Source organism: Pinus tabuliformis, chromosome X (assembly GCF_031772625.1).
Source record: "Pinus tabuliformis cultivar Carrire ecotype Pingquan chromosome X, CPIR1, whole genome shotgun sequence".
Lineage (NCBI taxonomy): Eukaryota > Viridiplantae > Streptophyta > Pinopsida > Pinales > Pinaceae > Pinus > Pinus tabuliformis.
Window position 1 is genome coordinate 1,432,117,182 of NC_142308.1, and position 144,179 is coordinate 1,432,261,360.

Consider the following 144,179-nt stretch of genomic DNA (forward strand, 5'->3'; position numbering starts at 1 on the left):
TGAAGTGCATTGTCTCCCATTTAGGGCTGCGGTGATCCTCCTTTTGTCAAAAATCCCACCTTTCATTTGATTTTTTCCCAAATTGCCTTTTGTTTTTGCTTACTGAAAGATTAATAATTGTTGTGTCTCTCAAATCAATTTGTGTTTTCTTTCCTAGCCCTACTTTGGCCTTGATTATTTAGTGTTTCTTAAATGATTTATTTATCATTATTAATTCATTGTCAAAGTTAGATTATAGTCAATTAATCTTTGTTCAAAATAAAGTGTCGTAAAAGTCTTCATTTCTTTCAAAAAGGAATTGTCGTAAAGTATTAGTTCTTGTGAAGAGATTCATTGATTAGATGTGCATTGGTTTTCTTTTGTTCATCTCAACATTAAGGGAATTGAAAAGAGAAACTTGCATTGTGCATTAAAAAACTTTGAGTGTCCTCATAGGAATAGTTTAGGGAAATTGTATTACATGTGCTCTTTGTTCTTTGATTAAAAGAATATGATTGCTCTATCCCTATTAGCTAAGGTTTTCATTTTTCAAATTGAATGAAAATAATGCTTATCATATTACTTGCATTCTAGGAATTTCAAAGACACCACGTGGTGAAACTTGAAAGGAAATTTCTTAATCAAGATCAACTTAAAATTAATCTCGATTAACCTAATGGAGCATTGTCACCTCACACAAAACATTTAGAGGTTCTAGGCTAGAGTCGTGTTTTGGCATCGTAAAACACAGCAGCTATCAGTAACTTGTCTGCAATACATTCCGAGTGTGATACCTCAATCCACATACATGAGTATATCGTAGCTCATCCACGTACCTTCGGATATATAGGGCGGCATTATGGTACGTAAAGTATAAAGGAATGCTCTCACTATGCAGTTTTGCATTGGACAACACTAACACAGATTGGGCCTCCACGTACTTTCAGCTATATATGGGAGGACAACACTAGGTTTCTATCCATCGTTAGGTAACCGAGTTGGTTTCCCTGTACACTATCATACACCAAACATAGAATTCAGGAAGATTTCCTGCCCGTACTTCTCGATTTACCACGATGTATTTTGCAATTCATAGTCTCTTGGTAATCCTTTTGTCTACCTTACCCCTTTTTGTTTATTTCTTTTTGTAATAAAATCAATCAGCAATTATGGAGGAACATTAATCCTTACCCCGTTGTTCATGGAGGACAATGAGTAAACCGCCTTTACCACTAGAAGCTACACCTATCCAGCCAAAGCGGTCTCATTTGACTGAATCTAGTACTTCACAAACTTCTGGTTCTGCATCTGAATTACCAGAAACATCTATACCGGTAAGCATTGTGACTCCATTTACTCCTACAATTACTGGTACATCTGTTATTGAAGTAGAATCTCCACAATTACCTGAGGATACTAGAATTGAATCTAGTGAAATAGTAACCCAGGTTGTCCAACAAGAAGTTGATTCTCAACCAAAAGTTATTTAACAAGAAACTACTTCTGAACGTGAATCTGTTCAACCAGAAGTTGATCCTAAACCTATTACTGTTCAATCAGAAGTTACTTATGAACCAGAAGTTGTTCAAGAAGCCCAACTTGAACATATTTTTCTTTTACCAGAACACATGGATCTTGAAGATGAACAATCAGAAGTTATTACCATACCGGAAGAAGATCGACCATTACATCCTCAGAAATCCATAACTGTCAAGACTTCCTCTTTACCTCAGGGAAAAATACTGAAAATCTATTACGGACTTGACGGTGAAATCCTTCCACCTGGTTTGATTTCAATAGAAGAGGAGCTTGAGGAAGAAACACCCAGAACTCCATTCCATTTCGGAAATGGACTTTATATTTATCCTCATACTCCTCATTTTACTGCTCATTTTGATCTTGGTTACTTTCATACATCCGTTGATTCATTAGGAAATTTATTTGGACATTTGACTATCGCAGAGTCAACATCCTAGATTGTACCATCAGTTACAGCTATGGCAGAATCTTTTGTTGCAACCTCTTTGATGTTGACTACAACACCTGAGTCACATTTGTATGGTGTTCTACCCATCCCATTGGGTTAAAAATCTTTATTTAGAACCCACTCATGTGTTGCTTCTAGCCCTTGGTCTTTACCTATGTCCTCTATAGGAATTTTGTGTGGTTCTTCATTAACGAATATTGAACATCTAGACCGAGCTCTTCAATATCAAACTTGTTCATCTGCTTACCATCCAAAGTATTCACTTTACACTGGACTACCCCCAGAAGGAGAAAAATATGCACAATCTACTTATCCTCCATTTTCTAGAGGGAAACCATATGTTGGTATGTTGTCATCTTTAGTTAAGCCTGGAATCACTGTCTGTCAGTGGCAGCCAACAATGCCCGTTCAACCTAGGCATGTGTATCCATCACAACCTATGCAATCTGTCCCGTCCATACCTACTAGGCCTATTGTTACCTCTTTACCATTGTCAAAAGCTTAGTTAGTTGTATCTCAATCTATGTAAGCCGATCCTTCAACCTTAGACCCCCAAGTTTCAGGATTGCAGATTCATCCTTCTCAAGTAGTTTTACAACAACCACTTCTACTTGGAGTCCAACAACCTCAAGCAAGTATAGCTTTTACTAGAATGACTCAGACTTACATTGGTTTAGTGTATTCACAACCTGGTCAAGCTTAAATTGGTGGGAAACAATCATTAAATCAAATGTTGTTGTATCAACAACAAAAATAGTTTCTTCAACAACCTTGCCAGCCCCAATATCAATAGCAACAATTCTAGCAATACCAACCTCATCCTAGACTTAGTCAATAAGCCTATGCTGGGTTTGGTCAACAAGTGTACCTAGGTCCTGGTTAACAAGCCTATGCTGGGCTTGGACAACAAAAAATGTATCCTGGTGCTCAACAACCACCTTATACCAGATTTTCTCAACAAACTTACCCCTATCAAGGTTACCAGTAGCAAATGCCTTATGATGGTATACAAAGGTTTATTTCTGAGGCAGTCCCATATTACCCTGGTTATGCTCAACCTGACCTCAATAGACAATTTCCTTTTGCTGCAACACTTGAATTACTAGATCTAAATCAACTCACCAATGACCCAATTATGTTTGCACCTTTGTGGCTGGTAACTCATAAATTACCTTCCGATGTTCTGAAATTCAATGGAAAACCTAGAGAAGACCTGTCCAACCATGTCATGAATTTTTATTTATGGTGTTCATCAAATTCCTTGAATGATCAATGAGTTAGACAATGTATTTTCCAGACAACGCTTACTGGTCCAGCTGTGAAGTGGTACATTGAGTTACCACGAGCTTCTTTTGATAACTTTACATCCTTAGCTACCACATTTTTAACCCACTTCCAGTTACCCATACGATATGAAACTGGAACGAAAGTATTGACCAACTTTAAACAGACTACTGCTACTCATATATCTGATCATATTCATTAGCGGTGTCGTCATCATCGAATGGTCAAAACTTATGTTCCCGATCATCTTTTAGCTGAGTGGTTTATAAAATCCTTGTTTCCATCTATCATTGAGGATGTGACAAATGGTGGAGTTGTCACTAAAGAGCAAGTAATTTCTCGTGCCCAATATTTGGACTTTATTTATACACAGTCTAGCACACTTTATTACATTGAGATCCCAAATGCACCGAGACCAAATTTCACTATTCCTCCACCACCATCGAGTAAGGACTCTCATGCTGGTCATGGTGTGATTGGTTCTTCGAGCACACAAATGGCAGGTAGAGCATCTGGTCAAACACTTTCCATTTCCAATCAAACTTCAAATGCAACTAATAACACTCTTGCTTATAAAATTAATGTTGTGTCATTTGACAAATGCAAGAATGAAAAGCAACCAGGAAGCAAGAAGAAGGGGGGAAACAAGGAGAAACAAAATAATACCCCTGAAGAGAAATCATTTGATTCCTCTCCTTCGGTAAGGAAACCTCGTTACCGATGTTTAATCTATAACGATGAGCACTTTACGTGATATTGTCCTCACCGCTCCGAAGTCTCAAAGATTTTGAAGACTTCTAGTACATCCACACTATTGACTGATCCTTTTCTGAACTCGGAGACACATATGGTTGTTACAGACCATTCCACCAGCTATTACACTAGAGTTAACAATAAAACTTCCGAAGGGAGTTGTACATAAATCAACATTTAACCCTTGAGCTCGAGCAGCACAAAACTATAACATAGTAGAAGATTCGGCTCAGTCACCTTCTACTATGTCGATGCTTGAGGTGATTCAAAATTTTCCCTCCCAGAAGTAGGATTTGTTGTCAGCAATTGGTCGAATTGATCCAATAGATTCCAATCTTGTGGCTTTCAATGATGCGGGTTCTACGCCACAGTTACCAGCACAATTAGCATTCCTAATTCAAGTAAATGCCTTGAATAAACTTATTCACCAAACCGTTATTGACGAGAGGGCATCTACTTCTATTATGTCAATGAATTGTTGGAAAACAGTTGGTTCACCACCTTTTTCATGTTCAGCAACAATGTTAAAAGCTTTTGACAGTTGCACATATATGCCTTCTAGAATCTTGAGTAATCTGCAAATTGAACTAGGGGGCAAAACAGTAACTATTGAAGTCGAGGTCACTGACAGACCTCTCATCTACAACATTTTTTTAGGAAGAATGTGGGTATATGCTATGGCTGTTGTATTTTCGACATACTTTCATATGATTACATTCCCTCATAAAGGTGAAATCATAGTTATTTATCAACTCACCTTGTTCACCTCTAGTTCATAGGCTACTGGAAGAATTCCATTACTCCACGGATCCCCACTATCTCTTCAAAACATTGGTATAGGTCTCTTCAAGGATTCTTCCCTAATGAGTAATTTTTCACTACCATCACTGTTAGAGCCTAAATCTACCTCAGGCTGAGAAAGGCAGGATCCAGGGCCAACATCAAACCACGCTTAACTTGGTAACTAGCCCTAATAGGTCGGGAGAGGGCTCTCTCCGGGTCAATCTCAGCAAAATATGATCAATGAGGGCTGGAGATGACTGATGTGAATACTAATATTATGCTAGGTATGTGTGCAAAGGAGTTTGATTGAATAAAATGATGCTTTTGTTGGCTCAAATGGAAAAGCAAATTTTCAGTGCGGGGAATGAGGACTAGTTTTGCAAAGATCTCAATGGGGCAAGGTAGGCAACTGATTTTGGCTCTTCAAATCGAATGAGATGGAGGGATTAGATATGTGAGGAGTTGAAGAGGGAAAGAGAAGCCATGGATCCTCTCCAAACAACTGACAACATAAAAAACTAAAGCAAACGTCAAGTAGAGCGTTGCAATTTCAATGGATTCTACTTTCACTCTTGTTTGATTTAGTTAGGAAGAAATAAGATAGATAATGTCATACATAACACATAAGTAAATTCACAAATACATAAGAAAGCACTGTACCAAAAAAAAATGTCACGGGGATCCCAAAGAGTGCTGCAAACCCTGGTCTCAATTCCTTCACCAAAATGTTGATATGAGTGTACAATGAAGCTCCTTATTTTCTCAAGTGTCCAACCATGCTAATGACTGAAAAACCACATAATATAGACAAACCAAAGCTCATCCTAGCATCTAGGGATCAATCTCACATGTTTAGGAGTTGTTTCAACTAATTCTAAATTGAGAAATAGAAATCAGGCAATAGAACAACATGCCTCTTGATACAAGGGAAATTATTCATTTAGTTTCAAACAACTTCTTAACAGATGAATCTACCTCCATAAGTGAAAATTTGACATATTTACATCATCATCCATCCATGTACATTTAATTATATCATAAATTGGACAATAAGAAGGTGAAAAAGTCAAACTGGCAAAAGATAGGCGAGAAACAAAGCATTCCTGGTCAAACTGGGCCAAATTTCCACTATGCACTGTGCCTGATTCTCTATGCGTAGCACCTGTTTGGAGCCACGTTTGAAGGGCTTCCCAATGTCAAAATTCACTCCAAGTGTGCTTTTCAGAAAGGTTTACTTGTCTACGTTCCAACCCAAGTGGAACATTCCAATTTGGCCTCAATTTTCCCCTTTAAAATTCATTTCTCCCAACACTGCTGCATGTATGTCAAAATAGGGGCAGTGAGGTCATTTTTTGAGTGTTTTTGACCTTTTTGAGGGCTCAAAACCTGTCCAAATTTCTTGGCCAATGGTAAGCAAGCATATTTTTTCATGCCAAATTCAAAAATGCTGATAGTTTTTTGTTTGGAGGCTCCTATCAAAATTGAGTGCCGGGTGGCGCGTGCATAGAGTAGAAAATCCTATTTTTCGTGCCAAAAATTCCAAAAATGCAAAAAGTGTCCCAATTTTTTTGAAATTTGGGCTGAGTCTTCTTCATCAAGTATTTTTTTGGGCCAAGGAAGCCTTAGTCAATATCTGAAGTCCTTCATGCTCCTTTTGCCTCCTTGATGCTCTCTTCAATTTTGCCTTCAAGCTCCTGATTCTAGCTTGGCACACCATATTCCTTGAAAAATAATGATATGCCATGTTTCTCAACATATTCTTCTCACTAATGGCCTTTTCTAACCTCCTCTCCAAGTGGGTATTGGCTCTTTCAAGCCATGACTCCCTATCGGCGTTGACCTCTTACTCAAGTGAAGTGAGCTCCACCCTCCTCCTTTGGGCAGCTTGGCGATTCTCCCGAATGTTTTGCAACTCTATAATGGCTTGTTGATCTTAAAACTACTTATTTCTTTGCTCCAGGTACTGTATTTTCCATTTAGCCCTCTCCAAGTTGAGGGAGAAGGCATTGATATCTGCCTGCTTCTCTTGGATGATCCTTTTGAGATTTGTGCTTTGCAGACCCATATCAGTATCATCACCCACAATGAGAATGAAATTAGTATCCCACTGAGATGATGGTCCTTCATCTTGTAGTGGCCTCTTACCTTTGTCCTGAACTTGTTGTGCTGATTACAGAAGCGAGACTCCTTCCACCTCGAGTGGAGATAATACTCGCTTTGCTGCTTGAAAAACTATCTAGTGCCCTTCTGCTAAGTGATAAACACCGACATACTAGTGGTCTGTGTCTCATGACCCTCATGCTGATATGAAGGTCCACCTGTCTCATGCAAAGTCAATGAAGGTCCCTGAGGAGTTGTGAAAAACTAAAGAGAAATGAATTCCACCTAAGTGATGCCCTGCAAGCCCAGCTGATGGATGACCACAATTTTAATGAGGTTAAAATGATATATTCTGTTGAACTACTGCTGAGAACTCTTGTGCTATACTAGGGTGGTCATCTTCTCAATGTTTCAGTAGATGAAGTAGGGGAGGTTCATTATCCTCACCCTAGTAAAATGCATCAGCAGCCTGATATGATAAGAATATAAATGGGAAAATCGGTCGTCACAGCTAAAATACTTCATTATCAATTTCATCAAAGGAGCATAAGAATCTTTCAGGTACATGCAAGGAAACACTCTGCTGAGTTGTCTCAAATAATCGAGCTTGATGTATTGTTCATAATGTTGCTTGTCAATTTGCAACCTCTTTTTCCATTTCTCTCCAATGTTGGGAATATCGGTTGCTAGTGAAATAGATTTTGGTGTTAATGTGAATGTGACACCAGCTAGAGTGGTTGGACCATCATGTAAATGAAGCACAAACAAATGAGCCAACTCATGATGAAACTAAATTCTAGCAACCATCTCACAAAATTCATAGTAGCAATGGTGTTGGAAACAAGGGATGGCAAGAGGGCAGGCTTGTAACTCAGTAAGAGTGGTTGGTTCTTCTCGAATATGTTTGCCACCTCTATGAGGCCTCCTGGGTGCATGTACCTCAATAGGTGAGTCACTGTGTGTCTCCACTTCATAAGCATACGAGGGATCAAATTCCATCTTTTCTGGGTGGATGAGCTGTCTTGATGAGAAGTAGGTGATTTATGATGTTTTTTTACTTCTACCACCAAGGGAAAAGTGATATGAGGGACTGTAGAGGGAGGGAAAAATGAGGGATTTTAAGGACTACTGGGATAGGGTTTAGTTAGGGAAGTAGGGAATTATGGAGTAATTTAGGATTTTTGGGTATAACACTAGGGTTTAGGAATTAGATTTCGGATGTTGGGAAAAATAGGAGTGGGGATAGGGATATATGATTTTTCTTTCGGAATATGGGAATTAGGTAATAGGGGAGGGAATACACTAGGAAAATAAGTGAGGGAGTGGAAAGATGAGGTAATGACTTGGCAGCCGAAACAAAAGTACAAACCCTAGGCACTATTTCCTTTGAAAGATGTAAGAGGTAGGGTTTGGTTTTTTGTTCACACAACCACCATAAGACAACCACCATAAAAGAACCACCATAAATTCGACGAAAAGCAGTGATAGATGCTCAACCTACTTGCACAAATGGAGATCCAAGTGTTTTGGACGATTTGAAGCGAGTTGTTGCAAAATTCGGGCTTGGCAGCTCTATGCACTGTGCATCAAACCCAATGCACCACGCCCTGTGTGTGCATTGCGCCCATGAAAATTTAAAATGGAAATCGCAGCCCTATCCGCCATGCCTGCTATATGCACCGTGCCACTTCCCCAGTGCACCGCACCTCTATTTTTGGGAAGATTCCCCCAACATTAACTTAGTAATCGGAGAACCCACAGTAAAAACCATTTTTCGTCAACTTCCATCATCAGGACTATTTTGAATTTTGATAGTAGAAGAGCTCAATTGCGAGATTTAAATAGTTATGAGGTGAGATTGTTTTGTTTTAAGGAAAAAATTAAGGTCGGTTGCTTAATAATTAATAATTAATTTTATCCAAATATTTAGGTTTTTATCAATATTTTAGGGTAAATTAATATTAATAATAAATAGTGAAGGTGGAATTTTTATTTATAATAATTAATAATTTTATAAAATATATAATTTAAAATAATCTATAATCAAAGTAATTAATCATTTATAAACATGACTTTGAGGGCTTCAAATCATTATGACAACTACCTACTTATTGATGAAATATGTACAATCATGTGAAGTGGGCCTTCCAGTGTAACCAATCCAACAAATGGCTACTCAATGAAATTCTTCTCTCACTTTCCCCGAGCAGGAAGAACGATGTACATGTAAGCAACTCACAATAACTAAAACCAAGGCTTATGATAACGAACGAAGAAACATTAATCTTCTCTAGTGCTTGCAAAAGAATGTCGAAAGGGTCTTGAAAGTCTTGAAGTACAAGCTTGACTTGATATCCAGAAGCCAAAATAAAAATACTCCCTTCATTTTGATCTAAAAGAACAACTGATTGTCGAGTGATGGGAAAGCATATAGAAGTATAAGCTTCTTCTATCTGAGTGTTAGTTGTAAATTCCTTGAGCATAAAAAATTCTAACATATTATCTCTCTCACGCTCATATTCCTCAATTTCATTGTCAAGGTAATTCTTAAACAAAAAACAATCTTCCAGATTAATGAGAGATTCTTCAGCGTAAATCACATAGAATATCATTTGTCGACGCGTTTCGAACCAACTAGTGTGGTTCATCGTCAGGACAAGTTGAAGAAACAGATCCAGCTTAGCATGTTAAATAGTCTGAGCAGAGTCTCCAATGGCTACTTCGACCAACGACTAATTTTGACCTTGGGACGAGGGTCAAATTAATATTATTATTACTATTATTTATTTGTTTATTTATTATTATTATTATTATTATTATTATTATTATTATTATTATTATTATTATTATTCAATTTTTAATAAATATAATAATTTTAATTAGTGTTAATGGTCAGTTAGAAAACTAATTCATTTATTTATTTAATAATTAATAATTATAAAGATTATAATAATAGGTTGTTAATAAAAGTTAGTTAGAATTAATAAAAATATAGGAATGAGGTAACTTTAAAAAAATAAAAATAATTTCAACGAGGTAAAAAAAAAAAAAAAAATAAATAAATAAATTATTATTTATTTTATTTACTTATTATTTATCATTATTATTATTTATTTTATTTATTTATTTAATGGTTAGTTTTCTAACTAACCATTAATTGGTGTTAATGGTTAGTTAGAAAACGAATTCATTTATCTATTTAATTAAAGATTATAATAATAGGTTGTTAATAAAACTTAGTTAGAATTAATAAAAATATAGGAATGAGGTAACTTAAAAAATAAAAATAATTGGAGCGAGGTAAAATAAATAAATAAATAAATAAATAAAATAAAAATAAATAAATATTAATGTATGTAAATTAAAGAAGCTGGTTATAAAAGGTACTAAAATAAATAAATAAATAAAAATAAAAACAAATAAATAAATAAATCAATAATAATGATAATAATAATAATAATAACACGTAACAAGAAAGGATTATCAAGTTAAATAAGTTAACTAATAAGAAATCATAATCCTTCAGTTAGGAAGAGAGGGATGGGATCCAACAGTTGCTTATCTTCCATCCGTCCTCTCTATTGAGATTGTTCGGTCTTTTCTCAATTTCAAGGGCTTCCCTAAATTTTCGGTGATGGAATTGGGAAACCCTAGCAATAACACTCGCCTCCTCAATGCAGACATGATGATTGGTACTCTCTACATGCTCAGCTAAAGCGGAAGACTTGGTTCTCCTATGCCTAAGGTCAGTTGCATGCTCACTAATCCTTTGACTAATGGAGCAACCAGTCTCACCAATATAGGGTGCCCCATAGGAACAAGGAATAATATAAACCCCTTTCATGTCTTTAGGATTGATAGGATCCTTCACAGATCTGAGGGATTTACGGATGGTGTTGAGGGGTCTAAAGGTCGAGGGGACATTATGCCTCTTAAGAACCCTAGCAATCTTATCCGTGGTCCCCTGTAAATAAGGAAGATGGACACCTGGGACCCGCTCTTTTGGTTCTCATTTAGCCAATGAATTTTTGGCATCTTTCAGGAAAGCTTTCTGAGCCAGGTACTTGCTGTAACCATTCTCAACGAAAACATTAAGGAGGTGGGATTTCTCTTTCTCAAAGCTTTTTTCATCAGAGATCCTAAGGGCTCGAGTAGCTAGGGTATTAAGAACACGATCTGAATAGAAGATCTCTCCTTCATGGGATTCAATCCAAGGTACTCTTGAGAATCACGATCTGAATCATGATCTGAAATAGCTGACTTGAATTTATCATATTCTGAAATTGAAACTTGACTTTCCTGCATACTATCTTCTTCTATGCACAGATCTTCTTCTATGGACAAATCTTAAATAAAACCTTATCCTCCATAATTTTCCACGGTAGTAAGATCTTTGATCCAGCCGCAAATTTTCCTGTGCATCTTGATAATTATTCTCTTTATGCTGCTAAAATGGATTTTCATGCAGGGATTCCATGATCTCATCATCCATGAAGTTATCATCTTCATAAATTCTCTCAAGATTTTCAATAAAACTATATACATGTTTGCAACAGTTCTAAACTAAATTTTATGATGTATAAGATTCTTTATACCTTGCAAAGAACATGGAATGAAAATCCTTTAAATAATGAATACAAGCAGACGACAAACTTTCATACCAATATCGGTCTTCACCTTATAGAGTGGCCATGAATATATTCATCAAGCAATCTTTAGAAAAATGAACATTCAACTTGCGTATATGCATGTGAAATCTAACCAGATGTAAAGTAGCATCATTCTTATCATCACCTTTAAACATACACATATTCCTTTGCCAATTTTCCTTCTGAATTTTATTTGGAAAACTTGGAATGTGATCTCGGCTCATGGGAGCATACCTTCAATCCAGCAAAACCTTTTGATAATAATGAATTCACCAAGAAATTCTTCAGGCTACTGGTTCTTGAAGAGTGGAGTCACCATAAAAAGTCTGAACCTTGGTATATTCAACATTGGAGTCGCCAGGTGAATGATTTCAGCCTTTTGATGTCTGATCATAGTCCACCATCAACAATCAGATCTAACTTGCTTCATGTACTGGGGCAATTTACAAGTCAGATGTTCAACTTATAAGACTAGGCCAGAGATTGACTGAAGTTGCCTTTATCTACATATGCACTTGGAAAGCAATGTGCAGTTCGAAGGCCTCCTGGCATAGCTTCAGGCTCCTTTTGTAGTTTATAAAGCAGGAACACTAACAAACAAATAAGCTTTTCTTCCCTAGTATGGCCGCCACTATGTTAGAGACTAAATCTACCTCAGGCTGAGAAAGGTAGGATCCATGGCCAACATCAAAGCATGCTTAACCTGGTACCTAGCCCTACCAGGTCGGGAGGGGGATCTCTTTGGGTCAATCTCAGCAAAATATGATAAACGAGGGCTTGAGATGACTGATGTGAATACTGATCTTAGGCTAGTTATGTGTCCAAAAGAGTTTGATTGAATAAAATGATGTTTTTGTTGGCTCAAATGGAAAAGCAGAATTTGGGTGCGGGGAATGAGGATCAGTTTTGCAGAGATCTCAATGGGGCAAGGTAAGAAATTGATTTTGGCACTTCAAATCAAATGAGATGGAGGTATTAGACAGGTGAGGAGTTAAATAGGGCAAGATAAGCCATGGATCCTCTCCAAACAACTGAAAACATCAAAAACTGAAGCAAACCTAAAGTAGAGCACTGCAAATTCAATGGATTCTACTTTCACTCTTGTTTGATTTAGTTAGGAAGAAATAAGATAGATAATACCATACATAACACATAAGTAAATTCAAAAATACAGAATAAATCACTATACCAAAACAAAATGTCATAGGGATCCCAAAGAGTGCTACAAACCTTAGTCTCAATTCCTTAGCCAAAATGCTGATATGAGTGTACAATGAAGCTCCTTACCTTCTCAAGAGTCCAACCATGCTAATGACTAAAAAACCACATAGTATATACAAAAAATAACTCGTTCTAGCCTCTAGGGGTCGACCTCACATGTTTATGAGTTGTTTCAATTAATTCTAAAATGAGAACTAGAAATCAGGCAAGAGGAAAATCATGCCTCTAGAAACAAGGGAACTCATTCATTCAGTTTCAAACAACTTCTTAACAGATGAATCTACCTCCATAAGTGAAGATTTGACATATTTACATCATGATCCATCCATTTACATTGAATTACGTCACAAATTTACCACTAAGAAGGTGAAAAAGTCAAATTGGCAAGAGATAGGCGAAAAACAGAGCATTCCTGGTCAAACTGGGCCAAATTTCCTCTATGCGTCGCGCCTGATTCTCTATACATAATGCCTGTTTGGAGCCACTTTTGAAGGCCTTCCCAGTGTCCAAATTCACTCCAATTGCTCTTGTTGGAAATTTTTGCTTGCCTACTTTCCAACCCAAGTGGAATTCTCCAATTTGGCCTTCATTTTCGCTTCCAAAATTCAGTTCTCCCAATATTGCTTCCTGTGTTTCAAAATAGGGGCAGTGAGGTCAGTTTTTGAGTGCCTTTGACCTTTTTGAGGGCTCAAAACCTGTCCATATTTCTTTGCCATTGGTAGGAAAGAATATGTTTTCATGCCAAAACTAAAAATGCTATGTTTTTGTCATTTGGAGGCTCCTATCAAAACTGAGCACCAGATGGCGCGACACATAGAGCAGAAAATCCTGTTTTTTTTGCCAAAAATTCAAAAAATGCAAAAAGTGCCCCAAATTTTTTGAAATTTGGGTTGAGTCTTCTTCATCAAGCATTGTGTTGGGACAAGGAATCCTTAGCCAATATCTGAAGTCATTCATGTTCCTTTTTCCTCCTTGATGCTCTCTTCAATTTTGCCTTCAAGCTCCTAATTGTAGCTTGGAACACAATATTCCTTGACAAATAATGATATGCCATGTTTCTCAAAATATTCTTCTCATTGATGGCCTTTTCTAACCTCCTCTACAAGTGGATATTATCTCTTTCAAGCCATGACTCCCAATCGGCATTGACCTCTTGCTCAAGTGAAGTGAGCTCCATCCTCGTCCTTTAGGCAGCTTGGCGATTCTCCCGAATGTTTTGCAACTCCATAATCCCTTACTGATCTTCAAGCTACTTATTTATTTTCTCCAAGCACTATATTTTCCATTTAGCCCTCTCCAAGTTGAGGGAGAAGGCATTGATATCTGCCTCCTGCTCTTGGATGATCCCTTTGAGATTTGTGCTTTGCAAGCCCATATCAGTATCATCACCCTCAATGAGAATGAAATCAGTCTTCTGCACACCTGATGGTCCTTCATCCTGTAGTGGCCTCTTTCCTTTGTCCTAAACCTATTGTGCTGATGATGAAAGTGAGACCCCTTCCACCTCGGGTGGAGATAATACTCACTTAATTGCTGCGAACAACCGCCTAGTGCCCTTCCAATAAGTGATAAACACCGGCATACTAGCGGTCCGTGTCTCATGACCCTCATACTGATATGAAGGTCCACCTGTCTCATGAAAAGTCTCTGAAGGTCCCTTAGGAGTTGTGAAAAACTGACGAGAAATGAAGTCCACCCAAGAGATGCCCTATAAGCGAAGCTAATGGATGACCACAATTTTAATGAGAGAAAAATTATATATACTGTTGAACTGTTGCTGAGGAGACTTGTACTTTACTAGGGTGCTCATCTTCTCAATGATTCGGCACATGAATTAGGGGAGGTTCATCATCCTCACCCTGGTAAAATGCATCAGCAGCCTGATATGAGAAGCATATAAATGGGAAAATCGGCCCTCACACTTGAAATACTTAATTATCAATTTCATCAAAGGAGCATAAGAATATTTGAGGTACTGGCAAGGAAACACTGTGCTAAGTTGTCTCAAATAATTGGGCTTGATGTATGGTTCATAATGCTGCCTGTCAATTAGCTACCTCTTGTTCCATTGCTCTCTAATGTTAGGAACACTAGTTGCAAGTGAAATAGTTTTTTTTGTTAATGTCAATGTGACACCAGCTAGAGTGGATTGACCATCATGTAAATGAAGCAAGAACAAAAGAGCCAACTCATGATGAAACTGAATTCTAGCAACCATCCCACAAAACTCATAACAGGACTAGTATTGGAAACGAGTGATGGCAAGAGGGAAGGCCTGTAACTCGGTAAGAGTGGTTGGTTCTTCTCGAATATGTTTGCCACCTCTATGCGGCCTCTTGGGTGCATGTACCTCTGTAGGTGAGTCATTGTGTGTCTCCTCTTCATAACCATATGAGGGATCAAATTCCATCTCTGCTAGGTGGATGAGCTGTCTTGATGTGAAGTAGGCAATTTATGATGTTTTTTGACTTCTGCCACCAAGGGAAAAGTGATATCAGGGACTGTAGAGGGAGGGAAAAATCAGGGATTTTAGGGACTGTTAGGATACGGTTTAGTTAGGGAAACAGGGGATTATGGAATAATTTAGGAGTTTTGGGTATAGCACTAGGGTCTGGCAATTATATTTGGGATTTTGGGAAAAATAGCAGTGGGGATAGGGATATATGATTTTGTTTTGGGAATATGGGAATTAGTTAATAGGGGAATACACTAGGAAAATAAGTGAGGGAGAGGAAAGATGAGGGAATGACTTGGTAGCCAAAACAATAGTACAAACCCTACGCATTGTTTCCTTTGAAAGATGCAATAGGTAGGGTTTGGTTTTTTGTTCACACAACCACCATAAGACAACCACCATAAAACAAACACCATAAAATAGATGAAAAGTAGTGACAGAGGCTCAACCGACCTGCACAAATGAATATCCAAACGTTTTGGACGATTTGAAGCGAGTTGTTGCAAATTTCGGGCTTGGCAGCTCTATGTGCCACGCATCAAACCCAACCCGCCACACCCTATGTGTGCGTCGTGCCCGTGTAAATTTAAACTATTAATCGTGGCCCTATGCGCCACACCACTTTCCCAGTGTGTCGCGCCTCTCTTTTTGGGTAGATTTCTCCAACTTTGTCCTACTTTCTCACAAACATGACTTTGCTTTGCCCAACTTTGTCTTTGAAATGCAAATGAACCTTTCAATGGAGGAAATGACTTATACACAAGTAGATTTTAATTTTTTGGTTTATAAAACCCACTTTATAATGTTTGGAAAATGACTTTACTTTTCTAACTCTGTTTTTGAGCTTTTTCACTTTATTTGAGCTTGTGATGAACTGAATGACATGTGTCGTGTTTGCTTTGTAGGGGGGTGTAGCTACTGAGGCTAGGAAAAGTTACCAGGGTTGCAGGTGAAGTAATTTACATATGAGGGAAATAAAATTACATGAATTTGTAGAATAAAATCTAAAAATACCCTGTTTTTCCTCAAAACAGAGTTTTAAGGAAAAATACATCTCTGACCACTTGATTAGAAATTTATTGATGCTGGAACCTACTCATGTGCTTGCTGGTTATTATTGGACTTTTTGAAACCCTTTTTGATGAAACTTTAATGAAACCCTAGAAAAGACTTCTACAATCTTTAAGACAAAAAAGGTGATTGTATAGAATTTTTGATGAATACACATGAGCCAATAGGTAAATGACATGAGGGAAATTGTAGGAGAAGCCACTACTGTCCGATGATCCATGCGCCTAATGGAGTGCAGCTGACTGGGTGGGACACCTAATATGTAATGCAACAAGAGGATTTGATCTCTGATGGAGGGATGGATATACCGACACTAACATTGGCTCCAATGGGGATGGTAGCTCCTTGGAGGTTCCAAGAACCACAGATCTTTGGGAGAGCAGAAAATTTCCTTCATCCATTGGGAAATGGAGTGAATAACTTCAAAATACCCAAAAACAAATTACTATGAAACTTTGACTCAAGACTCATAGTTAAACTGACTAATTGAAAATTGAAACAAGACTCTCAAAAACTGAAATTGGACATTCGGCTAAAACTATCTTTAAACTGAACTGACTGAAACAAAAAATGACTCAAGACTGACTTAACTGAAACAAGTACTTACAAAGCTTTCAAAGGGTAGCAGTCCATCGAGATTTGAGGGCTTCAAATCATGATGACAACTACTTGCTTACTGATGAAATATGTACAATCATGTGAAGTGGGCCTTCCAATATAACCAATCCAACAAATGGTTACGCAATGAAATTCTGCTCTCACTTCCCCTGAGTAGGCAGAACGATGTACATGTAAGAAAATCACAATAACAACTGAAACCAAGGCTTATGATAACGAACCAGGAAACATTCATCTTCTCTAGTGCTTGCAAAAGAATGTCGAAAGGATCTTGAAAGTCCTAAAGCACTAGCTTGGCTTGAGATCCAGGAGCAAAAATACAAATACTCCATTCATTCTGATCTAAAAGAACAACTGATTGTTAAGTGATAGGAAAGCATAAAGAAGTATAAGCTTCTACCATCTTAGTGTTAGCTGTAAATTCCTCGAGCATAAAAAATTATGGCATATTATCTCTCTCAGGCTCATATTCCTCAATTTAATGGTCAAGGTCATTCTTAAACAAAAAACAATCTTCCAGATTATCAAACATGACAGCCTTATCATCTTCATGAAATAAAATATTATCCTTTCATTGATCTATAACTCTAATTTCAAGACTGTCATCATTTTCAAAAGAAGAAAAAGTTTCACCAACACCTTCTTGACCATGTGCACAATACAGGTCTACATTAGCTTGGGCTGTACTATGACCTTTTAGGAGTTGATCTATTTCATTTTCAGACAAAGGAGATAAGATTATTTGTTTCCTTTTGCTCAAGAAAGTATTGTCTTCTTGAAATAATATTTCTAAACATGAAAAACTGGAATGAGAGTCCTCTATTCCCTGATCTTCTGAAATTTGAAAACATTGTTGATCATCTTCATATGACATGGAATTCAAATTATCATTTATCATTGAGTTACTGAAAGAATATTTTTTACTTACTTGAACAAAGATCTCATTTTTTTTTTCATAAAATGACTGGATTACCTCCTCATGCAAGCTTGGTTCTAATGAAATGAGAATACTTGGGTCAATAACTCTATCTTCTTCATTACAAATGATCTCAACAACAAATCTCTCCTTCATGGGATTCAAACCAAGGTACTCTTGATCATCACGATCTGAATCTAGATCTGAATAAGCCGACTTGAATTTATCACATTCTGAAAATGAAGCTTGACTTTCCTACATATTATCTTCTTCTATTGACAGATCTGAAATAAAGCCTTCTCTTTCATAATTTTCTGAGGTAGTAAGATCTTGATCCAGCTACAAACTTTCCTGTGCCTCTTGATAAATATTCTCTTTAAGCTGCTGAAATGGATTTTCATGCAGGGCTTCCATGATCTCATCATCCACGAGGTTATCATCTTCATAAATTCTCTCAAGATTTTCAATAAAACTGTACACATGTTTGCAACAGTTTTGAACTAAATTTAATGATGTATACGATTCTTTATAGCTTCCAAAGAACATGGAATGAAAATCCTTTAAACGGTAAATACAAGCAGGCGGAAAACTTTCATACCAAGATCAGGGTTCACATTCCAGAGTGGCCATGAATATCTTCATCAAGAAATCTTCAAGAAAATCAACCTTCAACTTACGTATATGCATGTGAAATCTAACTAGATGTAAAGAAGCATCATTCATATCACCAACTTTAAACATACGAAAATTCGTTTGCCAATTTACCTTTGGAATTTTATTTGGAAAACTAGGAATGTGATCTCAGCTCATGGGAGCATACCTTCGATCCAATGAAACCATTTTGATAACAATGAATTCACCAAAAAATTCTTCAGGGTATTGGTTCTTGAAGAGTGGAGTCACCATAAAAATTCTGAACATTGGGATTTTCAACACTCGAGTGGCCAAGTGAATGATTTCAACCTTTTCATCTTTGATCATTGTCCACCATCAACAGTCAGATCAAACTTGATTCATGTACTGGGTCAATTTTCAAGTCAGATTATCAACATATAAGACTAGACCAGAGATTGATTGAAGCTACCTTTATCTACTTATGCACTCACAAAGAAATGTGAAGTTAGAAGGCTTCTTGGCATAACTTTAGGCACCGTCTATAGTTTATAAAGCAAGAACACTAACAAAAAAATAAGATTTTCTTCCCTAGTATGGTCGCCACCTAAATCTACCTTAGGTTGAGAGAAGTAGGATACAAGGCCAACATCAAACCATGCTTAACCTGGTAGCTGGCCCTACCAGGTTGGGAGAGGGCTCTTTCCGGATGAATCTCAACAAAATATGATCAATGACGGCTTGATATGACTACTGTGAATACTGATCTTAGGCTAAGTATGTGTAGAAAAGAGTTTGATTGAATAAAATGATGTTTTTTTTGGCTCAAATGGAAAAGCAGATTTTGGGTGCGGGAAATGAGGCTTAGTTTTGTAGAGATCTCACTGGGGCAAGGTAGGCAACTGATTTTGGCACTTCAAATCGAATGATATGGATGGATTAGACAGGTGAGGATTTGAAAATGGCAAGAAAAGCCATGGATCCTCTCCAAATAGCTAAAAACATAAAAAACTAAAGCAAACCTCAAGTAAAGCACTGCAATTTCAATGGATTGTACTTTCACTCTCGTTTGATTTAGTTAGGTAGAAATAAGTTAGATAATGTCATACATAACACATAAGTAAATTCAAAAATACAATAGAAATTATTGTACCAAAACAAAATGTCACAGGGATCCCAAAGAGTGTTGCAAACCCTGGTCTCAATTCCTTAACCAAAATGCTGATATGAGTGTACAATGAAGCTCCTTACTTTCTCAAGAGTCCAACCATGCTAATGACTGAAGAACCACATAATATAGGCAAAATATAGCTCATCCTAGCCTCTAGGGGTCGAGCTCACATTATTAGGAGCTGTTTCAACTAATTCTAAACTGAGAACTAGAAATCAGGCAATAGAACAACATGCCTCTAGAAACAGGGGAACTCATTCATTCAGTTTCAAACAACTTCTTAACAGATGAATCTACCTCCATAAGTGAAAATTTCACATATTTACATCATGATACATCCATGTACATTGAATTACATCACAAATTTGACAGTAATAAGGTGAAAATGTCAAACTAGCAAAAGATAGGCGAAAAACAGAGCATTCCTGGTCAGATTGGGCCAAATTTCCTCTATGTGCTGCGTCTGATTCTCTATGTGTAGTGATTGTCTGGAGCCACTTTAGAAGGCCTTCCCAGTGTCCAAATTCACTCCAGATGTGCTTGTTGGAAAGGTCCACCTATCTAATTTCCAACCTTAGTGGAACTTTCCAATTTTGCCTCCATTTTCCCCTCCAAAATTCAGTTCTCCCAACACTCCTTGTTGTGTGCCAAAATAGGGGCAGCGAGGTCATTGTTTGAGTGGTTTTGACCTTTTTGAGGGCTCAAAACCTGTCCAAATTTCTTTGCCATTGGTATTAAAGCATAGTTGTTCATGCCAAATACAAAAATGTTGAGTTTTTGTCATTTGGAGGCTCCTGTCAAAAGTGAGCGCCAGGTGGCGCAGCGCATAGAGCAAAAAATCCTGTTTTTTGTGCCAAAAATTCGAAAAATGCAGAAAGTGCCCCAAATTTTTTGAAATTTGGGCTAATTATTCTTCGTAAAGCATTTTTTTGGGCCAAGGAAGCCTCAGCCAATATCTAAAGTCTTTCATGCTCCTTTTGCCTCCTTGATGCTCTCTTCAATTTTGCCTTCAAGCTCCTAATTCTAGCTTGGCACACCATATTCCTTAAAAAATAATGATATGCCATGTTTCTCAAAATATTCTTCTAATTGATGGCCTTTTCTAACCTCCTGTCCAAGTGGATATTGGTTCTTTCGAGCCATCACTCCCGATCGACATTGACCTCTTGCTCAAGTGAAGTGAGCTCCACCCTCCTCCTTTGGGTAGCTTGGCGATTCTCCTGAATGTTTTGCAACTCCATAATCACTCGCAGATCTTCAAGCTGCTTATTCCTTTGCTCCAGGTACTGTATTTTCCAGTTACCTCTCTCCATGTTGAGGTAAAAGGCATTGATATCCGCTTGCTGCTCTTGGATGATCCCTTTGAGATTTGTGCTTTGTGCGCCCATATCAGTATCATCACCCTCAATGAGAATGAAATCAGTCTCCCGCTCACCTGATGGCCCTTCATCCTCTAGTGGCCTCTTGCCTTTGTCCTGAACCTGCTGTGTTGATGAATGAAGAGAGACCCCTTCCACCCCGGGTGGAGATAATACTTGCTTAGCTACTGCGAACAACCGTCTATTGCCCTTGTGATAAGTGATAAACACCGGCATACTAGCGGTCTATGTCTCATGACCCTCATGCTGATATGAAGGTCCAACTGTCTCATGCAAAGTATCTGAAGGTCCCTGGGGAGCTGCGAAAAACTCACGAGAAATGAAGTCAACCCAAGTGATGACTTGTAAGCCAAGCTGACGAATGACCACAATTTTAATTAGAGCAAAATTATATATACTGTTGAACTGCTACTAAGGAGTCTTGTGTTGTACTAGGCTGGTCATCTTCTCAATGTTTCGGCACATGAAGTAGGGTAGTTTCATCATCCTCATCCTGGTAAAATGCATCAACAACCTGATATGATAAGCATATAAACGGGAAAACCAACCCTCAGAGATGAAATACTTCATTATCAATTACATCAAATGAGCATAAGAATCCTTGAGGTACTAGAAAGGAAACACTCTGCTGAGTTGTCTCAAATAATCACGGTTGATGTATGGTTCATAATGTTGCCTGTCAATTTACTGCCTCTTGTTCCATTGCTCTCAAATTTTAGGAATACCGGTTGCTAGTGAAATAGATTCTGGTGTTAATGTGAATGTGACACCAGCTAGAGTGGCTTCACCATCATGTAAATGAAGCACAAACAAACGAGCCAACTCATGATGAAACTGAATTCTAGCAACCATCTCAAAAAATTCATAGGAGGACTAGTGTTGGAAACAAGTGATGGCAATAGGGCAGGCCTGTAACTCAGTAAGAGTGGTCGGTTCTTCTCGAATATGTTTGCCACCTCTATGAGGCCTCCTAGGTGCATGTACCTCTATAGGTGAGTCATTGTGTGTCTCGTCTTCGTAAGCATGTGAGCGATTAGATTCCATATGTGCTAGGTGGATGAGTTGCTTTGATGAGAAGTAGGTGATTTATGATATTTTTTTACTAATACCACCAATGGAAAAGTGATATAAGGGACTGTAGAGGGAGGGAAAAATGAGGGATTTTTGGAACTGTCGGGATAGGGTTTAGTTATGGAAACAAGGGATTATGAAATAATTTGGGAGTTTTGGGTATAGCACTAGTGTTTGGGAATTATATTTTGGATTTGGGAAAAATAGGAGTGGGGATACGGATATATGATTTTGTTTTGGGAATATGGGAATTAGGTAATAGGGGAATACACTAGGAAAATAAGTGAGGGAGTGGAAATATGAGGGAATGACTTGGCAGCCAAAACAACAGTACAAACCATAGGCATTGTCTCCTTTAAAAGATCCAAGAGATAAGGTTTGTTTTTTTGTCACACAACCACCATAAGACAACCACTATAAAAGAACCACCATCAATTAGATGAAAAGTAGTGATAGAGGCTCAACCTACTTGCAAAAATGAAGATCCAAGCATTTTGGATGATTTGAAATGAGTTGTTGCAGAATTCAGGCTTGGTAGCTCTATGCGTCGTGCATCAAACCCAATGCGTTTCACCCTGTGTCTGCGTTGCGCCCTTGTAAATTTACACTAGAAATCATGCCCCTATGCGCCGCGCCTACTATGTGCGCCACGCCACTTGCCCAGTGTGCCGTGCCTCTGTTTTTGGGAAGATTTCTCCAACTTTATCTTACTTTCTCACAGACACGACTTTGCTTTTCCCAACTTTGTCTTTGAAATGCAAATGAACCTTTCAATGGAAGAAATGACTTATATACAAGCAAATTTTAATATTTTGGTTTATAAAACCCACTTTATAATGTTTGGAAAATGACTTTATTTTTCTAACTCTGTTTTTGAGCTTTTTCACTTTGTATGAGCTTGTGATGAACTGAATGACCTATGTCTTGTTTGGTTTGCAGGGGGTTTGCGCTTTTGAGGCTAGGAAAAGTGACCAGGTTTACAGGTGAAGTAATTTACATATGAGGGAAATAAAATTACATGAATTTGTAGAATAAAATCTAAGAATACCCTGTTTTTCCTAAAAATAGAGTTTTGAGGAAAAATACGTCTCTGACCACTTGATTATGAAATTTATTGATGTTGGAACATCCTCATGTGCTTACTAGTTATTATTAGACTTTTTGAAACCCTTTTTGATGAAACCCTAATGAAACCCTAGACCTAAATGACAATGAAACCCTAGAAAAGACTTCTGCAATATTTAAGACAAAAAAGGTGACTGTATACAATTTTTGATGAATAAACATGAGCCAGCAGGTAAATGACATGAGGGAAACTATAGGAGAAGCCACTACCATTAGATGATCCATGCACCTAATGGAATGCAACTAACTGGGTAGGACACCTAATATGCAATGCAATAAGAGGATTTGATCTTTGACGGAGGGATGAAAATACCGACACTAACATTGGCTCCAATGGGGATGGTAGCTCCTTGGAGGTGCCAAGAACTGCAGATCTTTGGGAGAGCAGAAAATTTCCTTCATCTGTTGGGAAATGGAGTGAATAACTTCAAAATACCCAAAAACAAATTAATATGAAACTTTGACTGAAGACTCATAGCTGCACTGACTAATTCAAAACTAAAACAAGACTCTCAAAAACTGAAATTGGACACTTAGCTGAAACTATCTTTAAACTGAACTGACTAAAACAAAAAAATGACTCAACACTTCGATATTTGAGAGCTTCAATTCATGATGACAACTACCTGCTTACAGATTAAATATGTACAATCATGTGAAGTGGTCCTTCCAATGTAACCAATCCAATGAATGGCTACTCAATGAAATTCAGCTGTCACTTTCCCCAAGAAGGCAGAACGATGTACATTTAAGCAACTCACAATGACAACTGAAACAAAGGCTTATGATAACGAACCAGGAAACATTCATCTTCTCTAGTGCTTGCAAAAGAATGTCGAAAGGATCTTGAAAGTCCTGAAGCACTAGCTTGGCTTGAGATCCAGCAACAAAAATACAAATACTCCCTTCTTTTTTGGATTGCAGGTTTCTGTGGAGTGGTTTTTGAGAGATAGAATTCGGATAATCCACAGTGTTCATCTTTTTTCTGTCGACGTTTCGAGTCTAGAGCAAGACTCATCATCAGGACTTGTTATACAGAGAAGAGGAAAATGATTGTGATAAATATGGTAAAGGATGATAGCTAGGATGATTTAGCCGACCATTGATCATTTAATAATTTATTAAATTTTTATTATTTAACCCATTAACTGAAAAACCCTAAACCTAGTTTTACTTCTGTATAGGTGAATGATGATGTTTTACTAATATTAATAATTGGATTTTAATTAACCTGGCTTAATTTTGATTTGGAATGTTGAATATTGTATAATTAATAAGTTTTTATATTTTGTAATTTATATAGATCTAGGTTGCTTTAATTTGTAAAGTCCTATTTTGTTTTATTAATTGGATGCCTATTATTAACTACAATTAATACTTCTAGGTTTTATATATTAGGTTTATTAGTTTAGATTTAATAGTCCACTTAACCTAGAAGTATATTTTTTATGAAATGTATAATTGTAATTGTATAGTTATATGATGTTTAATCAATATGGTATTATATTGTTTTCTAATTAAATTGTTTAATAATTTTTAATATATTAAGTTTTGAATTGTTTTATTAATCTAGTCTAAATTGTTTTATTAATTAAGTCTATAATGGATATTGTATAAATTAATTCAGATATGTATTGTGTAATATATATAAATTTTGTATTGTATATAATATATATAATATTGTTTATAGTTTTGTATTGTATATATAATATTTAATATTTAATATATTAAGTTTGATATTGTTTTTATTAATCTAGTCTAAATTGTTTTATTAATCAAGTCTATAATGAATTTTGTATAAATTAATTGAGTTTTGTATTGTATAGATATCTTGTTGTTTGATTATTATAGTCTTATTTTTATTTTTAATTTAGATGCCTATTGTTAAATAACTGAGGTTAATACTTATAGGTTTTATATATTAGTTTTATTAGTTAAGATTCAATAGTTTAAATTAACCTAGCTATATATTACTATGAATTGTATAATTATTGAAGATTTATATAGTTAAATGATGTTTTAATTAATTGATATAGTTGTATAATGTCTTATCAATTATGTACCTTATTGTTTAATTAGTAAAGTTAATATATTATATTAGGTTTTATAATGTTTTATTAATCTAGCCCTATTTGTTTGATTGACCTAGATATAAATAGATTTATTATTTAATTTAATTTCAGATATGCAATTTATTAGGAAACCTTGAGTTCTAGACTGGACATATTATTTATTATTAAAGATAAGCTTAGGCAGCTACAGGCCAGCGATTCTAACGGAAGCAGGAAAATTAAGGATAAGAGAGGGGAAATTTAAGAAAAGGAAATATGGGAGGGAGAAGGGGGGTGCGGGGGGTGGGAGGGATAACTTTTTTTAAGCAGAGAATTCCAATTTTTACTAATGTCCCAGCCTCCATCCCTATTAAGGTTACTGGGGTGTTTTATGATTTCAATGGCTTCACGAATTTTCCTCTTGAAATGGTGCTCCTCCTTAGCAATGATTTTGGTATCTTCGAGGCATATGTGATGGTTGGTTTTTCCTACATGCTCAGCTAAGGCAGAAGAGCGAGTTCTTTCTTTACGGATGTCAGCGCTATGTTCTTTTAGTCTTATCTTTACAGACCTGCCAGTTTCCCCTATATATTGTTTTCCACATGAGCAGTTTATGACATAAACACCTTTCCCTTGAAGTTGATCCTGGTTGTCTTTAACAGATTTCATATTTTGTTTGATGGTTGACAGGGGTTTGAATGAAGTTTTGATGTCTTTGTTCTTGAGAATTTTGGATATCTTGTCCGTGACACCTTGAATGTATGGGAGGTAGGCGTTGGAGGTTACAGGGTTTATTGTTTTGTTTTTGTTGCTCCCAGTCTTTGCCTTATTAATGGCTTTGAGGATATTTTTGCTATTGTATCCTAGGTTGGTGAAAATTCTTTTCAGGTATGTAATTTCTTCATCAGTGTGGTTATCATCAGAAATTCTACAAGCCCTAGTGAAGAGGGTCTGTAGAACACCCATTTTTTGAGCTGGGTGGTGATGTGAGTCAGCATGGAGGTAGTTGTCGGTATGAGCTTTCTTTCTGAAAACTTTATGACCTATGGAACCATCTTTGTTTCTGATGAGAAGAATGTCAAGGAAAGGTATGCAATTGTTCTCTTCTACTTCCATTGTAAACTGGATGTCCTCGGATATGCTATTGAGATGATTTAAGAAGTTCTTGAGTTCTTTCTCTCCATGAGGCCAGTTGACACTGGTGTCATCTACAAACCTGGCCCAGAACTTGGGTTTTAAGGGGTATGACTCAAGGGCCTTGGTTTCAAATTTTTCCATGAAGAGATTGGCGACAATAGGGGAGAGAGGGGATCCCATAGCAACACCCGAAGTTTGTTCAAAGATTTCACCCTGGAAGGAGAAAAAGGTTGAGCGGAGACAAATTTCAGCTAACTTTGCAGTTTGGGGGTCAGCTACTTCTTTGATTACTTGGATAGCTTGATCCAGGGGGATTTTGGTGAAGAGTTGGACTACGTCAAAGCTAACCAGCCTATTAAATCTAAACTAATAAACCTAATATATAAAACCTAGAGTATTAATTGTAGTTAATAATAGGCATCCAATTAATAAAACAAAATAGGACTTTACAAATTAAAGCAACCTAGATCTATATAAATTACAAAATATAAAAACTTATTAATTATACAATATTCAACATTCCAAATCAAAATTAAGCCAGGTTAATTAAAATCCATTTATTAATATTAGTAAAACATCATCATTCACCTATACAGAAGTAAAACTAGGTTTAGGGTTTTTCAGTTAATGGGTTAAATAATAAAAATTTAATAAATTATTAAATGATCAATGGTCGGCTAAATCATCCTAGCTATCATCCTTTACCATATTTATCACAATCATTCCTCTTCTCTGTATAACAAGTCCTGATGATGAGTCTTGCTCTAGACTCGAAACGTCGACAGAAAAAAGATGAACACTGTGGAAAATACTCCCTTCATTCTGATCTAAAAGAACAACTGATTGTCGAGTGATAGGAAAGCATAGATAAGTATAAGCTTCTACCATCTGAGTGTTAGCTGTAAATTCCTCGAGCATAAAATATTCTGGCATATTATCTCTCTGAGGCTCATATTCCTCAATTTCATGGTCAAGGTCATTCTTAAACAGAAAAAATTCTTCCAGATTCTCAAACATGATAGCCTTATCATCTTCATGAAAGAAAATATTATATGTTCATTGATCTATAACTCTAATTTAAGACTGTCAGCATTTTCAAAAGAAGAAAAAGTTTCACCAACACCTTCTTGACCATGTGCACACTGCAGATCTACATTACCTTGGGTTGTAATATGACATTTTAGGAGTTGATCTATTTCATTTTTAGACAAAGGAGATAAGACTATTTGTTTCCTTTTGCTCAAGCAAGTATTGTCTTCTTGAAATAATATTTCTAAACCTGACTAAGAGTCCTCTACTCCCTGATCTTCTAAAATTTGAAAACATTGTTGATCATCTTCATATTACATGGCATTAAAATTATCATTTATCACTGAGTTACTGAAAGAAGATTTTTCACTTACTTGAACAAAGATCTCATTTTTTTCTTCATAAAATGACTGGATTACCTCCTCATGCAGGCTTGGTTCTAATGAAATGAGAACACTTGGGTCAATAACTCTATCTTCTTAATTCCATATGATCTCAAAAGTAGAGCTCTCCTTCATGGGATTCAGACTAAGGTACTCTTGATCATCACAATCTGAATCTAGATCTGAAATAGCCGACATGACTTTATCACATTATGAAATTGAAACTTGACTTTCCTGCATACTATCTTCTTCTATGGACAAATCTGAAATAAAACCTTCTCCTTCATAATTTTCCATGGTAGTAAGATCTTGATCCAGCTGCAAAGTTTCCTGTGCATCTTGATAAATATTCACTTTATGCTGCTGAAATGGATTTTCATGTAGGGCTTCCATGATCTCATCATCCATGAAGTTATCATCTTCATAAATTCTCTCAAGATTCTCAATAAAACTATATACATGTTTGCAACATCTCTGAACTAAATTTTATGATGGATAAGATTCTTTATACCTTGCAAAGAACATGGAATGAAAATCCTTTAAATAGTAAATACAAGCATGCAGCAAACTTTCATACCTAGATCGGGCTTCACCTTCAAGAGTGGCCATGAATATTTTCATTCAAAAATCTTAAGGAAAATCAACCTTCAACTTGTGTATATGCATGTGAAATCTAACCAGATGTAGAACAACATCATTCTTATCATCACCTTTAAACATACGCAAATTCCTTTGCCAATTTGCCTTTAGAATTTTATTTGGAAAACTTGGAATGTGATCTCGGCTCATGGGAGCATACCTTCAATCCAGCGAAACCATTTTGATAACAATGAATTCACCAAGAAATTCTTCAAGCTACTGGTCCTTGAAGAGTGGAGTCACCATAAAAAGTCTGAACCTTGGGATTTTCAACATTAGAGTCACCAGGTGAATGATTTCAGCCTTTTGATGTCTGATCATTGTCCATCATCAACAATCAGATCTAACTTGATTCATGTACTAGGGCAATTTGCAAGTCATATGTTCAGCTTATAAGACTAGACTGGAGATTAATTGAAGCTGCTTTTACCTAGTTATGCACTCGCAAAGCAATGTGCAATTCGAAGGCTTCCCGACATAACTTCAGGCTCCGTTTGTAGTTTATTAAGTAAGAAAACAAACAAACAAATAAGCTTTTCTTCTCAGGTATGGTTGCCACTATGTCAGAGCGTAAACCTACCTCAGGCTGAGAAAGGTAGGATCCAAGGCCAACATCAAACCACGCTTAACCTGGTAGCTAGCCCTACTAGGTCGGGAGAGGGCTCTGTCCGGGTCAATATTAGCAAAATATGATCAATGAGGCCTTCAGATGACTGATGTGAATACTAATCTTAGGCTAGGTATGTGTCCAAAAGAGTTTGATTGAATAAAATGATGTTTTTGTTGGCTCAAATGGAAAAGTAGATTTTGGGCACAAGGAATGAGGCTCAGTTTTGCAGAGATCTCAATGGGGCAAGGTAGGCAACTCATTTTGGCACTTCAAATAAAATGATATGGAGGGATTAGATAGGTTAGGAGTTGAAGAGGGCAAGATAAGCCATGGATCCTCTCCAAATAGCTGAAAACATAAAAAACTAAAGCAAACCTCAAGTAGAGCACTGCAATTTCAATGGATTCTACTTTCACTCTTGTTTGATTTAGTTAGGAATAAATAAAATAGATAATGTCATACATAACACATAATTAAATTCAAATATATAGAAGAAAGCACTATACCAAAACAAAATGTCACAGGGATCCCAAAGAGTATTGCAAACCCTGGTCTCAATTCCTTGGGCAAAATGCTGATATGAGTGTACAGTGAAGCTGCTTACTTTCTCAAGAGTCCAACCATGCTAATGACTGAAAAACCACATAGTATAGACAAAACATAGTTCATCCTAGCCTATAGGGGTCGATATCACATTATTAGGAGCTATTTCAACTATTTGTAAACTCAGAACTAGAAATCAGGCAATAAAACAACATGCCTCTAGAAACAAGAGAACTGATTCATTCAGTTTCAAACAAATTCTTAATAGATGAATCTACCTCCATAAGTGAAAATTTGACATATTCACATCATGATACATCCATGTACATTGAATTACATCACAAATTTTACACTAAGAAGGTGAAAAAGTCAAATTGGCAAAAGATAGGCAAAAAATAGAGCATTCTTGGTCAAACAGGGCAAAATTTTCTCTATGTGCTGCACCTGATTCTTTATGCATAGCACTTGTTTGGAACCAGCTTTGAATGGCTTCATGGTGTCCAAACTATCTCCAAGTGTGCTTGTTATAAAGGTCTACCTGTCTAATTTCCAACCCAAGTGGAACTTTCCAATTTGGCCTCCATTTACCCCTCCAAAATTCAGTTCTTCCAACACTTCTTTCTGTGTGTAAAAATTGGTGCAATGAGGTCATTTTTTGAGTGTTTTTAACCTTTTTGAGGGCTCAAAACCTGTCCAAATTTCTTGGTTGTTGGTAGGAAAGCATATTTTTTCATGCTAAATACAAAAATGCTGAGTTTTTTTTATTTGGAGGCTCCTATCAAAAGTGAGCACCAGGTGGCGCGGCGCATAAACCAGAAAATCCTGTTTTTTGTGCCAAAAATATCAAAAATGAGAAATGTGCCCCAAATTTTTTGAAATTTGGGTTGAGTGTTCTTCATCAAGCATTGTGTTGGGCCAAGGAATCCTCAGCCAATATCTAAAGTCCTTCATGCTCCTTTTGCCTCCTTGATGCTCTCTCCAATTTTGCCTTTAAGCTCCTAATTCTAGTTTGGCACACCATATTCCTTGACAAATAATGATATGCCATGTTTCTCAACATATTATTCTCATTGATGTCCTTTTCTAACTTCCTCTCCAAGTGGATATTGGCTCTTTCAAGCCATGAATCAGGATCAACATTGACCTCTTTCTCAAGTGAAGTGATCTCCACCCTCCTCCTTTGGGCAGCTTGGCGATTCTCCCGAATGTTTTTCAACTCCATAATTACTTGTTGATCTTCAAGCTAATTATTTCTTTGCTCCAGGTATTGTATTTTCCATTTAGTCCTCTCCAAGTTGAGGGATAAGGCATTGATATCTTCCTGCTGCTCTTGGATGATCCCCTTGAGATTTGTGCTTTGCGGGCCCATATCAATATCATCACCCTCAATGAGAATGAAATCAATCTCCCAGTCACCTGATGGTCCTTCATCCTGTAGTGGCCTCTTGAATTTGTCCTGAACCTATTGTGCTGATGATAGAAGTGAGACCCCTTCCACGCCAGGCGGAGATAATACTCGCTCAGCTGCTGCGAACAACCATCTAGTGCCCTTCTGATAAGTGATAAACACCGACATATTGGCGGTCTGTGTCTCATGATCCTCATGTTGATATGAAGGTCCACCTGTCTCATGAAAAGTATCTGAAGGTCCTTGAGGAGCTATGAAAAACTCATGAGAAATGAAGTCCACCCAAGTGATGCCCTGTAAGCCAAGCTGATGGATGACCATAATTTTAATGAGAGCAAAATGATATATACTCTTGAACTACTGCTGAGAAGTCTTGTGCCGTACTAGGGTGGTCATCTTCTCAATGTTTTGGCACATGAAGTAGTGGAGGTTCATCATCCTCACCCTGATAAAATCCATCAGCAGCCTGATATGATAAGCATAAAAACGGGAAAACTAGCCTTCACAACTGAAATAATTCATTATAAATTTCATCAAAGGAGCATAAGAATCTTTGAGGTACTGGAAAGGAAACACTCTGTTGCATCCCTATAACACTAGTGATTACCCCATTAATATTGTAGTTGCATCCCTTATTAATATTGTTGTGCACCTGTTATCCCCATATTGTTATTACTGTGCCCCATATAATCCCTCTATTGCTGTTTTTGTGGCTTTATATTATTATTGTTAGTTCGGTTGGGTTATATTGTGACTCCTTAGACTCCTATATATAGAAAGGAGGTTTTTTCATTTGTATCATCGAATAATTATTCATTTATGTAATGTAAAGGATGTTTCTCCCTTGAAGAGACTGAATTCTAAGGCGTTGATATATCTTTTATATCTTTTCTTGAGCTGATTTCATAACATTTGGTATCAGAGCTTTGGATTCTAGGGTTTCACTGCTCCAAACAGGTCATCGTGGAATTTTCACTATAACTTTTTTCTGCAATGTTTCAAATGCTAAAAAAAAACCCATTTGAGAACAAATCGCATTGAATCATAGCTCCAAATTTCACATCTTTTCGCGCTATATTTGCGGAGATATGATCTAAGGAAGTTGGTCTTTTTGTAGACTCATGAATTACATTCCAAACAGGTGACCTGGGGAAAATCGTCATAACTTTCTCTCTGAGCATCGGATTGAAATTTCATAAGAAGGTATAGAAAGAGAATGGACTTTAGTTTCCTGTATATCTTTTTAGAGCCAAAGGTCAAAACAGGGACACATCGCACGTCGTACAAGTTCGCTCTACTGAACTAGTCTATGATCAGGTCATTGTGGGAGATTTGACATAACTCTTCCTTGGAGAATCCAATTGGGATCAAACTGGTGGCATTGGAAAGAGGACACAGAGGGATACTATAGGTCTCAATTTAGAATTTGGATGATCCAAAATTATAGAGATACATTAGAGGCAATATCAAGCTCCTACAAAGTGAAAAAAGGTGTGTAGATTCTTTTAAATTTTTTCTTAAGATTGGTTTGAAAATTTACATTGAAGGAATTCAAAGGGCATCGTAGAGAATTATTATCGGTAACAGATGCCCCGAGGAAATAAAATGCAAGCACCTAGTAAGCAACGTGAAAGCCCTAGCATGACTCATGAAGAAGAGAAAGAAATTCTACATGATATATCAAAATTACAAGAACAAGTGCAAAAAATGTCACGCTCACAAAAGCTAACAGAAGCTAAGATAAATGGCATGGAATCTAAGATAAACGGCATGGAAGTGAAGATGGAAAATTTGAAGATAGTTTTGAAGACAGATTTGAAGAGAGACATGGAAGATTTGAAGACGGATTTGACAAATTTTCTACAAGAAATACTTAGTAATGGTGAAAAGGTTGTAAAGGAAACTCATGATGCGAACAAAAAAAAATGTTAATCATGATTTCATAGACTCTAATGTGGGATTGAAGACCCACCATATTCCAAAAATCGATATGAGGAAGTTTGATGGCAAGGATCCCGCAACATGGATATTACAGATGGAGCAATTTTTCAATCTCAATAATGCGCAAAACACAGAAAAGGTACGTATTGCAACTTTGTATTTGGAACCAAATCAGTTTGTGTGGTATCAATGGCTTTGCTCTCATAAACAAATTATCACTTGGGCAATTTTTACAGAAGAATTGACATCAGATTATGAGTATACAAAAAGTAACACTTTTTTTAGCCAATTGATAAGTCTCAAACAAAAGGGTTCAATAATGGAGCACATTGAGGAGTTCCAAAAATTGAACATAAGGGTAAAAAATACTCCAGAGGAGCATAGGATTGATGTGTTCATAGGGTCTTAAAGGATAATATCCAACATGATGTTTGCCTTTGGGAACCTGATTCATTAGAAAAGACATTCAAGTTAGCAAGAAAAATGGAAAGCAAAATTATGGCAACCACGAAGCATACCATTCACAACTATAAATATGGAAGTGTTGTTCCCCCTAGTCTTCCAAAACCTATAAGGTTGACACCGCAAAAATTGGAAGAAAAAAGAGAAAAAGGGATTTGTTACAGTTGTGATAGAAAATATACTAAAGGTCCTAAGTGTGCTAAGAAGAATTATTCTACATAGATTGTGAAGAGGAAGAAGAAAAGGAGCAAGAAAGGTCAAAAGAAGAGGATATACTCCAGGAAAAAAGCCTAGATAAAGAAGAAATGAATCTGACCATATCTTGTAATGCATTGGCTGGAATTACCACTCCTCAAACCATCAAGATGGAAGGACAAATCAAGAAGAAAAAGGTAATAGTGTTGATTGGTTCAGGAACTACCAACAATTTTATTGATTGTAAGGTAGAAAAAGAATTGAATTGCTTCTTATATATAGCACCAGAGTGTCAAGTGATGGTTGCAAATGGAGGAATGATAAATTGCTCTAGAAAGTTCCATAATATCAAGCTATTGATGGGAGAATATGTATTGACTAGCCCAATGCTTTCCATTCCAATGGGAGGTGCTGGTGTTGTACTAGGAGTCCAATGGCTACAATCCTTGGGTACAATAGCTTTTAATTTTCAATAACTTTTCATGAAATTTTCTGTCGAAGGAAAGGAAGTTGAATTAAGGAGTATTGCAGGGAGACCAGGAAAGATAATCAGCTCTAACGGTATGAAAAAGCTTCTAAAAAAGGAACAAAGGGGTGTAATTGCACAATTATGTTCACTAGAAGTTTCCACATTGGAATCATCTATTTCTCCAGATCTCCAGAAAGTCTTGACAAATCATTCCAAGGTATTTGAGACTCCCAAAGGTATCCCACCTATTCGTGATCATGATCATGCTATTCATCTAATTCCAGGAAGTGTTCCTCCAAACATCAGCCCGTACAGATATCCCTATGCCCAAAAGAGTGAAATGGAACATATCGTTGCAGAAATGCTAGAGGCTGGTATAATTCAACAAAGTCAAAGTTCTTTCTCTGCTCTAATAGTATTACTGCACAAGAAGCATGGATCATGGCGCATGTGTCCAGATTATACGGAGCTCAACAAGCTCACTATTAAAGATAAGTTTCCCATTACTGTCATTGATGAATTACTAGATGAATTGCATGGAAAAATTTACTTCACCAAGTTGGATCTTTGTTCAGGATATCATCAAATCAGAATGAAGATTGAAGACATTCTGAAAACAACATTTAGAACTCATGAGGGTCATTATGAATTTTTGGTCATGCCTTTTGGCATTACCAATGCGCCTTCAACATTTCAAGGTTTGATGAATTCCATTTTCAAACCATTCCTTGGAAAATTTGTTTTAGTATTTTTTGATGATATACTAATCTACAGCAAGTCTTGGAAGGATCATGTTGTTGACAGGGTGCTACAACTATTGGAGGAGAAACAATTATATGCAAAAAGATCCAAATGTTTCTTTGGAGTACAAGAGGTGGAATATCTGGGTCATATTGTATCTCATGAAGGAATTAAGGTAGACCCTAGCAAAATTAAAGCCATTAAAGAATGGAAAATCCCCACATCCATAAAGCATCTACGAGGATTTCTTGGGTTTACAGGGTATTATCGCAAGTTTTTTAAGAATTATGGGAGATTAGCAACACCTATAACAACATTATTGAAGAAAGATGCATTTTCATGGACTCCAGAAGCAACAAAGGCCTTTGAACATCTTAAAGAGGCAATGTGCCAAGCACCGGTCTTAGCTACACCAGACTTCACAAAAACCTTTATTATGGAATGTGATGCTTCAGGAAATGGAATTGGTGCTCTTTTAATACAAGATGAAAGGCCCATTGCTTTTGAACGTCGTCCAATCAAGGGAAAGTTTTTACACAAAGCTATGTACGAGAAGGAAATGTTGGCAATACTCCATGCACTTAAGAAATGGCGACCCTACTTAATGGGAAGACACTTCAAGGTAAAAACAGATCATGATAGCCTTAAATACTTTTTAGAACAAAGATTATCCTCTAAAGAGCAACAAAAGTGGGTCACAAAGATGTTGGGTTATGACTTTCAAATCATCTACAAAAACTGGAAGCAAAATGTGGTGGCAGATGCACTCTCAAGAAAGGATGAGGAAATGGAAGCATTGTTGTGCGCCATTTCTATTATCCAACCAGATTGGATAAATGAAGCAAGGGAGGAATGGAAGGATGACGAAGAAGTGTGGGCACTTATTCGAAAGTTACAACAAGATTCCAGTACGTCTGATACATTTAGCTGGCAAAATGATTCTTTATCGTACAAAGATCACTTATACCTCTGTAAGAATTCCCAACTAAAAAAAAAGATTCTTATGGAATTGCACACTTCTCCCTTAGGAGGGCACTCAGGATTTTTAAAAACTTACCACATGGTTAAGAAGGAATTTTTTTGGGATGGCCTTAAATGGGATATTCAAAATTTTTTGGCGGAATGTTTGGTTTTCCAACAAAATAAAGTTGAAACAATTAAGACCCTGGGTCTATTACAACCTTTATCCATTCCAAGCCAACGTTGGGAGGAGGTTTCAATGGATTTTATCATAGGTTTACCTAAGTCTGAGGGAAAGAGTGTCATCATGGTGGTAGTTGACAGACTTACCAGGTATGCACACTTTTTTGCATTATCACATCCATTTAAAGCGAGTACAGTATCTACTGCATTTATGGAAACAATTCAAAAGCTACATGGAAACCCAAAGATTATTGTAAGTGATAGAGATCCCATTTTCACTGGAAATTTTTGGACAAAATTATTTTCTTTTCTTGGTACTCAGTTAGCTTATAGCTCATCTCATCATCCTCAATCTGATGGTCAAATCGAGATAGTAAACAAATTTTTGGAAGGATATCTTCGTTGCTTTGTATCTGATAAACAAACACAATGGGTCAAATGGTTGCCTCTAGCTGAATGGTGGTATAACACTTCCTTCCATACAGAAACAAAAATGACCCCATTTATGGCACTTTATGGATATGAGACACCATCCATCACATCATATTTAAGAGAAAATTCTAAGGTTCAAGCAGTGGAACATCACATCGAACATCAACAAAAATTCCTCCAACTCTTAAAGGACAACCTCATGGTGGCACAAAATAGAATGAAACAACAAGCAGATCAACATCGCAGTGAAATAACTTTTGATGTAGGTGATTGGGTATTCCTACGGCTACAACCACATAAGTAAATGTCCCTCAAGAAAGCAAAGCAGGATAATAAATTATCACCAAAGTATTATGGTCCGTACAAGGTGTTGCAAAATATTGGTACTATGGCATACAGATTGGAGCTTCCTGCAGCTTCTCGATTGCACCTAGTTTTCCATGTTTCATGTTTAAAGAAGGTTATCGGCGAGAAGCTCCCATTTCAAACAATATTGCCAGAGCTTGACGAGGAAGGAAAAATTATATTGGAACCGGAAGTAGACACAGAAATAAGAACTTGATAGCTACGAAATCGATCAATTTCAGAGTATCTTATCAAGTGGAAGAACTTATCCACTGAAGATTCCACATGGGAGAATGAGAATTTTATACAGAAGCATCCAGAACTACTCAGCGTTGAGGATAACACTTTTTTAAGGAGAGGGGCATGTTGGGTCACTATAATACTAGTGATTACCACATTAATATTGTAGTTGCATCCCTTATTAATATTGTTGTGCCCCTGTTATCCCCATATTCTTATTATTGTGCCCCATAGAATCCCTCTATTTCTATTTTTGTGGCTTTATATTATTATTGTTAGGTCGGCTGGGTTATATTGTGACTCCTTAGACTCCTATATATAGAAAGGAGGTTTTTCATTTGTATCATCGAAAAATTGTTCATTTATGTAATGTAAAGGAGGTTGCCCCCTCGAAGAGGCTGAATTCTAAGGCGTTGATCTATCTTTTCTATCTTTTCTTGAGCTGGTTTCATAACACACTTTTTTGAGTTGTCTCAAATAACCGGGCTTGATGTATGGTTCATAATGGTGCCTGTCAATTCGCTGCCTCTTGTTCCATTGCTCTCCAATGTTAGGAATACCAGTTGCTAGTGAAAGAGATTCTGGTGTTTATGTGAATGTGACACCAACTAGAGTGGCTTGACCATCATGTAAATGAAGCACAAACAAATGAGCCAAATCATGATGAAACTGAATTCTAGCAACCATCTCACAAAATTCATAGTAGGACTGGTGTTGGACACATGTGATGGGAAGAGGGCAGGCCTGTAACTCAGTAAGAGTGGTTGGTTCTTCTCGAATATGTTTGCCACCTCTATGAGGTCTCCTGGGTGTATGTACCTTTCTAGGTGAGTCACTGTGTGTCTCCTCTTCATAAGCATATGAGGGATCAAATTCCATCTCTGCTAGGTGTATGAGCTGTCTTGATGAGAAGTAGGTGATTTATGATGTTTTTTGACTTTTGCCACCAAGGGAAAAGTGATATGAGGGACTGTAGAGGGATGGAAAAATGAGGGATTTTTGGGACTGTTGGGATAGGTTTTAGTTAGGGAAACAGGGAATTATGGAATAATTTAGGAGTTTTGGGTATAGCACTAGGGTTTGGGAATTATATTTGGGGATTTCGGGAAAAATAGGAGTGGGGTTAGGGATATATGATTTTCTTTTGGGAATATGGGAATTAGGTAATAGGGGAATACACTAGGAAAATAAGTGAGGGAGTGGAAAGATGAGGGAATAACTTGACATCTAAAACAACAGTACAAACCCTAGTCATTGTTTCCTTTGAAAGATGCAAGAGGTAGGGTTTGATTTTTTGTTCAGACAACCACCATAAGGCGACAACCATAAAAGAACCACCATAAATTATATGAAAAGGAGTGTTAGAGGCTCAACCTACTTGCACAAATGAAGATCCAAGCGTTTTGGATGATTTGAAGCGAGCAGTTGCAAAATTCGGGCTTGGCAACTTTATGCTCTGCGCATCAAACCCAATGTGCCACGGCCTATGTGTGCATCGCACCTGTGTAAATTTAAACTATAAATCCCGGCCCTATGCACCATGCCTGCTATGTGCACCGTGGCACTTGCCCAGTGCACCACGCCTTTGTTTTTGGGCAAATTTCTCCAACTTTGTCTTACTTGCTCACAAACATGACTTTGCTTTGCCCAACTTTATCTTTGAAATGCAAATGAACCTTTCAATGGAAGAAATGACTTATGTACAAGGAGATTTTAATTTTTTGGTTTATAAAACCCACTTTATAATGTTTGGAAAATGACTTTATTTTTCTAACTCTGTTTTTGAGCTTTTTCACTTCATTTGAGCTTGTGATGAACTGAATGACCTATGTCTTGTTTTCTTTGTAGGGGGTTGGAGCTACTGAGGCTAGGAAAAGTGACACGGGTTACAGGTGAAGTAATTTACATATGAGGGAAATAAAATTACATGAATTTGTACAATAAAATCTAAAAATACCCTGTTTTTCCTCAAAACATATTCTTGAGGAAAAATACATCTCTGACCACCTGATTATGAGATTTATTGATTTTGGAACCTCCTCATGTGCCTGTTGGTTATTATTGGACTTTTTGAAACCCTTTTTGATGAAACCCTAGACCTAAATGACAATGAAACCCTAGAAAAGACTTATGTAATCTTTAAGACAAAAAAGGTGACTATATAAAATTTTTGATGAATAAACATGAGCCAGCAGGTAAATGACATCAGGGAAACTATAGGAGAAGTCACTACTATCAGATGATCCATGCGCCTAATGGAATGCAGCTGACTGGGTGAGACATCTAATATGAAATCCAATAAGAGGATTTGATCTCTGACAGAGTGATGAAGATATCGACACTAACAGTCACCATTAAACATAGGCGGAAGTGGAAAAAGTTAAGATTTTCAACATGATATATTACACTTCATCTGATTTAAGGAAGATTACCAATGGTTTTGAAGTTGATAGTAGTACTGAAATCATGGTGGTAAGCCCAATTGAGCTTTCATAGCAATCGATCTTTCTAGCTTTCACGGCAAACCCAAATCCATCTTCACCAATTGTATGGGTAGATCATTCATTAGAATACAGTAATTCCTCTAATCCTTTTTCACATATATTTTCTACTGATGAAGGAATCATCCAATCAATGATGATAGAGGAAGAACCATGCGAAGATTATCATCATCATTCCCATCTTCCAAATCACATAGAATATTTTTCAAATGAACTTAGGCACCCTTCAGGTTTTTATTTCCTTTCGAATTCCGTTTTTATAAATATAGTAGATTCTGAGCGAAACTTGTCAAATATCGAAGAAACTATTTCTATCAATATTTGAACCAAACCTAAAGTTGTAGAAAACATTCAAATTGGAAAATCTTGTTCTTCATAAGAACTTGATATTTACCATGCTCTCTTTCGTGAATTCTGAGATATATTTGCATGGTCATATGAGGTGATGCCATGAATTGACTCTACTATAGTTGAACATGAAATTAAAATGTATCTTGCATTCAAACCAGTGCGACAACACCTTCGTCATGTTCATCCAAAGAAGGATGTTGTCATTAAAATGGAAGTTGAAAAACTTTTGCATGCTAGTTTCATATACCCTCCTCCTCTTACTGATTGGGTTTCCAATATTTTTCCTATCATGAAGAGACAAGGGACAATACGAGTGTGTGTCAATTATAGGGATGTTAATCAAGCTTGTCCAAAAGACAATTATCCCACTCCCATTATCAACCATATTATTGATGAATGTGCCGGATGTAAAATATTTTCATTTATGGATGGTATTTTTGGCTATAATTAGATCAATATCCACCCAGAGGACCAATCTAAAACTATCTTATTTGTCCATGGGGCACATTCGCTTATAGGAAACTCCCTTTTTGTTTGAATAATGCAGGGGAAACTTTTCAGAGGGAAATGAACTATGCCTTCCTTGACATCAAACATATTTTTCAACCATACCTTGATGATTTACCTATTCATTCACGAAAGTGGACTGGCCACCTGTAGCGTTTGAGAGATACTTTTTTACGTTGCCGACACTACAAAATATGACTAAGTCCACACAAATGTGTGTTTTCTGTTGGTTCTAGTAGTTTTCTTGGTTTCATAGAATCTAAAGAAGGAATTTGACTCGACCATCTTAAGGTTCAGGTGATTCTTGATTTGCCTCCACCTTCCAATCTACTACAGTTACAGATACTCCCAAGGGAAGGCTAATTTTTTGAGGAGCTTCATTCCCAATTATGCTGAAATGGCTAAAGGATTTACTCATATTTTGAAAAAGGGGATACCCTTCCATTCAGATGAGGTTGCGCAAGCTTCCTTTGATGATCTTAAAGATAACATGATTAAAGCGTCATTAATGTATTCCCGAATTATGAAAATGACTACTCCCTGTATCTCGTCACTATAGATACAACCATTGCAATGGTTTTAGTCCAAGAAGAAGATGGGACTGAACATATGATATATTATTTGAGTCGCAATCTCAATGATACATAAATTAAGTATGCTTATGTTGAAAAGCTAGCTTTGGCAGCTGTTCAAGATGTACATATATTTCACCACCATATCCTGCTCCGCAAAACCACTGTCATTTCAGATTGCAACCCTATGAAATATATTTTTTCATGTCAATTGCTGGGGGAAAATAATCAAAATGTATTGTCATTTTGTAGGAATTTGATTTGGAAGTCATCAAATCCAAATGAATGAAATCTCAAGATTTCGCCGAGCTTCTTTACGACCTTCCCTCGAATACCATTGATTCAACATCATAACCATCAATTCTGGATGAGTCTCTATTCCTAGTTTCATCATCTGACCCTTGGTATGGAGATATACTAATTTATCTCCAGACCTAAACATTTACGCTTGATACCTCTCACTCGCAACAATGTCGTATCCAATACCAAGCCAAAGATTATCTGATCATTGGCGACACTCTTTACCATCGTGGTATCGATACGATTTTATGGAGGTGCCCCACACATGAGGAAGTTGAGAAAGTTTTAAATGATTTCCATTAAGGTTCTTGTGGTGGACACTTATCTGGTTATGCTACCACATAGAAAATTCTTTGTGCTAGTTACTTTTGGCCTACCATATTCAATGATTTCATTATTGCTCCTAGAAGTTATCATGAATGTGAGATCTATGACTGTAAAGCTAGATTACCACATACACCAGTACATCTTGTCGTCGTTGTTGGACCATTTTCCAAATGGAGCATTAACTTCATGACATGTAACCCTCACTCGGCCGGGGGCATTGGTATATTATAGTCATCGTTGACTATTTCACAAAATGTGTCAAGGGGATGCCTACATTAAAAAAAAATTGTGAGACAACTACACTTTTTCTTTTCAACCATGTGGCTTCTTATTTTGGTGTACCACAGGCTATAGTTACAGATCATGTGTAACATTTTTGCAATCACATGATGACTAAGATAACTTCCAAGTTAGGACTTGCACGTGATAGTTCTACTCCTTATTATCCACAAGCTAATGGACAAGTTGAGGCCATCAACAAAGTCCTTAAGAGAATGATTGAAAGAATGATAGGGGTTCATAAAAAAAGCTGGCATTTAATCATGTAATTAAATTTCTTTGTGGGCATACCGAACCTAGGTAAGGAATGAAATTGGATTCACACTCTTTCAACTGGCATATGGTTTGGAGGCAATCTTCCAATATAATGTGAAATTTTATCTCTTAAACTCGCAACTGACTTGTTACCTGACACTTCTAATGAAGAAGCTCATTCCTTAGAACTCATCCATCTGGATGAAACCCGTTGTGAAGCCAAAGAACATAAGAAATGAATCAAGGTGCAATATGACCGAAATGTCAAGCCTCACATTTTCTCAGAAGGAGACCTGGTTTTTCTTTATGATTAGGAAGCTGATAAACTAGGAGGAGGAAAATTTTAACCACTATGGATGAGCCCTTATATTGTCAAGCATGTTTTGGAAAAAGGCGACTATGAGTTGGTGGATTATGATGGAATTCCATTGTCGTAGCCCCGAAATGGGTTGTATCTCAAACATTAATATGCTTAATTGAGTGTAGTAAAATTACTGTATATATGCTTTAATTGCATGCGTGTGTCAGTGTGTCTTTTAGAATTTTTATGTGGTTATTAATATGCTTTACATTTGTTGTGGATGTTGGAATCTTTGGAACCGTTTGTTGGTTACGCCGATGGTGCTAATTGTAGTACGCAGAACCTATCTTCCATAGCATGGGCCATTTTCGCTCCAAGTGGTGAGTTAACAAGTTTTTAAGGAATTTTTATTGGTCATTCAATATCACTGAGTATATCACATTGATCGAACCTCTCTCTGATTCCATTTCAATTTGGATTATCCGAATCATCATTAGGCTAGACTCACAACTCGTCGTACTACAACTTACAAGTGTTTATATCGTCCGAAATCCAGCTATTCTTTAGAGTTTGTCTTTTGGAATGACATTTTGAGTACATTGAATATCAACATATTTCCAGAAACTTTAACATATTAACTGATTCATTTGTAGAGTTGAGGCTTCTGTGATCCATAACAATTTTACGATAGATTATTCGGCGAAAATCACATGAGAAAACATTTGTCGACGCGTTTCGAACCAACCAGTGTGGTTCATCGTCAGGACAAGTTGAAAAAACAGATCCAGCTTAGCATGTTAAATAGTTAGAGCAGAGCCACCAATGGTTAGCTGGGCAAAAAAATTGACATAGGACCACGGTCAAATTTTGTTATATTAGGTGTAAAAATTATATATATATATATATATATATATATATATATATATATATATATATATATATATATATAATAATAATTTTTAATTTTTATTTTTATTTATTATTGTTGTTTTTATCTTTATTATTTATTTATTTATTTTTTTTTATCTTTAATATATTTTTAATTGATATTTTAAAATATAAATATCCCTTAGATAACTTCTTTCCTAAGTTTTAATTATTAAATTTATAATTAATTATTATTTATTTATTATATATATATATAAAATATATAATATATATATATTATTTTATATATATATATAATTTTTACACCTAATATAACTAAATTTGACCGTGGTCCTATGTCAATTTTTTTGCCCAGCTAACCTTTGGTGGCTCTGCTCTAACTATTTAACATGCTAAGCTAGATCTGTTTTTTCAACTTGTCCTGACGATGAACCACACTGGTTGGTTCGAAACGCGTCAACAAATGTTTTCTCATGTGATTTTCGCCGAAAAATCTATCGTTAACTGATTCATTAGCAAACTATGTGTTAAACAGACATTTGCGACACCTGTAAAAGTAAATTTTCAATTCACATCATTAGTTGAATAGGATTAAACATAACCATATATAAAAACTCTGAAATTTAAAAATAGATATACGTTTTAAAAGTTTTTACAAAATTTGTGTCCAAGACATGTTTGGTCATCCGATCTAAAAACCAAAAATGCATACAAAAATCATCCTAAGTAGACCTAGTGATGCTCATGATAATAAGTCACAACCTAAGCTATCATGCACAATAGCCTCATTCAATGGCTAGGAACACCAATAGTATGGCGTTGTAGCCTCATAGGTAACTCCTCGATCTGGATATCTAGAATATCAAGGGTTAAACCCTCTACATGATCCTACAACTTTGCCAAAGTCTCGGTCAAATCCAAATCCTCGAGAATTGCTCTCCTAACATTTCTCTGTGGTATTCCACCTGCCTCATGTTAATGTCCCATAGGTCGAATAGTACCCACATCTGTAGGCATGAGAAAGATTTTATTTTAGTCTTGGAAACATAAAAAACACAAAAACATGTAGAAACATAGAAATAAAAAGCATTGGCCAAAAAAAAATTTACCTATAGCAACCCATTGAGCACCCACTGGTAAACTGAACTCTAGATCTCCATGAAAATCCATCCTTGTGAACAGATGCTCCTTGATGACAATGTGTTTTCGATCAAGCCAACTGAAGAATGCAGTAGAAAATGTGATTGATGACTAACCAACATCTATAGCCATCAATTCGATTCACCTCTCCATCTGTGGATCTCTAGGACCAGCTACAACTAGTGTTACATATTGAGGTTGCATCAATGGAATTATCTCTAAGGTAAATGCAATTAAGAGCGATCCATAGATAAAATTCTTCATCTTACCACTCTTTACCTTTGTCAACTACTCTTTCAATGAAGAAAATATGGCCTCACACCAATTAAATACAGTTGGCTCAAGTGCATACTACATATATGATCTGTTCACCAGATGAGGTGTCACACTGTCTGCCAACTTTGTGATAGTGAAAAGGATTGTTCTCAAAGTAAATCACGTACATCCCTGTTGTTTATTTTCCCATCCTTCCTAGGCAATGTACCTAGTCGACAAAACTATCGAATATAGTCCCTCACCATTCATTGCCACGGGCAAATCCTGAAAGAGAAATGGTGGCACCATGTCTCGACAACTTGGTAAGAAAGTTAACATCATCGATCATAATAGGGACCACTTTGTCCCTTATGTGAAAAGCCTGATCCGTTGGATCCCATGCATGAACTAAGAACTACAATAATTTTAATTGTTGCCTCATCCTGGACAATCTAAAGTATTTGAGCAACCCATGGTTTTTGAGGGCCTCAACAGTACCCAGATCATTTAGGGCAACCATGTATTTTTCTTTATGATCTCTTTCTCACAAAGTAATAGACATTTTGATATGATGAAAGTTTGAAATCAAACCATCAGCTTAGTTAGGATCCATTTCATGCAAAAAACCGGAGAAATTTTGGGCCAAACAGGTGAAACAAATTTGTGAAACTCACCCAGCACAGCCCAGACAAGGAGACATTGTGCTGCAGAGAAGATACCCTTCTATCTGGGTGCTTTGTAGTGCAGTTTTCAATGTATAAGGCTACGTTGATCCCTGGGTGAAATATACTAACCCTAGAGGCACTAAAAACACAAAAAATTACCTGACACTGTGAAATAATGACATGAAAAGAAGGAGAATGGTTATATCTTCTATCTGGTTTGGACGACACGAGAAATGATCCACAGAATCTCTCACAAATAGCTGCTAAAGTTCAAGGTAAAAAACTGGTCCAGAGCAAAATGATGGCTCTGAGCGTGTGCATGGCCGCTCTGCTGTAACCCTAACTGTGCCCGACTGGTTACTCCCTCCTCCATGTGGTGTTCTCCACTATGGATATTAGAGGTGGCCTTGAGGATCCTCCTCCCACATCTCTGGATCTCGAACAGTGCTGAACCCAACTAAAAGAGGCCTCATCGACCAGTTCACAGGGCTATGACCATCCGAAAAAGAAGTTGAAGAATTGGTTAAACGGAACTAGATACCTCTGGTTTTGCAAGGAATAAAAATCCATTTGGTTGGCAAAGGGTTTTTTGTATTTGTGTTTGATAATGTGGAAGATAGAAGCCTGATCTTTAGAAACGGGCCATATTTTATTGGCCCTCAAGGGCTTTATCTGAATAAATGGTCACCATATTTTGATCCGGCACAGGACGTGCCCACAGAAGTGCCTGTATGGGTGTGTCTTCCACATCTCCCCCTTCACTACTGGAGCGAGAGATTTCTGCAATCCATTGGTAATGCTCTAGGCAGATACATAGACCAAGCACCGAGGAAGGATAAATTCTCCTATGCCCGAATATGTGTAGAGGTCAATCTAGAAGTCAGATTACTTGAAGCCATTGAACTTTCGGTTGTAGATTGGACACATTTCCAAGAGCTTGACTACAAACAACTCCCCTTCAAATGCTGACACTGTCACGAACACAGGCACTTCGCAAGATACTGCAAGATACCCTTCTATCTGGGTGCTCTGTAGTGCAATTTTCAATGTAGAAGGCTACGTTGATCCCTGGGTGAAATATACTAACCCTAGAGGCACTAAAAACACAAAAATTTACCTGACAGTGTGAAATAATGACATGAAAATAAAGAGAATGGGTAGATCTTCTATCTGGTTCGGACGACACGAGAAATGATCCACAAAATCTCTCACAAATAGCTGCTAAAGTTCAAGGTAAAAAACTGGTCCAGAGCAAAATGATGGCTCTGAGCGTGTGCATGGCCGCTCTGCTGTAACCCTAACTGTGCCCGACTGGTTACTCCCTCCTCCATGTGGTCTTCTCCACTATGGATCTCAGAGGTGGCCTTGAGGATCCTCCTCCCACATCTCTGGATCTCGAACAGTGCTGAACCAAACCGAAAGAGGCCTCATCGACCAGTTCACAGGGCTATGACCATCCGAAAAAGAAGTTGAAGATTTGGTTAAACGGAACTAGATACCTCTGGTTTTGCAAGGAATAAAAATCCATTTCGTTGGCAAAGGGTTTTTTGTATTTGTGTTTGATAATGCGAAAGATAGAAGCCTGATCTTTAGAAACGGGCCATATTTTATGGGCCCTCAAGGGCCTTATCTAAATAAATGGTCACCATATTTTGATCCGGCACAGGACGTGCCCACAGAAGTGCCTGTATGGGTGTGTCTTCCACATCTCCCCCTTCACTACTGGAGCGAGAGATTTCTGCAATCCATTGGTAATGCTCTAGGCAGATACATACACCAAGCACCGAGGAAGGATAAATTCTCCTATTCCCGAATATGTGTAGAGGTCAATCTAGAAGTCAGATTACTTGAAGCCATTGAACTTTCGGTTGCAGATTGGACACATTTCCAAGAGCTTGACTACAAACAGCTCCCCTTCAAATGCCAAAACTATCACGAACACAGGCACTTCGCAAGATACTGCAAGATACCCTTCTATCTGGGTGCTCTGTAGTGCAATTTTCAATGTAGAAGGCTACGTTGATCCCTAGGTGAAATATACTAACCCTAGAGGCACTAAAAACACAAAAAATTACCTGACACTGTGAAATAATGACATGAAAAGAAAGAGAATGGGTAGATCTTCTATCTGGTTCAGACGACACAAGAAATGATCCACAAAATCTCTCACAAATAGCTTCTAAAGTTCAAGGTAAAAAACTGGTCCAGAGCAAAATGATGGCTCTGAGCGTGTGCATGGCCGCTCTGTTGTAACCCTAACTGTGACCGACTGGTTACTCCCTCCTCCATGTGGTCTTCTCCACTATGGATCTCAGAGGTGGCCTTGAGGAACCTCCTCCCACATCTCTGGATCTCGAACCTTTCAGATCCCTCATCGCAGCTGCTGGGAAACGCCTGATCTCTAGTTTACAGCAAAAGTTCATTAAAAAGTTGGAAAACATCCCCACAATGACCTTGCCTGTGGAGGAAATTTGCAGAACAGTGCTGAACCCAACCGAAAGAGGCCTCATCGACCAGTTCACAGGGCTATGACCATCCGAAAAAGAAGTTGAAGAATTGGTTAAACGGAACTAGATACCTCTGGTTTTGCAAGGAATAAAAAGCCATTTCGTTGGCAAAGGGTTTTTTGTATTTGTGTTTGATAATGCGGAATATAGAAGTCTGATCTTTAGAAACAGGCCATATTTTATGGGCCCTCAAGGGCTTTATCTGAATAAATGGTCACCATATTTTGATCCGGCACAGGACGTGCCCACAGAAGTGCCTGTATGGGTGTGTCTTCCACATCTCCCCCTTCACTACTGGAGCGAGAGATTTCTGCAATCCATTGGTAATGCTCTAGGCAGATACATAGACCAAGCACCGAGGAAGGATAAATTCTCCTATGCCCGAATATGTGTAGAGGTCAATCTAGAAGTCAGATTACTTGAAGCCATTGAACTTTCAATTGCAGATTGGACATATTTCCAAGAGCTTGACTACAAACCCCTCCCCTTCAAATGCCGACACTGTCACGAACACAGGCACTTCGCAAGATACTGCAAGAAGAAAAATGAGGAGGCAACAGAGAAAAAAAAAGGAGAACAATGGAAGCAAGTGAAGAAAACAACAAACAACAGATAGAACAATAAAAACATAGGTAAAGAGACAGGGAACAAATCAGGGCAAGAAAGTGCAAACATTCAGAACACGGGAAGCAAGGAATCCGTCAGCATCGAGGAGGACAAAAATCCTTTTGAATCTCTCAAAACACCTTCAGATTCTCTAGAGGTAGAATGGGACGGTCTCGCCTAGCTAAAAAATGGTGACTCTCAATATCTAGGTAATACTACAAGCCCGATTTCAGGCAGCACTTCTTCCCCTTCATATGCAGAAATAATTATAAAAAAGAAAAAGGATGTAGAGAATGCGGGCTCTTCGAATGATGAGACCTTCGAGAGGCCATCAAAGAGAGCTGGAAGGAAATCAAATAAGGAAACTAGGGAAGAAGAATTAGAAAGACAAAAAACCCTTGGAAGTCAAGCCACCATTGAGATGACCCTCGAGAGGAATACCAGAGCAAGGGTTCCTAAGGGAGGTGGACCCACCCCAACAAGTTGTAAATGATGCAGCTAGTCTCTTGGAACTGCCGGGGTTTTGGGAATCCCACTAAGGCAGAGGCTGTTAAATATATATTTAAAGTGGAATCCATAGACATACTCATGCTTCAAGAGACAAAAATAGAAGAGGAGATCCTTCTAAACACAAGCAACACAAAATGGAAATTTGATTCAGGAAAGGTAGTCAGTCCTAGAGGTTCGGCTGGAGGAATAGCCACATTCTGGTTTAAAACCACCTTTTCTCTTGAAAGATCCTATGAGACTCAACACTGGATCTATACTGAACTGCGCCATAAAACAAGCAGCTTCATGTTAACTCTTTTCAATATGTATGTTCCTATGCATTATGTTGAAAAGAAAGAGTGCTGGAAGACACTCTTGGACTATTTAGAACTCCTCAATCCTAAGAATATAGTCATAGGAGGAGATCTGAACATTATTATGGATCCCAAAGAGAAGAGAGGTGGGACCTTCACAAGGGATCCTCTCCTCTTCATAGTGGAAAATCTCATTCTCTAGTGGGATTTAGTAGATTTCAAGCAAGTGAAAGGAGAATACACTTGGACCAACAATAGAACAGGGGAAAATCATATTTCAGCAAGGTTGGACAGATTTCTCACTAGCAGCTTGATCATGATGGACAAAAGAATTATTTTCACCAAGATTCTTCCAAAACTTACCTCGGAGCACAAACCTATGCTGTTTTTCTTAAAGGAAGAAGAAGACTTAGGTCCTCTCGCTTTCCACTTTAGCCCTCTCTGGGCTAAAAGAGAAGGGTTTTTCGAAACAGTTCAATCAGTCTGGGAAAAAGATGTAACAGGATTCCCAAGCTTTGTGTGGAAACAAAAAATGAAAAATGCAAAGAAGGCCCTAAAATAATGGATAAAGAAGGCTTTAGAATCCCCCACCAGCCAAAGGAAAGAAGCAGTCCTTCAGCTGGCAGAATTTCAATTCAAACTGGAAAAGAAAGAAATCTCCTCCATGGAATTAGATAAAGAAAAATATGCTCAAAGCAAAACATATAGCTCCTTTAGAAGTGAAGAAGAATATTGGCATTTAAAGTCTCATAGCTTGTGTCTTAAATCTGGGGACATAAACACTACATACTTCCACAGACAGTATAGGGCCCACCTTTCACGAAATTATATTGTAGAAATCACTACATCTAGTGGATAGGTGTGCAAAGGATTTGATCAAATAAAGGAAGCTGCTGAGAAGCATTTCCAAAAACGTCTTAGTGCTGAAAGGTATGGGAGTGAGGAGGATATACCAGATTTCCTCTCAAATATTATGAACCTAGTCAGCCCAGATGATAATGTCATACTCTTGAGCCCAATTACAGAAAAAGAAATATCAAAAATTGTTTGGTCCATGGAGCCAGACAAAGCCCTTGGGCCTGATGGATTCTCAATCCATTTCTACAGAATATGCTGGGAGCTAATCAAACTAGATCTTCTTAGAATGATACATGGATTCATGAGGAAGGCAAACATTGGAGTCAGAATAAATTCCACCTTTCTCGCCTTAATCCCCAAGGAACCAAACCCAGGATATTTTGAAAGATATAGGCTGATTTCACTTTGCAATGCTTCCTACAAGATTGTGGCTAAACTTCTGGCGAATAGAAGCAAACCTCTTCTGCAAAAATTAATTTCTCCAGCACAAGAGGGGTTTGTGACAGGAAGACATATACTGGACAATGTCATCCAAGTTCAGGAAGCTCTGCATTCCAGCCACTCTCGCAAAGAACAAGGTATGCTTATCAAACTAGATATGCGCAATTATTTTGATAGAGTTAATCACTCTTTCTTCCTTTGGGTTTAGCCAAGAATTCATCAACCTCATCAAAGCTTGTTTAGAGGAGATATGGATTGCTCCAGTAGTAAATGGAAGACCTGCTAATTTTTTTATGGCCACTAGGGGATTGAGGCAAGGTTGTCCTCTATCCCCATTCCTCTACATACTGGTGGCAGATTCCCTGAGTAGAAAGTTGACCTTGGAAAAACAAGATGGCAACATACTTGGGATTATAATTGAGAAAGGAATTGACCCAGTGAACCATGCACTATTTGAAGATAATTCAGTTTTGCCTTGGGGAGCATCTCCATGAATAGAAAATTCCTTCAAAAACATCCTCCAGAAATTCTGTAGCATCTTGGGAGCTCTTATAAGCGAGAGGAAAAGCATTGTGTATGGTTTGAACATAGAGCAACACATAATTGAGAAAATAGAAAATGATCTAGGCTTTACAGGATACACTGGTTGGGATAAAATTAAATATCTGGGCCTCCCAATAATGTTGGGCTCTAACAAAAATCAGCTATGGTAGGAAGTAATTTCGAAATTCAAGAAGAAAATTTCTATGTGGGGGGCCTCTTGGCTCACTATCGGAGGAAAACTCATGCTCATCAAATTAGTCCTCACGGCTCTTCCTACATACCAGGCTTCTCTAATGTTGGCTCCAAAATCAATCTCCGATCAAATCTCCAGACTTATGCACAACTTTCTGTGGAATGGAGGATGCGGAAACAATAACAGATTCCACTTGATAAGTTGGGATATAGTGAAATGACCACTCCTAGAAGGAGGATTGCAAATCCGATATCCCTTGCATGCAAACTTAGTTATCAGCTGAAAATTATTATGACAGATTTATGCTGAGCCAAATCACCTAGTCAACTAAATTTTGAAGCTCAAATACCTCAAAAATCAGTCAATAAAACTGTTTACAGTGGAGAAAAACCCCAAAGGAACGCAAGCCTGGAAGTTGTGCAGTAGAGGCATAGAATTCTTTAGATCCTACCTGTATTAGATTCCTGGAAAAGGCAAAAACACAATGCTATGGAGAGACAGTGTCATGGGTCATCCCCCTCTAGTAGAAGTTAATGAAATATCTGAGTTAAGAGCTTGGTTACATGCAAAGGGAATTTGGAAAATAGAGGAATATCAGGCTGGGATAGCAACGGGAACTGGCAGCGCTGGACTTTCCCTAGAATCCCAGAGCATTTATAACCTCAATTACATGCCCTTAAAGATGCTATTTCTGATTTTGCTCTGGTGCACATAGAAGAAGAAGAGTCCTGGGGATGGGGTAAGATGCGGGTGTATATGAAAAGTCAAGGGTATCTTCAGACGCAAAGTAAAAAGGAATCGTCTCATCTAGAGTCCATGTGGAAATAGATCTAGGATAGCTTTAGCATCCCCAAAATTAACTTTTTCTTCTGGAATTTGTTTCACAAAAAAATTTCGACTGGGGAAAACCTGTGCAAAAGAAACATAGCAGGCCCACATTGATGCATCCTCTACAAATGTGCATTGGAAACTTCAAATCATCTATTTATAGAATGCGAGCTTGTGAAGGAGGTCTGGTCCATATTCCTAAATGGACTGAATGTTCGTCTTCCATCTCAAAGCTCGATTGCCATCATGTTTTCCTCTTGGAAAGCTAGCTACCCTCACAACATAGTTAGCAAATCTATATGGCACCGGGTGTGGATAGCTGCCCCTAAGTATGTCTGCTGGAAGCTTTGGCTAGCCCGGAATGAAATCATCTTCAATAACACTGAATTGCCAACAACAAAAGTGGTTGTGCAGGCAAAGAATCTCCTCTTAGAAACCTTGAATCGCTCTTCAGTCAAAGATGACAACTCTCTCCGAATTGAAGAAAGGATGTGGTTGGATCCTTACACTTGTAAGGCCAGACACCCAACAAACACATGACCAATCCATAAGGAAATATGGGAGATCCGAGATCTAGAGGACAGATTCCAATAGTGGTGGAAATCTCAGGGCAAGTGCACAATCTTTTTTGATGGAGCCTCAAAAGGTAACCCTGCGAGGTCAAGAGAGGGAGGGGCAATCTTCTTTTTGAATGGGAACAAAGAAGACTTCAACTGGGGTCTTGGACTGAAAACCAACAACCAAGTAGAAATTATCAGTCTATTGAAAGGTTGCCAAATGGCCAGAAAAGAAAATCCAAGCGAAATCTTAGTTTTCAGAGACTCAGAAATGTTGATAAAATCAACAGTAATCAAGAAAGGGCTGAAGGATCCGATGCTAAACAAATAGATAACAAGAGTGAATATAATCCTAAAGGATCTTCCCTCAGCTCAAATTTTCCACATTCTCAAAGGATTAAATAAGGAAGCGGACAGATTGGCAAATATAGGATGCACACTGCAAAATAGAATGATCAGTATAAATGCAGATACACCGACCAAGGCATTTATCCCCTAAGTGGGATACTGTGCTTAAGTCAATCTGAAGAATGTAATGGTTGATTAGGCTTTGCCCAAACTGTCTTTTTATCAATAAAACATAACCGTTCCAGTTAAAAAAAACAAAAACTGGCCCGGAGCACAAACTGAATGGTAAATATCAAATGGTGAAAATGACATGGTAAATTCTTGTTTTATGTTTATTTTATGATCACTAAATGAATTAATTTATTTACCTATTTTTACCAATGAAACAGGTATTTTCCATCTACTTGGTTTCTGATACAGTGAATTTGACGTGCACAATCGTGAATTGTACTTTGAACATAGAGCATATTTTTATCTCTTTTTCGAGCTCTGTTAAACATTGAAAAAGGAACCTCCCTGGAGTCCTCTTTAAGCTCTTTTCAGACTCTCAAAATATGAAAATATTATTGAACACTTGTCCCTTTTATCTCATTAACGGATTGGAAATGACATCTACTCAGTATAAGTTTAACCCTTTTGCAGATTGAGATAGATTATTTACGAAAAATGAATACATTCATCGAACATGGTCAATAGGTTCTATCTCGTATTATTTTACGTGTTTTCAGACTTGAGAGACAAAATTATGAAAAATAACTTGTGGGGTTTTTCTTTTGTCCCTTTTCAAGGTCTTTAAATATGAAAAGGAGAGAGTTATCATTGTTGTTAAACTTGTTAAAACATCAAATAGCGAGAAACTTGTCCATCATGACAAGGCTGAGTTTCTCCTTCGCTAGACTCATTAAAACATCACATAGTGATGCATTCACCCAAAGGGTGGAATTATACAACAAGCATATGTTATCCTCCTCAACCTTGACAAACAATAAAGAGGTACTGGTCAACAATGACTGGGGAAATTGGGAAAACAGGTAAACCACTTTATGGCAGCAAGTCGCTCTTCAGCGTGAAACTTTCACTTCATCTTTGTGAGTACAAGGGTTGGGTTATCTGCTTGATGGTTATCATACCTATGGTCTATCATACCATCAATTACTTTTTTTTTGCTTCATTCTGGCAATTCATTCAGTGTCATCGACATTTTTAATAGAAGTCACTTAGTTAAATTCATCCTTTGAAATACTCATAAACCTTCATTTTCATGACCACCATTCCTGAACCTTGTGTCATCAGTCACATTCCGTCTCCAAAAATCATTACACTCGTTTTATGACGTTGATGTGGGATACATCAAGGCCCTCCTGCGATGAGTCACTTCTTGTCGACATCAACACATTCCAAGAAGTTGACTTAGAAACACCCTTTCAGTACCTTGGGGTTTGCATACATCAATGGTAAGTTTCTCTCTTCCGGCGATAGGTTGACATCACTGTTCTTCGACTGAAAGACTTTGTATGGTGTTCAACATCAAAACATCTATTCACACCATGCAAAATGTATTGCAATACTTTGAGAATCATTATCATTATCGGTGATCTCTCTCACGTCTGTTAACGACTTACATCATTGGATGGTAATCAGACAATGTCTTCATGTGTTCAACTTCAAATCACATATTCACATGGTTAGACTCGTATTTAAGTGAACAATTGGATGAGATAGAAGACCTCGTAACTAGTTTCATCCATCTAGGCTGCGATTTTAGGAGAGTACTAAATCATCCGTATGATGGATTTACAATGATGGTCATCCCATCATGGGTCTATATCTATAGATGACTATCTACATACATGTAGTGAAAGTTAATATTGCTGAGGATGGGTATGCCTTCCCTCATCCATTCATGAAAAATCCAAAATATCATGATATTATGTGTTGTAATTGATGCATTTTTCCATCCACTTCAGAACCTCCTCATCACATTGTAAAGCATATCACTCAACATTATCATTTTGAAATTCATGCTTTAGGGGGAAATTGTTATAGGTCTCTTTGGGTACATGACTCCCATCATTCAGATTAGTACTTTTAGGGCTCATCAAACCCTAATTCAATTGTTACATGCCCTAGAAAAGTCATCACATTGAATGATGTCATTCTTGAGAGTTTCTTGGCCTGAAGACATCTTAAAATGACTCCTTGAGGGACCACGGCAACCTTGGTCGGGGCTAAGTGTGCTACAGAGAACTTAGGCCCAATTAATCCTGCTCTATAGAGCACCTAGGCCCACTTTGACCTGCGCTGGGCGAGATTGAGGGAAATCTTCATAGGTTTTTTGGAATATTCCTACATTCTAGACCATTCTAGAATATTCCCACCTCTTATCTTCTCCTATGAGCTTGAAATTTGATATGGAATGAGTCAAATAACCTCCTATCGTCTCATCCCTTCCTCCATGGAACTAACTCCCAAATTCGAAAGCCATTCAATGCCCAATTTATGACAAAACCACCTCCATTTTCATATAAACTGAGCACTCATCATAGTGATCAAGGGTTGGAATTTGAGAATTTGTAAGGTTATACTATTGGTTTGATTTTTGAAATTGTAAGAAAGTTTTGTTATGCTGCTGGAGTCTTGTGCTTTTGGTGTGATGATGGATGGAACTCAAGCCGGTTGAGTGACATGGGATCAGACTTCTTTGGTTTTAACTCTTCCTTGTACTTAATAAAGTTGTTTACACCTTTTCCCATATTCTTGTCTTTATGTATGATGATTATATGTGTAAATTCTTTCAATTCCATTTGGTTATAGTAGATAGATCTCATGCGAACTTAGTTTATGATTGCAGTTACTTTTCAAGCAGACTCATTTTTAGAAGGACTGACAGGAGTTATTCAAAGGAGACAAAGGGAAATCAAAGATAACAAGTAGGTCACTTGCCTTATTTATATTCTATAGAAAAAGGTTAAACTCTTTAAATCTATTGTTCTAGGTGTAGCTACCCAGCTAGGGAAATTGTGTTTATTCGTAGATGCAAAATTCCACATAGCACGAGCAGTGGAGCAAACATCTTTCTTGGAGATGATAGAGAGTACCAAATCAAAGGTTATGGTAATATTCCTATTGTTTTTCCTAATGGAAATATTAAACATATCCATAATGTAATTTATGTACCCAGGATAAAAAAGAATCTGACCTTTGTCTCTACAATAATTGATCAGAATCTCAAGGTAGGATTTTATAAATCATATTGTGTTATTAAAGACCTATTGGATTGTATGAAGCCTATTACATCAAGTACTACTTTGGGAGGATTGTACAAACTAAATGTGAAAAGAGCACCACATCGGGAATTGACATCATCTGCCATGACTACAGTTGACTTATGGCATCAGAGGTTCGGCCATATTAAATTCAAATATCTACTGCTACTACAAAAAAGAGGTATGGTTGAAGGTCTTCCTATTTTAAAGCCTATTCATATTGATTGTGATGCATGTGCACTTCAAAAGATTCAAATAGATGAATTTCCTGTGAATGATGATAGAAGGAGAAGAGATATACTCAAGCTAGTACACAAAGATTTATGCTAGCATATGCAGACAAGGTCATTACGTGGTGCATACTACTTTTTAATGTTTATTGATGATTGTATTAGATTTACTTGGCTGTATTTCCTTAAGAGGAAGAGTACTTCAAGGAGTTTAGAAGTATGGTTGAAAAGCAGATAGGTAAATGCATCAAGATTCTCTCCTCGAGTCAAGGGGGAGAGTACAAGAAAGCTTGTGTCCTCAAATACTACGAAGATCATGGGATACAATAGCAGTTTACAGTATCCCACACCCCTCAACACAACAAGGTTGTAGAGAGGAAGAACAGAACCCTTGTGGAGTGTGCTCAAAGTATGTTAAAAGCTAAGAATCTTTCTAATGGGTTTTGGGTTGAAGCAATTAATACCGCAGTATATCTAAAGAATATGAGTCCAACAAGAAGTTTAGATTTCAAAAATCATTTTGAAGTTTTATTTGTCTATAAGCCTGTAGTTAAACATTTGAGATTTTTTGGCTTTAAAGCCTTTGCTAATTTCCAAAAGGAACATAGAAAGAAATTGGATTCGAAGGCCATAAAATGTATTTTTGTTCGGTACAGTACGTAATTTAAGGCTTACAAACTCTTTAATCCCACTACTCATAAAGTTTTTGCGAGCATAGATGTAGTGTTTCATGAGAAGGTTAATGATGCAATCCATGAGAGTGATAATGAAGAATGGTATGTGCCCTTGTTGGCTGAAGAAGGTAGTGATGAATCAGGTGACAACAATGAGAAGCAACAATAGTAGAAGCAACAACAATAGGAAGGGAAAGAAGATGATTTAGCTGTCAAGCCAAGTCCAGAAAATTATGATCAAACAAGGTTTGAAGCTACCCCACCACTCAGGAGATCAGGTAGGAAGGTTCACTTTCCAACAAGGTATAAGGAAAATGCTTTTATAAGGGCTGCTATGGAAGAGGAACATGAGTCAATCCTCAAAAACAAAACTCGGGATTTAGTTAAACTAGCTAAAGGAAAACAACCCATAGGTTGCAAATGGGAGCATAGATAAATATAAAGCTAGGCTGGTTGCAAAGGGGTATTCATAGCAAGGACGCATAGATTATGATGAAACATTTTCCCTTGTAGCTAAAATAAACACAATCAAAATGATAATTTCTTTAGCTACCAAACAACATTGGATGATTCACTAGTTAGATGTTAAATCCAATTTTTTAAATGGGGACTTAAAAGAAGAAGTCTACTTAGTGCAACCTGACTAGTTTGTCAAATAGGGTGAAGAACATTTAGTTTGTAGGTTGAAGATAGCGATGTATGGACTAAAATAGGCACCCAGGTCATGGTATTGCAAAATTGATTCATTTCTCCTGCAACAGGGTTATAAAAGAAGAAAAAACGACCATAATCTTTATACCATGTTTGATAAAGAGGGAAGGATTGTTTTTATTTCTTTATATGTAGATGATATAATCATTGCAAGGAACGTTGATAATCTCATTAAAGAAATCAATTAGAAAATGTCATAAGTATTTGAGATGAAAGACCTTGGAGAGATACATTATTTTTTGGGTTTCGATGTCTAGAGGGATTTTGGACAAAATTTTCCATCACAAAGTAAGTATGCCAGGACCTTATTGGAAAAGTTCAGAATGGATTAGTGGAAAGCTACAACAACACCTTTACAACAAAATTTAAAACTTCAAAATGATGATGGATCTAAGGAGGTAGATGAGACATTGTATAGATATCTGGTTGGGAGTCTAATTTCCTTCACTAAAACTAGGCTTTATTTGGCTTATGTAGTCAGTGGATTGAGCCAATTTATGTCAAAGCCCCTTTAGACCCATTGAGTTGCAGCAAAAGGTGTTTTAAGGTATCTCCAGGGAACATTAGATTTTCGTATTGTTTATACGGATTCATGTGATGTCATATTGACAGGGTGTTTCAAACTTTGATTGGGTTGGAAATGTAGATGACAGATGATCAATAACAAGCTATGCATTTAGCATTGGATCTGAGGTCATTACATGGAGCAGCAAAATGTATAACATAGTATCAGTGTCTTCTTCGGAAGATAAATATCAAGCTATGTGTGCAACAACATGTGAAGAACTTTGGTTGAGGAGACTTCTCCTTGATGCTCGAGAAGAATATAAGGTTGCAACAATGAGAAAATGCGACAACCAGAGCTCCACAAAAATTGCAAATAATTGATTATTTCATAAGAACACAAAACATATCGATACACGGTTTCATTTTATCAGGGAGAAATTTCAATCAAAAGAAATCCATAATGAGTATTGTAATAGTTGTGACAATGCTCCTGATATTTTTAACATGGTATTAGGGGTACAGGGTTGAGGACTACATGTAACCCTCAGTGGAGAGACCAACAGATTTTTAAGGGCGATCAGAGTGGGATCCAGTGCCATAGCCGTGTCGATCCAGTTCTGGTCTTACAAGATTTTATTTTCCAGAACAACGCGAGTGTACCATTCTCAAAGTGCACCGACCATGTGAGAGGTTTGAGTCTGTGGTGAAGTCTACCTGTGAGGTGGAGTCTTGGTGAAGATGATCTAGATATTGCGGGGAGGCCACCAGTATCTGAAAAATTGAAATGCCAAAAGAAAAATAGGAGAATGCCCAATAAACCAAACCACAGACAAAGTTTTTGTTAAAATCGATAACAACTGTAAATGCTACATTGTGGTGGACCATCTGTCATTTTACAAAATGAGTCTTCTTACTTATAGTATTTTTTAGTTATAATACCACGTGTCAATTCCATGGGTAAATGAATACCATGGGTGGATATAACAATACCACTAGTCAATTCCTTGGGTGAATGAATACCATGGGTGGATGTCACAATGTCAGGGGTTAATTCCATGGGGGAATGAATACCATGGGTGGATGGCACAATACCATGGGTCAATTCCATGGGTGAATGAATACCATGGGTGGATGTCACAATACAATGGGAAAATACCATGGGTGAATGAATACCAAGGGTGGATGTCACTTACAATACCATGGGTGGATAAATACCATGAGCGGATGCCACTTACAATACCATGGGTAGATGATCATTCCTCCCTCCTTAAGAAGCAATGGTACCCATTGCATGAAGCTCCCTCATGCGAAGCCTTTGTTGAATGTGAAGAGCCACTGCAGAGAAGGGTTTTATGTGGTTAACCCATAACCATGATGAACAAAGATCTAAGGATAGAGGTACCCTGTAATGCTTGTGACCGACAGTGATACTGACAGTGTGCGGCCTAGAAAATGGACTTCGATGAAGAGTGGGTTTGTGGATGGCCCATAACCATGATGAATGAAGATTCGAGGATAAAGATACCCTGTAATGCTTGTGACCAACTGTGATATTGACAGTGTGCGACATAGCAAATGGAGTTCGATGAAGTGTGGTTTTCTAGATGACCCATAACCATGACAAACGAAGATCAAAGGATAGAGATACCCTATAATGCTTGTGACCAACTGTTATACTAATGGTGTGCAGCCTAGCATATGGACTTCGATGACAAATATTTTTGTGTAGTTGACCCATAAGCATGATGTTGGTTGTTGATGAAGTAGCAGGTGCCTACATAGCCTGGGGTGGTGTTATCACCCCAAGAAACTCCCCTAGGTTGTATATCAGAGATTCTCGGGAGCATTACAAACTCAACAAAAAGTTGGATAAATGGTGGATGAATGTAATAAATGTTGGACATTCAAGCCAGATAACCACTTCTACTATGCTTAACCATATACATGGGTGAACACCCCCAGACTACAAGGCTTTAGACCACCAATTACTCACAGTTTAAATAAAATGTGATGATGGAGAATACTAATCACACCAGCAGATGCACAGGACCCTGTGGTGGCTAGCTGTAACCAGTTAAAAGGTCTTTAAATCTATTTCCTAATGCACAGACAGGATGACAGCTCTTTGGCATTAAAACAATAGAAACCTGCACACAAATTCAATGATACATGTTAAATCCTAATACATAGGTGGTATGACAGCCCCTCTAATGCTAAACATCAACAACACATGAATAAAAGCATATGAGGCACAACCTGGAACAAAGAAGAAGAAGTGGAAAGTGAGCAATTAACAGCAAAAGAAGTTTGCATTAGCTGAAAATGAAGACTAGACACTGCAGGTATCACAATAGTTATAGTCTCCAGAAGTTGAACCTGACAACAAAATAACAATGATCAACCCCCTACATTTTGTCTTCTGGATATATATAGAGGTTGGTTTACAAAAACTCTTTGCTAACCTATGCCTGGAGGGGTAAAAATGGACCGCCAACCACATTTATGATTAGATATGGATCTCTCATACAATCTGCTAATTTTAATGGACAAAATTGGCCTCTTTACATAGTCTGATGTCCTTCCCTAAACAAGCAGAATGCTGACTGAAAGAAACCCATAATTGATAAATTCTTTAACTGCTCAATGCTATCCTTTTTTGTCCTCTGGCCATTCTGTCATTTAAATGTGTTTGTTGTGGATTAATGTGCAGATTGATGAATCATGTCCTACTTCCTTCTTCACGTACACAAGACTACCACTAACACAAAAATTGCATTGAAAACTAGTGGGAGGGGATGGAATACACAGAGGCGTAACATAGATTAATGGCAGCTGTTGGATCTGACAAACTAGATGGCAGAGATCTGATTACATGGGCTATAAGAGGTTAACAGCATCAGATGAATGAGGGCCGTCGGATTGCAGTCGGGCAGATCTGATGGCTATCAGGAGGCAGAAATGATTCACAGTTAATGAGCAGGAGGAGGGAAATCGAGAGCTGTTAGATCTGCCCATGGTAGATCCAACAATTATTGCACGGCAGAGAAGCACAAATGATAACGACGGAGGAAAGTGGTTTTATGGGTGGGAGGTATTCCCCGCACTACCTATCTGAGGCAGGTGGTTTCCATATGACGGGCAACCATCCAGTAATATTGAGACACGCAGCAACCCAGAACCACCACCCCTGCGGGTTAACACATGCACAAGTCACGCGATTTGGGGAAGCGTCGATCGTTGATCTCGTGATGGATGGCCAGATGGAGGGGAACAAGTGCAGAGTTTAATGTGCAAGAAAAGGGATGAAGACCGTTGGATCATGGTGATCAACGACTACGGTAGAAGGAAGCTATATGGGAGGGGTTTCATAGTATTTAAACAAAAATGCGCGGGAGCCCGCGGAAACAAAGTTTATGGAGAAATTTTAGTAGAAAAAAAAGGAATGGGGAGTTAAAGAGTGTAAGCAGAGTTATACATAGCATGGATTTTACACTAAACACAGGTGTAAAAACAGGAGTAGTGGAGTTTTATGGAGAAAAGGGAAAAACAAAGGAGAAAACGGAATAACTGCTATAAGCCTTAAACAACTAAAACCAACACTACCCAACACCTAATTTTATCCATCACACACTGCAGAACCTACCAGAGCTAACAATGGCTCCTTCTGGGGATGAGATCCTCCCTGTGAGGTCTCAAGAACCTGTAGACCAATGCCTTCATAAAAAACTAGCTTAAAAACATTTGCCTAATATCCATTGGGCATAGAGTCAAACCAAGTCTACACTAAATCCTGGAAAGGAAACTGCTTACAATCATTAAAGCCTAAAAACTTAAACCTTCAAAAACTGCCCATCTGCTGGGCCACCCAAAATTGTTTCTCCTGCTCTCAGCCCCTTCATCATAGAGCTACAAAATAGGATTTATTTGATCCTATACCTCAAACAGTTTAGGAACTTTGAGCTTAATAGGTAGAAATGGATCAACCTTCATGTCCCTTCTTTGTATTTTCCTCTTTGGATATTCATAATGGGAGCCTTTGTGCACCTGCTGAATAATCATTGATGCTGTGTACTTATCTCTGTTACCTATGGCCTACACAACAAATATGAATGGTGCACCAATATGTTCATGTGTAGGGGACACAGAAACATTATCTGCTCCAGTATCTTCCTTTGAACAATCTTCATCCAAGGAGGATTCCCAAAACTAAGCATCCTCTTCTTCTGTTATCTGATAAGCTTCCCTTTCAGTCTGTGTAGAGGCCACCTGTGCAGGCTTCAGAAAATCAAAACTGAGGTGATCAGTCTTAGCCTTGAGCATTCAACTATTTCCTGCCGCAGTGTTCAAGAGGAAACTTTGAGGGATTGTTATTTGAGCAAACGGACAGATAAAAGATGGTGGGGAGCTTCAGTCTCCCTTATTAATCAGTGGCCTAGGGATAGAAGCACGTTGGAAAATTCGCAGATCTGCATAACCATGGGAAGATAAGCTGGCTTCAAGCTCAGATTCTTGGAGGATGAAGGTGCCTTCTACTAATTGCTATTGTTGATAAGCTTGTTGTTTTGTAGGCACAACAAACTCACAAGCAGTGCCATTGGATATCGCTTTCTCATAAGGAGCCCTGGAGCACCTTCCAAACCATGGACCTCCTCCTCTTCTTCAGGCTACTCTTCTTCCATGACTGAATTCTGCAAAAGGTTCTTAACCCCTTTATCTTCATTTGTAACTTTATTTCTTTGCAGAATCTGTAAATTCTCATGTGTTCCTCTATATGGATTTGGAGTTGGAAAAGAAATGGAACAATGAGCTCCTACCTCCTTAGAATTTTGCTCAACTTTTAGTCTGGAAACATCAGAGTCCAAGAACTCAATCATCCTAGCTAATTCATCGATCTCAATCTCTGAGAATGATGAGGATTCACCTCCTTGCCTTCTCCATTCAGCATCACCTTCGAGTCTTTCTGCGGCCTTGATGTTTGCTTCTACTTCAAAGGCTGCATCTTGCATATCAGCCAAAGAATCGAAAGCATTGGCATAATTAATCATAGCAGAAGAAGGGGTAGGTCTTACTTCAGCTGGCATTCAGTTGTACATATGATTGAATCTGATATTCAAATCAGACAGCAACACACCATCTTCTCTGCAAGTTCCCAAATTCATCATGATAAAAGAGCAGATATTTATTATTCGCCCAGTGCTTGAAAAATACATTATCTAGGGCCTTAATATCTGCTATATAGCTAGGGGGTAAATTTCTGAACCATTTTCTAGCTTCCCCATCTAGACTTTGAATGAAAACCCTCATCTAGACACCCTCTTCATTAACATCTAGATTATCAGCATAACAATAAAGTGATTCGAGGTGCTCTTCTGCTGATACTCCTCCTATACCAGTAAATTTTGGCATAAATTCTTGATAATCTCCTACAGGCATGGCATTTAAAGGGGTAGGCAAGACTAAGGGTCCATACCTAGCAGCAACTATTCTTTCTATCTTTGTAAGGGCTTGCTGACTTGCCATGACTAGGGCGTATCAAAGGATACTGGTGGACTGAGTGGAATGGATCAATGAAAAGAATTCTAGAGAGAGGGGAATGTAATGGACAACATGGAAAACTTCTTTCTTTGAGCTGGAATTCGAAAGGGAAATGAATGACTAAGGATTTGTATGAATCTCTGAAGGTATTTCTACACTAGCAGAGATACATAAAAATTCCAAGGCTTACCTGATTCTGATGCTCCTTACTGCGATATTTTCTTCCCCTGAATGATCTTCTCAGGATCAAGCATTGGTTCACCTGATGATTTCTGAAGATATCTCTGAGCATACCTTACCAAATACGCCAGAACTACATTGTGGAGTCGCAAAAGGATTGTCTTCCTCCAGTGGAGTCACTAGATAGATGATTACAACCAAATTATGTGTCCAGACCTTGTCTATCATCAATATCTGGAACTGTGTCATTTCCCAGGGAAGCTGAGCTTCAATCTCCTCTCCCAAGCAATGACGCCAATTAATGCTATCACCCCAAGAAACTCTCCTAGGTTGCATATCAGAGATGCTCGGGAACATCAAAGACTCAACAAAAGGTTGGATAAATGGTGGATGAATGTAAGAAATGCTGCACATTCAAGCCAGATAACCACTTCTACTATGCTTAACCCTAGACATGGGTGAACACCTCCAGACTACAAGGCTTTAGACCACCAATTACTCATAGTTTAAAGAAAATGTGATGATGGAGAATATTAATCACACCAGCAGATGCACAAGACCCTGTGATGGCCATCTGCAATAAGTTAGAAGGTCTATAAATCTATTTCCTAATACACAGACAGGATGACAACTCTATGGCATTAAAACAACAGAAACCTGCATACAAATTCAATGATACATGTTAAATCCTAACACAGAGGTGGGATGATAGCCCCTCTAATGCTAAACATGAACAACACATGAATAAAAGCATAGCAAGCACAACCTAGAACAAAGAAGAAGAAGTGGAAAGTGAGTAATTAACAACAAAAGAAGCTTGCATTAGCTGAAAATGAAGACCAGACGCTGCATGTAGCATAGTAGTTACAGTCTCTAGAAGTTGAACCTCACAACAAAATAACATTCATCAACCGCTTACATTCTGTCTTCTGGCTATATATAGAGGTTGGTTTACAAAAACTCTCTTCTAACCTATGTGTGGAGGGGTCATAATGGACCACCAACCACATTTACAATTAGATATGGATCTTTGATACAATCTGCTAATTTTAATGGAAAAAATCAGCCTCTTTAGATTGTCTCATGTCCTTTTCTGAGTAGGTAGAATGTTGACTGAAAGGAACCCATAACTAATAAATGCTTTAGCTTCTCGATGCTATCCTTTTTTGTCCTTCAGCCATTCTGTCATTTAAATGCGGTTCTAAGGATTAATGTGCAGATTGCTTAATCATGTCATCCTTCCTTCTTCGCATACACAAGACTACCACTAACACAAAAATTACATTGAAAACTGGTGGAAGGGGATGGAAGACACAGAGGCATAATAGGGATCAATAGCAACCGTTGGATCTGAAAAATTGGACAGAGAAGATCTGATTACGCAGGCTATGGGAGGTTAATGGGATCAGACGAACGATGGCCGTCGGATCGCAGTCGGGCAGATCTGATGGCTATCAGGTGGCAGAAATGATCAAAAGTGAATGAGCGAGAGGAGGACAATCGAGAGCTATTAGATCTACCCGTGGTAGATCCGATGGTTATCGCGCGACAGAGAGGCACAAACGTTAACGAGCGGGGGAAAGCGGTTTTACGGGCGGGCGGTATTCCCCGCACCACCTATCGGACGTAGGCGGTTTCCGTATAACGGGCAACAATCCAGTAATATTGCAACACACGGCAACCAAAAAACAACACCACCCCCACGGGTTAACGCCCGTGCAAGTTGCATGATCGGGGGAAGTGTCCACGGTTGATCTTGCGATTGATGGCCAGATGGAGGGGAACAAGTGCAGAGTTTAATATGTGGGAAAAGGGACGAAGGCTGTTGGATTGCGACGATCAATGGCTGTGGTAGAAGAAAGCTATATGGGCAGGGTTTCATAGTATTTAAACAAAAACACGCCGGAGCTAGGGGAAACAGGGTTTATGGAGAAATTTTATCGGAAAGCAGAGAAATGGGGAGTTAAACAGTGTAAGTGGAGTTATAACATAACACGGCTTTTACACTAAATGCAGGCATAAAAACAACAGTAGTGGAGTTTTATGGAGAAAAGGGAAAAATAAAGGAGGAAACGGAATAACTGCTATAAGCCTTAAACAACCAAAACTAGCACTGCCCAACAACTAATTTTATCCATCACATGCTGCAGAACCTAGCAGAGCTAACAGATGGAAGGGCACGTCTCCAAATAAACCAAGCCAAACGTTGTTATGCTGAAAATGATGAATTTGAATTAGGCACCTACTAAAGTGGGGTGGGAGGGCACGTCTCCAACGGGAACCCACTTCGAATGCTACTCTAGAATTAAAATGGACACAACTCTATCAATATAACTCAAAATATTTATTATAACCTGTTTTTGGAAGCAGAAGGACCATTTTTCATCTTACCATGTGTTGGAAATCCTCATTTGGACACTCTAGAATCTCATATTCACACTACAATTTTTCCGCCTTCACAAAACTTCTAAAAAAAAATATTTGATTTTAAATCGGTGATATCTCCCACATCCAAACTTCGATTCGACCCCTTTTTTTTAAAATTGGGTGATTTTTCAAGAGGAGCTTAGATATACATTAATGCTTTTTAAATTCTACACAAAATCTTCAAGAAATGATAGGAGAGTCGCCGTCCACTAGTTGTCGTTAGAGAAAAATTCTACAACATAGCTGATTTTAAATTAGTGATATCTCCCTCACCTAGACTCCGATTCGACTAATTTGTTTCTGGAATTTTGGTATCTTTTCAAAAGAAATCCAGATCTGCTATTTGTTTTGTAAATATTTCACCAAATGTTTCAGATCTGATCTACAAACTCGCTGCCCAAAAAAAATTCCTTGAAAAAAAATGAAAAAAAGAAAAATACTTCCTGCTTTGCCCAAGAAAGTGCTCTGTGAAGGTCGCAACACATGCCTAAAGTTTGTTGAATATTGTTGCAAATATTTGAAACTAAAATATGCATAAAACTATCATTCCCATGGAATCATAACCTGCTCTGATACCACTGATCTGGATCTTGGGAGGAGGCCCCGAAGATCTTAAAAATTGAAATGCCAGAAGAAAAAGAGGAGAATGCCCAATATACCAAACCACAAAGAAACTTTTTATTAAAATCGATAATAACTATAAATTCTACATTGTGGAAGACCATCTGTCCTTTTACAAAATGTGACTTGTTAGTTATAGTATTTTTCAGTTACAATACCACGGGTCAATTCCATGTGTCAATGAATACCATCGGTGGATGTCACAACACAATGGGTCAATTCCATGGGTGAATGAATACCATGGGCGGATGTCACAATACCATGGGCTAATTCCATGGGTGAATGGATACCATGGGTGGATGTCACAATACCATGGGTTAATTCCATGGGTGCATGTCATAATACCATGGGTCAATTCCATGGGTGAATGAATACCATTGGTGGATTTGACAATACCATGGGAAAATACAATGGGTGAATGAATACCATGGATGGATGTCACTTACAATACCATGGGTGGATAAATACCATGAGTGGATGCCACTTACAATACCATGGGTAAATTCCATGGGTAGATGAATAACATGGGTGGATGAATACCATGGGTTGATTCCATTTTCCATTTGGATCAGAAGAGGAGGAAGCCTCGGTGATTGATCTGCTGCGTGAGGAGATCTATTATTGTGATCAGTGATTGTGTGAAAGAAGAGGACTCAGCTGAAGAGGAGACCAACAACCATCTGCAAATCTAGTGAATTGAGAGGTTATAAATTTTTATTAGAGTTTGACGTGAAGAGTGGATCCCTACAGCGTCTTGCTATAGAACTCAAGATCATATTTGCAATGTTAGAGATTTTCAATATCAACCTTGCAACGTTGGGGCTTTAGAAGATCATCTTTGCAGGATGCAGTGACGAGTTTGCCAGGTTGGGTGCGGTTTTGATTCTCATTGCATTATTTTTCAATTTTAACATCTGGTGCTGCTACTGGCTGACAAGGTTGGAAATAGTTGTAGAAGTAACTTATGAGAGCATTCAATGGAGACCTTTTGTGAGTATGTTCAACCATGCTCAAAATCTAGTTTCAACACGCATAAAAGTCTACACGACGTTCTATCAAAGCTTTGTGTGCTTCGACCCTTAATTAACATATGTGCATGCTACTAACTTTAGTTAGATTTATTTTCAATATGTATGGTGCAACAAGTTTGGATTTGTTGGTTGGTCCATGGTTTATCAATAAGCTAATGGTAGTGTTATGTGACAAAAATAATTGAAAGTCATGGTGATATTGGAATTTATTTTTTAAATTACGTTTTTAATTAATTTTTTTTAAACTAAAAATTTATCTTTTAATTTAATTCTTTAATTGGAAAAAAAGGGCTTATTATTTGATAAAGGGGGTAGAATTCTTTTTTTTTAAAGAAGAAATTGCAATGATATCTTAAAGGAGGGATTTGAGCTCAGGTTTTTGATTAATGTTTTCATTGGATCTGGCATTTGGAATATTTTTTAAGATATGGGGTTGTTGTTTTTTTTGAGTTGTTGGGGTTGAAATTTTTTATTATTCAAGATGAATAATCAATTAACAGAAGCATACCTCAATGAGAATAACAAGTTGGATGGATCCAATTATTTTGGTTGGAAATTTAAATTGTAGACCCTGTTTGAGGGACACAATCCATGGGCAATTGTTAATAATGATGAAGTGAAGCCGAACGTGCTTGCAGGAGGAACAACAACAACAATCCAAGACCAGGATAAGAGGGAGACTAAGGTGAGAATGATCCTAAAATTATCGGTTAAATATTGCATTATTCCCCATATCCGTGATTGCAAGACTGCACCAGAAATCTGGAAGACGCTCAAGGATCTCTATGAGGTCAAGAACACTAATCGATTGATGTTCTCGAAGAGAAAGATTCTCTCCATCAAGATGGAGGAGAATGAGACAGTTGTACCATTTATTTTGTAGATCAAGGATCTCAAGGACAAGTTGGGTGACATCGATGAAGCTATGTCTGATATATATTTGGTCACGATTACCATGAATGGTATGACTGACGAGTATCAAATGTTTATCACTGGATTGAATGCAAGAGAAAAAGCCGCCATGTTTGAAGAATTGATTAGGATCCTCATGCAAGAGGAGGAAAGGAAGTTGACCCATAAACATGATAGTTCAGATTTGGCCTTAATGGCGAAGAAGAAGCCCTTTAGAGGAAAGTGAAATGTATCACAAAAGAGAAGTGCAACCCCACAGAGAAATATTCCCCACCTCAAGGTACATATTTCTATAGAAATGACTCTGTGACCAAATGTTTTTATTATGGTAGAACTGTCCATATAGCCAAATATTGCTTGAAGAAGAAGTTTGATGAAGGGTAGAAGAGATATAAACAACATGCAGGTCATTTTTCTGATGAGGAACATAGTCAGAACCTCAGACTGTTCATATATGACTTTGCATTTTCAACTAAGGATGATGAAGCAGATACCTGTTTTCTGGACTTAGGTACATTTATCCACATGACAAGGAACAGACAGTTGTTTGGAGACTTCAAAGAGACCACTAGTGTAGTGAACATATAGGTTGGTGATGATAGAGGGTATAAAATCAAACGTTATTGTAATATTCCTGTTTTTTTTCCCGACGGAAATATTAGAAATATCCATAATGTAATGTATGTACCTCGAATAAAAAAGAATATGATCTTTGTCTCTATGATAACTGATCAAAATCTCAAGGTAGAATTTTATAAATCATATTGTGTTGTTAAAGACCTATTGGATCGTATGAAACCTATTGCATCGAGTATTCCTATGGGATGATCGTACAAGATAAATGTCAAAAGCGAACCACATCAAGCATTGACGTCATCTGCCATGACTATAGTGGACTTATGGCATCATAGGTTCTGCCATATTAGCTTCAATGATCTACTGTTATTACAGAAAACAAGTATGGTCTAAGGTCTTCCTGTTTTAAAGCTTGTTCATATTGATTGTGATGCATGTGCACTTGGAAGGATGCACAAAGATGAATTTCATGTGAAAGTTGATAGAAAGAGGAGAGATATAGTCGAGCTGGTACACACATATTTATGCGTACCTATGCGGACAAGGTCATTAGGTGGTGCACACTAATTTTCATTGTTTATTGATGACTGTACTAGATTTACTTGAGTGTATTTCCTCGGGAAGAAGATCCACACTTTCGAATACTTCAAGGAGTTCAGAAGTATGGTCAAAAAGCAAACGTGTAAATGCACTAGGATTCTCTGCTCAGATAAAGGGGGAGAGTACAAGAAAGGTTGTGTCCTCAAATACTATAAAGATCATGGGATACAACAGTAGTTTACAGTACCCGACACTCCTCAACAAAATGGGGTTGCAGAGAGGAAGAACAAAACCCTTGTGGAGTGTGCTCATAATATGTTAAAGTGTAAGAATCTTTCTAATGGGTTTTGGGTTGAAGCAATTAATACTGCAATATATCTAAAGAATAGGAGTCCAACCAGAAGTTTAGATTTCAAAACTACTTTTGAAGCTTTATTTGGCTATAAGCCAACAGTTAAGCATTTGAATTTTTTTGGCTCTAAAGCCTTTGCTCATGTCCCAAATGAAGATAGAAAAAAACTAGATTCAAAGGCCATCAAATGTATTTTTGTTGGGTATTGTACAAAATTTAAGGATTACAAACTATTTAATCCCTCTACTCATAAAGTTTCTGCCAGCAGACATGTAGTGTTTCATGTGAAAGTTAATGATGGAAGCCATGTGAGTGCTAATTAAGAATGGAACATTCCCTTATTGGTGGAAGAAGGAAGTGATGAATCAGGTGACAACAATGAGCAGTAGCAACAACAAAAGTAGCAGTAGCAGGAAGGCAAAGAAGATGATGTATCTATCAAGCCAAGTCCATAAAATGATGATCAGATAAGGCTTGAAGCTATTAGAGTCCTATAGTGATAGGATTCATAATTTTGAATTGGCTAAGGTTAGCTCTTGTAATATTCTACATACATTTGCTTTCTGAAAAGGTTTTTCATATTTAAACTAAAAATGTAAAGAGGGTATGTCCTAAATGAAATATCAAAGGACAAGAAAAATAAGAAAATATAAAAAAATGAAAAAACATGAACAAAAAATAGATTGTGAAAGTGTCCAAGTCCAAGTGCCACTAATTTTTACTATTAATGCCTTAAAAAATGGTTCTGTGCAGCTTGTCCTATATGCCACAAACCATGATAGTCAAACTATTTAATCTTGACTATTTCATGCTTTAAATCATATGTTTATAGTTAGAGAATAAAAATCTGACCAAACAGTTCAATCTTGGCAGAGCATTAGATAGGCAGAGAAATAAAAGGAGCTCATCAATTTAATCTTAGCCCTTGGAAGATATAAGGTTAGAAGTAGATAGTTTGTTTTATAAAAGAAAAGGAAAGAAAAGCATTTTCTAGCTTAAGTGTACCCACCTAAGTGAAGAAAAAATGTTAGGGTAGGTAAAAGGGTAAGTAAAGAAAGGTTGCAAAAATACAAGTCATTTGGAGCATAAGGACTACTATTATACCTAACTATGTGTTTCAAGTGTGCAGGAGTAGTTATCAATGAAAAAAGCATGCTCATAAGCTGATTTTCCTAACTCCCCCTTCATTGAATTTCACCCCCACTATATACTCACTAAATTCCCTTTTACCCCTTCATGGCTTATGGAAACCCCTTCCCCCTCATTTTTACTCCTACCCTTAGTTTCACACATTTCCCTAGTCAGTTACTCCTAAATTCGTTCCTCTAAGTGTGAAACCCCTTTCCCCCCTTTTCAAATCATATTTTCACTTCAATAATTACCCAAAATTCCTGTAAACCATTTATCCTAACTATAAAACCCCCCGTCTCACTAACTCCACCACTTAACCATTTTCACGACTAAACTCGAGTTTAACCCGCCACCCTGGTGAGGTAAACTAACCCCGCTACCCCTAAAAATCTGCAGTTTAATTAATTCACACTTAAACATGGGTTGATTACTTTAAACCATAATTAAAACCCATGGGACCTACTAACCTCTGCCCCATTGTCGAACCACGCAACTTTACCATGCGATGGCCATCCGATCATCCACCGCCATATCCAACGTCTATCACCCATATCGCGCTCGGATGATGTTCGAACTTTAATGGCCCAAGAGCATCCGATATGGGCATTTTTTCTCAGGGCCCATTTTCCTACCTGTTGGGCTTTGGCATAGATCACATTCCCGTGGAAAAATACCACCCGACCCCTATAAGCGTGCGATGGCCTCCAAAACCACCTTCCCACGAAATTGAAACCCAACATTGTTTATAAAAAAAAAATTCCATGCCATTTTTCCAAACATTCGCGGTTAAAAGCCTTTCGACCCCCATTTTCAACCTTTTTCACTCAAATCACACTGTTGAACCTCTGAAGCACCTACACCTTTCAAACTCCTATTACCAGCTATCAATTATCAGAGCCTTCTGACGCCACCACTCCACACCATCCTAGTTGTCAAATCCCTTTGCAAACCCCAATTGAAAACCACTTGTAGCCCCAACTATAAATTCCAGGTATTTGAACATGAACCAAGAATTACCCTCTCCTTAAAGAAAGAACATTAAATTCTTAAAATAAGTGAAAGAATTTGATTAATTTCATTTTAATTAAGAGTCTCCAATTCCCAAAGTTCTAAAACCCAAACCTACAAACTGCTCATACCCTACCCTGGTTCTTCAATTACTGAAATTTCACTTCCAAATCCATATAAAGCCCAATTTTCCACATTTTATTAGAGAAATGGCTACCCAACCCTCCCTTGATGTCAGACTTGTAACAACCCCTCACTTAGACATTGACCACTTGGCCCTGGCAGATAGAGATTTTCAAATCAAAAACACAGTCACCCAAGGAAACCTTTTTTAATATCCATTTTCGAGCCAATGATAGGTTCCTAAACCATGATGATGACATAAACCTTTGGAAATCATGTTTTCCCAAGTATACATTCCCAGAAGTCCATCCATTCCTAGACATAGTACATTTTTTCCATGCCTGTTATGTTCCAAGCCATAGGGCTATTGAGCCACCAAACCACGAAATAGTATTCACCATCACTACTAAACCAGATGCTGCAAATCCAGTCTACTCCTAATCTTTCTCCTTTGTCCATTGAAAACCTGTTGGACCTATACATCACATTGTACCTAGCCAAGACCAAACAAATATTTCAAAATTTCATCGTTGAGGAGCTTCGTACACCTAAAGACATTCCACCCTATGTTTTTGCTATTTTTTCAGAGACTGGTAGGAGAATAATCACCATGATCTCAAGAATACTATGATTCACATCAGATGAATTTGGGGATCAGATAATCATGGCCTTCATGTCCATATTTAGTTTGGGTTAGCCCCCTGCTATTATATTTAACTATGCTCAGTTCATTACACACATAATGCATGAACAATTTACTAGATTGTCCACTGAAAGAGTGTTCAAGTACTCTTCAGTGTTATTTTACATGTTTTTATGTTACCAGACAAATAAGTTCCCAATGAAGATAGAGAAAAAAGATACCAGGGGATAGGAAAGATCGATCACCTACTGGAAACCCTTGGTCCAAAGGTATAACAAAACATTCACATAGAAAGCCTTCATAGATTGTTTTGTTTACATTGTCATAAACATGCTAACTTATAACACTCAAACTTGAATCCCTACTGAGATCAAAAGAGTACTACAACTCACAAAGATTAGAAGAGTAGGAGAATGGTACCTCTACCAGAATCATACTAGAATCAGGATCTATGGTTGTGAGTTACCCCCCTACAAATTGCCTAAGTATCTCCCAATGTGAATATTTGCCCTCAAATGCTTCAGGGAAATCATAAGTGCAAATGAAGTCAACTTCCTAGTTGCTAGGAAGAAGACACAATTTAAGATGAAAAACCAAATGGGACCTTTTATCTGCAACACCAGAGAGGCTATACCTAGGGCTGATAAGATGCTTCAAGACATGAAATTCCAACATAGTTTCATTTGGCATTATGACCCTCATGGGGTTGTGCACAAACTCAGACGAAGGTGAAGCCGGGACCTTACGTTCACTACCACATGCCTGACATTGAACAATATGCTAATAATTCAGAATGGGTATAGAACACATTGATAGATATGGAAATCACAGTGGTGGATGTGGACAACACCGTGATTGAATTGAAGAAACAATCTGACCAAATCTCTTTATGGCATGTCCAAGAGTTGGAAGATCCAATGAATATCCCTCCCATCATTTACACTTCTGTCAATGAGGAGAAGAATCCCAAAAGAAACATGGAGGAAGCATCAAGCTTTGCCATGTAGACTACTGATCAGCAGTTCCAACTAAGAAAAGTGCCCAAATTGAATTATGTGTCTGAACAAGAGGAAAACATTGCATCAGAAGACATCATTCACACCGAGGTAATGGGGAAAAGTAGTAAATAGACAATAGAGATAGTTTCATCAATAGAAACACAGCAACCATCTATTTCCAACACACAAATCATATAGAGATAGAGGAGTGTGGAGGTGTCTTCCTTTGTCAGGCCACCTGACAAGGAAGTAGATATCAAGGAAAGATTCAAGGAGATTAAAATGAGGAATGAAAAGATCAAGGTAGATAGTTATGCCAAGTACTTGAAGATAACACCACTGAATCAATATAGATTGATGTCAACTTTTGACATCAAAGAAGGAAAGATGCGGGCATATTTCCTACAGCCTATTTTACAGTAGCCTAAAACCACAACAGACTAGAAGAAGATCAACTTTGAGGTCTTAGCAAGGGATGTCCATCCCATAGATCAAATAGTATTCCATAAGCAGGCTGGAGAGATGATCTACTCCACCCTCACAGCAAAAGAAATGGCAACATTCAAGCTCAAGGGCTCATTAGATAATGTGACAACCCAATACAAACTGGAAAAAGCATCTTCCAGTGCCGAAGACAAAAGGATCAAATCCTTATAAGACCTAATGATTGAGCTAGGCCATGACCTAAAGGACGTCAAGGCTACTCAAAAGTTAATTAAGAAGAAAAATGAAGACATTGCAAACCTTAAGAAACATGTCAAGCTACCCTAGTTGCAACACCCTCAAACAAAAGAAGTCCTAGAAATCTAAACAAATCATGAAGAGATGATGGACTTGGTGCTGCAACTCAATGACCAGTTGAAGGAAATGGAAAGGGACCTAGATAACTTGATCTAGCTCAAACAAGCTAGTCTAGATAGTGCTCCTCCAACTGTCATTCCTACAGTGACCACAACTGTACCTTCCACATCGGCAGCAACATTAGCTCCCACTGGTCCAATGGCCACTGCATTTCCAACAACAACATCATCTACGTCAGCAATGACATCAACAACAACGTGTACCACATGTGATGAATCAAACATGTTCATCAAGGAAATGGAAGAAATGTCCATTTAGACCAATGAAATGAACATGTTAAAAGAGAAAGTTACTAGCCTGGAGACAAATTGCAGGTTAGCCCAAATCATGCATAAGGAAGAACAGAAGGCTACCAGAATGAATGAGAGAGTGAAAAGATTGGAGAAAGAGTTAACATTGAGTGAGCCTTTGGGAAATGCCAAACAATTATTATAGGCCAATATCATTGACTCTACTAATGATAGTTGGCCATCTATCCAGATCATTTTTTAGCAGATAGACTTAATCAAACAGGCTATAGAAGCCATCCAAAATGTCAAAGAAGAGCTTGGAGAAATGCCAGAGGAAGCAGTAAGAATTATTCAATTCCTCAACTCCAGGAACAAATACATGAGCTATATGAACTTGATATACCTGACAGGACAGGTACTATTTTGGAAGTCAAGTGGGTCCTAGATAAGAGAAATTTAATGTAAATTTATAAGATAAGTGTCAAACCATGCAACTAGCCGTTGACAGGTTTATTACCAAGTTTGAGTTTTGAGAGAAAAGGGACTACCTAGTCCCTTAGTCATAAATGATAAATTGATGACACATGAGGAATACAACAAGAAAATCAGTGAAGTAGTTAGATAACAGGAAAATACCTCATCAATGAGTGGTATAGCAACTGGCAGAGTATTATACCAGACTTCTAAAAATATGTTTTACCTCCAGCATGAGGTGAAACACTTACTTATTATGAAGCCTACTTTTGCCAAACATACAGAGGTTGATGAGATATATAGGAAAATTCTCAACATCCAATTACTAGATGAAGAAACATGACAATTTTTTTATGTTTTACTGTCGTAAAAGAACAATAAAAATATAAGCGTATAGTAAAAAGTAAATGAGCATGGTAAAAGGTTGAAGATGGGTCAGTATAGTCAAAGTGTGTCAGGTGAACGAGTATGAGATGAAATTCAAACAAACTATCCATCATACAAGCCAAATAACCTGCCGGCATAAAGGGCTAAAAATCAAAGCATAATAGCCAGCAAAACCAAAATAACAAGCAAAACATGAAACAGTTCAATAGTTGTCTCTATCTTCTTGCAAGAAGATGTTTTCCTTTTCCTAGATTAATTCTCAAATTAGTTTGAGATATTTTGTAATAAAATTTGTGTATAAATAGTTCACCATTAGAGGTATTTGATGTGGATTATTTTACTTTTGTTGAAGTTTCTAAGTTTACTTAATTTAGAAACCCTTCATGCACCTTTTCTGATTTATTCCTACCTACTTGTTAATTTTTCTTTAACAAGTTATTTACAAAGTAAATACTGAAAGTAAACACCATTGCATGCTCAACATATTATATATCAGCAACTAAAAGAAGCAAGAACAAACACACCACATGAAACCATTATTTTTTTACCAATGTCCCCAGAAAAACCCAATGCGGGAAAATCAGTGCAAATATCTGAGGGTTTTATTATTAAGCAATACCATAGTACAATCTAGGTGTCGTAACTGGCCTACTTGACAAAGAATTTCCTTAGCAGTTATGCCTCACAGTTTGATAGAAATCTCTTGGGTGAAAACCCCCAAAACCCTTCTTATAGCTTCTCAGCACAAAACTACTCCTACAACCCCAACATCTGCCCAATCTGGACTGTGTCAGGTCCTCTCTATCTCATGCTAGCCTTGTCTCAGCCTTTCTTGCCCTCCATCAGCCCCAAGAGGCCCTATGTAAGCTTTCTGGACTTCTGAGTTAGACACGCTGGCCTCTCTTGTGCTCTGTGTAGCACTTGGCTACCTCTGCATGGCCCTGCGTGAGCCCTTGCTAGCTCTATGTCACTCTCCTTAATTGTTGCACTGCTCTGCCAACACACTCTCTACCTTCTCGATTTCTCTATACTGAACGCCCGTCATCTGCTCTCCCAATCACTGATTCTATCTCTCAGCAAACCCTGCTTTAGAGAATAGAATGATTGATCACTCTGGTGTGATCTCCAAGTGGCCCTAAAGCCTCCTCTTATACTTTTCCTATTAACGATTCAATGGCTAAGATTAAGTCCCTAATGAACAACTAAGATTATATCTCACTTGATCCATGTCTTTTGGACCACTCTAACACAGATTCATATTAATACACATTAATATTTTATTTTTCGTAAGTTTAGACTTTGGGACTCCATTAAAAATATTAAATTTTTTTAATATCTCCTATCTGTTTAGAATCTTCCCAAACCCTTTCTGGTTATTGGAGATCTCATGTGCCCCAACCTCTCCAACAAATTTTGTGGCTAGAGCACATCCGATGCTACCACAAATCAACACTTCCTCTTAGCAAGGATTGTGCTCTAGCAATACTCATCACTGAGTATTACTCTGATCATCCGACATTGGTACCTGTGCTGATTCTAGGCCTTCCTACCCAACATCCTCTACATTGCTGCATCTCATACTTCTGCCCATGGTTCTTCCATTGCGACTGCTACATCTTTACGACAACTCCCTCTGCATTTGTGTTGTTGTTGGTCCTTTTGTTGTGGGGAAAAGTATCCAACACGGAATGACCCTATCCCACTCTAAGGGTGATAGTTCCTTAGCAAGAGCTGAAGCAAAGCTATCTAAAGTTACTTCTTTATGACATGCAAGAGATGAAAGGAAGAGATCCACTTACCGATGTCTTGCAAAATGGTCGATCCAATCTCCTCTATTTGCCGCTTGCTCCCAGCTCCAAGTCTTCTCACGGGCCCAGCTACACGAGATCCTGCGAACAAGACAAGAAAGGGAAACTACAAGAAGCATGCATTCATAATTGATTCAAGGATTAGCATAAATCAAATACGCAAGTAAGACAATACACCATTGAAACACATGCGAATAGAAGAACCTCAAATGCTTTATTAATATAAGGAAGTAAGGTTCAGGCGGTGATACAACCGTGAGAGGTCCAATCCAGCATCACCTTCCCGACGGAAAGAAATCTCCTCTTCACCTCCCTCAAGCAATCACCCAATACTCACAACTGTAAACCAACAGCAATTCTTTGCACAAAATTCCGGCCTTCAGATCCCATGGGATGAGATCCTTATATAGAGTTTTGGAGTGAAGATAAGTCAGCTTGATGTGTGACTTGTTGTCCTCTTCAACTCCAGTTGTTCTTCAGTCCTTGAGTCCACTCGGAGTTTCTACCTTCCACTTGGAGTTTTAGAACCTCTTTACTCATCATTAGGCGAATCTTCTGATCCAAGTGTCATTTTGGAAGCTTCCTGGGCACTGGCACATTGAGAAAAGATTCCTCCACATGTCAAAGTACGCCCAGCGCAGGTAGCCTTTGTTGCACTTGCTATGCAGCGCAGGTACACCATAGAGCTTTTGACATTCAGCGCAGATGCTTAGTGGAGCAGCTGCTTTGATCCAAAATTGACCTGTTTTTGAGTGTTTTTCAGTGGAGAACTGATCTGAAGTGCTGTGGTTTGCTGGCCTTGTTCCTCTAGGGGTAGGAACAACATGTTTAGGGACTTTGGATCCCTCAGATTATTGACATTTCATGCTCCATGCTGTAAGGCACAAAAATGTCTATAACAGTTGCCCCCTAAAGTATGAGGTCGTTTATCGGGTGAAATGCTTTATTAGGAGGATCCGAAGTTCATTCAATCGTCGGGAGGTGACCTGTAACAAAATACAATACAATACATTATCTTTTCATACTTTCTTTTCATGATCTAGCTGATGCGGGCATTTCCCATGCTCAGCTTTATAAATACATTTGCTGTACATAAACAGACAATCGTCTGATAATAGACTGATAATTCTCTGCTTTTAATTATCATCCTTTTAGTAGGATGATCATCTGCTGCACATGTCTATGTTTTTATCTCCTGAATATATATCGCAGCCCGGATGGATGAAACTAGATCCAGGGTCTTCAAACTTGTCCAACCTTCACTCTAGTACAAGTCGATCCATGTGAGAATTTCTTGAAGTCGAACATGGAAAGACATCGCTTGATTACCAGTCAATAATGTAAACTGTTAACAAGCGCGAGAGGAATCACCGATAATGATGATGACCCTCAAGGTACTGCAGCACAATTCACGTGGCGTGAATATAGGATCTGATGTCGAACACCACGCAAAGTCTCCCGGTCGAAGGTCATTAATGTATACCTATCGCCGGAAGTGAGAAACTTGCCATTGAGGCATGCAAGCTTCAAAGTACTGAGGGGGGTGTTCCTAGATCAACTTCTTGGATAGTGAGCTGATGTCGACAAGAAGTGATCCGTCAAAGGAGGGCCTTAATGAATCCCACATCAGTGACACGGAACGGAGCTAGTGATGATGGTGAAAACGATCTGTGAAATATGATTCAGGGTGGCGGTCATGGAAGGATGAAAGATGATGTATGGTAGTGGATGGGACCTGGTTGACACTTTCTGAATGACATCTCTTGAACATATAACGACACTGATGTGATGGATCGGTAGAATTACCCCATGTATGGATGGTATGGCGAGACCATGGTGAAGGGACCGGTGAATGATAATAACCCAACCCGATATTTACGGAGGCAAAAGTGTCATGTTCAAGAGCGACTTGCTACCATTTAAGCTTTGAGGTTCTCCCAATTTTTCCCCAGTCATTTCTGACCAGTACCTCTTTATTTTTGTCAAGCTTGAGGAGGATAACATATGCTTGTTCTATAACCTGCCCTTCGGGCAAGCCCATCGCTATGTTTTAACGAGCCTAACGATAGGGAAACTCGTTCTCGTCTAAAGACAAGTTTGTCGCTATCTAATATTTTTAACGAGCCCAGCGACAAAGACAACTCGGTCCTTTTCTTCTTTAGAGAGTCTGAAAAGGGTACATAAAGTGGACTCCAGGGTCCTTTTTCGTCATCTAATCCCTTAAGCCCGAAAAAGTATAAAACAATACAGAAGGGATGAATGTTCGATATCTTTATCGAGCCGAACTAGACAAGCGCTCGATCTTTTTGTGCAATAATCCCTCAGGTCCAAAAAGATTAAAATCTAGAGGAGGGATAGCTCTTCTAGTCCTTTTAACGAGCTGGAAGGCCAAAACTCGGCAAACTTTTCATATTTTACGAGTCAGTGAAAAGAGCTCAAAGAAGACTCGTATTTTGAGGAACGAGTGATAAACAGGGATAGCAGCAGATTCCAGGTACAGGTTGGAACTTTCCAATCATGGCAGTATTACAAGGATGGCTAAGTGAAATCACTCTTCGCAGCTGTTCCTCAAAATAGGTAAACAATCAAGTGGATGTGAATGATTGGCCAAATGAAAAGTGGAGGTGACGGTGCACAAACACGACCAAGGCTTTTATGGCTGATGAATTTACGGTCTCAAATGGTTATTTACCGGTTCATTTTTCTGGATGATCTTGAACTCTGGGGGAAGCTTGCTCACATGTTTATGTTTAAAACTGCTCGGATCTTGCGTTTATTTTTTAACGAGCATGAACTTTGCCAAAACTGCTCATTTTTACCAGTCATAAAGTAGGAAGGTCTCATGGAAGATCGCTATTTTTTAAAGAGCTTCATCTCCCTACGTATTGCTCCATATCCTCTCTTTGTGCAAGCTGGGTATCGGCTAATCCTACGAGTTTAACGGGTTAGACCTACAGGTTTAAAGGGGGGACCTAAAAAACTAAAAAACAAAATAGCCGCCCGTGCTTGCATTCCAAGAGGTTTGCATGCCCCCAGGTGTAAGTCTAATTTCAAGGTCACCCCTACTTGTCCGTCGAAAACCCTTGTTTTCAATGGGTGAGGCTTACCTCTTTCAGGTTATCCAAATATCGTTCTGCTAATCCTTTCAAACAGAAACTTTCTTCGGCGATGTCTATCATTAGGTTACACAAAGCTGGTTACAATTTGTTGCAGCAATAGAATCTCTTTCTTTGGAGGCTGCCCCTACTTATCCTTTAAAACATTTGTTTTAATGGGTGAGGCTTGCCTTTTACCCAAAGATGGTTACTACTTGCTGCCGCAAACGGATCCCCTTCTTTGGCAGAGCCTACTTATTTAGACAAAGGTGAATGACGGTGCTTTCGCCACACACTTAAGTTTAACAAAAGAATCTTTTTCCAGAACTACCCCTTCCTCTGCATGAGAGCTCTTGCCGGCTCTTCTGTTTTACGAAGATGAAGGAGGGGACGGGGTACGGACTAGTCATATTCTCCCGCGGAAATTCTACTTTACACCCAAGGTTTTCTCTGACCCCAGCAGACCAGGATGCATGCCCCCTAGGTTTCGGCCCTGCTTTCCCGAATTACTCGTACTCATCACGAAGAAGAACCAGAGGTAGAGACCTTTCTTGATCAAATAGACCATTCAGGATAGGTATGTGACTATTTGCGATGTGTGATCCTGGAAATGAAAGTTGGTCTACGAGCTTGACCATTCTTCCTTCGTGTGGAAAACACATTATTCGAAAGAGTGAGGAGACTATTGCTTCCATGCAATATATGTAGTCTCGTCCAAGGAGTAGGTTATAATCCAAGGGTCCTTGGACGACCATCAAATTCATCTTGACAGCCTTCCCTTTCAATGTAATAGGCACATTAGGTAGAATCCCTAATGGTCGACTGGTTCCTTTGTCAAAACCCGAGAGATTTCTTATCTCAGGCAAAAGCGTCAGGCAACCCAGTGCTTTCCAAGCAATAGAGGACAGGATACTCACAGATGCCCCTTCATCAATGATAGTCCCAGCCATCACCATTTTGTATATTTGGACTATAATTCTAAATGGTATACTGGCTGGTAACCGAGGTCTGCCTAGTTGGTTCCAATCAAAGGACACAACCAGGTTGCTTGGTGGTGGGACCGAATATACGGCTGGGTATGATCCTGACGATGCTCCTTCCTGCGATAAAGGAGTGGGCACATTGCCCTGATGTTCATCAGAATCGGTGTTGACGAAAAGAATCTGGACGGTGTCATCCTTACTCTCTTCGGTAGGGGTGTCAGCTGAAGATGAATCCTCAGTGACTGTGGTATTTGAAGATGAAACTTCTGAAAGGAGAATCGGGTCAACTGCCGTTTCGACCTTTGGACTTTCGTCCGGTCCGGATTCAGTAGGTTCACTTTCAGTGACTGACACTTCAGCTGGCCCTATGAGCGGGGCAGCTGTATTTTCAACCAACAAAGGACTTGGCGCGAGTTTTTGGTATCCAGGAGGAAGTAGCAACGGTGCAACCGGTTGATCTTCCAAAACTCTCTTGGCTTTGTCTAAAAAGGGACAATGGCGGAGGGTGTGATTGCCTTCACACAGTTCGCAGGGGAATCTCATTCCCCTTCGTTGTCTAGGACCTTCACTTTCGTTGGTCGACGGTAAGCATTCAACCTGGTGGTCAGAGGTTGACGCTTCCGAACTGTGCAAACGAGGGGACCAGTCCCTTAGTATCTGGGGAATACTGGGACAATCACGGTGGAGGTGGTCCTCTCTACATATGACACATGGCGATTTGGGCCCGGTCCGTGCTGTGTGTGGATTTTTGTTAGATGCCTTTTGCCTGCCCCTAGGCGCCTTTGGCTCCTTCTGCTTCTTTTCTTTCTTCTTCTTTTCCTTGTTCTTTTCTATGGGATCTCCGCTTTCGGCGGCTTGACCTCTCGAAGAAGAAGGATCGGAGGAAGGCTTATAAGAAGTGGAAGGCTGGAGGGTAGCTTTAGACTGGTCTAACTGTTGACTCGACTGTTCAGGAACGGTGGTGGTCTGAACTACAGTGGTTGAGAACAGCCAAACTGGCAGGCCAATTGTCAGTCCTGGAAGCGACAACGTGGCCATGTGGGGCGCACCAACTTCTCCCCAAGAGGAGAAAGGGCTAGGGGTCCCACCATGTGGAATCCCTTGGTTGGTGTGTTCCATGTTCTCAACCTAAATATCAACGTAGGAATAAGGGGTGATTATGTTCCGTTTAGAATGAATTTTATATGACGATGCTTTAGACACAACTTGCTTTTTCACTTTTTAAGAGTCGAGAAAAAGCTAAAGATGACTCTAGTCTCCTTCGATGTATTAATGAGCCCGAAGTGACAAATGCTCGGATGGACTTTTTCAGTTATAGAGTTTGAAAAAGGCCAAAAGAAACTACTCTGGAGTTCTAGGCAGAGGGTGTGCCAAACCTTTCGCGAAACCACAGAATACGTTTTACGGTACGAGTGGTTGATCTTCGTGAATGCTGTGTTCACTGCATCGCGATCAGTAGGGCGGCCGACACGGCTTCCTATGGATAAAGGCTTTGTTCCTATAGGGGTCCCCCAATATACGCGACGGTACGCGGGGGCACAAGTCCGTATTAGTGCTATCGTCCCTCAGGAGGAATCACCCACCTTCGTAGAGATCGACAGTCACTATGTTTAACGACGCCGGTTCACGTCTCTACCTAGACCTCTACTGTGTTTCGTTATGTTTCAAAGCGTTGTTAGGTAAATTCAGTTCATTTTAGGTTGATCTTGCTTAGCAGTTTGCCTTTATGGATCACCACGTGATGTATGATACAACTCCTAAATGCAGTCTAAGAATGATAAGCAAGCTTTTTCAATTCTTTCAACTTATGAAAATCTTAACTACTGAAGGAAAAGAAAGACATCATCTTTTCAAACAGATCATAGAGCACACACTGATGCACTTTCCTAAATCGACATGCAAACTGTCAAAATGCACATGCACAATGCAAGTATTTCTTTTCTTCTTCCTTAATGTTGATGTATTACAAAAAGAAAGCTGTTGTATAATTTCGAATTCAATTTCAAGCGAAAGCAAACAAGTTTTTGTCCAATAATCAAAAGAACACCTTAAGATTCACTCGTTTCAGCATAAGAAATACTGAAATTCGAACCATATAACGAAAGCAAATGCTCAAGCAGCTATGAACAGTAATAAACTAGCTCTTAGAATCACAACGACACTTTATCACAGGTCTAGATTCAAGAGGTCACAGCAAGACTAGTTCACTTTCGCTATGGGAAACTGTGAATGACAGCAAGAAATACAATAAGAACAATCACGGTTTCTTCATACAACTGAGGCGAAATGAAGGCAAAGAAAGGTAGTTTCAGCTGGGTATACAGGTTGACAACAGGCTGCAAAAACAATATTGAAAACTGGGCAACAGACAGTGGGGAACCCCAGTTGCACAAGGCAAAACTGGATCAGCGCAGGTGCTGCACTGTCAATCTGACATGCAGCGCAGGTAGCCCCTTCGGGACCTGCGTTGCAGTGCAGGTAGCCTTTGCTGCAGCTGCACTGAAGAGACAACTCTCGTCTCTCTCAGATTCCGGGTCACAGTTTGCTCAAAAATCAATGGTTTTTGGCCAAATCAGAGGCTATCAGTCAAGTATACACTAGAGGATGATTAAGGAAGATGAACACTATCACAAAGAGCTAAAAAGAGTCCTTGTGGATCAGCTCTTCAAATCATAAACATGCCCAGCACTGAGCTAGAGTAGCTGCCCTCTACTTTGCATTCGAAGTATTCGAATGCAGTTCGATTCGGTACTCCCTTTGTTTAGGAAATGAATAGCAAGAAACACAAGCTACCAACAAGACACGATCCCCAGCGGAGTCGCCAGTCTGTTGTGGGGAAAAGTATCCAACACGGAATGACCCTATCCTACTCTAAGGGTGATAGTTCCTTAGTAACAGCTGAAGCAAAGCTATCTAAAGTTACTTCTTTATGACATGCAAGAGATGAAAGGAAGAGATCCACTTACCGATGTCTTGCGCAAATGGTCGATCCAATCTCCTCTATTTGCCGCTTGCTCCCAGCTCCAAGTCTTCTCACGGGCCCAGCTATACGAGATCCTGCGAACAAGACAAGAAAGGGAAACTACAAGAAGCATGCATTCATAATTGATTCAAGGATTAGCATAAATCAAATACGCAAGTAAGACAATACACCATTGAAACACATGCGAATAGAAGAACCTCAAATGCTTTATTAATATAAGGAAGTAAGGTTCAGGCGGTGATACAACCGTGAGAGGTCCAATCCAGCATCACCTTCCCGACGGAAAGAAATCTCCTCTTCACCTCCCTCAAGCAATCACCCAATACTCACAACTGTAAACCAACAGCAATTCTTTGCACAAAATTCCGGCCTTCAGATCCCATGGGATGAGATCCTTATATAGAGTTTTGGAGTGAAGATAAGTTAGCTTGATGTGTGACTTGTTGTCCTCTTCAACTCCAGTTGTTCTTCAGTCCTTGAGTCCACTCGGAGTTTCTACCTTCCACTTGGAGTTTTAGAACCTCTTTACTCATCATTAGGCGAATCTTCTGATCCAAGTGTCATTTTGGAAGCTTCCTGGGCACTGGCACATTGAGAAAAGATTCCTCCACATGTCAAAGTACGCCCAGCGCAGGTAGCCTTTGTTGCACTTGCTATGCAGTGCAGGTACACCATAGAGCTTTTGACATTCAGCGCAGATGCTTAGTGGAGCAGCTGCTTTGATCCAAAATTGACCTATTTTTGAGTGTTTTTCAGTGGAGAACTGATCTGAAGTGCTGTGGTTTGCTGACCTTGTTCCTCTAGGGGTAGGAACAACATGTTTAGGGACTTTGGATCCCTCAGATTATTGACATTTCATGCTCCATGCTGTAAGGCACAAAAATGTCTATAACACCTTCCTCCCAGCACTACATTTTCACTGCACCTCCTCTCATCATTTGCATTGTGTTTCCCACTACTGCACTACAACTCAATTATTGAGAAGTAAGTAACCGATCTCCCAACCTCCCTATTTGGCTAGACACACCCACTAATGTTGAAGCTTCGTCTACCACTGACAAGCGCTCCCTATCTCTAACCTCTGCATTGCTGCAATAAATCCCTGCATCTCTCACCTTTGCACACCTCTTTGTGCCTTCCTGCACTAGTGCAACACTCCTATGTCCCTCGCATTATTGCATCCTGCTAGATCTACACTGTCTCAGGACTCCTGCACTGTAACTGTCTCTGCCTCTCCATCTGCATCTATTTCTACCCACTCGGCCAGTCCCACTACTCCTCGTCCGTCTCCTATAGCAAGGTCTAATCCAAGAGGGTGGATACCTCAAGGATCCTACCCCTCATCACCTGTAGTCCATCTGACTACAACTCAATGTCTCCCCACTTTCGCTCAAGTGGTGCGTGTGCACTCATGGCATAGTCATCATCTGTCAAAACTTCCTTCTCTATCCCATGCTGGTGCTGCCTTAGTCTCGGAAGACTCTCTCTTGCTCTTCTTCCTTGGGCACTGGGTCGCATGATGACCCATATCCCCACAGTGGAAGCACTTGATCTTGGAGATATATTTCTTCTTCTACTTCTATTACTTTCCCTCAGATGTTAGGGCCACATCCTCCTCCCCATGCCTGACCTTGATCTATTTGCTGCTGCTACATGTCTTTGACTGTCGTCCGATCTCTTCCTGGAGAAGAGATGCCCACATCTTGTCCCAAGGTAGGAGAGTCCCTCTGTCCAGCATGCTCTGAACAAACACTTCCCACTCTTCTAAGACAACATTCAGGATTGTCTTCACCATAAGCTCCTGATGTTATATACCTAGGGGGGGTAATATGGTGTACCAAGGGAGGTACCCAAGGTAATAATGTAATAATGGAAGGGAGGTACCCAAGGTAATAATGTAATAATGGTATGGGCCATAGTAATAAATAAGGTGGTTAACCCATGTCATGTAAGGGACCACAAGTAGTTAATAATAATGTAATGGGCCCATGGTATTAGTTGATGGTATGAGGAAACCATGGTAATGATGCATGGTATTGTATGTATGGGGCCTATATAGAGGCTAGAGACTCCACATCAAGATGAAGAGAAGTATTCTTGTATGAACAGGCATATGGCTTGTGGAGTGTTCTCCTTCCTTAAGGAGTGAATGTATGGTGTTGCCCTACCATAAGGGTTTTGATCAAAAAAGAATCATTTCATATTATTTATGGGTTTATTTGCATTATCTCATATTTTTATATCAGATCTATAATATTTCTGGGTTAGATATACAACAATTGGTATCAGAGCTCTTTCTTGGGCAAACCGTGGAGAATATTTTTTCCATTTTTTGCAGGGTTTCTGGGGCGGCGAGTTTGCAGATCAGATCTAGATGTCTTGGTACAAGCTCTACAAAATATAATTGTAGATCTGGATTCTTTGGGAAAAAATACCCAATTTCAAAAAAAAAATCAGTTGAATCGGAGTCCGGATGAAGGAGATATTGCTGATTTAAAAATCAGTAGGGTTGCAGACAATTTTCAGGGCAACGAGTTTGCGGCGCAGATCTAGAAGCCCTGGTGCAAGATCTGCAAAATCTAATTGTAGATCTGTATTCTTTGGGAAAAAACACCCGATTTCAAAAAAAAAAATCGGTCGAATCGGAGTCCTGATGAGGGAGATATCGCTGATTTAAAATCAGCTCTTTTTGCAGACATTTTGGGTGACGGCGGGAGAGTAGCAGAGCAGATCTAGAATTCTAGTGGCTGGATCAGGATTTTTATCACATGGGCAGATGCAGAATGATTGTTCCATTTCTAAAAACAGTTTATGATAGGGATTCTGAGCAATATTGATGGATTTGTGGCCATTTCAAATTTTCGCCGAGTTTTTTCAAAACCTTCTTCATGGCTTCTAGCAAGGTTCTATTATTTACAGGAAAAGATAATGGTCCTACTATTGAAGAATACATAAAACAACAAAAGTGAGCATGGACAAAGATACCACTTGTTGTAGCTCCGATACCAATTGTTGTAGCTCTGATACCAATTGTTGTAGATCTAATCCAAAATATATATGAGAATAGAGAATAACCCAATAATAACAAGATAGAAATAGATGGAAATGATTCTTTATTATCAAAACCCTTATGGTAGGGCAACACCATACATTCACTCCTTAAGGAAGGAGAACACTCCACAAGCCATATGCCTGTTCATACAAGAATACTTCTCTTCATATCTCTCCATGTGGAGTCTCTAGCCTCTATATAGGCCTCATACATACAATACCATGCATCATTACCATGGTTTCCTCATACCATCAACTAATACCATGGGCCCATTACATTATTATTAACTACTTGTGGTCCCTTACATGACATGGGTTAACCACCTTATTTATTACTGTGGCCCATACCATTATTACATTATTACCTTGGGTACCTCCCTTCCATTATTACATTATTACCTTGGGTACCTCCCTTGGTACCCCATATTACCCCCCTAGGTATATAACACCTGATCTGGTGTCACTCCTATAGTCATCAATTGATCTCGTATCTCATTCAAGCCTCCGAGGAAGGAGTCAATCGATTGACCCTTCTTCATCTGATACGACCTTCATCTAGTTCTCAAGTAGCATTCTTCTCTGCACAAAAGTATGCTAGTATAGGTTTTTGAGAGTCTCCCACATCTAAACTGCCATTTCCTTCTTGGCTATATGTGGTACCAGATGATCCTTGTCCCCATAAAGGATAATGCACTTGGCCCTCACCATCACCTCCTCGTACTTGTTGTTATCATTGGGGTCGAACGGGATAGCTATAACCTTTAAGGTGAAGTTCTTGACATGATTCTGGTCAAGCACTGATAAGATTCTGGTCTTCCGCGCTATGAAGTTCGATGCTCTGTCTAGTCTATCCTGGTCTCTTACCCCATGTAGTGCCATGACGCTCCTCTAATTCCCTTCTGGAAGTTCTCTGTTTGACTCGTCTGAGTCTCTACTTCCCGTCTAGAAGTTCTCCTGTAGACTCCCTCTCAGTCCTGGTTTCACTCCTAGAAATCATTCTGCTGCTTCTTGAGATGTCCCCTACTTTGATCGTCTTTCATAATTGCACTGCTGATCTAGGTTCCTCGGCTAGAAACCCTTGATAACAACTCCTCTTGCCCTGCTCTGTTAGGCACTGTTTTGACTAAAATACCTCACCACCTCCACTTTGCAATATTCCTCCAACCTTCTAGACCCCAGCAACTGCCTCTCTGTGAACTGCGTCAACCCCTCTCTACCTGACGTTGCCTCTGCATAACCCTAGATGGGTCTGCGTCAACCTTGGGATGCCTTGTGTCAACGTTGTAGTCCTCTGCATCATCAATGCTCGCCCCTTTGAGGCTCTGTGAATTTCCCGACTTCTTATGTGTGGCTCTCGCTGGATCTGCGTCACACTTGCTTGGCTTTTGCGCTTCTAGAAATAACTTCTGTCACCTCGGGGCAGCTGTTTTCTTCTTCTATTGCTCCAGTCAGCTGATGTCTTTTATTCCTCCTGTGATCTGCAATCAAGCTCCGATACCATGTTGAAGTTTCAAAGTTTACTTAATTTAGAAACCCTTCATGCACTTTTTTTGATTTATTCCTACCTAATTGTTAATTTTTCTTTAACAAGTTATTTATGAAGTAAATACTGAAAATAAACACCAGTGCATGCTCAACATATTACAGATCAACAACCAAAGGAAACAAGAACAAACACACCACATGACACCATTAATTTTGGACCAATGTCCCCGAAAAAACCCAATGCAAGAAAACCAATGCAACTATCTAAGGGTTTTCTTATTAAGCAATATCAGAGTACAATTTGGGTACCGTAACTAGCCTACCCAACAAATAATTTACTTAGCAGCTATACCTCACAGTTTGAGAGAAATCTCCTGGCTGAAACCCTGGAAAAACCTTTCGGTAGCTCCTCAACACAAAACTACTCCTACAACCCCAATGTCTATGCAACTTTGACTGTGTCAACCCCTCTCTATCTCACGCTGGCCCTGCGTCAAGATTTCTTGGCCTGTGTTAGCCCCAGAAGGCCTTGTGTCAGCTTGCTGGGCCTCCACATCAAACACGCTAGCCTCTCTGGTGCTCTGTGCAATACTTGGCTACCTCTGCGTGGCCCTGCGTGAGCCCTTGCTAGCTCTGCATCACTCTCCTTAGCTATTGTGTTGCTCTCACAACATAATCTCTGCGTTCTATGTTTCTCTGTACTCAATGCCCCTCAGTTTCTCTCCCTGTCACTGATTCTATCTCTCTTAGCAATCCTTGCTCTAGAGAATAGAATGTCTAATCACTCTCGTGTGATCTCCAAGTGACCGTCAAGCCTCCTCTCATACTTTTCCTATTGACGATTCAATGGCTAAGATTAAGTCCTAATCAATGGCTAAGATTAGATATGGTTTGATCCATGTCTTTTGGACCACTCCAACATAGATTCATATTAATACACATTAATATTTTATTTTCCCTAAGTTTAGACTTAGGGACTTCATTAAAAATATGAACTATTTTAATATCTCCTGATCTATTTAGAATCTGCCCAAACGCTTTCTGGGTATTGGAGATCTCATGTGCTCCAACCTCTCCACCAAATTTTGTGGCTAGAGAACATCCAATGCTACCGCAAATCAACATCATTTTGATCTTAAACGTGAGGGTGAATGTAACCATTTTCAAGTCAAGAGACTCGAGCAAGTAATAAAAGCTTTCCACTAGAGGATTCATGAGATGAGCCATTTGTAGTGAAGTACTTTCTTTGTGTGATTTAGTTATTTTTCTTATCTGTTTTTATAATCTTAAATGTGTTCTAAAATATAAATGAATTAACTCGAAATATCACTCACAATTTGTTTAATTACATTCTATTTTGCACAGTTAGTCATTTACATGTTTTCTTTTGATACCTGAATCTGAGAATCCTTGATTGCTCTCCCATCCCGATTGATTTCTTTCATTCCTTCCAAAGTCTAGTCTAGCGAACCCTTAATTGCTCCATTGATTCGATTTGAAGCCATTAACCATTTAGCCTCTAAGATCTACAGTCACTCATCTATCTTTCCCTGAAGACACTATTTTAGAACTCGATCCAATCTTGTTTGTTGGACATTCGACTCCATAGCCCAATGGAATAAGCCAAACCTCTATCCATCTAAGTAAAGTGATCCCACCACCAAATTTTCAAAACAAAACGCAAGTGCAAGCAACAACTAGACTAAAATCATCTTAACTAAAAAAAAGTTAAATTACAAAGAGAGAGCCCTCTCTAAATTGCTCACAGGTTTTTCCATTAATTAAAATACTTTGCCAGCCTATATGGAATCTCTCTTCAACATCACAAACTTCATTGATCAGTACATAATTACTAGGTTTGGCTTACCCTCAGCTTTAATGTTTGACATTGCATCTTACCTTCTTGGAAATACAGTGGTAGAATTTGCTCTTAAGCGAGGTTTCAAGTTGAAATATTAAGCCAATTATTATCCTCAAGGTAATGGATTAGCAGAATCAACAAACAAGAACCTCATGAGAATTATCAAAAGGACTATTGATCAAAATCATAGGAATTGGCACAAAGCATTAACATTTTCTCTATGGGAAAACAGGATTAGTCAGAAAGCCTCTATTAGCTCTTCTCCTTTCTCTATAGTTTATGGAAAAGAAGTTGTTCTTCCCACAAATGTAGCAATCCCAACCCTTTCCCTAGTACAATTCATTGATGAAAACCCTTCATCTTCTCTCTAGGCTAGACAATCTCAAACTATCAAGCCTGAAAAAAAAAGGGGAAAGGCTAAAGGAAGCCACTTCCATCATCAAAAATTAGTCAAAGCTTCTTTTGACACAACTTCTATTAGCCAAAAAACTCTTGAAGTAGGTGACTTGGTTCTGAAATGTGATAAGGCACACAAGGAAAAAGGTAGACATACCAAATTCCAAAGGCTATGGCTTGGCCCTTTTCAAATCATTGAAAAAATTGGACAATCAATGTTTCTTTTACAAGACTTGTCAGGAAAGAAGGATTATTTGCCCGTTAATGGGAAAATTTTGAAAAAATAATTTTCCTAGCAGATACCCTCTTCCAATTTTGTAACATATTTAATTTTAGGAAAATAATGGTTAACTAGTATTTATTTTTGGATTTTCAAAATAAAATCTTTGATAACATTTATTTTTTTGTCTTTTATAATAAAGTAAGAGTTAAAAGGAATAATTAGGACATTTGAGTACTAAAGTAAACTTAATTTCTTTGGAAAAACTTGATCTTTCTTAAAACATTTATTTTATGAACAAACTCTTATCTTTATAGAATGTGAAGGTATTATTACGAGTCAAGAAAAGAATCTTTAACCTAGTAAGGACTTTCTACAGATCAATATCTTAAAAACTCTATCATTATCACCCAAAATACTCAAAAGAGCCAATGATCCACTCCATCTATTAAACTTTCCCTTTTTCAAAGTGTAATTCAAAAATATGTAAACTTAAAAGATAAAAAGTCTCATTACGAGCTTGTTTAACATGTTCATAGGGAAGGGATTAAAGTTGATATTACAAATATTGCACATCAAACAGGGTAATAGCTAATGATCTCCTCGATTAGAAGACAAGGGGTATCATCAAGAGCAAACTTGTTCAGTTTACTTAGAACCAGTGAGTGGCATTGTCATTAGTAGGTTACCACGCCTAAGTAATGCCTTTTAAGAAACCAAAAAATAAAAAGATTACAATCAAAAGGTGAAAAAGGGACAAGGTCTAAGTAAGACTCAATCCAAGTGAATATCATTTTCAAATTTGAAATTTCATATAGATTGGATAATGAATCATTGTTGGTTAAAAGATAACCCTATTGAACCTATGAACGTCTGCTCGCAGCAAAGGCTCTATTTGTGATAAATGAGTAAACAGCAAAAAAATAATCTGCAGAAGGCACCTGCTATATTACTTTAAACCTTATTATTGGCTAATGCGAACGTTTATACTTTTATCATTACAAGGGTAAAGTAATTAAGTAAATAAACTGAGCAAGTAATGATGATTCCAGAGAAATATTGTTTACCTATAACTCATGTAATCATTATTCTTATAACTCTAATTACTTTGAAAGATTCTAGAAATTTCGGAAAACTACTCAGCGATAACTATTTCTCCCAAGTGAATCTCTGATTGTTGTACCACGAAACAACCCCCCCACACCCCCCATTTATAGAGAACAATAGCTAAGGTTAGATTTATAAATGGGGACCCCTTTAAATTTTTAGGCTTAGAATAATAATACCTAACTCTAAGAAAATACATAGAAAAACCCTGCAAAACAAACTAAGGATGAAATCCACATCGGAAATATAAAATCTCACTTTTCCGCGCGACTATTTTAAAAAACCTTCAAAAAATTGTGAAATGTGATTTGGTATCCCGCTGCGATAACATCACCTTGTCATTTCACAATCACATTTCATACTTCGTATAGTTTTCAAGAAGCTTAACCATGCCATTAGAACGACCATTAGTGACTTGCGAAATGCGATATTGCAATATCCGCAATCACATTTCACTTGGTGTGTCTGGTAGCGCTATACTGTATCTGTTTAAAGATCGCAATGCATGATTAGGAGCAATAAAACATGTGGAATAATGACATTTTAAATACCAAAACAAATGAATTGACAGGTTAATAAATATTTAGTGGCTTGAGGAAGAATAATCATTTTCCGGATTATGGGTAGTCATAATCGAGTATCTCGCTAAACCTTTGTCGCAATACAAAGTCATTTCAGAGAAGCTTTCAGTCTTAATTACATGATATCATTTGCACTGATATATATTTCCTATTTCAGGAAAGCGACAAAAGACATGTCACTAAGAAAGGTGATGCAGAAATAGAGCAATTAGACCATTGTTGAATATGGGTTTATAGAGATGGCTCCTATCTTCACTGATACAGTTTATTATGTTGTAGGAGGCACAATAGATTTGGAAGTGATTTACAATAGGCTAGAGGAAAATCATCCTAAAATTGTTGTTATGAGAGAAAAAACTGACTCAACAAGACCTTCAGGACATCAATGTAGAGATGCTTCATGTTCTTTCCTTGATAGAATATATGAAAGAGATAAAATCCTCCCATACACAGATATGATCAGGTGGGTGATCAAAAACCTTATCATTGAACAAAGGGAGTTCAAGAATTCATGGATGGAGCTCATAGGGTCATTAAAAGAAGAGGACTTGAAGAAGACGTACCACATACCTGACCCACATGATATCTACAACAACACATTTGTGGTTAACTTCACAAACAAGAACCTAGACCCCTTCAAGCTAATTCAAGGTTGGAGAGTGTTGGACAACAAATTCAAATATGACAAATTGGGTATGTATGCTATAGCCCATTTGGAAAACCCCTACAACTATGCAACAACCATGTTATGTAGATTGTATGGGCTACCGAATAATATTATGTTTTCAATAGAATGGATTCCTCTTATTGACTTTTGTGTCAATTCCCATATCATGAATCGACCTTCCATCCTATCTGAGATCCTAGCCACCACCATTACTGAATATCGATAGAAGAACGCCTCCTCTTCAAATAACCTCCATCCCTTCTATTTTAGTGCCTACATTATGGATGATATATGTTTTTGCACAACATTTCCAACTATGGGTTTGAAATGGGCTTATAAGATCCTTACCCAACCCATCTTAGTCATAAACAAATATGGGAATCACATTACATACCTCACTTCTACAAGATGTGTCATGTTATTGTGTTTCCCCTACATCAAATAATTTTCAATAAGAAAGCCCCTAGGTTTTCCCAAGAAGCCGTAGTAGACCTCCTTATTATCGGCAAGTATTTCATTGACGAATGGTTCACCTACATTATGGTTATTGGTAGCATAGTTGATTAACATATTCTTCTGTTATGTGTTTCTGGTAAGTTATTAACAAGAGAGATTTCCTACCAGAATCTGAGATGGGGCCTAACTAAAGTTCTCAATGACATCAAGAAGTCATTATGGCCAAATTTCCCTGTCAAATGTGGTTCCTTTGCTTAAGCAAATTTTGTTAATGCTAATAAAGAATTAGCACATATGGAAGCCCTTAGGCTTCATACATTGCCTAGGAAGGAATTTGATCCAAACAAAGTACCATATAATGTCACTACCGGAGTAGAGTTCAAGACATACAATCATGAAGATAATTATTTTGAGGATTTGTTATAGTTGACCATATCCTTTGAATAAGAGTTCAAATGGGTGAAGGTGAATCTAAAACCTTAATATTTTCAAATGTTTCAGGAATTCAAATATGAGAGGCTCCGAGTGAGCCCAATGCATCTATTAAATCCCAAGGATAAGTCTACACCAAGTGTCAGTGTTGATAGTGGAGGTCCTAGCTCTCAAGTAGACTCTCAGGTAAACATTGAGAAGATGCTAGACACAACGGAACCCCAAGATGTAGAAAACATAGTTAAGCCCAGCAGGACATCAGCTGAGAAATAAGTGATGAGAACCTCGACTACAAAGATCAGTTTATAGGCCAAAGGCAGTAGTTTGAAACTTAAGTGGGAATAGTTTAATAAGAAATTACAGGGCACTCCCAAAGCCTCAAATACCTAGGAAACAAAGGAATGTAGAACTCCTCTACATGTTCATAAGGATGTGTTCTATAGCCCTCTCCACAAGGTTATAGTTAGAAGGAAGAGAAGAAGGAGAAGGATAGATACACCCGAATTCCCACCTGGAAATGAGCCGATGGAAGTTTTCTGGAAGGACATTCCTTTCAATCTGGCTAAGAACTTGACTAGACTATCATAGTTCATAGGATCATACACATTAGCCACTATGGAAAAGGTTACTGAAGTCTCTACTTTAATAAGCGAGAAAGAGGAGAGAATTTCACAGTTCGAACAAGAGATCGAGGTAGAGAAAGAAAGCGCAAATAGGCAGGTGGCTGAGCAGCTCGCACAATTGCAACAAGACATAGAGGTCCTAAAAGTAAACCATGAAGCCAACATATCAACCAGAAACATGCAACTCCAAGAGATGCATCAATCCATGGAAAGATACAAGGGTTCTCCCACTACTAAAGAGTTCATTAAAGAGGGCTTGGAATTAAATTCCCTTATGCGAAAATAGTAGGATTATTTCTACCAGAAGATGATACACATTACTCCCTATTTGACTACGAGCCACCAACTGACAGATAAGGCAATCGACCAAAGAACGAAGTTTAACGGTTTAAACAACAGAATCTCTGAGTTCATTGAATTGTAGTAAAAAGAAGATGGAAGGAAATCCAATCTACCCTAGCATGGAAAATCTTAGGGGTGAATTTTCGTCGTTGGGCGAAATTAAGGGGTTTTATATTTTTATTAGGTGAATATTTTGTATCACAGTATATTTTTACAAATTACCTCAAATTTATTTTATAAAAAAATTAGGTATGCAGGTTAGTCCACCTTATTTTAAGGGAGATAGTAAAGAAGGTAAATTTAGCCCTTGAAATTAGGAGTTACAACCTTCCATTTGCCCTCATTTTCAAGAATAGGTAATTATGATAGTTATTTCACCCTCCACATTTGGTGTAAAAAAGGTTCTTTTCTTTCATTTCCCATACTTCATGGTATTGGGGATAATTTCGAGAAAATGACCTTATTTTTTGGAACAAATGGTCACAAAAGAATAATTAAGTTTATTTAAAAATTCAAGTCTCTTATTTTGATGTTTATTGAAAGATTGAATAGTGTTCTTGCCATATTCCAAGTTTGCATCTATTTAGTCATAATCATATAAAGAATAATTGAAAACAATTTTTTATATTTACTCAATAAGTCACCTTATATTTACGTGTAAATAAATAAAAATAAAAATAAAGTGGAGTATGGTAAATAAATAAAAACCCTTTTTATATTTAGTCCATAACCGTCTTTTCTATTTAAGAAGGGACAAAAAAAGAGGTTTTATTTAAGTGAATCCTATGGGCCAAATACCATATTTATAAAAGAGGTATGGTAAATTAATAAAAATAAAATAAACGAGAGGTATGGTGATTAAATAAAACATTTTTTTATATTTACTCCAAAATTCATATTATATTTAAGAACACTCAAGAAATGTGTTATATTTAGGTGAAGTCTGTGGGCCAAATACCATGGGCCAAATTATTATCAATACCATGCAAAAAATAAATTATTAACCCTAATATTAGTATTAATAAAAAAAAGATGGCACATGGTATTGACCCATGGTATTCATGTGGAATGTAAGCTATTTAAAGGGGGGAATTAAACCAGCATAGATCCATCTTTACTCTAGATCTACTAAGCCCCAAGAGGGATCAAATATCGTGATATGAAAACTAGCATAGAGTGAAAAAATATTTGATCCTCGGGCTTGGTAGATTAAGGGTAAAAATGGATCTTGTAATTTAATGTCACTTAAACATTTTAATTTGGTTAAAAAAAAATCAATTATTAATTTTTATAAATTACTAATAGTATTTCTTAAGCTCCAGGTTTATGATAACACATGGTCTTGATGCATGGTAAAATCATGGTATTCATGTGAGCATAGACTACTTAAAGGCGAAATTCTATAATCTTAGATCCATCTTAATTTGACATCTACCAAGTGCCGAGAGGGATAAATAAATTTCATCCCTCCAAGAGTGGTAGAGGTGGAGTTAAGATGGATATAGGTTGGATTTTATGATAATGAAGATATTAAATAGTCTTAGGAAATCATATTATAAAAATCATGTTAACATGAATGGTTAAAGCTACATTTAGTCACTTCACAAAATTTAGTAAAAAATACCAATATCTCCATTAATATTCATTTTTTTGATTTAACAAAAAAAGAACTAAAAACAGTGAAATCTTATCACTCTTTCCGCATCACCCTCACGGAAGAGAGATAGTCAGTGCCCAAATTTCCCACCATTTCTCAAATGTTCTCAATATGATATCTTCATGAAAAAGTTAAGGTACTAATATTAGATTAGTTGTTTGAAAAATATGCTGGTTTGTACAACCTTTCATCTTCTCTGTTATTCTTAATTTCCCGTAATGATCTATAGGGGTTGGTCCAATGCTTGAAAAACATGTTGGTTTGTACAACCTTTTATCTTCTCTATTTTTCTTAATTTTTTGTAATGATCTATAGGGGTTGGGCCAGTGCACCATATTTTCCTAAAAGAAGAATATTGTGCACCAAAAAGGAAATTAATCCACATGTTACAACGTTGTTAAAAAAAGCAAGACGTATGAAGGTAGTGAATTATGCTAATAAGAAATTTAGATTGGGAGTAATTAAATTTTATTATTTAATTGAAGATTTCTAATTAAAATAATAACAAATCTCTATGTATATATTAATATATTTATTGGAAGGCTTCTGACAACGGTCACTTCTTTCCATTAGATCCCCTTCAAGCCTCTGGGATACCTACTACTTTCTTATATTATATAGTTAGGGTTTGCTACTTGTTGGCGTGTTGGGGTAAAAAAACTATGTTTTTTTTTATCTCATAGTTGGAGTCTATGAAATAAGAAAGAAATTTGATAGCTTGACAAAAGTGGTAGAGAAAAGATTAATCTCTCCTATCTTGACAGAACTGGTGGTAAAGATCAACCCCTAGGATAACTTTGTTGTGGAATATTATCAAAACTAATAGAAGGATATGAAAGAGTGTACAATGAGAACCTTGACAAACATGGCCATTGAAACTTGCAACATTGTTTGTAGGAAGAGAAAATTATGTTTCTTTTTTCCAAACGTGTATGTTAGTATATTAAAATTTAATGAATATGTTTTCCTATTATCATATATGGTTTCATACTTTAACAAAACATTCGCCAAGACTTCACTTTTTATTATTTAGTGAAAGATTTGCCAAGATCCTACAAGGTTTTATAATTCAGTGATGTATTCGCCATGGCGTTACAAGATAATATAATCTGGTGAGAAATTCGCCAAAAAAATTATATATACATATTATATTATTGATAAAATTTCCTCCCATTTTCCTATGTATCATGGGGATTCACCCATTTATTATACATATAATTTTAGGGTGGTTCTTAAATTTTTCCATGTACCCTAGATTGGGAAAATGCATAAAGACATTCTCTTCCCAGATTGGGATAAGGGAATAAAGGAGGCCGAGCTAGTAGTCACAAGGGAAGCCATAATATCAAAGAATACCATTAAGGCAATGAATAACATCCTATTCACCACCAATCTCATTAAAGAAGGCAATACAAAAGAAATGCCTAATTTAACTACTCTATATAAAGGCCGACTTACCACAACCAACTGGGAGTCATATTGACAATATCTTGTTAAGCCACATAGCCAGATTATGACTCTCAACTCTTCCCTTCATACAAATCAAAGGATGCTACCACAACTCACTGATGTCATCTTCACAGGACAACTCAGGACACATTTTGGGGCGCCTCCTCAAATTCAACTGATGACCGATATTTGCAATTCAAAGGACAAGCTAGCAGACAACAAGTGATCCTCTTAGCTCTATTTATTTAACCTCTGTTTATTTTTTAATTTAGTTACCTAGTTAGGAGGAAGGTTTTTTAAAACCTACTCAAATTTTGTATAATGTATTTTTGCACATTTAGTTAGAATAGTATTTATACCCTTCTCATGCATTTAGAGAAGCAACCAGAATTTTACCTAAAAAATTTGCAAACAATGCACTATTGTAAGTTTGTGAATGCTTTGGTGAAATTATGGAACATGATCGTTTCTTTTAGATATCAGACTACTTTCCTTTATTGATGCACTTTTGTATTCTTGGGAGACAATTCGATTTGAAGAAAGAAGTTGGTCTATGTCATTTGTCAAATGCGAAGGACTTCACACATATGGTACTATTATTGTGTATGATTGATTCTGTTTACGTTTAATTAGTGGAAAAATTTTACTTTCATGAATTATATGTGAGATTTATTGCTTATGTTAGGCATTAATTGCACTTTTGTATGATGCCTAGCTAAAATTGTTATTTTCATATATAACTCATCATATATGTGATATATTTTATAAATTCCTTTGAATAACTATTTAGTCAAAGGAATTGTCTTCTAAGTTATCATCTTTGTTTGGTTGTGTTCAATCTTTATTATCACATGTTAACCAAATATCTTTATAGATCACATATCACACAAGAATACCTGAGTTTATATTAGAATAAGTTAGTTAGATAAATTGCATTATAGAATAGGTCATTTAGATTATCATTATTCTATTGAAAACACTCGTGAGCCACCCACTCTCATTTTAAAACCCACACTGTGAAATTGGTCCCATTATCCCTAGTCAGAGCCACCACTTTAAATAGAAAAGGAGCTATCTTAAGGTATGAAGTGGGTGGTTATCCCCCATGTTTCAATGGAAAAAGTATGAGGCCACAACACCTGTCTAATAGTGATGAAGGTGAATATGATCAAGATATTAAACTTCTCATGGCTTTTGAAAATGATAAGTTTATGGATGCCTTAGAAGAAGGATATTTTCTTGAAGAAATCACTTAAATTAAAATCTACTCAGAATAAAAGAATATAGTGATAGACACTTTGACACATCAACTCACAGAAAGGGAAAATCACAATGAAAAATTAGAGTGTAAAGTAGACAGTCTAAGAAATAAACTTGAGAAGACAAAATCTATGAATCTCAAATTTGCTAAAGGATCAAAAACCTTAGGTGAAATCATCAAGGTTCAATTTTCTCCTCTTATAAATATTGTTCTTGGATACAATGGAGAAACACCCCAACCAGAAAATATTCATCCATCACCAGAAGCTATCTTAATGTAGAAAAAACAGTAAAAAATGCATCAATCCTCGACAAAAGCCTAAGGTACTTCCCAGGTAGATAATGCTCATTCTACTCCAAGGGTGAACATTAGTAGAAGAAATAACCAAAAGGTGAACAATACTAGATGATTTTATGATCACAAAAACTTCTTCTTTAATGGACAATGTTTTTCATGTCACAAATTTGGTCATAAGGTTTCTCAATGTGTTGCTTACAAAACTATCATCACTAGAGAAGCAAGAAAAGAAGGATTGTTACAGGAATCAAGAAGAAATCTTATAATAACTTTTCACCTCTTGAAGATGAAATTGAACGTTCATTTTGTAATAACTTTGGTCATCAAGAATATGAATGCGGGAAAAAATTCAGGCCAACGTATCGAAAGGAGAAAACATAATCAAACTCTAAACATATGGAAAAAGATGGAACTACAGTTAGAAAAATGTGGCAGAGCTTTCTTTGCAGAAGGACAAGAAAATCAATGTTATATTGACAGTGAATGCTCTAAACACATGACAAGTGCTAAACATAAACTCATTTCTTACAATGCTCTAGAAAAATAAAAGAATGTCTCTTTTGGAAATGACACACCGGTTGTCATAAGGGGTAAAGGTTTCGTTTATATAAAAGAGAAGGTTAAATCTGAAAATGTTATGTATGTAAATGGACTAAAGCATAACTTAATGAGTGTTATTCAAGTGTGTGATCAAGGAGATGAAGATGTGTTTCGATCAAAAGAATGTGCGGTTTGTGAAATTCACATAGGAAAGACCATAATCAAAGGTACAAGAACTCCAAGAAATATATATATATACTAGAAGGAGGTCAAGAAAAATGTTATCTAACAACAATAAAAGAGAACTGGTTATGGCACAGAAGATTGGGGCACCTAAGCTTTTCTCAAATAAGAAAATCATGTAGGCTCAAGATTGTTCATGATGTTACAGATATCATCATCTCAAAGAGTACCATCTATAAACCATGTCAGTTCGCTAAGAAAACCAGAGTTCAATTGAATGTGAAAGAAGGATCAACAAGTAAGCCTCTCGAAATCATTCATACTGATTTTTTTGGATGAACAAAGAAAAGGTCACCTCGTGGAGAAGAATACTAGATTTTATTCATTGGTGATTTTTCTAGAATGTGTTGGATTGGGTTACTAAAACATAAAGATGAAGAATTTGAAAAGTTTAACATCTTCAAAGATTTAGTTGAAAATGAATTAGATCTAAAACTAAAATGTCTCAGATCTGATTGCGGAGGAGAATTTATATCAGATGAATTCTTTGAATTTTGTGAACAACATGAAATAAAGAGACAACTCTCCGTTGTGAGAACTCCTCAACAAAATTGCAAGGTGGAAAGAATGAATAGAAAAGTTCAACAAATGGCTTAAGATATGATTGATGAGTCTGAAACTTCTGACACCTTCTCAGGTGAAGCTGTAAATATTGTAGTAAATATTCTCAACAAATCTCATGTACATGTAACTACTGATAAAACTCCATATGAACTTTGGTATGGTAAGATTCCCATTGTAAAACACCTAAGGGTTTCCAGAAGGAAATGTTTCATCAAAACGACTAATGAAAAACATGGTATGTTTGAACCCAGAGTAAGCACAAGAATATTTCTTGGTTATTCATATAGAAGTAAAGGATACAAATGTTACAATAAGAGGCTTCAAAAAATTGTTGAATGCATTGATGTTGTAATCGATGAACCATGTAGAAATCCAAAACATGTGACATTAGCAAAAGAATATGATAATAATGACTATGGTGAATGCTTTCCCATATCAAATCGAAATGATATAGAAGAAGAAACCAATGAAGCATCATATGAGGATAAATCTATCAAGGAAAAGGCTTCGTCTAGGTATGTTCAAAAGAATCATCCATAATCTCAAATTCTAGGAGAAAAAGGGCCTGGAGTACAAACAAGAGGAACTCTTGTAGGAGCTTGTAGTTATCTAGCCTTATTGTCCTCCACAGAACCAAAAAATGTAAATGAAGCTAGAAAATATGAATGTCAGGTTAAGGCTATGGATGAAGAACTTGACCAAATTCAAAAGAATGATAATTTGAATTGACTTCCTAGACCTCATGATAAAAATGTTATAGGGAAAAAATGGATATTCAACAATAATTTGAGTGAAAATGGAGACGTAATTAGGAATAAATAAAGGCTTGCCTGTAAAGGGTATGAGAAACAAGATGTTATAGACTTTGAAGAATCTTTTGCATCTGTAACTAGACTTGAAGTCGTAAGAATATTTCTTGCTCTTTCAAGTTTTTTAGATTTCAAAGTTTATGAAATGGTTGTAAAATATACATTTCTTAATGGAGATCTAGAAGAAGAAGTATATGTTGGACAACAAGAAGGATTCATTCAGGGAAATGATGCAAATCTTGTATTCAAACTAAAAAAGGCTTTATATGGACTGAAACAAGCTCTGAGGGCATGGTATTATCATCTTGACAAATATCTTCAACAACAAGGATTCATAAAAGGATCTGCGGAGAAAAACATATATAAAAAAATTGAAAATGATAAACAACTAATTATTATTGTTTATGTTGATGATATCCTCTTTGATAGTAATAAATAATCTATGTGTCAAAACTTTGCTTCTATTCTGCAGCAAGAATTTGAAATGTCTTTGCTTCAAGAACTAAACTATTTTCTTAGTCTACAAGTGCAACAAAAAAAACATGGCATATATCTGTCACAAACTAAATATCCCAAGTAGATTCTAAATAAGTATGGAATGGAAGATTCCAAACGATTATGTACTCCAATGGTAACAGGATGTAGTCTCAGTTATAATGATGAATCTCCTACAGTGAATCAACGAAAGTACAAATCTATGATTGGAAGTCTACTTTATCTAACAGGTATGAGGCATGATGTCATGCATACGGTATGAATTGTTGGAAGATTCCAAGCCATTCTGGAGGAATCATATCTTCGGGTAGTAAAGAGAATATTGAAATATCTCCAACGAAGTCAAGACTTTTGTCTATAGTATCCTAAAGATACAGATCTCACCCTTCATGCATATGTAAGTGCGGATTGGGATTGAAATTTTGATGACTGAAAAAGCACTAGTGGAGGTGCATTTTATATGGGATGATAATTAGTATCTCAGTTCAAAAAGAAACAAAGTTCGATTGTCTTATCTATAGTCAAAGGAGAATATGTGGCTATTGAATCTTATTGAACACAACTTCTTTGGAGGATACAAACATTACAAGATATTCTAATTGCATGTTCCCCACCCATCTCCATCTGATGTATCAATACAATTGCGATTAGTATCTCAAAAAATCTTGTTATGCACTCCAATGCCATGCACATACCCATTAAGTACCACTTTCTACAAGAACAGGTATTTGAACAAAAGGTTAAATTAGGGTATGTTCCCTTCAAGGATCAGGTTGTTGATATATTTACAAAACCTCTTCCTAGAGAAGCATTTGATTACCTCAGACAAAATTTCAGAGTTGTTTCTGCCTCATCTTCCTATTAAAATAACTTTGTTCAAATTTAGAGGATTGTTTTCTAAACACAAATTTCATGAAGCGGAGTCGTGTATATATGCGAGTTTCTATGGCAGACTCAAAAACAGTGGGTCAGATGCAAAATTAGTTTCTGAGATGCCTGTTCAGTATGATGTTGATGGATATAGTCTGTTGATATGCTTTTCTCATTGATGTTTATTTGATTGAGGAAGATGTGTTGATCAATGAATTGGTGACAATGCACAGGCTCAGGGGGAGCATTAGCCTTCAAAATAGTATGCATTGTTGGCAGCATGGTTGTTGAATTCAACTATGCTATCACTTATTAATGTCATTTGATGAAAGGGTCATGTAAAGACCTATGGTGTAATAATATGTCTCTTTCTATCATAGTATATTATGAATTAGTCCTTTTGGACATATGATGTAATTTTTACCCCAACTATGCATCGGAAGGATGATGTAATAATTATAATTTTTAGTCATGTATGAACATTTGATGTATACCCAATTTGTTGGGTGATTGATGTATGTATGATTCATTGGTGATAGGAAGGTCGTACTCACATAGTTTATTTATAGAGTCATGTTATTCTTTTGAAATATATTTCTACAGAATCTGCATGTGCTTAGGGGGAGCATGGATGATATAATGCATCTCAGCATGTACTAAGGTCGAGAATATCTTGGTCTGCCCTTTTCCCTTGATGTCAAAGGGGGAGAGTATCTTGTTGTTGCTTGATATATCTAATAAGTTTTCCAAATTGAAGTGATTAACACCAATATGGTTGCCGTCAAGTCCAACGGGGGATATTGTTGGAATTATGGTACATGTGTTGTCCTTGATGGCAACTCACATACAGGTTAGTTCAGAAATGATAAAGTGATGTATGGCGGAAACTCACATTGTAACAGGTATATTCAGAGGTAAGAGAGTAATGGCACATAAGAACAGGCTGATGGGACAAAGGATTATAGATCAGAACCAAAAAATTGAGGAAAGAGAATGTTTTAAGTTTTATACGCTGGTTAACCTAGTCCAAGTCTTGTATATATGTAGGTACACATAATAAAATACACATATATGTATGCACGTAGTTTCACATAAGGAGAAACATGTATGGTATGGTAAATTAAGGTTAACAAATACAAAGCATCCATACCATGTTATTATCTCACAGTATTGAGTGGAATAATGGTTACTTGATCCCGTCTAAGAATACCATAAGTTCTAAGTGTTGTTGTGGTGCATGGTATTGAAAAATTCTCTAATATATAAGGAGGAGAAGATCAAAATGCTAAGTGTGGAAGTGAAAGGGTTTTCCACGAATACTTCTATTTGAAGTATATTTTGTGTTGTAAGGGATATGGTTATAATATAGATATGAAACATCTTATGCACCCTTGGATACAATATTGGATCAAGATGATGATACCTAAAGCCAATTATCATTATATGATCTGATAATGGATAGGCTAGATCTTAGTACTAACACATGTTTTATCCACTAAATGTTGTAATCTAGGTATATCTGAAGTCTTGAAAAGTTGCGAAGTTATAAGTCATTATTTGCATATCTATAGGGAGGTTTGCCTCAGTGAAGGTGTGTTTACATGTAGATTTGACACTTCCAAGTAAAGTATGCAGAGGAAGGCCTTGTTGTTCAGAACTGACTAATCTATCTCATCAGTACTTTTCTTTTACTATTGTTCGTTAATGATGTCTCCATCAGATCTGAAGTAAAACTGAATGTATAAGGAGATGGAGTCTAGCTGACTCATTGATTGAGTAAGAAGGATGATCTTTGTTGCTATCTATTTAGAACTTTGTAATATGACAATAGATCTTTAGAATGTATATGGTTGGTATCTTTTTTGGTTCAGAATTTTTATGATTCAACAACTTTAGAGGTATACACAGGCTGGGTTAGAGAAAGTAGCATATACATGTAGATTGTCCTAATTGAAGTAGCGTATACATCCTGACATATTATTTTTGAGGTTGCAGTTGCTTATGGTTGTTGATGCAGTGTTCGCGGTTCAACTCTGTGTTCTAATAACAATAATATATTATGTTTTCCTTTAGAGTTGATGGGTTCTAGTGATTGTTTGATACAGTTGTATATCATGGTTGTATTACAGTGGTGATTGATTTTGAGCTTTAATGTTACTGATGGGTCCAGTCTGAAAATTTGGTGAAAAGTGGCTTACCTATTGTGTTGATGTATACCAAGAGTATCTAGTCTAAAAATGTATGAAACATGGTCCCTAGAGAGATAATGAAGGTGGTAGCCTTCTGTAGGTCAGCACCTACATATTGGTAAACATATTAGTCAGTACAAGAGTTAGGGGGTTGGAGCTCCCTTCTAGTAGAAGTTGGAAAACAAGTGAAGGTTGTAGCCTTCAGTGGATAGATTCCTACGTACTAGAAAAATTCTAGAAGAGCACAAAACTTGTAAATACTTTTATTAATAAGAAGATTAAAGACTCAGATGACAAGAGAGGTGGTTTTTTCCCACGTTGGGTTTCCACTTGATAAACCCTGTTGTTCATGTGTGTTACTTATGCGTGTTGATTTATTATGTTCTTACTACATCTGTTTACTTGTTAGAAAATGCATCACACTCTAATTTAATTTTATCAAACAATAAATTAGTTGTTTTACAAGTTTATTCTCGATATTTTGGTTTCATTCACTATAGTTGTGGACATACATTATTTGGTTTTTATAAAATCACGTATACAGTTTCAAAAGGAAAATTATTATTGTGAAAGTTTAAATAATGATTCAGCCCCCTCCCTCGGTATTTTTCTGAACAGTCAAAGCTTGCAATTGTTTCATATGGATTTGAAATGGGAGGAAGAGAACAAATATACTCAAACCAATCTATTAATTAAATTCCCGAAGGTTTATCTTTAGCTTTGAATATCAAGCAAGTTAATTTAAAACTAATGGTAAAATCTAAAAGAGAGCTATTTTCAAGCCTTTGTAGATCTTCAAATTCATCACATACATGTTCATATGCATAGCCATCAAAATTATAGAGGAACATTGTGATAAATTGATCCCAATTGTGAATAGAGGCAACTGGAAGAGATTGACAATAGGTTCTGGGTTTTCCTAAGAATGTACGAGAAAAAATCCTGCATAAAATGCCTTCATCCATATCATGAAAAGTAGAATTAGAAATTTTTTGAATAAATTGGAAGGAATGATAAAATTTACGAAAATCATTCTTACCATTAAAATTTACCTTTGAGAAGTGTCTTACTATTTTTGGTGGAGTATTGGCAGATGCATGTCCAAAGATACAACTCCAAATTGGAATTTTAAGCAGAGCCATTGTGATTAAATAAAACATTAAAATACAAAATCTCGAAATGGTAACAAGTGTCGAGGCCCTCCTTCTAGCACAAAAAATGTTGAAGTCTCAAAATTCTCTACCTTAACATTATAAGGGGGGCCACCTGATCGGGACCTTAGAGAAGCTCCCTTTCCATTTGGAATGGTGGTTCCAACTGGTTAAGCTAGGTCTAGTTACCATCTCTCTATCTCTACTTTCTTAAAATATGACCTTAAATTACCAATAGAGAAGAGACATCATATCAACCCTCTTGCTTATTAGGAAAGAAAGTGATCCTTAAGCTAATCCGGGGCTCAACCTAACCACAACTTAAATTTTTTCTCTTTTATAAGAGGACTTCTAGAAATTTAGAAATAAATCTAAATGAAACCAAAAAGAAAGAAATCCTAAGCCTACCTAATTTAGGAAGATGTAGATCTAACCCAACTGAGGGCAAAGTATTTAACTGATTCTGATTTAAATATGTCTAGTTTATAATGAATATCAAGCTAATTAATTAATTCAATTAACTGATGTTATGAATACCAAAACACATTATGTTCGGAGACCTATTAACTGAGATAATTAATCAACAACATTTAGGAAGTAGTTAAAAAATGATGATAATTTGTAAATCAATAACTCGAATAATTAAACAATAATATAAGTAAAGATTTCACAAAAATTAATGTTTGTTAGATCAAAATTAAAAGACTAATTTTTGAGTGAATAGTTACTCATATAGATAAGTGCACAAAACAAATAAAAATGACACAATTCTGCCATTATAAAATGAAATTTGTATAAAAAGGATAGTACTTTCAATACCAATTTATTGAAATTGTTTCTCTCGCTCTGGTCTCCAACAATCCTTTGCAGCGCTTAAACTTTGTTATTAAAACAAGAGTTGAAATAGTGCAAGCTCGACTCTTCATACACAGTTCAAAATTCAAAATAAAAACCTTCAATTATCCCCCAAATCTAATTTTTACTCTCGTCTCACCTTCAACTCTAAATTCCCATTACAAAGTGTTTTTAAGAATTCCAGAATTGTAGAGAGGAGAAGCCCTTTGCATTTCCGAACAAACCACTATTTATAATTTACAAAAATGAATTCGAAACAAGAGATTTGTTGAAGAGTAATTTTTCTCCAACAATTTTTGTTGGTACAAATTCCTTTTCTTATATTGTTGGAGAAATTCCATTGATTGAAATCTTCCTTTCCTCATCTCTTCAACTATTTTCTTGCCAAAACCAATTAAATGCAAATTAAAATCAAAACACTAAATATGGAACACACAATATCTCCAATCAAAACTCAATTAAATAAATAAATAAAGGAAATCATATATTTTCATTGATCCCTATAAAAATCTAATTGGTGAATGAGAACATGTTGAATGGATCTGAGCAAATGAAAATCTAGAAAATTTAACTCTGAAAATTAATTTTGTTTAAAAATTTGGGGCTTGATATTCTGCTAAATTTTAGACTTATTAGATTATCAAATCTGGTTATGGAACCACCTCATAAATATTCTCCATGATTTTATCCATCCAACAAGCCATTCTAGGCCTCATTTTCCAAGTAGAACTCAAATTATGAGCTTCCAAAGTTGACATGTCGAAATTGCGAGAATTCTCGAAAATTTGTTGCTTAGGCAAAAAATAGGATTTTTTTAAAATCTAATCCTAATTAGATTAACGATTATTATTTACTTAATATTACTTTAATTGTAATTACATTATTAAATTGAATTAATAAAAAAAAAATTATATATAATTAAAATGAATTTAAAAGTTAATTAAAAATATAATTATATTATATTAATATTATAATTAAATTGTATTAAAATTATGTTAATTTTCTTGTTAAGCTTGGCAAGACCTTTCATTTCTATTCATAATATGCAAATTTAAAACAGATAGTTTGGCTAGGTGGCCTCAACTTGCCAAATGGGAAACCAAGTCTACTGGCCACCTATCCTCATTGTAAGCCATACAAAAACAGTAAAGTTTCAATCTCTATAGCCGAGCTATATATGTATCTATTTCATGACCAGACTCTATATTTATATCTATAAATATAATTTCATGACAAAAAGTAAATGATAACCACATATATAACAAAAGCAAACATGGTAAACTGATTAGCCCTTCTACTAATTCGAGGCTGATTCCACTGGCGTAACATCCTTAACACTTGCTCCAGGCATCGTCAATAGTTCCATGATGCATGAAATGTGTCTTTCAATATTTCCATTCTAATATCCTACTTATGGAGTTGGAACTGAATTTTGTACAGAGCTTGTTTGTAGCTCAACATCCCTTGGAGAGAAACTGCCATACCCACCGAGATATGGTCCATCACTTTACCCATCAGGACTTTCATTAGCCAGCAGAGGTATAATGTCTACTTGATTGGGTTATCATCCCTCTGGTGTTCCTAGGATCTAAGATGATATTCCTCCAATTTTACATATCCTCCTCTATCATAGTGTCCTACTTAATTTCCCCTTCCCATTCCTCTAGCAGACTCCAGATACCTTCATCCATGCCCTCATGATATGCCACAAAACATTCACTGATCATATGATAGACTGATTTCCTCCCTCTATGGGTATCTAACGTGCTCAGGTCCTTATTCCTTCTGGGTTACCAGTACCATCTTACATGTCCATGACCTCTCACTGGTCGAGCCATCTCAACGATGCTCGAAACCTGTTCACACCAAAAAATTGTTAACCAAAATAACTTTGATATACTATAGCGCTGGTTACCACCCTGAATTGAATTATCAATGTCGTCGTACTTCCCATTCATTTCCTTCTTTTGGTTACTATGTATACCATATGTGAGATGGCCATAGAGCCAGTCCTTAGAAAGGGATGGACTCCAAATCCCATCTATCTTCTCACCCCTCCACCCCTAGTGCCTCTCATACATCGTGAGGTTGATAATATGTGGCCAGGGAAATGTAAGTGAGCCCAACCTCAGACTGACAGAATTCTCACTGTGAATTACAGACTGTTTCCCCTCTTCCCAGTAATCTAGAGAAATATCGTGGTCATTTTCATACCGATGTGACCATCAAGGACACTGGAAAATTCTCTTAATGTAGGGATTTATCTCAGTACCCCAACAATTTCAGTGGTTTCGAAAGGAGGGCCAAGCTCCTAGATACCATATTAATAGACCCTTTCTTCCCTCAACCTCAGAATCAAATCCTCTACCTACCAGACCCCATCGAACAACCCCACACAACCCTTGGTGTGATGAACCAGGGTTCGCACTGCCAAGCAATTCAAGGTTGAAACAGCTAGAGGCAGGGTCAATACTTCGCAAGATCAATACAAAGATGCATAGCCAAACCATTACATCCAGTCACATCCTCCATTTCCCCCAACATTCCCCCTAATTATCCCCCCTCTCCCCTAGCAAAAACCAAACTAGGTCATCATTTCCAAGGAGGTGAAGAGCCAAGAAATATAATCGTTGTCGATTGTAGACCATCTCCAATTTTGATGTCGTTGGTGTCAATGCCTTCCCTTGCCTCTACTCCAGCTTCTTACTCCACAAACACACTCACCAATGTTACCCTCCTATCTACCCTTTGTTTCTATAAAACCTATCTCTCCATTATCGTCTTTTCCACCTTTCCCACCACCCTTACATGTACTCATGCAAAGGGTCACTGCACCCATCGCTTTGAGTGTGTGGGTGGTCATTGTACGTAATTCATATGTACACCTCATTAGTTCCCGTAGGCATTTCCAACCACTGGCATGCACCCCGATCGGGGTCATATTAAAATGATAATATTAAATTAAAATTAAAATATAATATAATTACAATATATATAATATATGTATATATTAATAAAAATTTATTTACAAAAACTCAAACTTAAAGAAAAAATATGTCGCCTTTTAAAAATCCATGAATGCAACAAACATGATAAGGAGGATTTGTTCAACATATGTGAGGTGGAGTGAATTTGGAGGTATGAGGGATGTAGGCTTTATGTATGGAGGAGGAGTAGGAGCAATAAGGAGGAGAAGCTTGATATTAAAAAAATAATCACAACATAAAACCAATATCAAAGGTTGGTGGCGATACTGTTATTGGAAGATTTTAAATGTGCGCCAAACAAAAAATGTTGATATTGTAATATTGGGATATCAAAAATTTTTATTGGAAAAAATGCTGAGAGGGGGGGTGAATCAGTATCTTAAAAAAATTACAATAATAATTTTCTTTTGTGAATTTTGTACTCGACTTTGCAGAACCCAACTTGCATATGTATGTGACTATTGTAAATGAAACTAGTGTATGCATAGTAAACTTGTAAGACAACAAATTCTTTATCAGTTAAACTTCAACCAGAATGTAAGAGATTTATTAGACATTTGATAAGTAGTAAGCAGGTGTGGCAAGAATAGAATAATCTATCTCACATAATAAAAAAACATTAAAACTAGGATTTAAAGTGGAAACCCAATGTGGGAAAAAATCACCGTTGTGGTCGTCTCAATCTTCAAACTTGTTAATATAAAAAACTTCTTACATTCTTGTACTAGTGCAGACTCATGCCAATATGTAGGCACCCACCTACTGAAGGCTACAACCTTCACTTGTTCTCCACCTCCTATTGGAAGGGAGTTCCAACCCATTGATCTGATTACTAGCTACTACTGACAGGAAGCTTTGACTTCCTCATTGAAGGATCCAACTCCCAGCCACATCTGTGGACCATGTTTCATAAATTTTCACATTGGATCCACCTGCCTTAATACATCACAACTTGTAGATCAACTAAAGCAAACACCAACTTAATACAAATAGAATAGTCAAATCACTATAACAAGAACATATAACCAAACTCAGGATACTACATCAACACAAAGAATCAACTGCAACCCTGATAACTCCACTAGTATAAAATGAGAAATTAGTGACTAGGTGACTAATAATGTTAGTCACCACGACCTTTCATAGTGAAATACTACCAAAATTGAGAAATCTTAAGTGACCGCAATAAAAATGGCTAACATAAATCACTAATTTAGTCCCGGGTTAAAATCTGTGAATATCTAATAATTAATGCAACTAAAAATGGCTAACATGAATGAATAAGTTAGTTTAAGAACCAAAATACAAGTACATAACAGGTACTACAATAATATGAATGAGTTTTTTATGTTAGTCATCTTAATTGTGTCAAGAAATCTAAACTTGCAAGTTATAGGGGATTGAAAGGTTGTTAAAGATTGGTTGAAAGATTATCCTTCCTTAAAAACTTCTTCATCCTCACATGGTGTATAGGTGAGGAAACATTCCATTATTTATCTCTAATAAGATTTAATTGAAGAAAAAAAATTAATAAAGAAAATTATTTTATGTATCTTTCAAAAATATATTCATTGAATCTAATTGGATCTAGTTCCAATTTCAAATTAATTTGAAGAGAATTTTTAAATTTTCAAATTATAATATCAAATAAAAACTACCTTAATTTGATGTTAACTTTCCTAGATCCATCTTAACTTCAGATCTATCAAGTGTTGATAGAGATCCAATCTATCGAGGTGCAAACTTTTTTTCTAGTGTAAAACTTGAGGAAATGTTTACACCTCGAGAGATTGTATCTCTCCTGGAAATTTATAGTTATAGGGTTAATATGGTTCTAAGTTGGTTATATAACACTATAAAATATCTATATTTTCATTTGCATCTCTTTTGTATTCCCTCTCTCCATATCACCCCCCAAACATACACACACTCTCTCTCCCTCTCTTCCCCTTCTCTGTTTATCTCTCTCTTCCCCTTCTATCCCTCTCTATGTATATCATTCTCTCTATTCCCTCCTTCTCTACTCTCTCCCTCACTATCTCTCCATGACTCTGTTATGAAACCAGCTCAAGAAAAGATAGAAAAGAAAGATCAACGCCTTAGAATTCAGCCTCTTCGAGGGGGCAACCTCCTTTACATTACATAAATGAACAATTCTTGGATGATACAAATGAAAAAACCTCCTTTCTATATATAGGAGTCTAAGGAGTCACAATATAATCCAGCCGACCTAACAATAATAATATAAAGCCACAAAAATAATAATAGAGGGATTCTATGGGGCACAGAAATAACAATATGTGGGTAATAGGGGCACAACAATATAAAAAAGGGGTATAACTATAATAGTAATGGGGTAATCACTAGTATTATAGGGACCCAACATGCCCCTCTCCTTCAAAAAAGTGTTGTCCTCAACGCTTGAGTAGTTCTGGATACTTCTGGATAAAATTCTCATCCTCCCATGTGGAATCTTCAGCGGATAAGTTCTTCCACTTGATAAGATACTCTGAAATTGATCGATTTCGTAGCTGTCGAGTTCTTGTTTCTGTGACTTCTTCCGGTTCCAATATAATTTTTCCTTCCTCGTCAAGTTCTGGCAATATTGTTTGAACTGGGAGCTTGTCGCCTATAACCTTCTTTAAACATGAAACATGGAAAACTGGGTGCAATCGAGAAGCTGCAGGAAGCTCCAATTTGTATGCCATAGTACCAATCTTTTCCAACACCTTGTACGGACCATAATACTTTGGTGATAATTTATTATCCTTCTTAGCTTGCTTTAGGGACATTTGCTTATATGGTTGTAGCTGTAGGAATACCCAATCACCTACATCAAAACTTCTTTCACTGCGATGTTGATCTGCCTGTTGTTTCATTCTATTTTGTGCCAACACGAGGTTATCCTTTAAGAGTTGGAGGACTTGTTGTTGATGTTCGATGTGATGTTCCACTGCCTGAACCTTAGAATTTTCTCTTAAATATGATGTGATTGATGGTGGTTGATACCCATAAAGTGCCATAAATGGGGTCATTTTTGTTGCTGTATGGAAGGAAGTGTTATACCACCATTCAGCCAGAGGCAACCATTTGACCCATTGTGTCTGTTTATCAGATACAAAGCAACGAAGATATCCTTCCAAACATTTGTTTACTATCTCAGTTTGCCCATCAGATTGAGGATGATAAGATGAGCTATGAGCTAACTGAGTACCAAGACAAGAAAATAATTCTGTCCAAAAATTTCCAGTGAAAATGGGATCTCTGTCACTTACAATAATCTTTGGGTTTCCATGTAGCTTTTGAACTGTTTCCATAAATGCAGTAGAAACTGTACTGGCTTTAAATGGATGTGATAATGCACAAAAGTGTGCATACTTGGTAAGTCTGTCAACTACCACCATGATGACACTCTTTCCCTCAGACTTGGGTAAACCTGTGATAAAATCCATTGAAACCTCCTCCCAACGTTGGCTTGGAATGGATAAAGGTTGTAATAGACCCGGTGTCTTAATTGTTTCAACTTTATTTTGTTGGCAAACCAAACATTCTGCCACAAACTTTTGAATATCTGATTTAAGGCCATCCCAAAAAATTTCCTTCTTAACCCTGTGGTAAGTTTTTAAAAATCCTGAGTGCCCTCCTAAGGGAGAAGTGTGCAATTCCATAAGAATCTTTTGTTTTAGCTGGGAATTCTTACAGAGGTATAAGCGATCTTTGTACCATAACGAATCATTTTGTCAGCTAAATGTATCAGAAGTACTTGAATCTTGTTGTAGCTTTTGAATAAGTGCCCACACTTCTTCGTCATTCTTCCATTCCTCCCTTGCTTCATTTATCCAATCTGGTTGGATAATAGAAATGGCACACAACAATGCTTCCACATCCTCATCCTTTCTTGAGAGTGCATCTGCCACCACATTTTGCTTCCCTTTTTTGTAGATGATTTCAAAGTCATAACCCAACATCTTTGTGACCCACTTTTGTTGCTCTTCAGAGGATAATCTTTGTTCTAAAAAGTATTTAAGGCTATCATGATCCGTTTTTACCTTGAAGTGTCTTCCCATTAGGTAGGGTCGCCATTTCTTAAGTGCATGGAGTATTGCCAACATTTCCTTCTCATAAATAGCTTTTCTTAAAACCTTTCCCTTGATTGGACGACTTTCAAAAGCAATGGGTCTTTCATCTTGCATTAGAACAGCACCAATTCCATTTCCTGAAGCATCACATTCCACAATAAAGGTTTTTGTGAAGTCTGGTGTAGCTAAGACCGGTGCTTGGCACATTGCCTCTTTAAGATGTTTAAAGGCCTTTGTTGCTTCCAGAGTCCATGAAAATGAATCTTTCTTCAATAATGTTGTTAGAGGTGCTGCTATTCTCCCATAATTCTTAACAAACTTGCGATAATACCCTGTCAACCCAAGAAATCCTCGCAGATGCTTTATGGATGTGGGGATTTTCCATTCCTTAATGGCTTTAATTTTGCTAGGGTCTACCTTAACTCCTTCATGAGATACAATATGACCCAAATATTCCACCTCCTGGACTCCAAAGAAACATTTGGATCTTTTTGCATATAATTGTTTCTCCTCCAATAGTTGTAGCACCTTGTCAACATGTTCAACATGATCCTTCCAAGACTTGTTGTAGATTAGTATATCATCAAAAAATACTAACACAAATTTTCTAAGGAATGGTTTGAAAATTGAATTCATCAAACCTTGAAATGTTGAAGGTGCATTGGTAAGGCCAAAAGGCATGACCAAAAATTCATAATGACCCTCATGAGTTCTAAATGCCGTTTTCGGAATGTCTTCAATCTTCATTCTGATTTGATGATATCCCGAACGAAGATCCAACTTGGTGAAGTAAATTGATCCATGCAATTCATCCAGTAATTCATCAATGACAGGAATGGGGAACTTATCTTTAATAGTGAGCTTGTTGAGCTCCCTATAATCTGGACACATGCGCCATGATCCATCCTTCTTGTGCACCAATACTACTGGAGCTGAGAAAGAACTTTGACTCGGTTGAATTATACCAGCCTCTAGCATTTCTGCAACCATACGTTCAATTTCACTTTTTTGGACATATGGATATCTGTACGGCCTGATGTTTGGAGGAACACTTCCTGGAATCAGATGAATAGCATGATCATGATCACGCATAGGTGGGAGACCTTTGGGAGTCTCAAATACCTTGGAATGATTGTCCAGGACTTTTTGGAGATCTGGAGAAATAGATGATTCCAATGTGGAAACATCTAGCGAACATAATTGTGCAATTACACCTCTTTGCTCCTTTTTTAGAAGCTTTGTCATGCCATTAGAGCTGATTATCTTTCCTGGTTTCCCTGCAATACCCCTTAATTCAACTTCCTTTCCTTCCATAGAAAATTTCATGAAAAGTTCTTGAAAATTAAAAGCTATTGTACCCAAGGATTGTAGCCATTGGACTCCTAGTACAACATCAACACCTCCCATTGGAATGGAAAGCATTGGGCTAGTCAATACATATTCTCCCATGGATAGCTTGATATTATGGCACTTTCCAGAACAATTTATTGTTCCTCCATTTGCAATCATCACTTGACACTCTGGTGCTGGATATAGGAAGCAATTCAATTCTTTTGCTACCCTACAATGAATAAAATTGTGGGTGCTTCCTGAATCAATCAACACTATTACCTTTTTCTTCTTGATTTGTCCTTCTATCTTGATGGTTTGAGGAGTGGTAATTCCCGCCAATGCATTACAAGATATGGTCGGATTTATTTGTTCTTCATCTAGGCTTTGTTCCTGGAATATATCCTCTTCTTTTGACCTTTCTTGCTCCTTTTCTTCTTCCTCTTCACAATCTATGTAGAATAATTTCTTCTCAGCACACTTATGACCTTTTGTGTATTTGCTATCACAATTGTAACAAAGCCCTTTTGCTCTTTTTTCTTCCAATTGTTGTGGTGTCAACCTTGTAGGTTGTGGAAGACTATGGGCAACAACACTTCCGTCTTTATAGTTGTGAATGGTATGCTTCCTAGTTGCCATAATTTTGCTTTCCATTTTTCTTGCTAACCTGAATGCCTTTTCTAATGAATCAGGTTCCCAAAGGTGCAGATCATGTTGGATATTATCCTTTAAAGACCCTATGAACACATCAATCCTATGCTCCTCTGGAATATCTTTTACCCTTATGTTCAATTTTTGGAACTCCTCAATGTGCTCCATTATTGAACCCTTTTGTTTGAGACTTATCAATTGGCTAAAAAAAGTGTTGCTTTTTGTATCCTCATAATGTGCTATCAATTCTTCCGTAAAAATTGCCCAAGTGATAAATTGTTTACGAGAACAAAGCCATTGATACCATACAAACTGATTTGGTTCCAAATATAAAGTTTCCATACGTACCTTTTGTGTGTTTTGCACATTATTGAGATCGAAGAATTGCTCCATCTGTAATATCCATGTGGCGGGATCCTTGCCATCAAACTTCCTCATATCGATTTTTGGAACATGGTGAGTCTTCAATCCAACATTAGAGTCTATGGAATCATTATTAACATTTCTTTTATTCTCATCATGAGTTTCCTTTAGTACTCTTTCACCCTTAGTGACTATTTCTTGTAGCAACTTATCCATCTTATCATCCATGCCATCAATTTTAGCGTCCATGCCATTCACCTTAGCTTCCATGCCATCCATCTTAGCTTCTACACCTTTCTTTAAACCATCCATCTTAGCTTCTACATCTTTCCTTAAACCATCCATTTTAGGTTCTGTTGCTTTTTGTGCAAGTGACACTCGTTGCACTTGTTCTTGTAATTTTGATATATCATATAGCATTTCTTCTTCTTCTTCATGAGTCATGCTAGAGCTTTTAGGCTCCTTACTAGGTGTTTGCATTTTCTTTCCTCGGGGCATCAGTTACCGATAATAATTCTCTAATATGCCCTTTGAATTCCTTCAAAATAAATTTTCAAACCAAGCTTAAGCAAAAATTAAAGAAAATCTACACACCTTTTTTCACTTTGTAGGAGCTTGATATTGCCTCCGATGTATCTCTGTACTTTTTGATTATCTAGTTATGAATTTGTGACCTGTAGTAGCCCTCTGTGTCCTCTTTTCAATGCCACAAGTCTGACCCAAATTGGATTCTCCAAGGAAGAGTTATGCGAAATCTCCCACAGTGACTTGATTATAGACTAGTTCAGTAGAGTGAACTTGTACGATGTGCCACGTGTCACTGTTTCAACCTTTGACTCTAAAAAATATATAAAAGAAAACTACAGTCCGTCCTCTTTCTGTACCTTCTTACGAAATTTCAATCCGATGCTCAGAAAGAAAGTTATGACGTTTTCCCCAAGTCACTTGTTTTGAGTGTAATTCAGGAGTCTGCAAAAAGACCAACTTCCTCACATCATATCTCCGAAAATGTCACGCAAAAAACTCTGAAATTCGGACCTAAGGTTCAACGCGCTTTCTTCTCAAATGGGTTTTTTTTGCGACTTCTGAAACGTCACAAAAGAAAAGTTATAGCGAAAATGCCACGATGACCTGTTTGGAGCAGCGAAACCCTAGAATCCAAAGCTCTGATACCAAATGTTATGAAACCAGCTCAAGAAAAGATAGAAAAGAAAGATCAACGCCTTAGAATTCAGCCTCTTTGAGGGGGCAACCTCCTTTAAATTACATAAATGAACAATTCTTGGATGATACAAATGACAAAACCTCCTTTCTATATATAGGAGTCTAAGGAGTCACAATATAATCCAGCCGACCTAACAATAATAATATAAAGCCACAAAAATAATAATAGAGGGATTCTATGGGGCACAGAAATAACAATATGTGGGTAATAGGGGCACAACAATATAAATAAGGGGTATAACTACAATAGTAATGGGGTAATCACTAGTATTATAGGGACCCAACAGACTCCCTCCTCACCCCCTCTCTCTGTAGCTTTCTCCATCTATGTTTTTCTTGTTCCCCCCCTCTCCTACCCTCTCCAATTCCATATCTCTCTCCTCATCTCTATCTTCATTCCTCTCTATCCCTTATCTCCCACCTCCCTCTATCTCTCCCCCATAAATCACTCTCCCTCTCCCTTTCTCTCTTCCTTCTAACTCTATCACTATATCCCCTCTCCCTGTCCTTCTCCATCTTTATGTCTCCATCTCTCTCTCTTCCCCTTCTCTCACTATCTCTATCCTCTCCTCTTCTTTCTCTTCCCTCCTCTCCTCTCTCCCTCACTCTCTCTCCATCTCTCCTTATCACTCCTCTCTCTCTCCACCTCTATCTCTCTATCTCTTTGTTCTTTCCTCCCTCTCTCCCACCTCACTCTTTGTCCCCATCAATCTCTCTTTCTCTCTCTCTCCGCCCTCCAACTTTTTCGCGATCTCCCTCCCTCTTCACCCCCTCCCAAAATCTCAGTTAAATTTGATCACATTGTACTTTTTTTAAGAAATTATCTAAATTAGAAGAAATTAATTTGTTGTAAAATATTTAACCTATATTTTGGATCAATCATGTCAATGAAAATAAAATAATGAAAAACTTTAAAAAATCATGCACTATATTTAATCTATTATATTTAGTCAATTTGCTTGCTCTCATCCCTTGGATCCTTAACTAAGATGGACCTATGGTGGTTATCACCTATCATGTGTTCTAAGCATCAGATATCAATGTACCATTGATTTCCTTGTCCTTCTGAAAACAATGTTATGCCACAAATTTCAAACTGTAACTCCTTCCTTTTCCATACCTTAGAATTTGTTGATATTTTCTATTTTTTATATGTTATCTGTAATTTGTTCCTGCATTCAAATTATTCATGTCCAAAGATATTGCAAATAGAGAATTAAATTTTATATTTAAGAGGTGGGAAGTTATTATAAGTGTTCTTATTGAATCCTATGTCATTCCTTTGTTTTCTTGCCTCTCTAGTCATGATAGTTTTGTATGCAACACATTGAGCAACCTTATGACCAAAATTATGACATGAGAAACATTGTCCATTAAAGAAGAAATTTATGTCATCATAAGGTCTTATCGTGTTGTTTACATTTTGAGTGGTGCTTCCTTTCTTATTCATCCTTGGATTAGAGTGACCATGATTTACCTATGGAATACCTTTATTCTTTTGCTGAGGACTCAATCTTTGTTGACTAGTTTTTTATCCATTTAAATAGCTTCGAGACTTTTCTATTTGAGATGTTTCTCTAATGTATTCAAGACCTATCTTCGTAAGAGGAGTGCATTGTACCTTGATAATTTCATCTAATGTTTCAAATCCTTTAGAAATATAATATTCGTAATTTTTATTTTCTCAAGTTACTTTCTTCAACTCACTACTTCACATTCTAAATTCTCATTCTGCTTTTCCTTTTCTATCGGTTGTTTCTTCAATGTATCTATGGTTACTTTGTTTTCTTCCTAGAAAAGTTTGAGTTGAGTAATTTCTTCAAAGAAATCTTTTTCCTCTAAAGCATCCACAAATTTATCATTAGACTCGTTAGTACTTTTCTCAAAATCCATGAGTAATTTAAGATCTTGATTAGATTCTCCTTCTTCACGATTTGAAAAGCCATCACTATCTTCATGAGTAGAAAAACATCTTCTATTGTCAAATCATCTCCTATTACCTTTTGCAGTATCCTTTCCTTTTTCATGGTTGTCTTTATGATGAAATTTAGCAACATAATGGCCAACTCTACCACAAGCAAAAACTATGAAAGGAAGCTTACCTCTGAACCTTCCTGTGCCTAGTTCAAGTTTCTTTACAAAGTTTACCTCATCTTCTTCTAGTATATATCCTGATTCCTTGTGTTCTTCCTTTGATTTTCCTTTTGCAGATGTTTTAGATGCAACTTTTCTTATTTTTGATGGACCTCCTTTCATCATTTAAAAAGCACTCAAGATTCCATGAATTTGAACAATAGTAAGAGTATCAAGATCCCACTTGTCTTCAATGCTAGACATTGTTGACTCAAATTTAGGAGTTAGAGATCTTAATCATTTCTCTACTAAAGTAGTTTCCTTTATTTATCCAACCATATTTTTCAAGAAATTTACAATCTCATCTATATGTGGAAAGAAACTAACAATACTTTCATCATTATGCATTTTGAGAGTTTCATATGGAATTCTGAGAGTTTGGAGTTTAATGCTTTTTACCATGGTATGGCTTTCATATCCTTTAATGATTATGTCCCATATTTATTTTGATGAGTTTAACCGCATAACTTTGAAAAATTCTGATTCTGTCAAACTTCCCAATAATGCATTGACAACTTTGGCATTGGTTTCATACATCTTCTTTTCTGTTGCATTTGTGGGAATTGCGGTTGGATAATTGTAACCTCCTTGAAAAATTTCCCAAACATCTACTCGAAGGGACTGAAGATAGGATCTTATTATTGTCTTCCAATATGTTAAATTATCTTCATTGAAGAGTGGTGGTCTGATAGATGTTGTTCCATCTGGATTGCTCATCCTGGGACATTTTCCTTCAAGTGATCGAGCTTCTTCTGAATGACCTACTCTGATACCAAATGTTGGGGAAGATACTAAGAAGGGGGTGAATTAATATTTCAAAAAAATCACAAGAATAATTTTGTTTTTTGAAATAAGTACGTGACTTTACTGAACCCAAGTTGCATTTGTACATGACTGTTGTAAAATAGACTAGTGTCTGCTTAGTAAACTTGTAAGACAACTAATTCTTTATCTATTAAAATTAAAGTAGAATATAAGAGAATTATCAAGCATTTGATAAGAAGAAAGTAGTTGAAGTATGAACATAATAAACTATCACACATAAGAAACAAACATGAACACCAGGATTTAATATGAAAACTGAATGTGGGAAAAATCCATCACTTTTGTTGTCTTAGTCTTCAAACTTATTAATATGAAAAACTTCTTACATTCTTGTACTAGTGTAGACTCATGGCAGTACACAAACACCCACCTACTGGAGGCTATAACCTTTACTCGTTCTCCAGCTCCTACTGGAAGGGAGCTCCAACCCCACAATTTGATTACTAGCTACTACTAGCATGAAGCTTTGACTTCCCCATCGAAGGTTCCAACCCTCAACAAATCTATGGACCATGTTTTATAAATTTTCACAGTGGATCCACCTACTTTAATACATCACAACTTGTAAATCAACTGAGGCAAGGACAAACTTAATTCAAACAGAAGAGTGAGATCATTATAACTAGAAAATAGGACTGAACCCAGAATACTGCATTAATATAGACAGTCAATTTCAATCCTAATCATTCATATGCCAACATGTATACGCTACTTCACTTAAGGAAACCCGTGTGTATACAAGCTTTTTTGTAGACCGACCTATGTATAGATTTGAATATACTAAAAACTATAATTGAATGACACACAAAGTTGGCTAGAGTTATTCTCAAATATCTTGTTAAATTACAAAACCCTCATACAGTTGGCAACATCAATAATCTTTTCAACCAATCAATATGTAAACAAATTCTACTTCATCATTCAATCAATTCTATTTCAGATATTATCAGACAACCCAGATCAACATGAGGACATCATTAAAAAACAACAGATATACAACAACACTGATCAATTTGATCAGTCATTTATGAATAGAAACCATTCCTTCATGTATGTGACTTTAAGAAAAGAACGCATGTGTATACGTGACTTCACAGAGACTAACCTGCATACAAATCTGCAAAATTTGACCTAAAATTATAAAGGTCTTCAGAAATTCAGAAAGACCTAGATCATAATATTCAGAGATGAAAACATCCTTCAATACTTAGATCTAGTCAACCCATGAGAATATCATACAATGGGGATTCATTTTAGGTCTCATGATCCCGATCCATTATTGTATTCACCGGTGCATAATTATTTTAGATCTATGTGTCAACTATATCAAGACAAACAAACAATATGAGAGAGGCCACTTACCATTTAATCAAAATTACAGACAAAAGTTCCTTTAAATCCTCTCAACCATTACCATATCGTTGATTCTTGGAAGACTATTCCAACAATTCCCATAACTTCTCCATGATGTATTGAAAGAGATCTGCATAGAGAGAAACAAAGAAACGATCAAAGCATCTAGTAGATAGAATGAAACATAAATGAACTAATTAACTCAAAATATATCATCAATTGAATCAATAACCAATCATATCCTATGTGGCTGATCAAGGAATCCCACAAATAATATCAAAGAAGACAGAATTGGAAAAGGGCATTTTCATTAATATTAATAAAATGGAGAACAAACCTACAACCTCAAAGCCTTCATGTTACAAGCCTCTTCTCACAATATCCAACCCTGTCCTTGGATGAATAGCCTCCTAACCTTATTACTATAGCATAAACCTACATTCAATAGTCCTCCTTAGTCCTCAGGCCTATGTTAGATTTATAGGCCAAAAGGGGAAAGTTTGAGATCCATTTTCCAAGGGATGAGATCCACAAATGGTGGGATAGGGGTTCCACAAAGAGATGGAGGTAGCTCCATGATGGGAGCGATCATCGCTAAATAGGCATCAATTCATATCTTGTTAATGGGGAAAGATTCAACTAACAATGCTTCTAGATTTTATTTTTTATTTTTACTTGTGTTAAGTCATTTGCACAGGCCGCGTTGTAAGACTGAGCGAACTTATGCATAATTTCTATTGGAATTTTTTCGTATGCATAGAAATGGACTAGGTAACTCTGTAGGAAGCCAAAAATAAGTTCTTGAGCCTTGGGATCCAAGAATTTCATTCTATTTGGCAATTTTTAGATTATACCCTTACAATGGGGTGGTTTGTAACACATTGATGGATATCAACAGATCCAAACTGATGGTCATTTGCCTGATGTGACAAAGTGACTTGTAACGGATTCCCCCCTAAGGTGGAAAGTCATAAGAGATGTCTTGATGACTGAAGTGATTTATCATGCCAAGGTTTGGATTAGATACTACAGTATGGGACCTGAAAAAATTAATCAATTGTTACAATGCAATAGATAATCGTCGTTGAGGTAGGCTTCCAATACTCAAAGTATAAATGTCTCAAAGAATCAATTCATCTGAAGATCCATGTTGGAAAATGATATAGTATTAATACATACGTTAATATATCTATGCTAATAGTTATTAACATTTAATAACTCCATGTAGCTTGGATGGATGAAACTAGATGCAAGGTCTCAATCTCCATCTCTCAATTCATAGTACAAATCTATCCATGCGAGTGAATGTCTCGTAGTCGAACATGGTAGAAACCACTTGATTATCAATCAATGATGTCAATGATTAACAAGTGTGAGAGAAACCACCCATAATGAAAATGCCACTCTAGGTACTTCCATTATAACCGATGAGGTGGAAATAGATGTGATGATTTTGAACACTCATAGAATCATTTGTCGAAGGTCAGTGATGATAACATGTCGTTGAAGGCAAGAATCTTTCCATTAAGGCATGTAGGATGTAAAGTACCGAAGGTTTATAAATGATCATGGTGCATATTAGTGGCCACCTACCTATTCCACTTGGACCCCCAACATTATTTCTTTTAGTAATTCAGCTTCCTTAATTGTAGCACAATTTTCTATTTTTAGCAGTTTTTCGGGCCGGAACCGTTTTGAGGCCGTAAATGAAGTTTTTTGGGGAAATCACTGATAATATTTATGACATTTTAACATGGTAGTCATGTTTACTAGTTGTATTCCTCAAAAAATATTCCTAAAGAGGTATCATACGCATCAAGCGGAGACCGTATGCCAAAGTTATGACCCGAGGAAGTTGATGTAACAATTTATCGCAACAGGGCCCATGGTTTGGCGTTTCATCTCCTAGGGTTAGTTTTTTGGATGTTTGGGGTTTCCAATTGCCTCTAAATAATAAATAGGCCCTTTAGAATTATTTAATATAGTTCAGAGGCATGTAGCTGCCATATCTCTTCTCAAAGATAAGCTACCATCGCCCGAGCTAGTATTATTTCCGTTCTGTTTCAAAGAATATTTCAATATTTGATATTAATGAAATGAAGTGTTATTTCTACTGAATCTTTGTATTTATGGTCATATCTATAATTCTTTGTGTTCTCTTTTAAATTTGGATGAGTGGTATCAGAGTGGTCTACCCTTTATTTATTTTCTTTGCTTGTCCCCAACGAGGTTCGAATATAATGAGTTAGGACTCGAACTAGTCGAACCTTTTCAAGACCAGCTTCACAAATCTTCATGGCCTCCCATGGGGGAAGAAAATAAAGATGAGGGAGTAGGAGACCCTATCAAAATATTTCTCAAGGAAGCCCTCCAAAAACAATGCAACGTTATGATGGAAAACCTTTCCCAGATCCTTCAATGGTTGCCCACTGGGAGCACATCCAACAGCCACTCTAGTGGTGCCACTCCTTTTAACGTACAAGTAACGTTTGAAATTCCCATATTTGAGGGCCAAATAGATGCAGAAACCATAAATAAATGGTTAAATTTTCATGAAGTATTTTTTTGTTTACGATTTTACAGCTTGGAAGATATTTCTTTTTCTCTTCTCAAAGCTACCCCGCACGTCAAGGACTGGTGGGAAACCTATTATGAGAAAATGGATGAAAGTACACCCTCACTTCTTTTAGCCACACCCACTTGGAATTTGTGCTGGGACACCATCAAGGAGCAGTACTACCATGTTGAGAGCTATGAGCATAAGTACAATTTATCCACACTACCGTAGGGAAGGGACCAAGACATGCTGATGTTTACCAATCTCTTTCATACCCTTCGCATGGAGTTTCATATCGATGATTATGAGAAACACTTGGTACTCAAGTGCTACGACTACCTACAGAGGTACATCCAGGATGATATGGAGTTCCTGAACATCTCCTTGCCAGGCATGGTGTACTGATATGCTATCAAGATCAAGCAAAAGCTTAAACAAAAAAGTGAGACTTTGGACCTGTGAATCCAAGGCATGTAAGAGGTACCCGAAAACCACAAAACAAAGCATAAGGACAAGATAGGATGGCCCAGGAAAAACCACCAAATGATGAAGAAAATAAAAGCACCATGAAGCTGATGAAGAACACGAGAAAGTGGTGTGAGTTCCATAAGAGCTCCACTCACAACACAAGTCAGTGTCACGTCATGCAGTCACTAGTGCCCAAGCTTAAGGATTCTGAATCAGATGCATATTCTGACATTGAGTCAAAATGTGACAAGGGTAATGAAAAAGGGAAGAGATTATCGATGCAGATCCTAATGCCATCGTTTCCACCAACGAGCTTCAGAAGGAGGAACCTAAATATCCAAAGGAAGAGGAGTGCCTCTTCATGTCCTAGATGTGGGTAAAGGTTTCCCCACTACAATTCACTGTCGATAGAGGGAGCCAAAATAACCTCATTTCAGTGAAGGTTGTGAAGTCGTTGGCCTTATCGACCACAATAAACCCACAACCATACATCATCTGGTGGCTTCAGCAAGGATGTGATCTTCACATTAGCTGACTGTTATAGAAATATTTGGGCACATAAACCCCAAACTTATATGTCGATATATTAGGGCTCATCAAACCCTAGAAGATTTCTTTCATACCCTAAAGGAACATAGTCATCTGAATACATCATTCTCCAAAAATTCAATCTAAGAAACCATCCAGAAATTTCCTACATTGAACCATACTGACTGCTCCAATGGAAAAGTGTGATGCATACTGAGTGGTACACTGCCAGAATGTGATGCATACTATTTAGGCCTTCTATACGGTGTGATGGGTGAGGATGGACAAATTTCTGAGATAGTTTGTTAGTTTGTTTCTCAAGGAATCTTCTAGAAACTTTTCCTATGCCACTTGCCTCTCTGAATTCACCCAACGATGCATAAGAGAACTAGGAAAACATCTCTAATTCCCCTCCCTTGTGGAACCAATTGTAACAAGTGGAATGAAACTCATCAAACCACATGGATGACTCACATCATTGTAAACGTCTATAAAAGGATCTCCCATCCAAGAGATCTGGGGGCCAGAATGTTGTGAATTGCAAGTAAGTGTTAATAGTTTGTAATTGAGGAGAGAACATTGTATTCTTGTTGGAGTGATATTTCTATTTGATGACGTGAAGAAGGATTGAAGCTGGGAGGATTGCACTGGATCAGACAACTGGGTTGTAATTCTCCTTTCTATTAATAAATCTCTTCAATTTTTCTCCCATATGATTGTGCAATTGTGAATACTATCAATTTACTATATATATGATTCTATAATGTTTATGTTGTAATAGATCATGATGCTTTGGCAGTTCTTTATTACTATACTTGTACTGGTACTCTCAAAGTGTGTTAAGTATGGGGAGCACTTGTAGGATCTGCCAAAGGAGAGGTAGATCAAGTAAGGGATTAAGTGGAAGCTCCAAGTTGGTTCCACTATCTTTCTCTTATCTGTTATACATAGGAAAAATCATTGAATTACTTTAAATTTTTGTTTCTAGGGTAGCTACCAAACCTAGAGGGCCAACATTCTTTAGGAATACTAGTTTTTCCAGAAACACTGAAAGTGCCACCTTCCATAAAACATCAAGCCCTTCACAGATGAGGTATTATGTGATGTTTCTCCTCTTGATGTTTTGGATGTATGATTAGGCCAACCATACTTGTGGATGTGATATGTTGTGTATGAGTCAAGACCTCACATTGCTATCGTTACCATGGGAAATAAGTTGTAGAGGATACCAAAGGTAGCACCGCCTACCACCATATCTTTGGTTACTTTAAAACAATCCAGTAAGCTCATTTCAAAAACTGGAAAATTTGTTTTTTTTCCTGAGGATATGCCCTCAAGGAAGGAAGAAGAAGGTGTCCATGACCTCTAGACAGGGCCCCTCCACACGACAAAAATAGAGGGACAAGGCTATGGAGGAGCATGAAGACATACTCACCTCCCCCACAGGGGTGCCTCTGCACTGTCACGTCAAGCACTCCATCGATCTGCCCCTAGGTGCATCATTGCCCAATGGACAAATCTATCAGTGCTTTATTCTGGAGAATGGTGAAATCAAGAGGCAGATTAGGGAGATGCCAAAGAAAGGTCACATCTGGCCAATTTCATCACCCTATGGGAGCTCGATCGTGTTGGTATAGAAGAAGGATGGGACTTGGAGACATTGTATCGACTATTGTTGGGTAGCGGAAGCCCTGTGCAACAATCAGGAGGCTAAGAGCCCACAATTTTGAGTAAAAGCAGGGTAAACACTCCGCGAGATGTGCAGAGCATGATTTGTAATAAGTCAAATTCAAAAGGGTAGTCCACCCAAAAATAATGTAAAGAAATGTAAGTAGAATCATCCCGCCCATGGATCGCAGTCCATGGAAAGGTATAAATAGAGAAAGGCTCTATGGGTAGAGTAGCTAAGTTTTTTCTGATAATATTAAGATATGATATGTAATTGGTTGTTGACAGAAGCAGTCTAAAAGCATTTTTAAGTCCAAGTAGAGGGTTTGGGTAGAGGATAGAGGCTCTGCAGCTGTGTGTGTAGAGGCCTAGAAGAGTCTGCAGCTGTGTGGGCAAACCCATGGAGCTGAGTGCACAGGGCAGATCTGGTTGTACTAGTGTGAAGTGGAAATAAAGATAAGTTCATTCTGAAATATATTTGTGATCTCTAAATTATCGCGAATCTTGTAATTTTTATGATGAATAAATCTATTTTTCTCTATGCACATTGATTATTGAATACTTGTGAATCTAGCTTTAATCTTAATATGCGAACTGAATAAAAGTGGTAAATTTTTGCTTAAAGACCATTTTAAAGTAGATCTGAGTTGCAATACTTTATTGTCTAGAGTAAATCTGTGGAACTGAGCGAGGTGTTCAGAATCCATGCAAATACAGTACAACGTGAAACTGTAGAGCAGAGCGCGAACCCTCCAAACCGCATCTGGACATCCCATGGGTGTGAAAACCTAGTTCCAGCATCGTCCCCTGCTACCTTGGGTGAAACCTTAGTCCGTGCTTCACAGTCTATTTCCAAAAGGGCTGGTAGCTACGTGATTTTCTTGGCTAAATAATTTTTTTGAACCTGGGTAAGGCCCATGTAAGCCAACAAATGGTTCTGTTTCCAAGACAGGGATCTGCCTAAGGGGTGTCTGATGTGGGAACACTAGAACCCTACAAAGAAGGACATTGAGGGTGCTGGGATCTGAAACTCCACGAGTTTGTAGTTTAGGAAAACAGATACTCACGAGTATCAGAAGAAGATTGGTTGGACCGGTATATATTCATAGATATTGATGATATCTTTTTTGTGTCATTTCAGGTAGAGTTGTACGAGTGGATTGCAAGGCTGGCTGACAGCCTGGGAAAGTGTAGATTGGACCAGCCTATTGTGTGGACCCCGAAACTGGTGCACAGGCTAGAAGCCACCAAGGATAAAATTCCACGCATAGTAGATCACTGGTTCGATTGGGTAATAGGAGGATTTATCACTGAGTTCGTGATAGATACTATCGTGAATTATAGCAAAGTGGAAAGGTGGTTTCTTAAAGGACCTTGGTGTAGGTATATCCAATCATTAAATACTTCAATTAAGATTTGTTATGTGAAAAATAGATTATGCACGTTTATTGATGCCTGGAGTAATGTGGAGCGGAAGAGGTTACCGCGGAACGGGAGGAGTAGAAAATAGTCCTTTAGCGTCCATTTCCCGGGAGAGAGAGGAGGAGCTCACGAGGTTCTCACCAGGAAGTGTGGTCCAATTGATCAGGGAGTGCTTCCCACTGATACCACCTCCATCCATGCCACCACGTGCTTCACCTACTTCGAAGTTGTCCACACTAAATCTAACCCTCACCTCCTCCACAACTTCTACCAAAATTTGAGATGGCGAGTGGAATCAAACTACCAGTGTTTAAGGGCGTGGGGAATGAAGAACTAGGATGATTCTGGTTTGTGATATGATCTCGATGGGATGCCCAAGGCATTACAAATGATAACATCAAGAATGCCACATTAGTTAGTGCACTATAGGACCACGCACTGACGTAGTAGATAAAATACTCAACCGACCATCCAAATGAGGGAATAGTGGCAATCCAGGATGCACTAAATAAAGAGTTTGACTAACCAAAGTCTGAAACCTAGTTGGTTATAGGTTCAAGGAGATTGCAATGTTGCCGGGTGAAACTCTGTGGGACCTAGACCAAAGGTTAAAGAGTAATATTCATGAAGCTAACATGACCTTGACAGATGCATAGCATTGCACGTAGTTTGTGGCGTCATTGACACCACATCTGAGAATGGATTTGTCACAACAAAAGATCTCAACCGAAGCTGAGGAACTAGAGACAACAATGAGGTTACACGAGACCCCAATACCGGATCTAGGGTTGGGAGTTCAGCAAATCCACATGTAACTTCAAAACTTGAGTTTAGAAATGCAAAGCTTGAAACAAGAAAGAGTATCCTAACGAGAGGTACCTACGGAGTTAGGCTGTATTAAATGCAAGTGCCAAGCACATGATAAGGACCATTGCCCTGTCTTCATGAACTATTTGGCAAGGGGAGGCCCAATGCCATTAAAAAGTGGAGGTACAAGTAGGACCGAGTGCCATGCCTATGCTTTGGTGTGCAATTTGTCAGGTGGGTGGGAAACATGCAACAATTAACTGCCACCTATTGAAAAATTATACCCAGACCCCACAGTAGTTGTATTGCAACTTTTATCGATTGGTGGGACAGGATGAGAAAACATGTCGAAGTTAGGACTTAATGATGGAAATAACCCCATCTTATAGAATGAAGACTGAAGTGCAGGGAGGATTTCAAAGACACGTCTGAGGAAGAGGAATGGGGCCTGGGTGGGGCCACGGATAGCTAATATGTTATAATTGTGGTGGGCAGGGACACTAGACTCGTGACTACACTAACCCAACTAGGACTTCGTGCCCCTATTGTGAGTAGTTTGATCATGAAATGGTAAACTATCTAGCCTTAATTTCCAAAATGTGAAAAAAGGGAGTACTCCAATCTCCACCAACCCAGAATATCCACATGATGCGATCAAAACCTCTCGAAGAGGATCCCAAAATAAAGATGGTACTAAGAAGTAGCGCAACTGTGGGAGGTAATCCGCAAGAGGAATGTGTTGAAGGTGGAAAGGGGAGCGACACACCTACAAAGGAACATGACTCTGAGCCGGAACAAGGGAGGACGATGCTGAGGGAAGCTCAGCGGAGCTTCATGAAAGCTTCTATCCCGAGTAGGATGGATCAAATGGAGTCAGGCTTGGACCCCTCCATGATTACTACCTTTCTTGAAACCTGCATGAAACTACTACATGATAGTAAGGTCATTCAAGGGATGCAAGACCTGATCACCAGGTGCGCTAGATCCAGCAAACCACAAATAGTCTGGAAAATAGGAAGACATGCTCTGTGCACCAGACGGGAGATGAGACTGACAACACAAATCGATGAAAATGAAATGGATCAGGTCATCTTTGACATAGACTCGGATGCGAACGTATTACCTAAAAAAACATGGGAGTGCATGGGCAAACTTGCACTGCAATGGTCTCTAATTCAGTCGCAAATGGCCAACCAATAAAAGATCTTACCGATGGGTTGACTGCAAGGAGTGTGACTGTGGATATTGACAATGTAAGTACATAGACCGATTTCAAAGTCATAAAAATTGTTGATGACAGTAACCCTTACCCTACATTGCTCGGGATTAAGTGCGCAATGGATATGAAAGGGATCATTAACTTGAAAAGGTGGAAGATGACGTTAAAGAAAATGTCACTAAGAGTAGTATTTCCGTTGGACCCAACAGAAGGAAAATGCTACATTGAACCTATGCACGACGACGACAAAGATGATGAATTGGATTAAATTTATCAGATAACCGCACAGGACCAAGGTCAGGTGCGCCCCGCGAATAGTTGGAGAACCTCGTGGGAATGCGATAGCTCCTGGACAATGGATTCTGATGAGGAGACTAAGTGATGGCAGAACCATTTGCAGGAAGTTACGAATCTTAACTACAATATGATGAACTGGTCATTGTGAGGCATAACCATGGAGGAAAGACAATAGGCGGAAGAGAATGCCGTAATAGATGAAGGGTAGCTCGGCTAGCTAGGTACTTTATACATAGCACAGGAGCAACATAATGTAGCAGAAGACGTGCTATGCACACTTGGGGGGGCGCGGAAGCCAAATTATAGGAAGTGATTTCGGGGACACAATGGAGGACATACGTGACTGCCAAGATGGTATAGAATGATTGTTCCTCAAGGATGATGGGTATAGGCATACATCAAGAAGCCATCAACCCAACCAGACCTACGCGCAACAAAAGCTCAACAGGAAAGTCTCTCTACGACTAAAAAAACTAGCACTGAGACAGTTCACCGTAGTGACAACATCCGTGAAAGAATTTAGTTGCTCCAAGTAGTCATTTGGTGCTGTAAGGTGCAACTGCGTAAGTTAGAAGAAACAAGGGCCAGATTTTGTGCACAGAATGTGAAGCTGGATAAAGCTATTAACAAGTTGTAGTTAGAAGCTGCCTAGACAGATTATGCGAAGGTGCTAATGAAGGAAAAGGACATGGCTGGCTCCCCTACCCTGCCACAACCAGCGACCCCGCTAACATGGTTGTGCTTCCAGCAGAAAGGACAAGAGCGCACTCACCACAACCCATTAGTAGAATCAAGGGAATGCAGAAGGTGCTCGCAACTCGGGCTAGTCGAGAAACGGAAGATCCACACAAGGGGTTTGCCCACCTGTGTATTCATAGGAGGACCACTCCCAGTGCCCCATGTAGTTGAATGAGAGTGCAAGACTATAAACAAGTTTGCTACAAAGCTGCGCGATATGACCTCAGAATACATACAAAAATCGCACTTGCGATCCTGGATTTTTGCTACCATGATGGAAAGATGGAAAGCGACCGTTGCAGGTGTTGTTCAAGATATGGTGACCCATTTAAAGCACCGTGGAGTGGGCAGCGGGCAATTAAGGCAGAAGAATAACTGCCAAAATTGTATTTATGAGCTGTCGTAAGGGAAAGCAACCAATCTTAAATTTTGAATCATATATAATCATAGTAATGGTCACACCACCATGTCTTACCGCCCTGCAAAAAAACCACCCTGGGTTAGAAACAAGTGCTAGAGGAGTGACAAGAAATTCGAAGAAAGTCTGTGTTTTAAGGCATTGCCGAAGCACTACCATGAAGCAATCCTCAAAGCACACAACCCTACCATCGGGAACCTGCAGCAAGGTTCGCCATAAGCAGCCGAGCTCCTAAATCGCTTCAGACACCAAGGACTAGGAAGGACCCTCAGGTTCTAGAATCAGTAAGAAGGTCACCACGACACCTGCATTTTGGCAAATTCACAATGGAGGAAAAGGGTAAAACGGTTACAATTGATAGTGACAAGGAAGCAGAAGATTCTCCCACATATATCAAAGAAGTAAACCCAAAGGAGGATCCCATATAGCTAGTGTGACGACCAAAGTATGTGCTGCCAAGGAAGGGGAAGGCGAAGGTACATGCAAACCTAGATGAAGTCGACATTGTAATCGTTACCCCGTCTTTACCAAAAGTTGTCCCAGTGGAAAACTCGGTGGTTGGCCGTGTTGCAACAATGAAGTTTGAAGATTGAGATCTCGCAGATATAGTAAAATTCCCCCACCTGGTGATAGATGCACTAATGGAGCGAAATGTAGAAGGGATGGTGACTACAACCAAAGGAGTGGCTACAGAAGGTGGCCAAAGTGTGGTTGCTCTATCTATTGCCGATTCCTCACTTTCTACAGCCTCCTATCACCATGTTGGTCATAAATCAGTTTCTCTATTTAGTTCATGAGGAAATATTATGGGTCAGCAAACCCATCAGTATCACAGCTGAACTTGTTCATCGGGTCTCGCACCTTCCCTGCGACAGAAGAGACCCTCGGGAAATTACTGATAGAAGTAATGATGTCGTGATGATAGAGAGATTGAGAAAGAAGTATCGTCTCGCCAAGGGAAAATTAGGGTACATCATTGGTAGTATCTCAGACAACGCAGTCCGTGTTGCCACATAGTTTCTGGGCAAAAAAATAATGAGGAAATTCTGTGGCATTGAGGTTCCCGTCATAGTTATCGCACTTGCTGAGGAATGCATAGCTAGCATATGGTTCAATTGGTCATAGTTGCTTTCTAAAGAGCTTCTGACCAATTTCCGTGAAGTGCATGAGGAGGGCAAGACATTCCATTATGCGTGGCTGCTCCTATCCATCATGTTGGTCACCTCTGACTTACCTAAAGAAAGCGAGTTTCCAGTCTTGGACTCAGAATGGTCGGAAGCCAGTAAATATGCTTCCCTATAAGTTACAAGGGACGTGGGACAAATTTGAAATATAAAAATATTTTTGTCCTAATGGATGTGATTGTGCATCCGTGGATTAATGAGTTACCCTGCCTGTCTGACGGGATCTATGAAGGCATGAAGCATATTACCAAATTTAATGTACACATGCATTGTCTCTACATCAGGGCGCATAAGGACCCAGCATAGGCATGGACCTCACTCTGATTTATTTCTATTGATGACGTTTTCGATGGGATTGTGGATACCTGGCCATCGGCATGGCACAGACCGATAGCGGTAGAGTGCAACGAGGCAGCTATCTAATAGAAAATGGAGGAAGCTATGTGCGTTGTGCAGCAAGAGAACAATGAACAGTTCATCGCAGAAGTTTAAGAATCGTAGGAAACAACATTGGTGGTAGCAAGAAAGACACCACCAGGAGGGGCAGCGAAAACAATGGATAAGGGCAATCAGAAGGCACCCCCTAAGACGGCCCCGGATGAACCACCAATAATAGGCACAGATCCACCTTTGAAGTAGTCAGCGACATCAGAGCGGTTGAAGCCACGAAAGAAGGCAAAGGCATCTAAAATGGACAGTGGAGTGACCACATTAACCGAAGGAGACCTAACTAACATTGAAAACACTGTTCGAGATGCCACTCAGGAGGGAGTATATGAAGCCATGACGAAGCAGCAGATTATGTTGGGAGAACTCCGCTCGTAGTTACACGAACTGGGAACAAGAATCATACCATTAGGCACCAGCGCTACTCCGGGGGTCTCCAATATGACAGCTATGGAACCGTTGTTTAAAGCCCAAATGGCTCATTCTATGCTGATTCTAGCAGGAGCGTTGATCACTATAGAGGTGGAGGATTGAGCTTTGCTAGAAAAACTTACAGGGCTGGGACTAAACATGGCTACTCTATTGCAAAATTTTTTGCAACAACTCCATGACACAGCCACAATTGAACTTTGTATCAGGGCCAGCCAGGCCGAACAAGTACTCCAGGAGAAAAAAATTAATATCGAACAGCTATAGTTCTAATGTGATGAGGTAGTCACACAAAAGTATCAGGTGAAGGAGTTAGTAGTGGAAGCTTCTTCAAGTGCCCAAGAGTTAGAAATTGTGGAGTAGTTCCCCATTGAGACATAGATCCATAAACTGGCTACTGGGTTCTGAAAGACAAAGGAGGAGGACGCGCAGATCCAGCTAGAGCTCAGCTTGCAGATCGCAGACTTAAAACTATAGGTTCCACCACTGATGCCACCAGAGATCCTAGAGCAATGCAGGAATATTATTACTATTGGGCATGCGATGCTCACACGTTTAATGGCGGAATGTACCGAGCTACTAACTCAGTCAATTGTTATGCTCACTGCCCTTCAGGAGGATCCAACACTTTGCCGATTGGAAATTGAGGCACGGGAGCTCCAGCAAGCTTACATTTATCTTAGACAAAGTGCACATACCATTGATATTACCTAGTGCTTGGCCAAGATGTAGGAGGTGTAGGACCTAGAAACCCAAGCTGATGCCGCCAGACAAAGTGAAGGAGTGGTTAAAACCCGTCTCTAGCCATGGCTAGATGAGGCATTTGTAGTTTCAACCACCATAGACTACAAGATATCCCACATGCAGGTTGAATATGCTAATATGGAGTTAGCAGAGATAGGGACTAAGGTGCAGGCACCACACACAGAATGGATGTATCGAATCACAGAAGAATTTGTGGTTATCACAAGCGACGCATAGAAGATGCTAACCGATCTCCACGCAAGGTTGACCGAACCAGCTCAGTGACTTGAGATGAGTCATGATGATTGTCTCAGGGGACTGTTGGGTAGCAGAAGCCCCACGCAATGGTTAGGGGCTCAAAGCCCACAATTTTGGTTAAAAGCAGGGTAAGGACTCCACGAGATGCGTGGAGCCTGATTTGTAATTATTCAAATTCAAAAGGATAGTCTGCCCAAAAATAATGTACAGAAATGTAAGATGAGGTGGCCCACCCATGGATTGCGGTTCATGGAAAGGTATAAATATAGTAAGGCTCTTTGGATAGAGTAACTAAGTTTTGTTGGACAATCTTAAGATCTGATATGTAATGGGTTGTTAAGAGAAGCAGTCTGAAAGTGTCTGTAAGTCTGAGTAGAGGGTTTGGGTAGAGGATAGAGGCTCTGCAATTGTGTGAGGAGAGGCCTAGAAGAGTCCGCAGTTGTGTGTGCGGACCCCTGCAGCTAAGTATTCAGGGAAGATCTGGTTGTACTGGTGTGAAGTGGAAATAAAGATAAGTTCATTCTGAAATATATTTTTGATCTCTGAATTATTGCGAATTTGGAAATTTGTATGATGAATAAAGTTGTTTCAGTATATGCACATTGATTATTGAATACTTGTGAATCTGGCTTTAATATTGATATGCGAACTAAATAAAAGTGATAAATGTTTTCTTAAAGACCATTTTAAAGTAGATCTGAGTTGCAATACCTCATCGTCTAGAGTAAATCTATAAAACTGCGTGATGTATTCAGAATCTGCCTAAATACAGTACAATGGGAAGTTATAGAGCAGAGCACGAACCCTCCAAACCACATCCAGACATCCCAAGGGTGTGGAAAGTTGGTTCCAATAGCCTCCCCTGCTACCCCGGGTGAGACCTCAGTCTGTGCTTCGTGAGATGTTGCCAAAAGGGTCGGTAGCTGTGGGATTTTGTTGGCTAAATAATTCTTCTGAACCTGGGTCAGGCTGATATAAGCCAACAACTATCAGGCTCCAAACAAGATCACTGTCCAGAATAGGTACCCGATTCCATGGATTGATGACCTTCTGGACCAACTCAATGGAGCCAAATATTTTAGCAAGATCGACTTGAAGTCTGGATGTAACCAGGTACCAATCGAACCCTCTAATGTGTTGAACTATACTTTCAAAGCAAAGGATGGCCTTCTGGAATGGATGGTTATGCATTTCAGGTTGAGAAATGCTCCTGAAACCTTGATGAGGTTGATGGATGGCATCTTTCAGCCATTCAAAACTCATTTTTTGTGGTATACTTCGATGACATCCTGATCTTTAGCTAGAGTTAGGAATACGACCTCCACCACATCTACCATGTTCTCCAAACACTGTAACAAGACAAGTTGTGTGCTAATTTGGAGAAATGTGCTTTTGTCATGACCTTGGTTAAGTATCTCGAATAAAGTATTAATTAATGGCAGGTGCATGTGGATCCATCCAAGATCCAAGCCATTGAGCATTGGCCAGCCCCAACCACTCTGACAGAGCTCCGCAACTTTCTTGGTCTTGCCAATTTCTACTCCAGGTTCGTGTTCAGGTTCTCTCATATCACTTGGCCCTTCAGCCAAGTCAACAAGGCAAGAGTGGAAGAACAATTCTTTTTGTCTGAATCTCAACAGAAGGCATTTGTAGAGTTGAAACATCACCTCTACTATGCACCAATTCTCACATTACCAAACTTGCATCAACCATTTGACATCAACACATATGCCTCTAAGTATGCTATTATGGCAGTCCTTACTCAACAGGTGTTATAGACATTTTTGGGCCCTACAACCCCAAGCATGAAATTTCCATAAACCAAGGGCTCCTAAGTCCCTAAAAGTGTTGTTCTAACCCCTAAAGAAACAAGGTCAATAGATTACAGCTTCTCCTAGAAGTTCTCCATGAGAAACTACTCAGAATTGGTCAAAAAAGGATCATTGTAGCTGCTCCACTGGCTAGGTGCATTGCATCTCACCCAAATACACTGTGAGGGTGTGTTGCATTTCAAAAGTCCCTTCTGCGGGGTGTGATGGGCAAGAAATGACAAATGGAAGTATCATTCTGCGAGGTGGAGAGGCAATGGAAGCTTCCAGAATCTTCTCCTATGACACTTGCCTCACTGAATTTGACCAAGGATGAGTAAGAGGCCATCAGTATCCATGTGGAAGCAAGAACTATCAGAGAGAAGACACTAATCAAACCACAAGCTGACTCATCTCCCTTACAGATATCTATATATGGATCCCTCATCCCAAAGATCCAGAGGCTGGAATTTTTCATATTGTAAGGAATTGTTGTTGGTTTCTTGAGACAAACATTAGATTGTTGGGTGATCTAAGCTTTGTTTGAGGTGAAGAGGGGATTCTTTGCTGGGAGGTTGATGCTGGGTCAAAACAACTGGTTTTAATTCCTCTCAGCTCTTTTCTTATTTATCAATAAAAGTTATTTGAGTTTTCCTCCATGTTTTTGTGTCATTGATGCTTGTTACATTTGTATGGTCAATTTACATCTGATCCTAGATTGTTTATGATTATAGACCCATGTCTTTGTATAGTGCCATGCTTCTATGATCTTACAGGAACTTTGTGAAGCTGGGCGTGCAAGGGAGCAGGTAGCTGAGAACTATCAAAGAAGAGAGGGATCAAATCAGGAGATTAGCGCAAGACAGAGGTTGGTCTTTCTGTTCCTCTCTATTTATAATTCATAAAGGAAAAACAAAAGTAGCTTTTCTCTATTTGTTTCTAAGGCAACTGCCACACCTTAGTGGGATAGAGCAGTTCTATATAGACACTTTTCCCTGTAACAAAATGCCGAGTCCGCTGGGGAGCTAATTAGTTTGTTTGTTTATCATTCTTTGTTGTTTGTTTCATAAACTTACAAGTAGCATTCAAACTGCACTTGCCATAACAAATGCAAAGTAGACAACTGCTACTTCAATCCATCTACTAGATCTGTTTTTGATTTAAACAACTGATTCACAAACTATCTGATTGCCCTTGTGATAGCTCTTAGATACTCCTTAGATCTACCCCTGGTTGTTGCATTACTGATTGCCTTTTGCTCGGCCAAAACCCAAGAACTAAACTGCAAACTGTGACCCGGAACCCGAACAGAGTCTCGTTTCTGGCCCAGCGTAGGTACTGTTCAGAGATTCTGAATTTCAGCGCACTTCCCGAGTTGACAACGTGCGCTGCATTTTAGATTCTCTGTGTTACAGGTGCGCTGATCAGACTAGCTCTGTGCAGTTGTGGCTTCTGTGTTTCATCCTTTCCAGTTATATTCCTGAATTTGCTGCCTGTGATCAGTATATGTCTCTTTCAAACCCCTTTTCCTTGTTGTTATTCGGCCTACTTTGTACAAGCGAACTGTAGATGTTTTTGTGTGTTTGTTGAGTCATTTACAGTTCTCCTTTGCAAAAGTAGCATAATCGTACTATCGTCCTTTGATTTGAGACTGTCGCAAAGTGTCGATTTCAATCGTAGGAAAGAGTTTAATTGCTGTTGATGGTCGATTACCCTGTTACTATTGCTTTTGGTCTGAATTTGTAATCTTCTAGTGTCAAGAACAAGTATTCATTTCAAAATCGTACAGTGTTGTGATCGTCTCCATTTTTTGATTTCGAAAAGAAACTTGTTAATATTTGTCGCTTGAAAAGAAATTCAGATTTGTGCATCAACTTTCTTTTTGGCATTCATATACTAAGAAAGACAAACAAAGATATGTGCATTTGCATATAGACAATCTGATTGGCTTGATTTAGGAAAGTGCATTTAGAGTGTGCTCTTTGCTCTTTGTGAAAAGATTATGTCTTTCTTTTCCCTAATAGCTAGGATTTTCATTGCATAAAGGAGATAAAACGTTTGTTTATCATCCTAGATTGCAGTTTAGGAATTACATCTACATATCCTGGTGAACCTGAAAGGAAAAATTCATAAACAAGATCAACTTAAAATAAATTCAATGAATCTAACAACGCTTTGGAACTTAACGCACAACATTTAGAAGTCTAGGCTAGAGACGTATTCCGGCATCGTAGAGCCTAGTAACTGTTGTTCTCACTGATGGTTGGGTGATTCCTCCACTTTGAGACAATAAATGCTAGTACGTACTTGTGCTCCCACGTACCGTCGAGTATATCTTGGGAGACCCCAATAGGCTTAATCCTTTATCCATAGGAAGTCGTGTCTGCTGCCCTATCGATCGCAATGCACTGAACACAACATTTGGGAAGATTGACTGCCGTACCGTAAAAAGTATTCTGCAGTCTTTCGATTGGTTTGGTAATTCCTCTACCTAGTTTTCCAGAGCAGTTCCTTTCGTTCCTTTTCAGACTCCTTAACGGAAAAGGTCCACCTGAGCACTTGCCACTTCAGGCTCATTAAAAATCTAAGGAGACTAGAGTCATCTTTTGTTTTTTCTCGACTCTTAAAAATTGAAAAAACAAGTTGTGTCAAAGCGTCTAATATTTATTTTAAACGGAATATTCATCACCCTTTCCTAAGTTGATCTTGGGTTAAGAAAATGGAATCCACCAACCAAGGAATTCCCCTTGGAGGAAATCCTAGTCCCATCTCCTCTTGGGGAGATGTTGGTGCACCCCATATGGCCACATTGTCGCTTCCAGGACTGAGAATTGGTTTGCCTGTATGGCTCTTCTCAACCTCTGTCGTTCAAAACACCACAATTCCTGAACAATTGAATCAGCAACTAGACGAGTCCAAAGTTACCCACCAACCTTCTACTTCCTCTAATTCTTCCTCTCCTCCTTCCTCTTCTCTTGATGGGGCTGGTAAATCCAAAAGTCAAGTACCTAAGGAGAAGAAGGAAAAGAAGAAGAAAGAGAAGAAGAAGAAGGAGCCAAAAGTGAATGGGGGAAAACGAGTGTCGTCTAGCGAAAATCCACACACTGCACCTACCAGGCCTAAATCACCATGTGTCATTTGTAAAGGAGACCACTATCACAGAGATTATCCTTGCATCCCTCGGATATTAAGGGACTGGTCTCCTCGTTTGCACAACTCGGTGTCGTCAACCTCTGATAGTCATGTTGAAAACACACTGTCAACTAGTGAAAGTGAAGCCCCAGGACAAAAAGGAAAATATAGATTTCGTTGTAAACTGTGCGAAGGCGATCATGCCGTCCACCGTTGTCCCTTCTTAGATGAAGCTAAAAGAGTTTTGGACGATCGTCCGGTTTCACCGTTACGACTCCCTCTTGCATATAAAAACTCTTGCCGAGCCCGTCACTAGTTGAAAATACGGCTAACCCGCTCAGGTGGTTAGCCGAAGCATCTATCATTGAATATAAACCATTTGAAACCATACCAGATGAAACTCAAAAGGTCGAGGCGGCAGTTCACCCGGTCTTGCCTTCGGAGGTTCCATCTTCAGATGATACAATCACTGAAAAGAACAAGGATGACACCGTCCAAATTATTTTCATAAGCACAGACTCCGATGAACATGGGGGCAATTTACCCATTCCTTTACCGCAGGAAGGAAGTTCGTCAGGGTCATACCCGGCCGTCTATTCGGTCCCACCTCCGAGCAACCTAGTTGTCTCCTTTGACTAGAATCAACTAGGCAGACCCTGTTTATCAGCTAGTATACCATTTTGAATCATTGTTCAAATATATAGAATGGTTATGGCTGGTACCATCGTAGATGAGGGGGCTTCTGTGAGTATCCTTTCCTCAACTGCTTGGAAAGCACTTGGTTCGCCATCACTTGTGCCTGAGATGAGAGATCTAATAGGTTTTGATAAAGGAACCAGTCGACCGTTAGGGATCCTTCCCAATGTGCCCATAACATTGAGAGGGAAAACCATTGACATGAACATGATGGTAGTTCAAGGACCCCTGGATTACAATCTACTCCTTGGACGAGACTATATTTATTGCATGGGAGCAATTGTCTCCTCACTCTTTAGAGTAATGTGTTTTCCGCACGAAGGAAGAGTGGTCAAGCTCGTAGACCAGCTTTAATTTCCCGGATCATACAGAGCAAATAGTCATATACCATCCCTAAATGGTATTTTCATGCAATAAATGTCTCAATCTCCAATCCATCCACCCAATGAGCGCGAGTGATTCGGGAGGGCATGACTGAAACCCAGGGGGCATGCACCCTGGTCTGCGTCGGCAGGAAAACTTTGGGTATAGGCTAGGTTTCCGTGAGAGAATATGACCTCCGTAATCCTGTCCGTGATTGGAAGAGGGAGTTGGACTGGAATAAGATCCTCTTGTCAAAGTTATGTGAGTTGGCGGGCATCGCCGCTCACCTCTGTTTATTTCGGTAGACATCGCTGGAGAAGTGTTTTGTTTGCACTGTTAATAGAACAATCTTTGGGTAACCTGTAAGAGGTAGGCCTCTCTCGCTAAAACAAATGTTTAATGGAAAGAAGTAGGGGTAACCTTGAAACTCTATTTTATACCTGGGGGCATGCAAACCTTTTGGAGTGCAAGCAAAGAGCGGTCATTTATCTGTTTTTTGGATTGGTCATTTCCTAACTTGCATAAAGGAAGGATGTGGGGAAAAAATCTAAAATTTGCCATTTTATATGAGACATTCTTATCACACAACTAGATTAATCAAGCAGTTTTAGCACATACTTCAAGCTCGTTAAAAAATAGACATAATACATGAGCAAATGTTTCTCCCCGTGTTTAAGCTTGTTAAAAAATGAACTATTCCCTGGTAAAAAACCATCGTGAATGTAGTACTTCGGCCATTAAAGCCTTGGTCGTGTTTGCACCGTCACCTCCACTTTTTCATTGGCCGATCATTCAACTCCATTTGATTGTTTAGCCATTTTGAGGAACAGCTGTGAAGAGTGATTTCACTAGCCATTCTTGTAACACTGCCGTGATTAGAAAATTCCAAACCTTACCTAGAATCAGCTGTTACCCATTTTATCACTCGTTCCTCGAAAGACGAGTCTCCTTTAAGCTCTTTTCAACTGACTCATAAAATATGAAAATATTGTCGAGCCATTAGCCTCTCAAGCTCGTTAAAGGGACAGGAAGTGCTATCCCTCCTCTAGATTTTACTCTTTTTGGACCTGAGGGATTATTACACAAAAAGATCGAGCTCTTGTTTTGTTCGGCTCGTTAAAAGTATCGAAAATTCATCCCTTCTGTATTGTTTTATACTTTTTCGGACTTAAGGGATTAGATGATGAAAAAGGAATTT